Source organism: Scyliorhinus torazame, chromosome 21, assembly GCF_047496885.1.
Source record: "Scyliorhinus torazame isolate Kashiwa2021f chromosome 21, sScyTor2.1, whole genome shotgun sequence".
In the NCBI taxonomy this organism is placed as follows: domain Eukaryota; kingdom Metazoa; phylum Chordata; class Chondrichthyes; order Carcharhiniformes; family Scyliorhinidae; genus Scyliorhinus; species Scyliorhinus torazame.
In genome coordinates, this window is record NC_092727.1 from 3,928,749 (window position 1) to 4,072,927 (window position 144,179).

General features: G+C 46.9%; 2 protein-coding genes and 1 non-coding gene across 3 annotated transcripts; 2 read left to right on the plus strand and 1 right to left on the minus strand.

The window, feature by feature from the left end:
* Positions 1-1,154: 1,154 nt before the first annotated feature.
* ddx6 (DEAD (Asp-Glu-Ala-Asp) box helicase 6) lies at positions 1,155-75,076 on the minus strand. Its single transcript, XM_072486375.1, has 14 exons — positions 74,975-75,076; positions 60,832-61,292; positions 55,215-55,278; positions 53,176-53,280; positions 52,469-52,598; positions 47,354-47,500; positions 40,197-40,291; positions 25,075-25,197; positions 19,551-19,679; positions 15,114-15,230; positions 14,309-14,372; positions 12,200-12,301; positions 11,251-11,442; positions 1,155-6,338 (listed from the first exon to the last, which is right to left on the minus strand). Exons 2-13 carry the CDS (start codon positions 61,038-61,040, stop codon positions 11,267-11,269), a joined length of 1,461 nt encoding a protein of 486 aa, XP_072342476.1. The 5' UTR covers positions 61,041-61,292; positions 74,975-75,076; the 3' UTR covers positions 1,155-6,338; positions 11,251-11,266.
* A 24,301-nt stretch (positions 75,077-99,377) lies between these two features.
* On the plus strand, positions 99,378-124,956 carry LOC140398114 (C-X-C chemokine receptor type 5-like). The gene is made up of 3 exons (XM_072486376.1): positions 99,378-99,534; positions 116,697-116,711; positions 123,003-124,956. The coding sequence occupies exons 1-3, from the start codon at positions 99,499-99,501 to the stop codon at positions 124,074-124,076; spliced, it is 1,125 nt and encodes a 374-aa protein (XP_072342477.1). The 5' UTR covers positions 99,378-99,498; the 3' UTR covers positions 124,077-124,956.
* On the plus strand, positions 122,521-122,593 carry trnaf-gaa (transfer RNA phenylalanine (anticodon GAA)). The gene has a single exon. It is a non-coding gene; the product is annotated as a tRNA-Phe (tRNA).
* Positions 124,957-144,179: the final 19,223 nt, after the last annotated feature.

Sequence of the window (144,179 nt, forward strand, 5' to 3'; positions counted from 1 at the left end):
AGATCAGCCATGATCGTATGGAATGTGGAGCAGGCTCGAAGGGCCGAGTGGCCTAGTCCTTTTCCTGACTCATTTTCATTAAAAGTCAGCTTTGCAAAAACTCTAATGATCAATGTTCGGTTTAGTACTGAGCCAACCCGTCTACACCCAATTACAATTCAAAGTTGTAATAAGCGCTACACCTGACCTCTGCACTCCCTGGGTCATGAAGTGTGCCTATTCTTCACCACCATGTAGCGAACCCTGCTGAAAACATGCACAAAAGGCAAGATGAGTCAGCAGTCACACCCCAACTACAAAGTAAATTGCTGACTCAATCTGGTCATTACAGTAAGAGCCACCACATTTGGGACGCGAGAAAACCAAAAAATTGACAGTATAAAAATACATCATACCGACTGAAGATATGCTTCAAATGAGCATGCCAACATGGAATCTCCCCATGATCAGATACTAGCTCGTGGTTAGAGTGCTCTGTAGTCAATGGCCAATTGATGGCTGACCACCAAATCAAACTGGACACAGGTGTAACACATCTCCAACAGGCTGTCAAATTATGGCCCATAGATCCTGTTCCTGACAATTGCTAATTTTACTCAGATTTCATCTGTTTGAAGATTTGTTGCTTCATATGTATCTAAATTTCAATCAGGATAGAGATCTTTTGATACCAATAGATGAAAATTACCCCAAAGCATCCAAGTTTCACATTAATTTCCCCCACCAACCTCCAACACATGGAAAATATGCAAAAATAAAAGCTTGCACACACCTAGCCAAGGAAGTCTTAGAAAGAGAAGATGTGAATGCACCTTTAAGAAATGGGTCCATGTCATCAAAACCTGGATAATCACATATTATTCGTAAGAACCAGACGGAGGAAAAGGGGTTGCTGCCTCTAATTTATCCAAAGGCACTGTGAAGTACTATTTACTGGGAAAGGGATAGGGCGATAGCAAGGTCAGGAGGGACAAGTTGGTTCCTCTGGGCAGCAGATGCTACAAGTGAAAGCCAACTGTGGGTCAACTGCTGCCCTGGCCCAGGGCAGTCAACTCAGCAGATCAAACATTAAACAAACATTCCTGCTCACTAACACACACATTTAGAAAACTACACGAGCAAAGATGATCAAATCTAAACACAAATACACACAATTGGATTCCAGTGAATTTTATTTAAATGAACAAAATGCAACTCTGTAGCTTTCTTTGAACAATCTCTCAACTCATTCTGAATATGCTTTCAAATCATTTCACAACCGGTCCATATAGCATCAGCCTTTAAAGAAAAGTTCTGGTTTGAAAGTAAAGTTTTTTTTAGTTCACTGGAATATTCAGAGCCAATTACACCCATAATAGGGAACCAAATCTGTGTGTTCTATTTAAATAGACTCTTATTTGTAAGTAACACTATTCACTTTAGTTAAGTGTCACCATTTAACAGTCCGAACATTTCAGTATCCTTAATGCGATGGGTTTAAATGATGCTTTTTTTAAGCCACCAATTTAAGAATCTTTGTTCAAATTGGGGAAACAATGTTTTTTTTCTGGAATACTGAAATGGGACAGGTTTTGTCTTTAGTTTGTTTTTAAACCCAAGCCCGTTGCCCTCCCCCTTTGGTAAAGATCCATATGCATATGGCATTATTTGAACTCTTGTTCAACAACCCACAACCCTGCCAACCCCAACCCTCCCCCCACCCCAGAGGACTACATCTGCACAATGAAAAGGAGTTCCATATTGCCCCTAGTTATCTCCCCCCACCCAACCCTCCCTTCAAATAGAACTAAAAAGGGGAAAAAAAAAGATGTCCAATTATCCAAGTCAAAATAACTGGCCATGGATGGTGTCAATGGCCAACAAAATTGGATTGGATGTCAGATGGTCATAATTGGTAGACACAAGAGTTTCCATTACCTCGTGGAATTTTATCACTTCACCATTAGAACAGTCAAGTTTTGAATTATCAGTTTTAATGCAGATGAAGTCCTCTAAAACAGCAGAATCATCTACCCAACTTCCCAAACAAAAATAGAATGAGATGACTCAGTCACCTAGTATGTGAAGGGCTCACCGATGGTACTGTAAGCCAAGGTTTTAGCTGCTTCACACACCAGAAATATGCCACGGAGAACAAGGGGAAAGATGCTCTCATCTCATTCCATATTAAAAAGTTTTGGCCCTTCCCAAAAAAAATCCTCATTATAAGAAGCCAGTTACTGGTTATGAAAAGCTTAGTGAATAATTACAGCACAACCCTTTTGCAGGATTATCCCATTATTCAAAAGATGCTCCTTAGTGAAGATAGAGGTTGTTGCCCTTCATTTAAGAAATATCTTTTTATGAGCTGTATACTAAGTTCTTACAGCAGTTTGATGTAGGCACCTGCTGCTATCTGCCTACATCACTGGCTTTTATTAGTTAGATAATCATTGTTAAGACAGATGCGATTACACACTTGACTCAACAATGGAAGCTACAAAGCATCTTTCCCCATTCAAAACAAAATTTGCATACTCCGGCATAGTCGTACTATCCCCAGATAGCCACCAACACCAGAAGCTATCAAGGGGATAATCTAGTTAAATGCCAACTCTTGCAGGAGAGGCAAGAATTAATACTACTACATATTTTCAGCTTTATCTGTGCTTCGGTAGGGATCGTTAAACCATGGCACCAGGCTTGTTAATGATGGCAGTGTGTACGCTCAAAGTCCAACACAAGCTTTGCGTCTGATGTGCACACTGCCGCCGGCTCTCTATTTACAAGACGGGAAGTGAGTGTGTGGAACGATCCCTTCACCTTTTATCCATGGATGAAGAAAGCTGCAGCACAAGAGCAACATGCTACGTTTGGTCAATTCGTTCCCCTAACCCCCACCTGCTGCAATGATAACTGCTTTTACATGGAGTACCTGCAGAACTGGAGGTGTTTACATAGCTGGTATCCGTGCTCAAGTCTGTTAACACAGCTTTCTGCTACTGACACTTATCTTACAGCATTTCAAATCTTGTAAACCCTATAATCTCTGCACATTAACAAAACAGAATCTGTCAGAGAGGCACCTGCACATAGCCATAATTCTACTCCCCAAAAAGTGCAAGTTTGTTAAACTCAAAAATGCTGATTAACAAGTAATTGGCAACATAATGCACAAAATGTTCATTGCACTCCAAGTGCAAAGGTGCCTATTTATGCATGCATTACAATTAATATTGGATTCTCGTCCTGAAAATTATTTGCACTTTCTGCAAACCGATCTCCATGTTTTTGTGAAATGGTTGCTCACTTCACAAAGCAGAAAGGAATTAAATGCTGGAAGAATCCAGTGGTCCATCACGGAAGCCCCATACAACAAAACCAATACGAAATTTTAGGAAATGTACCACCACCAATCCAACACCCCAACAAGCCAACTCCAAGATTTATGGACTTTTGGGTGTTTGCCAGTGGTAAATAATTATAGTAAGACTTATAATACTATAGTTTGAGTGCGATAATTTCTTTCAAGGTGTTCAAATTGCTCCCTTGTCCTCAAATACACAAGCTAGTGGAAAATTCCATAGGGGTCAGACTGCTGGTCCTTGACCAGCCATTTCAGAACTAAAAAAAGAATTCTTCCAGCTACCATTTTGCATTTGGATCACAAATTATCTTACATTTGTGAGTGCAGGAGTTGATTGGAAGTACAGGTGCCTCCAAGACAGCAGTTACTCAAGCTGGAGGTTACTAGCAATCTTTTCTGTCTCATTGCTTCACACTGCCTGTACATCAGGCCAATCTACCAGCACACTGTGAGGGGCACAGCTACAGGCAACAACATTTACAAAGAAATACAATTACAGGCTACTTGTTACCAAAAAAAAACACAGCCCCAATGTGTCAAACTGCTCATCATCATTTTTCTTTCTTGAAATTTAAATGGTGATGGGAGTATAAGTGCAACACACCCAATAAGGGTGTGCCCAGGGAAAACCTTGTTTATTTTTAAAGATACAATATCATTACCAATGCTTAAAAGGGTTCAAAAAGTAGAGGCAATGATATCCAATCTTTTCAACGGGTTACACAGACATGGTTATACGGTCAATAAATCAAACCTTCAAATTATTATAGCATAAAATACACTCCAAGAACAGAATATGATGAATGTGTGCACGCACATGCTGGGTTGATGGTTTGGAGAAATTTTTTTTAAAAAAGGAGGAATAGTAGCTTCACAAGTCCGAATAAAATCATTCTGGGAGTACATTTGCTCCATAGGTTTGATTTTCTCACATTAATATGTTTCAGAACTATTGATTGTACTTGTTACAGCTGGAGCTAGTTTTGCATTAGCCCCCATTAAATGACGGGCAGTCACAGCTGTGACTTGTCAATTGGCTCACAATAAAGCAATCAGCTGCACTGACCATGTGGTCCAAACTATGCCAAACTGCATTAAGCTTTTATTTCAGAGAGAAGTAGGTCTCTCTGCTGCATTCAGTGATGCCAACTGGACGTAGAGCTCCTTCAAAAGTGTCACTACACAAAGTGTGGAAAAAGACAGGACAAATGGGTCATTTTTCTTTTTTTGTTACCTCTGTTTCAATAATTAAACTGAACTCCAATCCAAAAGGTTAGACTAGAACAGAGTCTAAACAAACCATGGGAACAGAAATAAGATTTCAGTGAAAGATGGGATAGCAAAATAAAAAGAAGAATGGATAGTCAGGCCACCTGAACGCTCAAAGTGACAGCTAAGATTTTGGGAGAAGTCTGTGGCAGCTAGTGTTAGCTAGCAGCTGCCCTTCAATCCCTGCAGCCATACTTACTGGTTTTCATTCTATGAGTCCCGTACAGGCATCTATTGTTTGCACTGGGAATATACTAAAAGGGCATTAGCTGGTGGGGTATTTTAAAGGCTTTTTTCTTGTTTCACTGCAGACAAGAACCTTTAGATAGTTGTGTGCAGAGTGGATGGATGGCGTTATAAAACATATTTAATTAAGAAGTGTTGCACCACCAAATATTTGGGTCAAAGGGTTTAAGAGATAGTCACTGTATTCAAACAGTACAATGCAGGAGGGAGATCATGCCATTTCAGCCACTTGTACCTGTGTTACCAACTTCCAATTGCAGGTAGTTGGATACTATATGAACAGAAAGCAGTTAAGATGTTGTATGTAACAGTGCCCCTCACAGCTTTAGCTTCACAGCAACATCCTACCCATTTCCTACCAGCCTCAGTAACCAATATTTTTTTATATCAAAGGTAACAAGATGATAGAAAAAACCTATTTACATGTTTACAGGTGTATACACATCAATCTTCTGTGGGACACACTTCATCTTGCTGCCAGAAGGAAAATGGATGCCTGTGTTTAGAAGTCCCCAAGTCAGAGTGTAGTTGCTGCAGAACAGTCTACATTCAAATCTAAGGGAGTACATACAGGTGGGGGTGGGGTTCTTTAGTGTTCTGCTAGGGTCGTTCGTGCTTGGGAGTCTTCTGGCCGACCTCCATGAAGAAAACAAAATTAAAAATGCACAATGCAAACTTTCCTTCTGAGCGCAAAGTCAACAAAATTAGCCCCAACATATTTAACATATATACATCAAGATGACATCTCATCTGGAGTTCCAGCTCAACTTCTCCAAGGAAAATAGTCCCCTTCAAAAATTAAAATATCTAAAAACTTGCAAATTTTACCCCCTTTGCCCCCCACTCCCCACCCCCCATACATTCCATTTTACTCTCACCAATGGAAAACAGATGAAGTTGATGTCACATAACCCTCCCTCCCACCCGACAAAAATAAGTGACAGATGGCTATAATCTAGGGATGGTATTCATATGGTCCTGCATCACCATAAGGCACTTTATACAAATACCATAAAAACTTGGTAGCCTAAGACTGATGAATATGTGCGCTGGGAGAAGTTGAGAAGCCATCAGATGAATATCCTGGTCAGTGGCTTCAGCGAAAATGGAAGGGTAAAACGGAGGGGGGGGGGGGGGGGGGGAGAAGGAAGGAAGGAAGGAAGGGAGAAAAGGAGGAGTCAACAAAGTGTGCTGTTCGCTGTTCAGTTCAGCTCTTCAGTGCCGCTTAGTCTAGAACCCCCGTGCCAGTTAGTGCAATAGTTGTCCACTCCCTGCACACAGTGCAAACCATTGAGCTCAGGAAGAAATGGTCCTTCACAAAAATCAGGGAACTACACTTTGTGTCATCATCAAATGAAGGAAAATAATGATGTTGTCTTAGACAAAGAAAAGAGAAGGGTATCCCCAAGAAATGATGTGTTCCAGAACAGGCCAAAAAAAAAAAAAATTCTTCAGTTTCTGTAATAGTGATCGGTGCCTGTGGACACACAAAAAAATATGGTTAGAGATCTGATCACAGCATTAGTACGATGCTCATTTAAAAAATACCACATAATCGGTCAATTGTTTGAAAATGACATTATTCACCCTGAAAAAAATCAGTTCACATATTTCCAACCTAGCTTTTCTTCAACATGAAGGGATGCAAAGTCTCGAGTCATCCTTCGTGTCACAAAGCTGTGCTACATGTTAGACAGTCACTGGTTTTCTACCTTGCACTCCACGAAAGAAAAACTGCACCACTTCAAATCATCTAGATTTAAAACCAAAGGAGTCCAAATCCCCAACTATAAAACTTGTATTAAAGAAAGCTTCATAACTCTTACACCTACAATTAGCTGCCAGGACTCCCATGTCTAGGGCGGCAATGTGGCACAGTGGTTAGCACTGCAGCCTCACGGCGCTGAGGTCCCGGGTTCGATCCCAGCCCTGGGTCACTGTCCGTGTGGAGTTTGCACATTCTCCCCGTGTCTGCCTGGGTTTCGCCCCCACAACCCAAAATGTGCAGGGTAGGTGGATTGGCCACGCTAAATTGCCCCTTAATTGGACAAAATAAATTGGGTAACTCAAATTTTAAAAAAGGATTCCCATGTCTGTTGAAACACCAGACCACGGCATTCCGGTGGCTTTCATGAAATCCTCGATTACGACTTTTTAATTCCAGTAAACGGGCACCAAAAATATTTACAGCCCCCCAACCTAACCCCCGCAAACCACATCGACAAGGAAAAGAGGGGGGGAAAAGTCAACCATCCAGTCAAAAGGCCAGCAACGGCAAAGGAAGGGAAACCTCAGTCTCCGAGCCGACATCCACAAGAGGTAGCACGGAGCCTGGAAGGACCCCACAGTTCTCAGCACAGACCCAGGCGCCAATGGACAAGCTTACAGGCTTCATCACCTCAGAGCTCCAAAGATACAGGGAGGACTGAAGACCTGGCAGCCATTGAGACAGCAGTGGAGGCTGCGACAGCCCTCGTGAGGGAAGCAATGGCCAAGTGCCGCGGCAGCTTGAGGCCCAAGAGACGATGGCAAGAGAATTCGAGAAGGCCGCCACGGACCAAGGGTCCGGATCGCGGTACTCTAAGCTGAGTTGGCGAGCTTGATTAAGCCCAGAAGGGGCTAAAAGAATAAGTTGACAACCAGGAAGACAGGTTGCGACGACAGAACTTAAAGAATCATTGGGCTGCCGGAAGGAACGAAGGGGAGACACCCCACGGAGTATATAGCAGCGATGCTCAGGAAACTGGTCAGCGAGGAGGGCTACGCTAAGCCCCCGGAGGTAGACCGCGCCCACAGCTAACCGGCAGCAGCCCAAAGCCGGGATCGGGAGGCTCTACAAGTACCAGGACAAAGAGCGGATCCTGAGGTGGGTGAAAGGCGCAAGAGGGTGCAAGTGGGAAAGACATTCCATCCACTTTACCAAGACATTGGGGCAGAACTGGCCAAGCATCAGGCTGAATTTAACAGTGCCAAATTTGCCCTGTACAGAAGGGAGGTGCGGTTTGGCATGCTTTACCCTGCCAAGCTATGGGTCACACACCAGGAGAAAGAGTACTATTTTGACGCCTCAAAAAGTCAACAAGTTGGGCAAACAGTGACAGTACACAAGGACTAGAACTCCTGATGCATAAGTCAAGGGGGGCAGGAATGAGCCTGGGCAGAGGTGCGGAGATGGCTGGGTGGTGGGGTGCGGTGAAGAAGAGGCAGACGGGAGTTAAATAGGGGCACCTGATCATGGGCGGCACAGCACCTGGCTTTGATCCCAGTCCCAGGTCACTGCGCAAACTCCACACAGACATTCTCCCAGTGTGTGTGTGGGTCTCACCCCCACAACCCAAAAAGATGTGCAGGGTATGTGCATTGACCACGCGAAATTGCCCCTTAACTGAAAAAGAAATTGGGTACTCAAAAACTTTTTTTTAAATAAAAGAGGGGAGCTGCTATACTAGCGAATAAAGCTGGTGTACGGGAGGACAGCAAAGGAGGCAGCCACAGCGCGTCTCCCGGCAGGAAGGGAGGGCCTGGCAGGAGGTGGAGGGGGTCACAAATTCAGTGGAAACAAGAGGCAAAGGGGCGCATGGGGGATGGTAAAGCCAAGAGGGGAGGATTGGAGGGGGACGCACAAGGGCAAGAGGGTATAAGGGAGAAACAGAAGGGGGGGGGGGAAAGAGAGCTTGCAACAGAGAACACGTGGAGATGACCAAAGAGAGGAAGCAGTTGGTGGCCATTTGAACAGCCTGAGAGCAAGGGCAGGCCCAATCAGACAGGGCCAGACGTGGAACGTGACGGGCCTCAATGTGATGGTGAAGATATCCAGAATCCTCACCCATCTCTCCGAGGGTGGACGTAGCCTTCCTACAGGAAACACACCCGAGAGAGAGGGACCGACAGCGGGTATGGAAGGGCTGGGTAGGACAAACATTTTACTCGTGTTTCGACACAAGAGGGCGGCCATATTAGTGAGCAGGAGAGTCTCATTTATGATGACGGGCACAATGACGGACCCAGGGGGTGGTATGTAATGGTCAGCGGGGCCCTGGCAGGGGCCCGGTAGTGTTGGTAAAACAAACTGGGACAATGCAGAGTTTGTCAGGAAAATGATGGCCGCAATGCCAGATTGGACACCCACCGACTGATCAAGGGGTGGGGGAGGCATGGCATGAGTATCGTACATCTTTATAGAGCAGATTTGGAAAGGGGAGACCCGTGGAGGTTTCACCACCCGAGAGAAAGGGAATTCTCCTTCTCCCATGTTAATAAGCCCTACTCATGGGTGTACTTTTCCGTGGTAGGGGAGGGGTGCTTACAGGGGTAACAAAGGCGGAACATTCCGCGATTGTAATCTCCAACCACTGTTACTGCTGGCGGAAAGGGAAAGCTGCAAATGGAATTTGACCTGGGGGTCTCAGGGATGGGACAGTTCCTCGACAGACTGGATAAACCTGTGGTGGGGAAGGACAGGATACAGGTGCTGGAAGCACCGGTAGGGCTGTGCGAAATCGTGGAATGCATCAACTCCATGCAATTAGGAAAAGCGCCAGAACTGGATGGGTTCCCGGTACTTTTACAAAAAATTCTCAGCAGCGCTGGCCCCATACCTGCGCGAGATGTTCAATGACTCACTGTTGAAGGGGGTCCTGCCGCCCACACTGGCCCATGCCGCGATCTCATTGGTCCCCAAAAAAGACAAAGACCCGACGTGTGGATCATACAGACCCATCTCTCTCTTAAATACAGATACAAAAGTCTTAGCTAAAGCACTGGTGAAGCAACTGGAGAGTTGCCTGCCAGAAGTGATTGCAGGAGATCAGTCATGTTTGTTGAGGGCAAACAACTGATAACGAACATCAGACGCCTGCGGAATGTAATAATGACCCACATCAGGGGAGAAGACACCCTGAACGCAGAGAAAGCCTCCGATCGAGTAGAATGGAGGTCCCGCATGGAGGTGCTTAAACAGTTTGGATTCAGAGCAGGGTTCACCATGTGGGTGAAACTCCTGTACAGAACCCCTATGGCGAGCATACGGACAAACGCAACCAGCTCTGAATACTTTTGGCTACACAGAAGAACAAGGCAAGGGTGCCCACTATCCATGCTCCTGTTTGTGCTGGTAATCGAGCCGCTGGCTATCACCCTTTGATCTGCGGATTGGTGGACAAACATTTAGAGAAGGGACAGAGAGCATAGAGTATCACTCTATGCGGATGACCTGCTCCTCTACGTGTCAAACCCCCTAGCCAGTACGGAAAAGATAATCTGACTCCCTGGGGAGTTCGGGGCCTTCTCAGGTTGAAAACGCAACCTGGGAAAGAGCGAAATGTTCCCGGTAAACCCCCGAGAGGGAGGAGTGGAGATGGAAGAACTGCCATTTAAAATAACCCAGACCTAGTTCAGGTAACTGGGATCCAGATGGCACATACTACTTCGCCCAGCCCTAGCGGTGGCTTCCAGCAACTGTTTCCTCCCCTCCACCAGTTTATTCAGTCTGTCGAGGAACTGTTCCATCCCAGAGACCCCCTCCAGGGGCTCGTAGGTGTCCCACACCTGGACGAGACTCCACAAATGGAAACTCTCCAGTCGTGACGGTGGTGAAGAGGGAACTGCAAAGATCGGGCTCAGTCCCACTTTCGCTGGACGTAAAATGGCCAAAAAAACATGCTGCCTAGGTTCCTCTTCTTATTCAGATCACTTCCGTTCTTCATCCCCAAATCCTTCTTCACTAGGGTCGACAAGTTAACCTTCCTTGAGGTGGAGGACAGTTACAAATGACATCAGGGGGGCCTGGCCAACACCCACATGATCTGGTCCTGCCCCGGAGTTCTGGATTGCCTTCTTCAAGGCTATGTCCAAGGTGGTGGGGGCCGGGATGGAACACGTGTGTAGACAGCTGTACAAGACGAGATCGGACATACACATTATATCCGCCCACTCCTGGTAAGGAAGCCTGCCAGTGTTACACAGTTAAGAATAGCAGCAGAGAAAGATGGCACGGCTGGATGGGCCAGCTGATAAGAATGAATGAGAAGAAATCAGATTGTTCCTTTCATGTGAAAATGCTACAAAATTAACCAACGTACTTGCATAAAACATGAGACCAATTCAAGTGGAGTTCCACTTCAACATATTCATGACTGGTTTGTTTTTGGATCTCTTCATCCATCCCCCCCCACCCAAATGGCACCAATCTTGGTCATGACAGGCGAGTCATTTGGCATCACAGGATCAGAACTGAATTGAGATTGACAAAGACTCCAAGGTCCCAAACTGCTCTTTCAGCTGCAGGAGGGGCATGCCACGGGAAATACTTTAATAACTCCATACTTGCTAATCTAAATTGCATAAACTGCAAATTATAAAACTTGGTAAAATATCTATTGAGTACTCACCAGTTTTGTTTGCAGGTTATTGTTTGTCCTCCCCGTCTGGCTCACTGTGGTACTCTGCAACGTACAGACTCTTATCAATGCTCCCAGGGATGGGCTTGATCTCGGTTCCGAGTTGCTCCTCGATGGCCTTCAGATTAAAGCGATCATCGTACGTGATGAGGTTGATTGCCAGGCCCAGGTGGCCGAACCGTCCTGCAGACAAAAGCATTTAAACATACTTTAGACGGTTTCCATTAAAATAAGTAGCAGTTTGAAGTTTAGAGCATTTTATGTTGCAGAACAGTAAATCCTGCGGCCTGGACTAACAATTCAAATTTAAATCCCACCTCATCAACTGGGGCATTTAAATTCAGTCAATTAAATCTGGAATAAAAAAAATCATAAACAGTAACCATGAAATGACCAGATTGTTGTAAAAATCCATTTATTTCACCAATGTCCTTTCAGGGAGGAAATCTGCCATCCTTACCTGGTCTATCTGTGACTCCAGGCCACAGCAATGTGCTTAACTCTTAACTGCCCTCTGAAATGGCAGCAGCAAGCCACTCAGCTGTCACCACCACCTTCTTAAAGACAATTACAGATGGTCTATAAAAACTAGCTTTGTTAATGCCGCCCACATCTCATTAATTAAAAAAAATTAAACCCACCACCCAGCTGCAAAACCCTATCCAATTTCCTGTTGGCTCAAAATATTGGAAGCACCAAAGAGCCAGAGAGGAGGTATATATGGGCCTGATTTTTACTCAACGTAACTGGCTTTGAGGAAGTTAAAAATCAGGCCTGCTTGGTTCACATCCCAACTAGGGTATTATTGGAAATCACCAAAAGCTAAGGAAAGAAAAGAGAATATGCCTTTCCTTGCACAATCGCACAACCATGTGGAACATGGGAATGGACTGCAATCTCAAGTTGACACAGGGAAATAAGAAACTGAGTATAACCGTACCTGATCTGCCAATGCGATGTAGATAGGTCTCTGCAATCTTTGGGAAATCAAAGTTTATTACAACATTCACAGCTTGGATATCAATACCACGAGTGAACAGATCTGGGGGGGCGGGGGGAGAAAAAAAAATAAACAGTGAAAACCTGCCTGGTAATTTTTTTTCCTCTATTTACAAAAAATAACTGGTTCCTACAAGCCAGACATTTAATTACATAAATCTGTCCAGGAACAGGAAGTGGCCAGTACCCAAAAAAATGAGCCACTCCCTCCGGAGCTACCGACAGAACAGGAACTCCGGCACCTTCAAATTAAACTCTTTCTCCGGAGAAGAGGGCAGACTGAGAGACTGACAAGGTGCCACACAAAAGGTTGCTGCATAAACTAAAGATGCATGGCATTGAGGGTAAAGTGGTAGCATGGGTAGAGGATTGGTTAACTAACAGAAAGCAGAGAGTGAGGATAAATGGGTGTTTCTCTGGTTGGCAACCTGTAACTAGTGGGGTCCCTCAAGGATCAGTGTTGGGCCCGCAGTTGTTCACAATTTACATAGATGATTTGGAGTTGGGGACCAAGTGCAATGTGTCAAAGTTTGCAGACGACACTAAGATGAGTGGTAAAGCAAAAAGGGCAGAGGATACCGGAAGTCTGCAGAAGGATTTGGATAGGTTAGGTGAATGGGCTAGGGTCTGGCAGATGGAATTCAATGTTGCCAAGTGTGAGGCTATCCATTTTGGGAGGAATAACAGCAGAATGGATTATTATTTAAACGGTAAGATGTTAAAACATGCTGCTGTGCAGAGGGACCTGGGTGTGCTGGTGCACGAGTCGCAAAAAGTTGGTGTGCAGGTGCAACGGGTGATTAAGAAGGCTAATCGAGTTTTGTCTTTCATTGCTAGAGGGATGGAGTTCAAGGCTAGTGAGGTTATGCTGCAATTGTATAGGGTGTTGGTGAGGCCGCATCTGGAGTAGTGTGTTCAGTTTTGGTCTCCTTACCTGAGAAAGGACATATTGGCACTGGAGGGAGTGCAGAGGAGATTCACTAGGTTGATCCCAGAGTGGAGGGGATTAGATTATGACGAGAGGTTGAGTAGACTGGGACTGTACTCATTGGAGTTTAGAAGGATGCGGGAAAATCTTATTGAGACATATAAAATTATGAAGGGAATAGATAGGATAGATGCGGGCAGATTGTTTCCACTGATCGGGGAAAGCAGAACTAGGGGGCATAGCCTCAAAATAAGGGGAGGTAGATTTAGGACGGAGTGTAGGAGGAACTTCTTCACCCAAAGGGTTGTGAATCTCTGGAATTCCTTGCCCAGTGAAGCAGTTGAGGCTCCTTCTTTAAACGTTTTTAAGAAAAAGATAGATGCCTTTCTAAAGAATAAAGGGATTCGGGGATATGGTGTACGGGCCGGAGACTGGAGCTGAGTCCACAAAGATCAGCCATGATCTCATTAAATGGCGGAGCAGGCTCGAGGGGCCAGATGGCCTACTCCTGTTCCTAGTTCTTATGTTCTAATATATTTTTAAAATTGTAAATAAGAAACATCACATCATGCAAATATAAGTGCATATGTTAAGTTGTTATTCGGTAAAAACTGAAAAATGACAATAAAAATATTTCAAAAAGTGTGGAGTTTGCACATTCACTCCGTGTCTGCGTGGGATTCATCCCCACAACCCAAAGATGTGCAGGTTAGGTGGATTGGCCACACTAAATTGCCTCTTAATTGAAAAAAAATAGGTGGATACTCTAAATTCAAGTTAACAATCACTCAATTTCCTGGCTTTAAAATTTTTATCCTATTAGGTTTTGAAACTGGATCAAGTGGCTTTATCACCATCTTTTTAGGCATACGATTATTTTTTTCCTACATACTTAACTGGCTGAGAACATCAATGTCATTCGGCACTCCACTGGTAGATGTGACTGGAAGGATTAGCCCTGCCCAAAGACTTTTCTTCCACTGACTGAAGGTCAATGCAATCCAATAGTAAGTGTAGTATGATATTACAACAGAATACAGACCTACCTAATCAACGAACAGCCAAACAAATGTTGAGCTGTGCAAAGTGAAATTAAACAATTTCCGAAAATGTAGTACCTACCAGTGCAAACCAAATTGCGACACATTCCATTCCTAAAATCATGGAACACACGGTTACGATGTTCCTGTCAAAACAAAAGTGACAACTCATCTTGTCAAAAGAACTGTTCAATGGTTACAATGCTGAATATAATGTGCAAAATAGACCACAAGTGTTTAAAAACCAAAAAGTGAACTTGCGTGCAATAACCAGTTATGTCAAATCCATATATAAAAAAGGAGGATTCAACAGCTTTTGTCCCTCTTCTCCCACCCACCTACTCCCCCATCAAAAATAAAAACAAACTTTAACTCCCAATAATATTCAGAAACACTTTCTGCAAGTATGGTTATAGAGCAAGGACAGGTAGGAACTCAACTTTAAACATTTTGTGACCAAATCACCTCCCAACACTCGAATGCCTACAGCTTAAGGATACTGGGTTAAGTACTCAAAGAAGCCAGGTGCCTGCAGAACAACAGCCCTATAAAAAGATAACACCGTCCAAGAACAAAGAGCAAGTGGTAAGGGAGGAACAGCATATAATCCATCTTGAACTAGTTAGGTTTCAGTCCAATTCCAGGGTAACGGAAAGAATAAGTCCTCAGTTAAAAAATGAGTAAGCAAAAAGGAATTAATCAAACACCTAGCCTTTCCCTCAAAAATACAAAGCTTATTAGTGGATCTACTGCTATGGAGTGATCCTCTATAACCACACCAGGAGATGGAATAAATAGACAATGAGTCTTACAAGCATGAAAAGATTGAAATGCATCAGGTAAATTCACAACATTTTTCAACAACTCAGAGGGGTTCCTTTACTCACCTGCCTCATTTTAGCATGAATGTAGAAACAGGAGTAACCGAGCTGGGAGATTTTCTTGGCCAGCAGTTCCACTCGCTGGGAGGAGTTGCAGAATATAATTGACTGGTTAATCTGAAGCTAAAAGTAACAAAAAACTGTCTGTTAGTACGACTAATTTTCAAGGAATTAAACCTGTTCATACATGCCCTGCTTCTTCACTCCAACCCAGCTACTGAGTTGGTCTGGTTTGGGGCTGTTGCTGTGCTGTTCTTTAATGCAGTGGTTGGTGGACAAACAAGTGGAGGATGTTGATTTAGCCTTAAATGGTCAGCATTGCCCTCATATTACAATAAACCTTCAAGTGCTCTAGCAACTCCATATGTAGACATATTTCAACAAAAGATGCAAAGATAACAGGAGGGGATTTCAACTTCCCCAATATTAATTTGGATAGATAAATTCTGAAAGGTTTAAGAGTGGATGGAATTCTTAAATCACACCCACGAGAGCTTTTTGAACCAGCACATAGCAAGTCTGGGGTGGTACTTGACCTAGTTTTAACAAATGAAGCCAAATCCACATCAGAGCAGTGAGAGTTATTCAAGAACATTCAGCCCCTCGAGCCTGTCTGCTATTCAATACAAATCATGGCTGATCTCATCATGGCCTCAACTCCACTGTCCTGCCCGTTCTCCGTAACCCTTCAACCCATTTCTGATTAAAAATCTGTCTAACTCCTCCTTAATTTACTCAATCCACTGCATGATAGAATAGTGAATTCCACAGATTCACGACCCTTTGAGAGAAGTAATTTTTCCTCATCGGTTTTAAATCTGCTACCACAGATCCTAAAATCATGACCCCTCATTCTGGATTGCCCCACAAGAGGAAGTATTCGCTCTATGTCGACTTAGTTAATAATACCGTTTATTATCTTATCTATCTTCATTAGGTCTCCCCTCATTCTTTTTTTAAACTCGAGAGTCTGGGCCTAAACTGCTCAATCTCTCCATCTCTGGAATCAATCTAGTGAACCTCCTCTAAACTGCATCTAATGGAACCACATCCCTCCTCAAAGGGAACCAAAACTGTACACAGTACTCCAGGTGCAGTCTCACTAATGCCTTGTATCGTTGCACTAACACTTTGCTACTTTGATACTCTATTCCTTTAGCTATAAAACGGCCAACATTCCATTTGTCTTCCTTATTACCTGCTGTACCTTCGCACTAGTTTTCTGAGATTCACCCAGATCCCTCTGCACCAAAGCACTCAAAGGAAGAGAGAGAGAGAGAGAGAGCGCAAGAGCGAGGTCCAAAGGGATATACAGGATTGGATATGGAACTAAAAGGGAGGCTTATGGTAGAAACAGAGTGTCTCAAAACAGTGGATGTCATAGAGTATAGAACGTAGGGCCTTTGACCAGTACCTCTTGAAGATTTATTTAGTTATCCCGGACGGTGGAAATGGCTTATTCCGGAAGGAGGCAGGGTGTGAGACCCCCAATTCGGTTGGTCATGTGGAACGAAAGGGGACTGGATGGCCCAATGAAGAGTAAGAAGTTTTTTCTCACCCAAAGAACAAACGCTGACGTGATGGTTTTGCAGGAGTCCCATTTGCAAGTGAGGGATCAAACCAGGAGAGAGTGGATATGGCATGCTTTTCACTCTGGCTTCAATGGAATAGCCAGAGGTGCAGCAATTTTGGTTAATAAGCGGGTGCCCTTGTTGACCACCAGAATTGTGGTAGATCCTAATGGTCGGTATGTGGTAGTTAGTAGGTCTCTGGCAGGTACCTGGTAGTCATGGTAAATGCATATGAACCCCCAACTGGGATGGTGTGGCAGTTATTATAACTCTGCTGGCCTCTATCCCTGGTATGGATACACACCAGTTGGTATTGGGAGGGGGCTTCAATCGTGTGCTGGAGCCAAAATGGATCTGTCTAGGCCCAAGTCTCTGGCCTTCTCGGTCTTTGGGACTTCATGGAGCAGATGGGGAGAGTGGACCGGTGGAGAATTTTACACCTGCATGACAATGAGTTTTCGTTTTTCTTACATATGCATGAGATCTATTCAAGATAGATTATTACTATTTCTTGTTGGGCAAGTCCCTGTTTCCGAGGGTCAAAAGGACAGAATATTTGGCGATAGTAATCTCTGACCATGCTCCACATTTTATGGATCTGGAGACGGATCCCATCCAACGGTCACAATGGAGATTAGATGTGCCATTACTAGCAGAGAAGGGGTTCGGTGAACGCAAATCTGTGGCCATCGATGAATACTTCAGGCTGAATAAGAAATGGAGCGGTCTCTCCCTCTGCGCTATGGGAGTCACTTCAGCTGGTGCTAAGAGGAGAGGCAATCTCTTCTAAAGTGTACTTGACAGGATGGTGAGGGCGGAGTGACAGCGGGTGGTAGGGGCGATACTGGAAACAAATAGTCGCTATGCAGAGGACCCTACTATGGAGTTCCTGGCAACTAGGAAGTAGCTGCAAATGCAATTTGACCTGGTATCCACGAAGAAGGCGGTGGGTCAGCTGCGCCGCTCAAGGACTATAGTATATGAGCATGGGGAAAAGGAGGCCGCCTGCTGGCACATCAGCTGAGGCAGCAGGAGGCTTCCCAGGTGATTGTATAGATCAAGGACACGGGCAGTAGCTTGATGCCACACCGAGGGAAGTCAATGTGGTAGTTGAATCTTTCTATAAGGATCTTTATAGATCAGAATTGTATACTACTGTGCCGCCACTTCTGCTGGCTATGTCCTGTCCCACCGACAGGACAGGACATACCCAGGGATTGTGATAGTAGTGTCTGGGATGTTATCTGCAAGTATGATTCTGTCAGGCTGTTGCTTGACTCGTCTGTGAAAGGTCTCCCAATTTTGGCACAAGCCCCCAGATGTTAGTAAGGAGGACTTTGCAGGGTCGACAGAGCTGGGATTGCCGTTTTTGATTCCAGGTGGTCTGTCCTGTTTCTTTTTTAAAAAATTAAATTTAGAGTACCCAATTATTTTTTTTCCAAATTAAGGGGCAATTTAGCATGGCCAATCCACCTACCCAGCACATCTTTGGGTTGGGAGGGTGAAACCCACGCAAACACGGGGAGAACGTACAAACTCCACACAGACAGGGTCTGTCTGATTCTTTCCTTTTTACTGACTTTGTAGTGGTTTGATACAACTGAATAGCTTGCTGGGTTATTTCAGAGGGCAGTTAGAGTCAAGCACATTGCTGTGGATCTGGAGTCACATGCAAGCCAGACCAGGTACGGCTGGCAAATTTCCTTCCCTAAAAAGGACAACAATTGACAATGGTTCGAGTCATAAGACTTTTAATTCTAGATATTTATTGGATTCAATTTCCACCACCTGCCGTGGCAGGATTCAAACCCAAGTCCCTAGAGTATTCCCCTGGGTCTCTGAATCAGCAGTCCAGTGACAATACCACTATGCCTCAGGGGGGCATGGTAGCACAGTGGTTAGCACAGTTGCTTCACAGCTCCAGGGTCCCAGGTTCGATTCCCGGCTTGGGTCACTGTCTGTGTGGAGTTTGCACTTTCTCCCCGTGTCTGCGTGGGTTTCCTCCGGGTGCTCCGGTTTCCTCCCACAGTCCAAAGATGTGCAGGTTAGGCGGATTGGCCACGATAAATTGACCTTAGTGCCCAAAAAGGTTGGGTGCGGTTGCTGGGTTGGAGGTTTTGGCTTAGGTAGGGTGCTCTTTCCAGGGGCCGGTGCAGACTCGATGGGCCGGGTGGCCTTCTTCTGCACTGTAAATTCTATGATTCTATGCCACTGCCTCCTACAGATAGGGTAGACAGGAAGAAACCTTTTCCCTTGATCGAGGGGTCAATAACCAGGGGGCATAGATTTATGAAGCAGGAGATTTAGAGGGGATGTGAGGGGAAACCTTTTGAACCCCAGGGGTGGTGGGAATCAGGAACTCGCTGCCTGAAAGGGTGATAGAGACGGGAACCCTAAACATTTAAGAAGCATTTAGATGAGCAATTGAAACACTATAGCATACAACGCTATGGACAAAGTGCTGGAAGATGGGATTAGAATATAGGTGCTTGATGGGCGGCAGACACGATGGGCTGAAGAGCCTCTTTGCACGCTGTAATACTCTATGACTTGATGATATAGGATATTGTTACAGAAATGTAGACTCACTGGGTCACCATAAAAGAATTTTCAAGTGTCAACAAAAAAAATAAATAAACAAATGTTTATAGATCATAATACCAGCGGAACACAGTTTCTCTTTAAATTGAGCTGTGGAACACCAACCTCAAAAGCACCCAACATCTCATCAAAAGGATGACTGACAATGGAATTGGTTGCATTGTGCACTCAATCCTGGACCACCTGGTTCAATTTTAGCCACTAAAATGGCTGAAGATCAGACAACCTCTTACAACAAAATGTTAAAAACCCACACTTGTGCAGTTCTTACCCTAGAGAAGAGTGTGTTGAGACAGTGCACCTTCTGCCGCTCTGTAACGTAGGCATAGTATTGGGTTACTCCTTTCAGGGTCAGCTCTTCCATCAGGTTAATTTCATATGGTTTCTGCAAATGCGAATTCTGACAAGAGGACAAGTTAGTGCATTATTATACAATAGAGTTTAATTCGTCAAAATTAGCCTGATGCATTTTGCAATAATGCAGCTAGAATCCAGATCCAAATTTTATAATAAAATTTCAACTCAAAACATCAAGAGATTTGACAGGTATAATCACTGCGGGACATTGCCAGCTTTTATGGTCCCACATCACAGGACAAAAATTAGGTGCATGTAGCACCAGATGGGGTAATTACCCCAAAGATAGCTTTTCACCTGAAAACACCAAATCAGTTAAAGGGAGTACATGACATGGAATTTTTCATTTAATACAAGATACTTAAATCAAAGGTGAACAGGAAGGGGGAAGTTGTGGGTGTCACAGTGGTTAGCACTGCTGCCTCACGGCACCGAGGACCTGGGTTTGATCCCGGGTCACTGTCCGTGTGGAGTTTGCACATTCTTCCAGTGTCTGCGTGGGTCTCACCCCCACAACCCAAAAAGATGTGCAGGGTAGGTGGATTGGCCATGCCAAATTGCCCCTTAATTAAAAAAAAAAGGAAGGGGGAACTTAAAACACGATCACCAGGGAAAAGGTGCTGAGAAAACTATTAGACCTAAAGGCTGCCGAGTCTCCAGGATCAGTTGGCCTACATCATAGAGCCTTAAAAGAAGTGGCTGCAGAGATAGATGCATTGGTTATAGCTTTCCAAAATTCCTTCGATTCTGAAAGGGCTCCAGTGGATATGGGGGAAAACAAAAAAAAAAAAATCAAGACTCTCAGAATTGTTACAGTGCAGGTGGCGGCCATTTAACCCATAGTCTGTGCACCGGCTCTCCAAACGAGCAACCTGACTTTGTGCCAGACCCGTGCCTTTTCCCCATCACACCGCAGATAACTCAACACCTATATTCAAGAAAGGAGGGAGACGGAAAGCAGGAAACTACATGCCAGTTAACCCCAAAACTGCCGTAGGCAAACTGCTAGAATGCATCATTGAGGAGGTTATAGCAGGATATTTAGAAAATGTGATTAGGCAGAGTCAACGTGACTTTCTGAAAGAGAAAAAGTGTTTCAGATTTAGAATGTTTTGAAGTAACGAGGATAAAGGGGAACCTGTAGACGTGGTGTACTTGGATTTTGTAAAAGACAGCTGGTAAGGTGCAAGGTGCCACATCTAAGGTTGCTACTTAAAATAAGAGCTCATGGACAAAGGATTGGCCAGCCAATGAGGAGCAGAGGGGCGGATCAGATCGGCAAGCTGCAACTGGTGGAGTGCCACAGGGATAAGAACTGGAGCATCAACTATTTATAATCTACATCAATAATTTGGATAGAGGGACCAAAGGTATGGTAGCTAAATTTGCCAATGATACCCAAGTTATGAAGAAGAGACAGAGTCTGCAAAAGGCTAGACAGCTCAAGTAAGTGGGTAAAAAGAGCATAATGTGGAAAAATGTGAACTTATCCACTATGGCAAGAAGAATGGAAAAGCTGTATACTATTTAATTGGAGCGTGATTGCAGAACTTTATGGTATCCATCAGGGTGACCTGTCACAATCATAAACAGTTAGTATATGACGGTGATGGTACAACAAGTGATTGGGAAGGCAAATGGTTGATGCTTATTGCAATGGGAATCTTTTAAAAATTAATTTACAGGATGTTGGTGTTGCTGGCTCGCCTAGCATTTATTTCCCATCCCCAGTTGTCCTTACGGTAGCAATGAGTTGCCTTCTTGAACTGCTGCAGTCCTGGAGGTACAAGTACACCCACAAGTGCTGTTAGGGAGTGAGTTTCAGGATTATGACCCACTGACAGTGAAGGAACTGCAATATATTACCTAGTCAGGATGGTGAGCAACTTGGAATGGAACCTGCCAGTGGTGGCATGCCTAAACATCAGAGTCCTTCCTGTTTATTCCCTTATTTCCCCATTCTTTTATTTTGCCGTTATGATTTTGGTCGATGGGTGGTATATGGTCATGTATTTTTAAGTCAAGCAGCAGTGAGAATGAGTAATGAGTAATTCAGAAGCCTCAGACATCTGGAGAGAGAGAGAGAGAGAGAGAGAGAGAGAGAGAGAGAGAGAGAGAGAGAGAGAGAGAGAGAGAGAGAGAGAGAGAGAGAGAGAGAGAGAGAGAAAGAGAGAAAGAAAGAGAGAAAGAAAGAGAGAAAGAAAGAGAGAGAGAAGTTAGAACAGGTGGTCATTGGATCTTATCCCAGTGGAATGATTTTCAGGGTCACAGAGTTTCAGTTTGACTCCTGAAAGTACAGGGAGAAAGGCTCTCTCTCCTTCAAGGTCTCTCCAGAAAGGTTGTCAGTGCTGTATTTCTGAAACTACGGAGACTTGAATGAATCTATATATCTCAAGCAGGGAATTAGGAATGTAATAGTTAACCAGTTGTATTTGGTGCATATTTCATTTCCATCCTTGTTATTAATAAAAAGTAATTGTGTTTACATCTACAAACCTGGACAACCAATTATTGGACAGCCACAGGCTGAAGACTTAGGATTTTTAAAAAATGTTTTAAATAAAAGAATTATTGGTTAATCCACTTCTGTGTGGACTCCGGGTCAAGTGGGGCTGGAATTCACTGCGCACTAGCCCAGGGCGTCATAACACATTGTCCTTTTTAGATGGTAGCGGTAGGAACTTTGGATAGAGCTGTCAGGAGTGCATCTTGTAGATGGTGCACAATTCCACTGCTACTGATGGCTCACAGTGCCTCATGGCTGCCCAGTCTTGGGTTGCTAGGCTTAGCATGGTGGTAGTGCCATACATGGAGGGTATCCTCAATATGGAGACAGGACTTATCTCCATAAGGACTGTGCGGTGGTCACTCCTACTGATACTGTCATGGACAGATGCTCTGTGGCAGGCAGGTTGCTGAGGAAGTATGTTTCCTCCTCTTGTTGGTTCTCACCACATAGCCTAGCAGCTATGTCCTTTAGGACCTGACCAGCTCAGTCTGTGGTGGCACTCCCGAGCCACTCTTGGTGATGGATATTGAAGTTACACCCAAACTACATTCTGCATCCTGGTCAACCTGTGTTCAACATGGAGTAGTCCTGATTCAACAGCAATGGGGACAGGGGGAAAGAGACGGTATGTGGTAATCACCTCCACATCTCCATCTGTCACAGTTTAGCCTCTGATGTTAGTTTATCTGCTGTTTGGCCTCTCACACCTTTTGTTCTCTCTGGGGACTGCCATTAGCACTCTTTCCCCTGGGTTTCTGTGGCTATGACTCATCTTTCATTCTCACTCCACAGTATAAATATTCCCCACATTCTCGGACTGTTAGCTTTGACAAAGATTCATTGGACTCGAAACGCTTGCTCTTTTCTCGCTCTCCAGATGCTGCCAGACCCGCTGAGATTTTCCTGCATTTTCTCTTTCGTATGTGGTAATCAGCAGGTTGCCTAAGCAATGTTTGACCTGGTGCCATCAGACTTGGGTCCAGAGTTGATGTTGAGGACTCCCAGGGCAACTCCCTCCCAACATGGGCAGCACGGTAGCACAAGTGGATAGCACTGTGGCTTCACAGCGCCAGGGTCCCAGGTTCGATTCCCGGCTGGGTCACTGTCTGTGCGCAGTCTACACGTTCTCCCAGTGTCTGCGTGGGTTTCCTCCGGGTGCTCCGGTTTCCTCCCACAGTCCAAAGACGTGCAGGTTAGGTGGATTGGCCATGATAAATTGCCCTCAGTGACCAAAAGGGTTAGGAGGGGCTATTGGGTTATGGGGATAGGGTGGAAGTGAGGGCTTAAGTGGGTCGGTGCAGACTCGATGGGCCGAATGGCCTAATTCTGCGCTGTATGTTCTATGTTCAACTGTGCCGCACCGCTGCTGTCCCACTGGCAGGACAGACCCAGTGATGGCAGTGTCTGGGACATTATCAGTATGGTATGATTCCATGAGTATGTCAGGCACAAGCACCCAGATATGAGTAAGGACTTTACAGGGTCAGCAGGGCTGGGTCTCCCTAGGTCGATACCAGGTGGCCCGTCTGGTTTCAATGGTCACCATTTGACTAGTACCAGATTTTTAAAAAATTGAATTTAAATTCCACCATCTGGCAGTGTGGAATTCAAACCCAAGTATCCAGAGCAGTGGTATTGTCACTGGAGACAATATCACTTTGCCACTGCCTCCTCGTGGAATATGAAAGTAGGAACATTTTATTGTACCTTTACAGGGCACTAGAATATGGTGTACAGTTTGTTCTCCTTAATGAAAAAATTATATTCAACAGCGAATAGAAGGTTTCCTGGACTCATTCCTGGCTTGAAGGACTTATCTTATCAAGAAAGGGTGACAGGTTGGGTCCAAACCATTGGGAGTTTAGAAGATTGAGCAATGATCTTATTGAAACATTAAAGGTCCTGAGGTGACTTGACAAGGTAGATACCAAGAGTATGTTTCACTTGTGGAGGAGACTAGATAGAGTGGTCAGTATAAGAATAAAGTGGTCTCCCTTCTTAAGACTGAAATGAGGTGAATTATTGTTCTTTCAGGAAGGATGAGGAATTCTCTTCCCAGAGAAGAGTAGCAGCTGGGTCATTGAATCTATTCAAGACAGAATTGCCAGATTTTTGACAGACAAGGCAGTCAAAGGTTAAGGGGGACAGACAGAGTGGAATCGAAACCACAGCCAGATCAGCCATGATCTTACTGAATGGCACTGTTGTACTCTAGCAGTAGCACAGATGTCCGAGGAACTATATCGTCCATCAGTGAAATATAGTGCTTTTAAGTATGAAACTTTCCAAAACAAATGTACACGGCCCTAATTGGAAAGTGCAAACTAACTAAACTGGATCACAGGCAAATGTTTCTTCAACAGGCACGAGGCAAATCAGAGTCTAATTTTCATTTCAATGTTATCTGTACTTACAAATTGGGCAAGTGAGGGCCGATTGTTCAGGTCCCTCGTCCTACATCATTCAAGTGCACGTCTGAGTAACTGAACCGGAGAGATCCACTCATTGGTTTGGGTGGGCTTTGGGGTTGGTGGTGATGACAGCAAGAGGTAATGAGCTGCACAATGGCACAGTGGTTAGCACTGCTGCAGCTCCAGGGTTCAATTCTGGCCTCGGGTGACTGTCTGTGTGGAGTTTGCACATTCTCCCCGTGGCTGCGTGGGTTTCCTCCGTTGTCCTCCCACCGTCCAAAGGTGTGCAGGTTCAGTGGATTGGCCATGCTAAATTGCCCCTTAATGTCCAAAAGATTTGGTAGGGCTACTCGGATAGGATGGAGGTGTGGTAAGTCAGGTGCTCTTTCCAAGGGCTGGTGCAAACTCGATAGGCCGAATGGCCTCCTTCTGCACTGTAGGGATTCTAATATGAAAAGCTCTATATGGTGTGGAGGCACATTGTGTTAGCTGGGTTGTTTTAAACAACAAATTCTTACCATAAACTTCTGTACACTGAGTGGGAACGTGGCAGAGTAAAGCAAGATTTGTCTGGTTCTTGGTAACGTAGAGATTATGTCCTCCATCATCTGCACAAAGTCCTGTGACAGCAGTTTGTCTGCCTATAGGAAGTCAGGAAAAAGCACGGTTAAACAGTCAGCATTACACAACAGTTGCAGTAAAGCTTTCCTAATTCCAATCCTCTTGCAATAAACGGCAACATTGCATTTGCCTTCCAAATCATTTGCTGTGCCTGCAGATTAACTTTTGGTGATGTACCAGGACATCCAAATCCTTCTGTGCGAGTGTTCTGCCATCTCATCACAATTTTTTCCGTGCAGGAAGCCATTTGGTCAATTGAGTCTGCACTGGCTTTGATGGAGCATTCTATCTAGTCCCAACTCCCCTGCCTTATCCCCATTGCACATTCTCTTTTCAGAAAACAATCCAATTTCCTTTTGAATACCATGATTGAAGTCTCCATCATCTTCTCAGAAATTTACTTCAGACACCCCCTGGGAGAAAAGATTTCTCTTCACATCACGTTTCTTTCTTTTGTTAATTATTTTGAATCTAGTTCTCAATGCGCTTGGGTGGTAACTGCTTTTCCCTATTTACCCAATCCATACCCCTCAGATTCTTGAATACTGCTACCAAGTCTAGTCGTATCCTTCTCATCTCCAAGGAAAACAATCTCAACCTCTCCAATCTATCTCTGGAATGATTCATCCAGAACTGGATGCAGGTTACGCATAACTAGAATCTCATACAAGTTCAACATGAGCTCCTTAACATGCCCATGCCCCTAATAATAAAGCCCAAGACATGTTGGTCGATTGAGCAGACAAGTGGCAAACGAAGTTCAATGAAGAGAAGTGGAGGTGATTTATTTACGCAGGAAGAATATGAAGAGACAGCATAAAATATAAAGGGAGAAACTCTAAGGGATGTGCAGGAACAGAGGAACCTCAAGTGCATAGGTACATAGATGGTAGGGCATGTTGAGAGAGCAGTAACTCCAGCAAGTTATTTAGACACTATTTACCATTAATGAATCCATGCTGGCTCTCCTTAATTATCCTGCATTTAAGACCATACGAAATAGGAACAAAAGTAGGCTGTTCAGCCTCTCAAGCCTGCTCTGCCATTCAATAGGATCATGGCTGAACCAACATTCCTCACATCCATTTTCCTGACCTTTCCCTGTAACCTAGGTTTCCCTTACTGATCAAGAATCTATCTCAGCGACTTCCGGTTGCAGCGATGACCAGCTAAGCCGCACGTTTCGGCGGCTCCAGCTCAAACGGACCTTTGGGCTCTTTTAAGAGCCCCAACGGTAAATTCTTTCACGACGAAACCCGGTGTGGGGTGAGGCAACAGGGAGTCCCCCCCAGCGGAAAATAAAAATATCGGCGGCGGCGGCCAGATCTCAGAGAATCCTCGAGGACAGCGGCAGAAGGGGCAAGATGTCGTCGGAGGTAGCCCAGGCGACATGGGGACCGGACCAGGACGAATTTTTAAGACGGTGTGTGGAGCTGCTTAAGAAGGAGGTGCTGGCCCCGATGCTACAGGCAATCAAGGGGCTTAAAGAGACACAAAAGGCCCAGGAGATAGAGCTCAGTGTGGTGGAGCAGAAGGTAACGGACAACGAGGACGAGATCCTGGGCCTAGCGGTCAAAATGCAGACGCACGAGGCGCTCCATAAGAAGTGCACCGAATGGATTGAAGTCCTGGAAAACAGATCAAGGAGAAAGAACTTCCGGATCCTGGGTCTCCCCGAGGGAGTGGAAGGAGCTGATGGCAGGGCTTACGCGAGCACGATGCTATGCTCACTAATGGGAGCTGAGGCCCCCTCGGGCCCCTTGGAATTGGAAGGGGCCCACCGGGTCCCTGCGAGGAGACCAAAGGCTGGAGAACCACCTAGGACGATGATCGTGCGATTTCACCGCTTCAATGATAGAGAGGTGGTTCTGAGATGGGCCAAGAAGGTATGAAGTAGCAGATGGGAGAATGCAGTGATACGAGTGTATCAGGATTGGAGTGCGGAGGTGGCGAGAAGGAGGGCGAGTTTCAATAGAGCCAAGGAGGTGCTGCATAAGAAAGTGAAGTTCGGGATGTTGCAGCCGGCACGATTGTGGGTCACGCACCAGGACAGACATTACTATTTTGAAACGTTGGAAGAAGCATGGACCTTAATTTAAAAAGAGAAACTGGACCAGAACTGAGGGACTGATGTTGGAGGGGAAACGAAAATGCTGATGTATAGAGGTGTAAATTGGGGAGGACACTGAGAAATGTGGGCGCCAGTGGGGGGGAGCGCGGGATTTCTTTTTCTTTTCCCGCGCCAGAGACATGATGGCGGGAAGATAGGCGCAAGGAGGATGGGAGTTCCTCACACCGGGGGGGGTCCAAGGAGAGAGCGGGAGAAGCCGGGGTCAGTTGAAGTCAGCTGACTTTCGGAAGCAATATGGGGGGAGTAACCATGCTAGATGGGGATCGAGCGGGGGGGGGGGGGGAAACGGACGACAACTGGGTTGCTGCTGCGGAGATCGAAGGGGAGCTGGTAAGAGAAAAGGTGGTCGAGGTGGGAATGCGCCACCTGAGGGACGGGTGGGTGCGCGGAACCGGGATGTGGGACTGGCCAAAAGAGGGTGATGGCTAGTCGACGGGGGGGGGGGGGGGGGGGGGGGGGGGGGGGGGCAGCCCCCCAGTCCGGCTGATGACGTGGAACGTGAGAGGCCTAAATGGGCCGATTAAGAGGGCCCGAGTGTTCGCACACTTAAAGGGGCTGAAGGCAGATGTGGCCATGCTTCAAGAGACGCATCTGAAGGTGGCGGACCAGGTTAGGTTAAGGAAAGGATGGGTGGGACAGGTGTTCCACTCAGAGCTGGACGCAAAGAATAGAGGGGGTGGCCATATTGGTGGGGAAGCAGGTGTCGTTCGAGGCTAGGAACATTGTAGCGGACAGCGGGGGGCAGATATGTGATGGTGAGTGGCAGACTGCAGGGAATGGAGGTCGTGCTGGTCAACGTATATGCCCCGAACTGGGATGATGCGGGATTTATGAAGGATTCCTACCTCCGGACCTGGAGGACTTCAACACCATGCTAGACCCAGGGTTAGATAGATCTAGATCCAGGACCGGAAGAAGGCCGGCAGCGGCCAAGGTGCTTAGGGGGTTTATGGACCAAATGGGGGGAGTAGATCCATGGAGATTTGCTAGGCCGCTGGCCAAAGAGTTCACCTTTTTCTCCCATGACCATAAGGTATACTCCGGGATAGATTTCTTTGTTTTGGGAAGGTCACTGATTTCGAGGGTGGAAGGAACTGAGTACTCAGCCATAGCTGTTTCAGACCATGCCCCACATTGGGTGGATCTGGAACTAGGAGAGGAGAGGGAGCAGCGTCCACTCTGGCGACTTGATGTGGGATTATTGGCGGATGAGGGAGTCTGCAGAAGAGTGGTGGGATGTATCGAAAGGTACCTGGAGGCCAACGATGATGGGGAGGTCCGAGTGGGGGTAGTATGGGAAGCGCTGAAGGCGGTGGTAAGGGGGGAGTTGATCTCCATCAGGGCTCACAAGGGGAAAACAGAGGCCAAAGAAAGGGAAAGATTACTGGGGGAGATTTTGAGTGTGGATAAAAAAATATGCAGAGGCCCCGGACGAAGGACTATACAGGGAGAGGCGACGACTCCAGACTGAGTTCGACCTGCTGACCACAGTGAGGGCAGAGGCACAGTGGAGGAAGGCACAGGGGATGAGATATGAATATGGGGAAAAGGCAAGTCGCCTGTTGGCCCACCAGCTTCGAAAGAGGACAGCGGCGAGGGAAATAGGGGGAGTTAGGGGTGAAATGGGAACCACTGTGCGGAGAACAGGGAAGGTAAATGAGGTGTTCAAGACCTTTTACGAGAGGTTATATAGGTCCCAACCCCCGGAGGGAAAAGAAGGGATGCAGCAGTTTCTGGACCAACTAAGGTTCCCGAGGGTGGAGGAGCAGGAGGTGGCAGGCCTGGGAGCGCCAATTGGGGTGGACGAGGTGACCAAAGGGCTGGGGAACATGCAGGCAGGGAAGGCCCCAGGACCTGACGGGTTCCCAGTGGAATTTTATAGGAAATATGTGGACTTGTTGGCCCCGCTGCTGGTAAAAACCTTTAACGAGGCCAGAGAAGGGGGGACCCTACCCCCGACAATGTCGGAGGCGACGATATCATTAATCCTGAAGCGAGATAAAGACCCGCTGCAATGCGGGTCTTATAGGCCTATCTCACTCCTAAATGTGGACGCCAAGTTACTGGCAAAAGTGCTGACAATGAGGATAGAGGATTGTGTCCCGGGGGTGGTGCACGAAGATCAGACAGGGTTCGTAAAGGGGAGACAATTGAATGTCAACGTGCGACAGCTATTGGGGGTGATAATGATGCCCCCAGCAGAGGGGGAGGCAGAGATAGTGGCGGCAATGGATGCAGAGAAGGCATTTGATAGGGTAGAGTGGGAGTATCTATGGGAGGTGCTGAGGAGGTTCGGGTTCGGGGAGGAGTTTGTCAGCTGGGTTAAACTCCTCTATGGGGCCCCAATGGCAAGTGTAGTCACAAATCGGCAAAGGTCGGAGTATTTTAGACTACATAGGGGAACAAGACAGGGATGCCCGCTGTCCCCATTACTGTTCACGCTGGCAATTGAACCACTGGCCATAGCGCTGAGAGACTCCAGGAAATGGAGAGGGGTGGTTAGAGGGGGAGAGGAACACTGAGTGTCACTCTACGCAGATGACCTACTGCTATATGTGGCGGATCTAGTGGGGGGGGGGGGGGGGGGGGGGGGGGAGAGGAGAGAGAGAGAGATGATAGAGGTTATGCAGATATTGAGGGAGTTTGGAGATTTCTCGGGATATAGGCTTAACATGGGGAAGAGGGAGCTTTTCGTGATACACCCTGGGGACCAGAGTAGAGGGATAGATGGCCTGCCGCTAAGGAGAGTGGAAAGAAACTTCCGATACCTGGGGATTCAGATAGCCAGGAGCTGGGGAACCTTACACAGACTCAATGTGACTCGGCTGGTGGAGCAAATAGAAGAGGATTTCAAAAGGTGGGATATGTCACTGGTGGGCAGAGTGCAGGCGATTAAGATGATGGTCCTCCCGAGGTTCCTATTTGTGTTTCAATGTCTCCCTATATTGATCACTAAGGCATTTTTCAAAAAAAATAGATAGGAGCATCATGAGCTTCGTGTGGGCAGGGAAGGCCCCGAGGGGGTTCCTGCAACGTAGCAGGGACAGAGGGGGACTGGCGTTGCCGAATTTGGGCGACTACTACTGGGCCGCCAACGTGGCGATGATCCGTAAGTGGATGATAGAGGGAGAGGGGGCGGCGTGGAAAAGGCTGGAGATGGCGTCCTGCAAAGGAACGAGCTTAAAAGCGCTAGTGACGGCGCCACTACCGCTCTCCCCGAAAAAGTTTACCACGAACCGAGTGGTGGCGGCAACATTAAGTATCTGGGGGCAATGGAGGTGACAGAGGGGGGTGTTGGGAGCCTCGGTGTGGTCCCCGATCAGGAACAACCATAGGTTTGCCCCAGGGAGGTTGGACGGAGGGTTCCAGAGCTGGCACCGGGCAGGAATTAGGAGAGTGGGAGACTTATTTATGGATGGGACGTTTGCGAGCACTAGAGGAAAAGTATGAGCTGCCCCCGGGGAATATCTTTAGGTATATGCAGGTGAGAGTGTTCACGAGACAACAGGTGAGGGAATTTCCGCTGCTCCCGACACAAGTGATCCAGGACAGGGTGCTTTCGGGGGTGTGGGTTGGGGAGGGCAAAGTGTCCGAAATATACCGGGAGATGAGAGAAGAGGGGGAGGAGCTGGTAGAAGAACTGAAGGGAAAATGGGAAGAAGAGCTCGGGGAGGAGATTGAGGAGGGTTTGTGGGCTGATACCCTAAGTAGGGTAAATTCTTCTTCCTCTGGTCCAATTGAAGATGCTACATAGAGCACACATAACGGGAGCGAGGTTGAGCAGGTTCTTCGGAGTGGAGGACAAATGCGAGAGGCGCGGGGGAAGCCCGGCGAACCACACACATGTTTTGGTCGTGTCCGGCACTGGAGGGGTATTGGAGGGGAGTGGCGGGAGTGATCTCGAAGGTGGTGAAGGTCCGGGTCAAGCCAAGCTGGGGGTTAGCTATATTTGGGGTAGCGGATGAGCCGGAAGTGCAGGAGGCGAAAGAGGCCGATATTGTGGCCTTTGCGTCCCTAGTAGCCCGGCGTAGGATTTTACTCATGTGGAAGGAAGCAAAACCCCCCCGGCGTGGAGGCCTGGATAAACAATATGGCATGGTTCATAAAACTGGAGCGGATGAAGTTTGCGCTGAGAGGATCGGCTCAAGGTTTCACCAGGCGGTGGCAACCGTTCCTCGACTATCTAGCGGAACGTTAGGGGGAAAATAGATAGCCAGTAGCAGCCCGGGGGGGGGAAAGAGAGAGAAGGGGGTAAATTGTTTGTGTTCTAGATGGGGTGAGGGGGGGGGGGGGGGGAAAGCACTATTTTGTGTTATTTTGTTAGTTCACTATTTTATTTTAACAAGTTTATCTATCAGTTATCATGTTTGTTGATTTGTAAGGGGGAAAAATTATGTTCGAAAACTTTAATAAAAATATATTTTTTAAAAAAAGAATCTATCTCAGCCTTAAATATACACAAGGACTCTGCCTCCTCTGTGGCAAGGAGTTCCAAAGACTCACAAACCTCAGAAGAAATTCCTCCTCATCGCAGTCTTAAATTGCCCCCCTTTATTCTGAGACTGTGGTCCTAGACTCTCCCATGAGGAGAAACATCCTCTCAGCATTTACTGTCAGCCCCTTAAAAATCCGATATGTTTCAATGAGATCACATCTCACTTTCTAAATTCCAACGAGTAGAGTCCCAACCTGTTTAACCTTTGCTCACAAGACAATCCCTCCATACCGGGGGATCACCCTGGTGAACCTTCTCTGAACCGCCTTCAATGATAATACCTTTCCTTAAATAAGGGGACCAAAACTGCTCAAACTACTCCAGATGTGGTCTCACCAGTACCTGGTTCAGTTGCAGCAAGACTTCCCATCTCCAATACTCCAATCCCCTTGAAATAAGGGCCACGTTCCATTAGCCTTCCTATGTGCTGGTTTTCTGTGTTTCGTACACAAGTCCCCCCCAAGTCCCTTTATGTTGCAGCTTTTCTCCATTTGTTTAAGTAAATATTGATTTTGTCCTGAACTAGTTTACAGAAGTTTCCCTACCATTGTCAGCTTTATCCTTGTACCCTTTTTTCAACAAGGATGTAACATTTGCAATTCTCCAGTGCTCTGGCACCACCTGTGCCGAAGGAAGACTGGAAGATCATCACCAGTGCCTCTGAAATTTCCACTCTCACTTCCATCAACACTTCTTGCATGCATCTTATCTGGTTCTTATAGCTCATGAATTTGCCACCATCTTCTCAACTGTAAATTTCTAGTGTACCAATTACCTCCACACTTTCAGCCTGGGTAGCATCATCTTCCTTTGCAGAGTCAGATACAAAGCACTTTATCACCGCCGCCATTTCTCCTGCATCCACATGCAGGCGCCCTTATTAACCCTAATCAGCCCTACTTTCTTTTAAGCTACCCTTTTATTATTTATATGTTTATAGAAGAACCTGGGATTCCCTTCTATGTTAGCTGCCAGTCTCTTTTCATCCCCTCCTTTTCCTTATAAGTTTTTTTCACTTTGCCTCTGGTCCTTCTATATTCAGCCTGATTCTCCATTGTATTTTCTACCATCTGTCGTATACGCACTTCTTCCTTTTCATCTTCACCCCTATCTCTCTCGTCATCCAGGGTGCTCAGAATTTATTTCTCTTACCTGTCCCCTACACGGGAATATACACATTATGTTGCCGGCAATAAGTTTTCCTTGAAGGTGGCTTGTTTTTTTCGTGCCCACATTTGATTTCAACTCACTCTCCTCAGATGCATCAAAGTTGTTTTTCCCACAATTAATTATCCCTGCTCTGGATTGTTTCTTGCCCTATTCCATAGCCAACTTGAACCTTATGATAGAATGGTCACTATTTCCTAAATATCAACAGAAGAGCATTTGATCCACTTGGACTAATTCATTCCACAAAACCAGGTCCAACAATGCCTTCCCTCTCATTGGACCAGAAAAACACCAGCGAAAGACATGATCTCAAAACACATTCCAGGAACCCTCGCACTTCTTGCATCTTTGCACTACTCCTATCCCAGTCTATGCCTTGTTAATTAAAGTCCCTCATTATAACTACTCCATAAATTAAGGGACAATTTAGCATGGTTAATCCTCCTACCCGGCACATCTTGCTGGGTTGTGGGGGCGAGACCCATGTAGACACGGGAGAAAGTGAGAACTACACACAAAGTGACCCAGGCCAGGATCGAACCAGGGTCCTCAATGCTATGAAGCAGCAGTGCTAACAACTGTGCCATCTCCACCTCCCTAATTCCTTTCTCTACATTCCTTCCATTAGTTGGTGATCGATATACATCACCAATCAATGTTATTGCACCTTTTTTCATACCTTACCCCTAGCCACAAAGTTTCCGTCCTTGACCCTACTGGAACACCCTCACTCTCCAGTACTGTAATGCCATCTTTAACCAATATCCCCCCCCCCCACACATTTCTCTCGCCACCCCCTCATCCTTTCCAGTTTCTTCTAAACACATTGTACCCAGGAATATTCAACAGCCAGGGCGGTATGGTGGCGCAGTGGTTAGCACTGCTGCCTACAGCGCTGAGGACCCGGGTTCGATCCCAGCCCTAGGTCACTGTCTGTGTGGAGTTTGCACATTCTCCCAGTGTCTGTGTGGGTTTCACCCCACAACCCAAAGATGTGGTTTGGTGGATTGACCACACTAAATTGCCCCTTAATTGAAAAAAATAATTGGGTATTCTAAATTTAAATTTTTTTTTTTTTAAAAAAAAGAACATATAAACAGCCAGTCCTGCCCTTCTTTGAGCTAAATCTCTGTTATGGCAACTCCATCTGTCAATCTGTGCATGTAGTTCACCAATCTCATTAACCACACTGTGTATGCAGTGCAACTTTATTTACGTTTCTTTTAACTTCCCCTTCCAAACATTCTATTTAACTGATACTACTCTGATTTAACCTCAGCAATTATTATTATTATTTTTTTAAACTTCTCACTGCCAGCACACCATTCCACCCCCCACAGGTTACCATATCGCTGCCAAACTGATTTAAACCCTATCTAACAGCACCTGCGAACCTTCGAGAGGTCAGCCCCAGTCAAAGAACAAAGAACAAAGAAATGTACAGCACAGGAACAGGCCCTTTGGCCCTCCAAGCCCGTGCCGACCATGCTGCCTGACTAAACTACAATCTTCTACACTTCCTGGGTCCGTATCCCTCTATTCCCATCCTATTCATGTATTTGTCAAGATGCCCCTTAAATGTCACTATCGTCCCTGATTCCACCACCTTCTCCGGTAGCGAGTTCCAGGCACCCACTACCCTCTGTGTAAAAAAAGTTGCCTCGTACATCTACTCTAAACCTTGCCCCTCTCACCTTAAACCTATGCCCCTTAGTAATTGACCGCTCTACCCTGGGGAAAAGCCTCTGACCATCCACTCTGTCTATGCCCCTCATAATTTTGTAGACCTCTATCAGGTCGCCCCTCAACCTCCGTCGTTCCAGTGACAACAAACCGAGTTTATTCAACCGCTCCTCATAGCTAATGCCCTCCATACCAGGCAACATTCTGGTAAATCTCTTCTGCACCCTCTCTAAAGCCTCCACATCCTTCTGGTAGTGTGGTGACCAGAATTGAACACTATACTCCAAGTGTGGCCTAACTAAGGTTCTATACAGCTGCAACATGACTTGCCAATTCTTATACTCAATGCCCTGGCCAATGAAGGCAAGCAAGCCGTATGCCTTCTTGACTACCTTCTCCACCTGCGTTGCCCCTTTCAGTGACCTGGGGACCTGTACTCCTAGATCTCTTTGACTTTCAATACTCCTGAGGGTTCTACCATTCACTGTATATTCCCTACCTGCATTAGACCTTCCAAAATGCATTACCTCACATTTGTCCGGATTAAACTCCATCTGCCATCTCTCCGCCCAAGTCTCCAAACAATCTAAATCCTGCTGTATCCTCTGACAGTCCTCCTCGCTATCCGCAATTCCACCAACCTTTGTGTCATCTGCAAACTTACTAATCAGACCAGTTACATTTTCCTCCAAATCATTTATATATACTACAAACAGCAAAGGTCCCAGCACTGATCCCTGCGGAACACCACTGGTCACAGCCCTCCAATTAGAAAAGCATCCTTCCATTGCTACTCTCTGCCTTCTATGACCTAGCTAGTTCTGTATCCACCTTGCCAGCTCACCCCTGATCCCGTGTGACTTCACCTTTTGTACTAGTCTACCGTGAGTGACCTTGTCAAAGGCCTTACTGAAGTCCATATAGATAACATCCACTGCCCTACCTGCATCAATCATCTTTGTGACCTCCTCGAAAAACTCTATCAAGTTAGTGAGACACGACCTCCCCTTCACAAAACCATGCTGCCTCTCACTAATACGTCCATTTGCTTACAAATGGGAGTAGATCCTGTCTCGAAGAATTCTCTCCAGTAATTTCCCTACCACTGAAGTAAGGCTCACCGGCCTGTGGTTCCCTGGATTATCCTTGCTACCCTTCTTAAACAGGGGAACAATATTGGCTATTCTCCAGTCCTCCGGGACATCACCTGAAGACAGTGAGGATACAAAGATTTCTGTCAAGGCCTCAGCAATTTCCTCTCCAGCCTCCTTCAGTATTCTGGGGTAGATCCCATCAGGCCCTGGGGACTTATCTACCTTAATATTTTTTAAGACGCCCAACACCTCGTCTTTTTGGATCTCAATTTGACCCAGGCTATCTACACACCCTTCTCCAGACTCAACATCTACCAATTCCTTCTCTTTGGTGAATACTGATGCAAAGTATTCATTTAGTCCTGTTAAGGTGTAACCCGTCCTTCTTGTAGTTCCCACCTGCCGCTGCCCCAAAACCTCAAATCGGGCAGCACGGTAGCATGGTGGTTAGCACAATTGCTTCACAGCTCCAGGGTCCCAGGTTCGATTCCCGCTTGGGTCACTGTCTGTGCGGAGTCTGCACGTTCTCCCCCTGTGTGCGTGGGTTTCCTCCGGGTGTTCCGGTTTCTTCCCACAGTCCAAAGATGTGCAGGTTAGGTGGATTGGCCATGCTAAATTGCCCCTAGTGTCTAAAATTGCCCTAGTGTTGGGTGGGGTTACTGGGTTATGGGGATAGGGTGGAGGTGTGGGTTTGGGTAGGGTGCTCTTTCAAAGAGCCGGTGCAGACTTGATGGGCCGAATAGCCTCCTTCTGCACTGTAAATTCTATGATTGAAATGTAAACAACCTCCCTCCATTTCTCCAGCTGCTTGTTGAACTGCTCAATATTCTTATTCTTATGTTCACCAGCTCATAGCTGGGGGTAATCCTGAGATTACTGCTCTGAGGTTCTGCTTTTTAATTCCCTTCCCCACTCCTCGAAATCTGCTTTCAGGACCTCATCCCTTTTCCTGCCTACGTCATTGGTCCCAAAGTGTACCACAACCTCTGGCTGCGCATCCTCCCCGAAAATAATATATTATGCACTCATCCTCGATTCTGGCGCCAGGGAAACAACAAATAACCATCCTGGAGTCATGTCTACATCCACAGAAAGATCTGCCTGCTGCCCCCAATCTATGGAATCCCCTACTACTGTAGCTTTTCCACTCTTCCCCTCCTGTGCACCCAGGATGCCACACACCTGGCTCTCTGAGAAATCATCTCGCTCACTAGTATCAAAATGGAAAAGCGGTTTGAGAGAGAGATAGCCTCCGGGTATTCCTGCACTACCGGTCGGTTCCTCTTCGATACTTTGGCAATCACCCACTCTCTTTCTGCCTGTGTATTTCTTTGTTGCAGTGTGATCACCTTTCCAAACATGCATTAACGTAATCCTCAGCCCTATGGATGCACTAGAGTGACTCCAGCTGCCGCTCGAGAGCCATAACCAGGACCTCAAGTTTCTGCAGTTGCTGACACTTCCTGCAGATGCAGTTATCAAGGGCACTTTGCGTGTGCATGACTTCCCAAATACACATGCCACATGGACCATCTGCACAGACATACCTTCAACTTTATATAGTGTTTACTAGGTACGGTATACAACTCTCCTCTCACTCACCACTGGTCTCCTCTGGAAAGGCCTAGACATACCAACTTACAGGACTCTTGTGATGTCACTATTAGATTTTACCTGTGAACTCCAAACTCTCTCGCTCGCTCGCTCTCTTCCCCACTCCACACACCCACTGCTTTATGGGCTCTCTCTCTCCAAATACCCACTGCTTTATGGTCAGTCTCTCTCTAAAAACCCACTGCAATATGGGCTCTCTCTCTCTCTCCAAACACCCACTGTTTTGTAGGCTCCCTCTCTCCAAACACCCACTGCGTTATGGGCTCTCTCTCTCCAAATACCCACTGTTTTATGGTCGGTCTCTCTCCAAATACCCACTGTTTTATGGTCGGTCTCTCTCTAAACACCCACTGCAATATGAGCTCTCTCTCTCTCCAAACACCCGCTGCTTTATGGGCTTGCTCTCTCTCTCTCTCTCTCTCTCTCTCTCTCCAAACACCCACTGCAATATGGGCTCTCTCTCTCCAAACAGCCGCTGTGTTATGGGCTCACTCTCTCTCTCTCTCTCTCCAAACACCCACTGCTTTATGGGCTCGCTCGCCTCTCTCCAAACACCCGCTGCTTTATGGGCTCTCTCTCTCTCTCCTCTCTCCAAACACCTGCTGCTTTATGGGCTCTCTCTCTCTTTCCTCTCTCCAAACACCCGCTGCTTTATGGGCTCTCTCTCCTCTCTCCAAACACCCGCTGCTTTATGGGCTCTCTCTCTCCCTCTCCTCTCTGCAACCACCCGCTGCTTTATGGGCTCTCTCCTCACACCCACTGTTTTATGGGTTCTCTCTCTCCAAACACCCGCTGCTTTATGGGCTTGCTCTCTCGCTCCAAACACCCACTGCTTTATGGGCTCTCCCTCTCCAAACACCCGCTGCATTATGGGCTCTCTCTCTCTCTCTCTCCAAACACCCGTTGTTTTCTGGGCTCTCCAAACACCCACTGCATTATGGGCTCGCTCGCTCTCTCCAAACACCCGCTGCATTATGGGCTCTCTCTCGCGCTCCAAACACCCACTGCTTTATGAGCTCTCCCTCTCCAAACACCCACTGCTTTATGGGCTCACTCTCTCTCTCTCCAAACACCCGCAGCTTTATGGGCTCTCTCTCTAAACACCCACTACTTCATGGGCTCGCTCTCTCTCCCCAAACACCCACTGCTTTATGGGCTCTCTCTCTCTCCAAACACCCGCTGCTTTATGGGCTCTCTCTCCCCGAACTCCTGCTTTGGGTTTTCTCTCTCCAAACTTGGAAGGACAAATATGAATGCGGAATACAGGGTTAACGGTAGAGTTCTTGGCAATGTGGAGGAGCAGAGAGATCTTGGGTTCTATGTTCATACATCTTTGAAAGTTGCCACTCAAGTGGATAGAGCTGTGAAGAAGGCCTATGGTGTGCTCGCGTTCATTAACAGAGGGATTGAATTTAAGAGCCGTGAGGTGATGATGCAGCTGTACAAAACTTTGGTAAGGCCACATTTGGAGTACTGTGTACAGTTCTGGTCGCCTCATTTTAGGAAGGATGTGGAAGCTTTGGAAAAGGCGCAAAGGAGATTTACCAGGATGTTGCCTGGAATGGAGAGTAGGTCTTACAAGGAAAGGTTGAGGGTGCTGGGCCTTTTCTCATTAGAATGGAGAAGGATGAGGGGAGACTTGATAGAGGTTTATAAGATGATCAGGGGAATAGATAGAGTAGACAGTCAGAGACTTTTTCCCCGGGTGGAACAAACCATTACAAGGGGACATAAATTTAAGGTGAAAGATATAGGAGGGATATCAGAGGTAGGTACTTTACCCAGAGAGTAGTGGGGGCATGGAATGCACTGCCTGTGGAAGTAGTTGAGTCAGAAACATTAGGGACCTTCAAGCAGCTATTGGATAGGTACATGGATTACGGTAAAATGATAGTGTAGATTTATTTGTTCTTAAGGGCAGCACGGTAGCATTGTGGATAGCACAATTGCTTCACAGCTCCAGGGTCCCAGGTTAGATTCCAGCTTGGATCACTTTCTGTGCGGAGTCTGCACATCCTCCCAGTGTCTTCGTGGGTTTCCTCCGGGTGCTCCGGTTTCCTCCCACAGTCCAAAGATGTGCAGGTTAGGTGGATTGGCCATGATAAATTGCCCTTAGTGTCCAAAATTGCCCTTGGTGTTGGGTGGAGGTGTTGAGTTTGGGTAGGGTGCTCTTTCCAAGAGCCGGTGCAGACTCAAAGGGCCGAATGGCCTCCTTCTGCACTATAAATTCAATGATAATCTATGATTAATCTAGGACAAAGGTTCGGCACAACATCGTGGGCCGAAGGGCCTGTTCTGTGCTGTATTTTCTATGTTCTCACTGCTTTATGGGTTTCAAATAGAATATTGCTTCACTATTCTTCCTGCTAAGGTGGACAAGTTCAGACTTTCCCACATTATACACTGACAATTTTTTGCCCTCTCATTTAACTTGCCTAGTATCGCAAATTAGGTACTATAAACATTGGTTCCTTCATCCAGAACATTGATCTAGATTGCAAATGTGGAGACCCCCATCGCTGATCCTTCTGGCACTCCACCATAGCTTGCCAACTTGAAAAGACCCATTTATCCCTCCCCTTTGCTAACTAATCTTTTATTCATGCCAATATGCTATCCCTACACCATGTTCGCATGTCCTGTGTAGTAATCTCTGATTGGAGCGAAGGGTGGGGAGGTGGGGGAGAAAGAGGAGAGACAAGAGGAGAGGGAGAGAACATACTCACTTTAATCAAGTGCAAATGGTTCATAAAGTGAAAAGGAGAATTTACAATGTTACAAAAAAAACTATTGCCTCAATTTCATAACTGCACTATTTAAATGTTACATTACCTCATCTAATACAATCATCTGTATGTTGTCCACTTTAGCCAAGCCTTTTTTAATCAAATCCAGGATTCTTCCAGGTGTTGCAATCACCACATGGACTGTATTAATGAAATAAAATAATTAGCATATTAAAGTATACAGTACTGACGAGAGTTACAGGTGAAGAGCATATCAACCTAAAATCTTCACAACCAAAGTGAATAATTGTTGCACATCATCACGTACTCCAGAGGAATTCTGCCTGCTGGCCTGGAGATAAGGTTTGGCAGTTACGGCACAGCTTGCAATCACAGCAGCTGAATTAGGGGCTGGGAAAGGGCAGATGGTCGGTAAAAACATATTCTCAAGGAAATCCAGGGGAAGCATGGTGGTGCAGTGGTTAGCACTGCCGCCTCCAGGCACCGAGGACCCGGGTTCGATCCGACGAAGGGTCACTGTCTGTGTGGAATTTGCCCATTCTCCCCATGTCTGCATGGGTTTTGACCCCACAACCCAAAGATGTGCAGGGTAGGTGGATTGGCCACGCTAAACTGTCCATTAATTGAAAAAAAAAAAAAAAAATTGGGTACTCTAAATTTATAAAAAAGGAAATCCAGAAGTTACAAAAATATTAAATTTAAAATATTCTGCACGATTCAAAACAGCAGTTGATAGCAAGGATGTGTTTTACTGTTAACTTGCCCTATTTACACATGGATTATACAGACGATGGTAATCCACTGGTTATATTTATACCCTGGCTCAACAGTACTTTGCTCATTTTAATCTTTCAATTCTGAATGTGCTTTCAGTATCAAAAGATACAAAATACAGTCACTACAGTAACACGGGGTTCATCGAAAACTCTACTGATGCCTTTTGATTCCAAATAAGAGGTTTGTGCAAAGATGGAGAGACTGGAGAAACTGGGGCTATGCTCCATAGAATTGAAACCTTTCTTACCCTGGATGGATATTTTCAGGGGAGGAAATTATCAAAAATTCTTTTTTTTTAATAAATATATTTCATTCAAATTTTTTGGCCAAACAAAACAATACAAAGGTTTTCCTTTTTACAACAATAAAACAGTATAAATAACAGTGGCCGTTTTTAACAAATAAATAAATAATATATATTATATAATATATATATATATAAACTAAATGGCAACTGCCATATCAAAAATAATAACTCTCCAAAAATAAAATCAAACAATCCAATATACATAGCCTAATACAAATATCTATACAAAAACACCTGGTGAACCCTTGAGCCGAACCCCTTAGTGCGAACTTTATCCGTTCTAGTTTTATAAACCCTGCCATGTCATTTATCCAGGTCTCCACGCCCGAGGGTTTGGCTTCTTTCCACATAAGCAATATCCTTCGCTGGGCTACTAGGGACGCAAAGGCCAAGACATCAGCCTCTTTCACCTCCTGCACTCCCGGCTCTTCTGCAACCCCGAATATAGCCAACCCCCAGCCTGGCTCGACCTGGACCCCCACCACCTTCGAAAGCACCTTTGCCACCCCACCGAGAACCCCTGCAGTGCCGGACATGACCAAAACATGTGGGTGTGGTTTGCTGGGCTTCTCGAGCATCTCCCACACCCATCCTCTACCCCGAAAAATTTACTGAGCCTTGCTCCGGTCATATGCGCCCTGTGTAAAACCTTGAATTGTATCAGGCTTAGCCTGGCGCACGAGGACGACGAGTTTACCCTACATAGGGCATCAGCCCACAGCCCCTCAATCTCCTCCCCCAGTTCTTCTTCCCATTTCCCTTTCAGCTCATCTACCATGATCTCCCCCTCGTCCCTCATCTCCCTGTATATGTCCGCCACCTTCCCGTCCCCCACCCATGTCTCTGAGATCACTCTATCCTGCACTTCCTGCGTCGGGAGCTGCAGGAATTCCCTCACCTGTTGCCTCGCAAAAGCCCTCAGTTGCATATACCGAAATGCATTCCCTTGGGGCAACCCATATTTTTCCGTCAGCGCTCCCAGACTCGCAAACGTCCCATCTACAAACAGATCTCTCAGTTGCACAACCCCAGCTCTCTGCCATGCTCCAAATCCCCCATCCATTCTCCCCGGGACAAACCTATGATTATTTCTTATCGGGGACCGCACCGAGGCTCCCGTCCTTCCCCTATGTCGTCTCCACTGCCTCCAAATTTTTAGTGTTGCCACCACCACTGGACTTGTGGTGTATTTCTTCGGGGAGAACGGCAACGGTGCCGTCACCATTGCTTGTAGGCTGGTTCCTTTGCAGGATGCCATCTCCAATCTCTTCCACACCGCTCCCTCCCCTTCTCCCATCCACTTACACACCATTGAGATATTGGCGGCCCAGTAGTACTCACTTAGGCTCGGTAGTGCCAGCCCCCCCCTATCCCTGCTACGCTGCAAGAACCCCCTCCTCACTCTCGGGGTCTTCCCGGCCCAAACAAAACACTTTTCTCAATTTTCTTGAAAAAAGCCTTCGTGACCATCACCGGAAGGCACTGAAACACAAAAAGGAATCTCGGGAGGACTACCATTTTGACCGCCTGCACCCTACCCACCAGTGACAGGGGCACCATGTCCCATCTCTTAAAATCCTCCTCCATCTGTTCCACCAATCTTGTTAAATTAAGCCTATGTAAGGTTCCCCAACTCCTGGCTATCTGAATCCCTAAGTACCAGAAATCTCTTGTCACCTTCCTCAGCGGTAAATCATCTATTCCCCTGCTCTGCTCCCCCGGATGCACCACAAACAACTCACTCTTCCCCATATTCAATTTGTACCCCGAAAATTCCCCAAACTCCCTAAGTGTCTGCATTATCTCAGGCATCCCCTCCACTGGGTCCGCAACATACAGCAATAAATCATCTGCATACAAAGATACCCGGTGTTCTTCTCCTCCCCCGAGTACTCCCCTCCACTTCCTGGAGCCCCTCAGTGCTATGGCCAGGGGCTCAATCGCCAATGCAAACAGTAACGGAGACAGGGGACACCCCTGCCTCGTCCCTCTATGAAGACGGAAGTAGTCAGACCTCTGTCTGTTCGTGACCACGCTCGCCACCGGGGGCCTATACAGCAGCTGTACCCATCCGATATACCCTTCTCTAAAACCAAATCTCCTCAGCACCTCCCACAGATAATCCCACTCCACTCTGTCGAATGCTTTCTCGGCGTCCATCGCCACCACTATCTCCGCCTCCCCCTCTGGTGGGGGCATCATCATTACCCCTAGCAACCTCCGTATGATCGTGTTCAGCTGTCTCCCCTTAACGAACCCAGTTTGATCCTCGTGGACCACCCCCGGGACACAGTCCTCTATCCTCGTCGCCATCACCTTAGCCAGGAGCTTAGCATCTACATTTAAAAAGGAAATGGGCTTGTAGGACCCACACTGCAACGGGTCTTTTTCCTTCTTCAAGAAAGGAGCGATATCCTTTCCCTGGCCTCATTAAAGGTTCTCGTCAAAAGCGGGGCCAGTTGGTCCATATACTTCCTATAAAATTCCACCGGGAATCCGTCCGGTCCCAGGGCCTTCCCCGCCTGCATGCTCCGAATCCCTTTTACCACCCCCTCCATCTCAATCTGTGCTCCCAGTCCCGCCCTCTCCTGCTCCACCTTAGGGAATTCCAGCTGATCCAGGAAATGCATCATTCCCTCCTTCCCTTCCAGGGGCTGAGCCTTATATAACCTCTCATAAAATGCCTTGAACACCCCGTTCACTCTCTCCGCTCCCCGTTCCATCTCTCCCTCCTCATCTCTCACCCCACCTATCTCCCTCGCTGCTCCCCTCTTCCTCAATTGGTGGGCCAGTAGCCGACTCGCCTTCTCTCCATACTCATACTGTACACCCTGTGCCTTCCTCCACTGTGCCTCTGCCTTACCCGTGGTCAGCAGGTCAAATTCCACATGCAGCCTTTGTCTTTCCCTGTGCAGTCCCTCCTCCGGTGCCTTTTCATATTGCCTGTCCACCCTCAGAAGTTCTTTCAGCAATCGCTCCCTTTCTTTACCCTCTTGCTTCCATTTATGTGCCCTTATGGATATCAGTTCCCCTCTAACCACTGCCTTCAACGCCTCCCAGACCACTCCCACCTGAACCTCTCCATTGTCATTAAGCTCCAAGTACCTTTCGATGCATCCCCTCACCCTTAAACATACCCCCTCATCCGCCAATAAGCCCATATCCATTCTCCAGAGTGGGTGCTGTTCTTTTTCCTCTCCTACCTCCAGATCTACCCAATGTGGAACGTTGTCCGAAATGGCTATGGCCGTATATTCTGTCCCTGTCACCTTCGGAATCAGTGCCCTTCCCAAGACAAAAAAGTCTATCCGTGAGTATACTTTATGAACATGGGAGAAAAATGAGAACTCCTTACTCCTAGGCCTACTAAATCTCCAGGGGTCTACCCCTCCCATCTGTTCCATGAAGTCCTAGAGTACCCTGGCCGCTGCCGGCCTCCTCCCGGTCCTGGACCTCAACCGGTCCAGCCCTGGATCAAGCACCGTATTGAAGTCTCCCCCCATTACCAACTTTCCCGCCTCCAGGTCCGGGATACGTCCCAACATACGCCTCATAAAATTTGCATCATCCCAGTTCGGGGCATATACATTCACCAGAACCACCGCCTCCCCTTGCAATCTGCCACTCACCATCACATATCTACCCCCACTATGGTCTTTGCCTCAAATAGTACCCGTTTCCCCACTAAGATAGCCACCCCCCGGTTCTTTGCATCTAAACCCGAATGAAACACCTGCCCCACCCATCCTTTACGTAGTCTGACCTGGTCTATCAGTTTCAGATGCGTCTCCTGCAACATAACCACATCGGCCTTTAATTTCTTTAGGTGTGCGGGTACCCGTGCCCTTTTAATCGGCCCGTTCAGCCCTCTCACGTTCCACGTGATCAGCCGGGTTGGGGGGGCTCTTTACCCCCCCCCCCCCCCCCCTTGTCGACTAGCCATCCCCTTTTTTAACCCAGCTCCTCACCCGGTTCCCACATACCCGTATATCCCCCCGACGGCGCCCTCCCGCCTCAACCACCCCATCCCATAACAGCTCCCCCTTCTCCTTAGCAGCAGCAACCCAGTTAAACCCCCCCCTCCCCCAGATCCCCCTCTAGCGTAGTTGCACCCCCCATGTTGCTCCCAGAAGTCAGCGAACTCTGGCTGACCTCGGCTTCCCCCCTTGTCCTCGGCCCCCACTGTGCGAGGCCCCCTCCTTCCTGCGTCCCTGTTCCCGCCATAATTGCCATAGCGCGGGAACAAAGCCCGCGTTTCCCACTCGGCCCCGCCCCTAATGGCCGGCGCCCACAGTTCCTCATACTCTTTCTCTCTCTCCCCCCCCCCCCCCCCCCCCCCCCAACATGGGGAAAAGTTCCCGGATCGCAAAATTAACAAGTTGAAAAAACCCTTTTTTCTCGCCCCACATAATCACCCCACCACTTTGTCCCAAAAGTTCTTTCTCTTGCCCGACTATTCCAGCTTCTCGTCCACAATGAATGTCCACACCTCTTCTGCCGTCTCAAAGTAGTGGTGCTTCCCTTGGTGTGTGACCCACAATCTCGCCGGTTGCAACATTCCAAACTGGACCTTCTTTTTGTGAAACACCGCCTTAGCCCAATTAAAACTTGCCCTCCTTCTCGCCACCTCCGCACTCCAATCCTGGTATACGCGGATCACCGCGTTCTCCCACCTACAGCTCCGAGTTTTCTTCGCCCATCTGAGGACCGTCTCTCTGTCATTATAGCGAGAAACCTCACCACTATAGCTCGGGGTATTTCTCCAGCCTTCGGTCTTCGCGCCAGAACTCGATAAGCTCCCTCCACCTCCAAAGGGCCCGTCGGGGCCTCCGATCCCATTAGCGAGTGAAGCATCGTGCTCACATATGTCCCGAAGTCCGCCCCTTCTGGAAGACCCAGAACTCTTAGATTCTTCCTCCTCGAGTTATTCTCCAGTACTTCCAACCTTTCCACACACCTTTTGTGCTGTGCCTCGTGCGTCTGTCTTCACCACCAGGCCCTGTATTTCGTCTTCATTTTCAGCAGCCTTTGCCTTCACGACCCGAAGCTCCAGCTCTTGTGTCCTCTGCTCCTCCTTTAGCCCTTCAATCGCCTGTAATATCGGGGCCAACAGCTCCTTCTTCAACTCCTTTTTCAGCTCTTCCACACAGCGCCGCATGAACTCTTGTTGGTCCGCGCCCCATAACAAGCGGCCACCTTCCGACGCCATCTTGCTTTGAGCTTCCCTTCCTTGCCGCTGCTCCAGAGGATCCTCCGCAATCCGGCCGCTATCCTCTCCCTTATCCATGCATGTCCGGGGGGGATTCCCTTCTGGTTTACCGCAGTGTTTTTGACCGTTTAAATTGCCGTTGGGGTTCCTATTAAGAGCCCAAAAGTCCGTTCCAACGGGAGCTGCCGAAACGTGCGACTTAGCTGGTCATCGCCGCACCCGGAAGTCCAATTATCAAAAATTCTGCACGAAAGATAGATGGGGTCCAACACTAGTCTGTTTCTTGCGCAGTAATTTCTTCTGTTCTGTGACTCGGTCACTAGCATTCTCTTTTCTGTCAGAAGGTTGTGGGTTTAAAGGCTTTAGAGCACAATCATCTAGACTTGATCCTCCAGTGCAGCACTGAGGTGTTCCCCTCTAAAGAGGTGCATTTTTCAGATGATAAATTAAACCTAGGCCCGGTCTACCTTCTTAGAGGTTCGCAGAAGAATCCATGACAATTTCAAAGAGTGGGGAGCTACGGCAGAGTCCTAGCCAATATTATCCCTCTATTGAGGTCAACAAATAGATTACTATTTGTGGGAAATTGCTGTGCACAAATTGGCTGCCACATTTCCTATGTGGCAATGAGAACCAAATTTCAAAACTACTTCACTGGCTGTACAGTGCATTGATACATCCGGTGGTTGTGAAAGGTGCTATAGAAATGTATTTTTCAAAATCTTCTTAAAGTTTACAAGTGGGAAGGTACACAGATAATACTGCTGGCATCTTTACTACTAGAAACTGAAAGGCGAGGTGGCTATTTTGACTTTGGGGGGACTTCAGCTTACAAGAGGGGATCTACTCTATCTACTGAAATCTAAATACCTGCATTTCTGCAGTGTTGCATTTACTGATGGAAGGGTTCAGATCAGGTATGCCATGTATGATATTGGGCTACTCTCACCAGTCTCATCGAGCCTCAGGATGTCATCCCGGAGATTTGTTCCTCCTGTGGTAGCCATCACTTTCACGCCACCCATGTGCTTGCTGACCTGGATACAGATCTGACTGACTTGCAGTGCCAGCTCTCGGGTAGGCACAATCACCATAGCTTTAAAAACAAAAGTAAAGCTGCATTAGTTATCCATGCCGGTAGCACATTAGTTATCAATGTGACAAAACTATGGAGTCATTCACCTCTGCAACCAAACTTCCAAATCATTCTTGCAAAATGAAAGTCACTGTTAATTTCAAAAATGGGAACTTACAGATTTCTTCTGAAGAGTTTATATTGTACAGTTACTTCAAAAACATTTCATATTAGGGTTCAAGGGCAAGCACTCTTTCTATATTGTGGGCAGACTCCAGAGCCAACTTTAAACCAAAACTGCACAATTCAGCTTTCAAAGCCAAGATGTGCATTGGTCACAATGCCTTCTATAAGCACAGAAATTGCTTTTATCGTCAGTGTCGATGGCCCCAAAAGAGGGTGATCTCTTCCAGCAACCACAGAAACATCCCTTTTGGATCTCTTGGGCCAGCATGTTAGTGTTATCAGTTCTGGCAGAACACACACCACGAAAGTTAGACAGCTGTGGGTCAAGTCCCACTCCAGAGACTCTCTAACACGTTACAATGCTCTTCAAATGAAGCCATATAGGTAGAACTTAGAAACCCAAAAAGGCGCACGCCCATTAGATCATCACAGATCATAGAATTTACAGTGCAGAAGGAGGCCATTCGGCCCATCGAGTCTGTACCGGCTCTTGGAAAGAGCATCCCACCCAAGGTCAACACCTCCACCCTATCCCCATAACCCAGTAACCCCACCCAACACTAAGAGCAATTTTGGACACTAAGGGCAATTTATCATGGCCAATCCACCTAACCTGCACATCTTTGGACTGTGGGAGGAAACCTGAGCACCCGGAGGAAACCCACACACACACGGGGAGGATGTGCAGACTCCGCACAGAGTGACCCAAGCCGGAATCGAACCTGGGACCCTGGAGCTGTGAAGCAATTGTGCTATCCACAATGCTACCGTGCTGCCCACTTGCTGGGAGTGTTTTATACACCCTCTAACAGTCCGAGAGAAATAGAAGAGCATATATGTAGGCAAATTTCAGAGAAGCGTGTTATGGAAAAGGACAAGGATTGGGGGGTGGGGCGATCGATTTGAATAAGATCGGATATGATTTGGCCAGAGTGGACTGGGAACAGACACTTTTAGGTAAATCTGTGACAGAACAGTGAGCATTCAAGAAGGAAATAGGTAGAGTACAGGGGCAAACTTGTTTCAATAAAGAAAAGAGGGTGGGACCAACAAATCCAGTGAAGCCTGGATATCGAGGGATTATAAAGCATTGGATAAAGAGAAAAAGGGAGGCTTATCACAAATATGGAGGGCTCATAACAGCAGAAGGCCTACAAGAGTACAGAATGTGCAAGAGGTAACTTAAAAAAGGACAGTGGAGAGCATAAAAGGGGACATGAAAAGATACTGGCAGGTAAAATAAAGGAAATCCTACATTGTTAAAAGTTGCTTAAGGAGTGGCACGGTGGCTAGCACTGCTGCCTCTCAGCAGAAGGGACCTTGGTTCGATTCCAGCCTCGGATGGTGTGCGGAGTCTGCACTTTCTCCCCATGTCTGCCTGGGTTTCCTCCGGGTGCTCCGGTTTTCTCCCACAGTCCAAAGTGCAGGTTAGGTGGATTGCCGATGCTAAAATGCCCCTTAGGGTGGGGTGGCAGGAATAGGAAAGGGGTTTGGGCCGAGGTAGGGAGCTCTTTCAAAGGGACAGTGCAGACTTGATGGGCTGAATGACCTCCTTCTGCACTGTAGGGATTCTATGAAAAGTACATTAAGGATGAAAGGATAACTAGGGAAAGAGTAGGCCCCATTTAGGACCACAGTGGTAATTTGTAGGGGATTTAAATTACTACTTTGTGTCAGTGTTCACTAGTAAGGGGGACAGTGTGGGAATAGAAATCAGAGAGGTGGACTGTAAAAAATTAGAAGAAATTAACACAGAGGAGGCTCTGTTTGCCTGACAGACTTAAAAGTAGACAAATCTCCAGAGCCGGATGAAATGTATCCCAGGCTGTTGAGGGAGAAAATAGCAGGGGCACTGGCAGTAATTTCCAATTCCTCTCTCACCACAGGAGAAGAGCTGGAGGGCAGCCAATGTGGTAAAATTATTCAAGAAGGGAGGAAGGGATACACCAGGAAACTACAGGCCAGTCAATCTAACCTTGGTGGTGGAGAAACTAGTTGAAGCAATTCTGAGGGATGAAATTATTCTGCATTTGGAGAGGCAGGATTTAAATCAAGAACACTCAGCATGGTTTTGTTAAGGGGAGGTCATGCCTGACCAACTTGATTGAATATGAATTTTTTGAAGAAGTGAGGTGTGTAGATGAGGGCAATGCATTTGACGGCACATTGAGTATAAAAATTGGCAAGTCAAGTTGCAGCTGTATAGAACCTTAGTTAGGCCACACTTGGAGTATAGTATTCAATTCTGCTCGCCACACTACCAGAAAGATGTGAAGGCTTTAGAGAGGGTGCAAAAGAGATTTACCAGGATGCTGCCTGGTATGAAGGGCATTAGCTATGAGAGGTTGAATAAACTCGGTTTGTTCTCACTGGAACGACGGAGGTTGAGGGGCGACCTGATAGAGGTCTCCAAAATTACGAGGGGCATAGACAGAGTGGATAGTCACACTTTTTCCCCAGGGTAGAGGGGTCAATTACTAGGGGGCATAGGTTTAAGGAGCAAGGGGCAAGGTTTAGACGAGATGTACGAGGCAAGTTTCTTTACAGAGGGTAGTGGGTGCCTGGAACTCGCTGCTGGAGGTGGTGGAAGCAGGGACGATAGTGACGTTTAAGGGGCATTTTGACAAATACATGAATAGGATGGGAATAGAGGGATACAAACCCCAGAAGTGTAGAAGATTTTAGTTTAGACGGGCAGCATGGTCGGCACAGGCTTGGAGGGTTGAAGGGCCTGTTCCTGTGCTGTACTTTTCTTTGTTCTTTGACGTCAATTACTTGGCTTTTTGACAAGGTCCCACATGGGGATAGCGACAGTAAGAGCCCGTGGGATCCAAAGATATTTGGCAGATTAGATTCAGAATTGGCTGAGTGGCAGGAAATAATGGGGGGTGGTCAAGGAGATTTTTTTCTGACTGGAAGCTCGTGTCCAGTGGGGTCCCACGGGGATAAATGCTGGGCACTTTGTGTGGTTTATATAAATGATTTATACTGGAATGTATGAGCTTTGATCAGTACGTTCGTGGATGATAAGAAAATTGGTAGGGTGGTATACAGTGAGGAGGATAGCCGTTGATTACAGGAAGATCAGGCTGGTCAGATCGGTGGCAAATGGAATTCAGGTTAAGTGTGAGGTGATGCACTTGGGCAGGACAAACAAAGCAAGGGAATACATGATGAACAGTAGGACCCTGGGGAAGCACTGGGGACCAGAGGGACCTTGCTGTGCATGTACACCGGTCCCTTAAAGGTAGTAGAGCAGGTAGAGACAGTGGTTAAAAAGGCATATGGTATACTTGTCTTTATTAGCTAAGCTGAAGCATAGAGTTTAAGAGTAGGGAGGTTATGGTGGAACTGTACAAAATGTTGGTTAGGCCACAGTTAGAGTGCTGTGTGCAGTTCTGGAATCCACATTATAGGAGGAATGTGATAGCTCTGGAAAGGGTGCAAGAGGAGATTTATCAAGATGTTGCCTGGAGAGTTATGAGAGATTGGAAGACTGGTATGGTTTTCCTTGGAGCAGAGGAGATTGAGAGGGGACATGATTGAGATATATAAAATTATATGGGGCATAGACAGACAGGAAGAAACTTTCCCCTTGGTGGAGGGATAAATGACCAGGGGGTATACATTGAAGGTAAGCGGCAGGAGGTTTAGAGGGGATGTGAGGAAAAACCTTTTCTACACAGAGGGTGGTGGGAGTTTAGAACTTATTGTCTGAAAAGGGCGGTGGAGGCAGAGACCCTCAGAACATTTCAGAAGTCCCAAGGCATACAAGGCTACGGGACAAGTCCTGGAAAATGGGATTAGAGTAGTTAGGTGGCTGTTTGGTCAGAGCCTTTTGTGCTGTAGACCTCTATGACTCTATTACCCAAGATAACACTTCCAGTGCAGGAAGAGTGAATGCTGTATTATCAGATGTCTTTTGCATGAGACAGTAAACAGAGTCTACTCCCTCCAGTGAACAAAATCTCCCTTATTTATTTTTGAAAGCACAGGGAAGATTTTCCCTGGTGCCCTGGCCAATATTGCTTCCTCAACCAACATGGCTGAAAAAGAGATGATCTGGCAATTATTTTGTTGTTGTTTGTGGAGTCTTGCTGTATACAAACTAGCTGTTTAATGTCCCTACACTCACACAGTGACTACACCTGGAAATTACTGACAGTATATAAATGCAATTCCTTTCCAATACAAGAGGCTTACTGATGTGCAACAATGAAATGCCACTGTTGCAATTTTTTTTCTCTTTACCTCGAATATAGTACTCCTTTCACCTACTGCAATAAAATGGTTTACATTAATACAGGAAAAACAAATACTATGGAAATACAAACATATGTACAAACTCCTTTGGAAAGCTGCTTCAAGAATCAAACTTTTTTTTTTTAAATTCCAGAACGTTCATTAAATACAGGAAATAAAAAAACTCAAGGTTGGAGATTAAATCTGTTGTCTTAAAATTAAGCCGATACTTGCAGCAAGGAACCAATGGATTCATTTAGTGCCAATACCCAGTCGTGACTTCAAATTCCTGATGATACAAATCATGCTGGAATGAGAATCCATATCAAACACTGGGGATCCACTCGTCAAAACCCCACGCATAATCTAAGTGGGCACAGCTCCTAAGCGAACTAAATAGCATTAAGTTACCCTTTTAAAAACCCATATCCAACAGAGCGCCAACATTCTTTCCTTATTTTTTCCACCCCATCGATCCAACATTTAATCAAAGCTATTCTTGGAATAATTAGGAAGATGAAGAAAAACAAATATTGGCAATGATGATATGACCACACAAACCTTGAATACAGTCTCTTTTCAGGTCCAGCCGTTCAAGTAATGGAATGAGGTAGGCTCCACTTTTACCTGTTCCGTTTTTGGCTCTGGCCAATATATCTCTGCCAGACAATGCAATAGGAATACTTTCCTCCTGAGAATCAGAAATCATATCAAATTAAAAATTGAAAACATTTTTTTCCCTGTTATTTCATGGGATATGGCTGTCACTGACAAGGCCAGCATCTGACACCTATGCCTAATTTTCTCAACTGAGTGACTCACTTAATCATTTCAGAGAGCAGTTAAGAGGCAACCACATTGTTATGGGTCTGGAATCACATGTAGGCCAGATCAGGGAAGGGCAGTAGGTTTCTTTCCCTGAAGGGCATTAGTGAACAAGATGGATTTTTACAACAATTGATGGTAGTTTCATGGTCACCATTCTGGAGTTCAGCATTCAATTCCAGAATTATTAATCAATTCAAATCACCAACTTCCGTGATTTGAATCGGTGTCCCCAGAGCATTAGCTTGAGCTTCTGGATCGACAATCCCACCATGCCACATTGCCCATTTATGGTACTTTGACAGAAAAGATCATACCAAACAAACTTATGAAGCTTACAAATAGGACAAATGTATTGGACACACTAACCCAGTTAACTACTTCCTTAGCAAAACCTTGCAAGATTCGGTTACGTATACTGCTGCAGAGAAGTGCATACACACCTGGATTGGAGATGGTTTCTCCCAGCCCATTTCAAAAATGCCCATTAGCAACTCGCGCTTCAAACAGTAATCTTCAAACTCATTTCCTTTTGTGGCCGTTACATCCTAAACAAAGAGATAGTAAGTGAAAAGTTAACACACTTTGCAGCAAACCCAGTAAATAGAAAACCAATGCACTTTGTCATTTATCATTTGTCTATGGCTAGAGTGCAGGTACCCTAATCAACCTATATTGATTAAGTTTACTATTTTTAAAAAATAAATATATTTTATTGAAATGTTTTTCCCGATTAAGTTTACTATTAAGCAAGCCAAACACAGGGTGGAGTGAAGGAGCAACACTTGAGGGACATGTCGAAAACAAAGAATGGAACTGCATCACTAAACAGTCCGCATAAAGTGCCCGGCACTGGAGGGGTTCTGGAGAGGAGTGGCAGGAGCAATATCTCAGGTGGTGAAAGTCCGGGTCAAGCCAAGCTGGGGACTAGCAATATTTGGAGTAGTGGACGAACCGGGAGTGCAGGAGGCGAAAGAGGCCGGCATTCTGGCCTTTGCATCCCTAGTAGCCCGGCGAAGGATCTGGCTAATGTGGAAGGAGGCAAAGCCCCCCAGCCTGGAGGCCTGGATAAATGATATGGCTGGGTTCATAAAGTTGGAGAGGATTAAGTTTGCCTTGAGAGGGTCTGCGCAGGGGTTCTACAGGCGGTGGCAACCGTTCCTAGACTATCTCGCGGAGCGTTAGAGGAAGGTCGGTCAGCAGCAACCTTGGGGGGGGGGGGGGACTGCCTGGGAGGGTGGATGAGCAAGAGATAACATGAAGGGTTGGGGAAACTGGCACGTACGGGTGAGGGCCAGTGTCCAAAGCTGTGTAAATATATCATTTTGCCATGTATGTATCTTGCTCTGCGCGATTTCTCGTTTTTTTCTGTTACGGGGGGGGGGGGTTATTGTTTGTAAGGGAGAAAAAGTGTGTTAAAAAACTTTAATAAATATATATATATTTTTAAAAACAGTCTGCATAAAGTTGCTAAAAGTAAATTTAAGTGCTTCAATGCAAACCATACATCCTACCCAGGTCTATCAAGTGAACACATTTTGCTACATACCATGCCACAACAAAGTACAATGCCAAAGTCACAGCCACAATCCTTACATTAGAACATAGAACAATACAGCGCAATACAGGCCCTTCGGCCCACGATGTTGCACCGAAACAAAAGCCATCTAACCTACACTATACCATTATCATCCATATAGGATTGAAAGCCACATTGAAAGCCTAATTTCCCACCAACAGTTGCTGCAGCCAAAGTGGACAAATTTACACCGGTTTTACAAAGGGAGTTTTAAAAGTTTCACTAAATTTGAAGTAAACCAATCCTTTGATTAAGTAGCTAACTCTTCATTTAAAACTCTTCCAGTATCAAGTTCTCCATCTTCTCAATTCTACTTACAGATTCAAGGTAAATGCTCTGTATTTGATGAGACCAAAAAAAAAAAATAGTACCATGCTGCTTGTAGCTTGCTGACATTAAGACAGTTATTTGTCCCCAGTTAGTTAGTAAAGATAAAGCATTAGCATAGCAACATGATGTAATCCTGATCAAAACTGGTTAACTAATAGCAATAAAAACTGCAAGCAGGTGAAACTGGGCCACATTGTGTACAGAGGATAACCAATATATATTTAAAAAAGCAACAAGTCAAATTTCATCACCTTGTTGAACATAACTGGTCTGGAGCCCAAACATGGAGAGATAACATATCTTTGCCAGGACCAAATTCTTAATTTTGGGAGCAGCGAATTGAGAAATTATAAAACATGCTCTAACATTAGGAGGTCTATATACTTCATAATATTTGGTTGGGAAAGGGACGACAAATGCAGTATCTTGAAAATAAGCCCCAATCACGATATGCTGGCTAACACTGCAATGCTCAACACAATTTCGGAGACGGCAAAACACAATTCTACTTCAAATAATTTCAAGCAGAGACCATAATGAATACCACGGATGGAATACAAAAATGTTTCTTACCGAAGTTTTCATCCTCCTGTCTTTTGGAGGTAATTTTAAACTTTTCTTCCAGTCATCACCTGGTCTAGAGAATGATAGATAGAGATTATGTAAATATTTATTCATTGCAATAGAAGTACAGTTGAAAGGAAAGATATAATAGTCAAATTTAATCTATAAATTGGATAAAGATCAGATCCGTCAACAAAGAGTTGCTGCTGCATCGGATAAAGCTCCAAACCTTATTGCAAACTTGAAACAACGTCAACACAACTGGGCATGCTGAATTTCAAATCTGATGCAACTGTAAATTAAGTTCCTTTTAACATAATAAACTATTTCCTCAAAAACTCAAATTATGTAACTTTTAAAAAGAACATCCATTAAATAAATTTCAAAATCTTAATATTCAGAACTGAAGCATCTGGGCCGAGGGGAGGCAGTGGTGTAATGACATTGTCACTGGACTAGTAATCCAGAGTAATGCTCTGGGGACCCAGGTTCAAATCCCACCACAGCAGATGGTTCAACTTGAATGCCATAAAAAAAATCTGGAATTAAAAGTCTAATGATGATCACGAAACCATTGTCGATTGTCGTAAAAACCCATCAGGTTCACTAATGTCCTTTAGGGAAGAAAATCTGCCATCCTTACCTGGTCTGGCCTATGTGACACCAGTAATTTGATTGACACTTAAATGCCCACTGAAATGGTCTAGTAAGCCACTCAGTTCAAGGGCACTAAGGACTGGGCAACAAATGCTGGTCTAGCCAGCGAAGCCCACATCCCCTGAATGAATAAAAACATTTGTAAATACAAAAATATGTTAATTTGTTTAAAATAAATTTAAAGTACTCAATTATTTTTTGCAATTAAGGGGCAATTTAGCATGGCCAATCCACCTAGCATGTGCATCTTTTGGGTTGTGGGGGTGAGATCCACGCAGACATGGCAAGAACGTGCAAACTCCTCACGGACAGTGACCCAGAGCCAGGATAAAACCCAGGTCCTCAGCGCTGTGAGGACCCAGGTGCCACCCCTACCATATGTTCATTTTTAAGGCACTTGGATTGGACCTTTATTATTCAGTTGTATTGAAACAATCTGTAAAACGTATAGTATACTTGTAAAAATGCTAAAGGCTCTGCATAGAAATCATGCTATTTGCACCATGGAGGTGTGCCATGCAAAAGTTCCATAACAGACAGTAGCACAAGTTTTGGTATCGGAGGTTATGTTTGAAACGAAGTTGGAAGTCAGTGAGTAACTGAACAAACTGACGTGGCACTGAGCTATAAAGAACAGTTTGAATTTTGCTGTGCAGTGATATTTGTCTTCAGCAAATTCTCTCTTTTTTGGGAAGTCAGACAAAAAGAATACTCTGGTCTGGAGATATAATGTCGGCTACAGGCACCAATGGAACTGTACTGCTGTAGATATAATACATTAATACCTTTAGGCTTGGTGTGAGGGAGGTGAGGAATAAAAATTACAGCAGTAATTCTTTCATATATCCTTGCATACTTCAAAATTATGAAATGAGGAAGAATAGTAGGTTCTACAAACTAGTTCCCAGATCACCAACACAGAATGCAGTTGGTTAAAACACAGCCCAAACTGCGATTATGCAAATTAATGGGCAGAAAATTTGTAATAGTTCCAAAATAATTACGTGAAAGACATTTATGCAACCTTTGCCATTGTAATCCAAATTCCTGAACTTACTTCAGAAACTGCAGACATGTAACCTCAGGACCTGTTTGAATATGGGCTCAGGAATCACTTATCTTACCTCAAATGCTTGATGGAGAAGGGCGTCAAAATTGAATAAATCATCAATGGGAACTGGATTTCTACCATCCGATTAGCAGCAGAAATGTTTCATGGGACTAGACGTTTCAACATCGAAACAGACCCCAAAGCCTGTACTTAGGTTCCCAATTAGAAGCAGCATTTAATTTCCTGACTCATTTCCTCCAATATTTTTTCTTCCAAGTTTATCTATAAATTCCTTGTTGCAACTAAATCAGTTAAGCATTTCATATTGGATTGGATTTGTTTATTGTCACGTGTACCGAGCGAGGTACAGTGAAAAGTATTTTTCTGCGAGCAGCTCAACAGATCATTAAGCACGAGAAGAAAAGGGAATAAAAGAAAATACATAATAGGGCAACACAACATACACAATATAACTACATAAGCACTGGCATCGGATGAAGCATACAGGGTGTAGTGTTAATGAAATCAGTCCATAAGAGGGTCATTTAGGAGTCTGGTCCAAATAACCGCTCGAAAAAAAAATCTTTCCTCCCTAATGCATTTCTAGCAAAGGTAGTGAATTTAAGTTTGTTTGATTCTAATCAAGGGAAATATTTATGCATTAAACCACACAACAAAAGCTGTTTGGCAGGGCAAAGGGCTGTAACAGGCCACACAATTACAGCCGGATTCTTGAAGATTTTTCACACCTGAAAACTTCAGGAGGATACAGCCATATTTCTCCTCCCTCCTTATTCATGCATTTATTTAGATGGAAACCTCTACTGCAAGTAGCAATCAAACTGAATGATTATGAAAACATGGTTCACACATTCAGCAGCTCGATGCTTGGACTAGTTCCAATGAATGATGCAATATGAATGAGGGAGAGAATATAGACAATGGGAATCATAGGCATGGTCGTTTGGTATTGATCATTAGAATACTGATGACAATATGATTTTATGATCATCAAGAGAGATCGATAATTTAGGAAATCCCAGCATTGTTTTGGAGGCCACGCTTCACCAATCTGAGCGAGTTCTGAGAAAGTGGCAAATTACAGGATTTTGTCAGCTACCTGCACCTAATATCCAGAAAACTTTGATCAAATGCCACAGACAGTGGTTGAGCAAAATTGCATTAGATAGGAATGGCAGTTAGGTATTAACTTTGATGAATAAATAGCCTAAATCTTTTTGGCAATCACAACACGAGGGATTTATATTCCGGGGTTGTTTGTGTGTTTTGGGGACAGAGACTGGTTGAAGGATTAGTTTCTGGCATTCCTGGGGTTCAAAGACAGGCTGTGCATGCTCAGTTTCTGGCTGTTGAGAGGTGCAGGGATTTGGCGGTGTCCCTGCGTGGAGACGTGGTGCGAAACAACAACCATGGGACAAGGGTAGTGATGTGATAAATGAGCTCACGTAACAAAGGTTAGTCAGGGGTTGAAGAGACGGCAGCGGAAATGTTGTCGTTAGCTCACTGTGCAACAGGGACTGAGAGAAGCCCATCGGGAACTGAAGAAGCAGCAAAACATTGCTAGCTCATCGTAGCCTGTGGAGAGTTATGGCGAAGGGAATCCAGAAGCAGGTCTGGCAGCAGGGAGGTTGAGGAGCTGGGGCTCTGCCTATGTTTAGATGCTGGATAGAAGCCTGGCCAACACAAGCCTGGGATGCAGTCATAAGACGACCAAGGCAGCTGGATTTGAAATCAGAACTGAGAGCAATCTGGAATATTGTGCCTTTTGGTGAGGTTTATACTCCTGGAACTTGCGTTAAGTACAACAGTCAGCTGGAGATCTTACTGGCTCTTTGAAGGAGAGGAACTGAAATCCCTCATGAGAAATACAGTTTAGTAGATTTTGAGGGCTCACAGTTATCACTGACATCTAGGTGAAATCTGACTTGGTGCTGTCACCATTTAATGTGCAGTTTTGAGGCGTGTTCAACCACAGTTTGCCTGTTAATTCATATTAGAGTAGAAAACTGTTTGTTCTGCAGAAGGTTGGACTCGATATTAACTCTGCCGAGATACTGCCAGACTTGCTGAGTTTTCCCAGCACTTGCTTTTTTATTTCAGGTCCATGGCATCGGAGTATTGCTTTTATACAAGAAATAGTACTGGCTTTTTGCTGACTCTTAATTAACAATTCTGGTTTTTTTTTTTAAAACAGTGGAATTTTATGATCTTATTCTTCGTAAATACCCAAGGTTTAAAATTTACTCTGTGCGAACAAAATAATTACCTGTCCTTAACCAGATCCTAACAAAATTGCAGGCCTTGCCCAAGATTTTAACAACAGCCAGGTCACAAATGGGAGTTCTTTCTAGTGCCCACTAACATTTATATAGATCAAGAGAGAAATCAACAGAAAGGATGGGAAATTTATAGGCAATAAATTATTAAAGATGTCCAATGTTCAACAATGCCACTTTTGAACAATAGGTCTTTCTATATTCTCTTCAAGGTCCCAGTGGCACATTCAGTGCCGTTACAAAAATATAGTAGAACTGAGGCCCTGAATAGGGTACAGAGGAGGGGGAACCGAAATATTAATCAGGTTTAGTGTTCATCAGGATAGCATCAAGGAACTATGTATATTTATCATCATAGAAACGTAAGCATATAAACTGAAGGACTAAATTATATTCTGGTCACTGGAGATGGATTGGAATGGTAGGACTGCGGGCATGTTTATAAAATACTTGGGGGGGGGGGGACGGGCCAGATTCGGTGCAGCAGGAAGGCGGGTCAGATTTGGTGCAGCAGAAGATTGGCATTTAATGCCACTCAAGTGCTGCAAAGTGTGCCATCTTTCAGATGAGATATCAAACAGAGGTCTCGTCTCAGGTGGCTGTAAAGGATCCCAGGGCATTATTTCAACAAGGAGCAGGGGAGTTCTCCTTGGCATCCTAGCCATTATTTATCCCTCACCAAAATAGATCAGATCATTATTTCATTAATGTTTGTGGGACCATGCTGTGGACAAATTAGATGCCATGTTTCTCTAGATTATCATGTGGAGATGCCGGCGTTGGACTGGGGTGAGCACAGAAAGAAGTCTTACAACACCAGGTTAATGTCCAACAGGTTTGTTTCAATGTCACTAGCTTTCGGAGCGCTGCTCCTTCCTCAGGTGAATGAAGAGGTATGTCCCAGAAACATATATATCGACAGATTCAAAGATGCCAGACAATGCTTGGAATGCGAGCATTAGCAGGTGATTAAATCTTTACAGATCCAGAGATGGGGTAACCCCAGGTTAAAGAGGTGTGAATTGTATCAAGCCAGGACAGCTGGTAGGATTTCGCAGGCCAGATGGCGGGGGATGAATGTAATGCGACATGAATCCCAGGTCCTGGTTGAGGCCGTACTCATGTGTGCGGAACTTGGCTATAAGCTTCTGCTCAGCGATTCTGCGTTGTCTCTAGATTATACTAGTAATTACATTTCAAGGAAGCACTTTTTTTAAAATTTAAATTACCCAATTCTTTTTTTTTCCCCCAATGAAGGGGCAATTTAGCGTGGCCAGTTCACCCACCCTGCACATCTTTGGGTTGTGGGGGTGAGACCCACGCAGACATGGGGAGAATGTGCAAACTCCACATGGACAGTGCCCTGGGGCCAGAATCGAACCCTGGTCCTCAGCGTCCTCAGGCAGTAGTGCTAACCACTGCAACACCATGCCACCCCCATTTCAAGGAAGTACATCCCAAGATCAATAGACATGTCTTTCACATTTGGTTCCAAAGCAGACATCCCAAAATGCAGTAAATCAGTAGCCCAGTTCCAGATGAAAATTAAGATGTTAAATTAAAAACAGAATTGGCAACGTTATTTCACAAATCAGAACACAACAGTTTAATAAATACTTACTTAATAGTACTGCTGGTTGTATGTGCTTGCTGCTGAGTGCCATTAAGTGTGCTGGCATTCTTTAGCTGCTGTAGCTGTTGGTTGGTCTGCGAGACTTGTGGTGACGGCACCCCTCCCGGGCCTGCACTGGGTTTCAGCGGGCCTCTCAACTGCCCATTCGGAGTAGGCAAACCCATAATAATGGGATTTTCCGTCCTGGCTGTGGTCATTGTGTTTATATATGTATATATGCAGTTTCAGTTTACAGCCCAAGGTTCATACAGAAACTGTAATAGTTTAAACCTCTTCAAATGAAGAGATAATAAAGTCTGCTCAATATATACGAGTCCTCTGTTGCAATCAAGGCAAGCACTCGTACAAGTCTTTTAAAAAGTCAAGCAGTCACTTGCACTGATGCTTATTAGACAATACTTTTCACATAAATCCTTTTCCATAAAGGTCTTGTGCGTATTCACTTCCACCTGTAATACAATAAACACAATTAATGCTAGTCCTGAAACCTACTTCACTGGAAATGTGGTCTTCCCATTCTCTTTGACAACCAAAGGTTCACACGAGTGACTGCTGTGTAAATTCAAGATTGCTTTTAACCTAGGAAGATCATGACTACAGTTGCAAGGTTCAACATCCCCAATATAAAAGGAGGTGGTGGTGTGCTGGTATTTTCACTTAACACTAGTAATCCAGAGACCCAGGGTAATGCTCTGGGGACCTGGGTTTGTAGCCCACCGTAGAAAACGGTGAAATCTGGAATGAAAAGTCTAATGATTAATATGAAATCATTGTCGTAAAAAAACCATCTGGTTCACTAATGTCCTTTAGTGAAGGAAATCTGCTGTCCTCACATGGCCTGGCCTACATAGAACATTACAGCGCAGTACAAGCCCTTTGGCCCTCGATGTTGCGCCGACCTGTGAAACCACTCTAAAGCCCATCTACACTATTCCCTTATCGTCCATATGTCTATCCAATGACCATTTGAATGCCCTTAGTGTTGGCGAGTCCACTACTGTTGCAGGCAGGGCATTCCACGCCCTTACTACTCTCCGAGTAAAGAATCTACCTCTGACATCTGTCTTATATCTATCTCCCCTCAATTTAAAGCTATATCCCCTCGTGCTAGACATCACCATCCGAGGAAAAAGGCTCTCACTGTCCACCCTATCCAATCCTCTGATCATCTTGTATGCCTCAATTAAGTCACCTCTTAACCTTCTTCTCTCTAACGAAAACAGCCTCAAGTCCGTCAGCCTTTTCTCATAAGATCTTCCCTCCATACCAGGCAACATTCTGGTAAATCTCCTCTGCACCCTTTCCAATGCTTCCACATCCTTCCTATAATGCGGCGACCAGAATTGCACGCAATACTCCCAAATGCGGCCGCACCAGAGTTTTGTACAGCTGCAACATGACCTCATGGCTCCGAAACTCAATCCTTCTACCAATAAAAGCTAACACACCGTACGACTTCTTAACAACCCTCTCAATCTGGGTAGCAACTTTCAGGCATCTATGTACATGGACACCGAGATCTCTCTGCTCATCCACACTGCCAAGAATCTTACCATTAGCCCAGTACTCTGTCTTCCTGTTATTCCTTCCAAAATGAATCACCTCACACTTTTCTCCATTAAACACCTCTCAGCCCAGCGCTGCAGCTCATCTATGTCCCTCTGTAACTTGTAACATCCTTCCGCACTGTCCACAACTCCACCGACTTTAGTGTAATCTGCAAATTTACTCACCATCCGTCTACGCCCTCCTCCAGGTCATTTATAAAAATTGCAAACAGCAGTGGACCCAAAACAGATCCTTGTGGTACACCACTTGTAACTGGACTCCAATCTGAACATTTCCCATCAACCACCACCCTTTGTCTTCTTCCAGCTCGCCAATTTCTGATCCAAACTGCTAAATCACCCTGAATCCCATGCCTCTGTATTTTCTGCAGTAGCCTACTGTGGGGAACCTTATCAAATGCTTTACTGAAATCCATATATACCACATCAACTGCTTTACCTCATCCACCTGTTTGGTCACCTTCTCAAAGAACTCAATAGGGTTTGTGATGCACGACCTACCCTTCACAAAACCGTGTTGACTATCTCTAATCAAATTATTCCTTTCCAGATGATTATACATCCCATCTCTTATAAACCTTTCCAAGATTTTGCCCACAACAGAAGTAAGGCTCACCGGTCTATAGTTACCGGGGTTGTCTCTACTCTCCTTCTTGAACAAGGGGACAACATTTGCTATCCTCCAGTCTTCTGGCACTATTCCTGTAGACAAAGATGACTTAAAGATCAAAGCCAAAGACTCAGCAATCTCCTCCCGAGCTTCCCAGAGAATCCTAGGATAAATCCCATCTGGCCCAGGGGACTTATCTATTTTCACATTTTCCAGAATTGCTAACATCTCCTCCTTATGAACCTCACGCCCTTCTAGTCTAGTAGCCTGAATCTCAGTATTCTCCTACAACATTATCTTTTTCCTGTGTGAATACTGATGAAAAATATTCATTTAGCACCTCTCCTATCTCCTCAGACTCCAAGCACAGCATCCCGCTACTGTCCTTGACTGGCCCTACTCTTACCCTAGTCATTCTTTTATTCCTGACATCTATAGAAAGCTTTCGGGTTATCCTTGATCCTACCTGCCAAAGACTTCTCATGTCCCCTCCTGGCTCTTCTTAGTCCTTCCTAGCTAACTTGTAACTCTCGAGCACCCTAACTGAACCTTCATGTCTCATCTTTACATAAGCCTCCTTCTTCCTCTTGACAAGTGTTTTGACTGCTTTAGTAAACCACGGTTCCCTTGCTCGACCACTTCCTCCCTGCCTGACAGGTACATACTTATCAAGGACACGCAGTAGCTGTTCCTTGAACAAGCTCCACATTTCCATTGTGCTCATCTCCTGCAATTTTCCTCTCCATCCGATGCATCCCAAGTCATGCCTCATCACATATTGCCTTTCCCCCCCAGATATAACTCTTGCCCTGTGGTATATACCTATCCCTGAGAGACCCTGGCGCTGTGAAGCAACAGTGCTAACCAATGGCAGCACGGTGGCGCAGTGGTTAGCATTGCTGCCTCACGGCGGCGAGATCCCAGGTTCGATCCCAGCTCTAGGTCACTGTCCGTGTGGAGTTTGCACATTCTCCCTGTTTGCGCTTGGGTCTCACTCCCACAGCCAAAAGATGTGCAGGGTGGGTGAACTGGCCACGCTAAGTTGCCTCTTAATTGGAAAAAATGATTTTATTTTTTAAAACAGTGCAAACCACGGTGCTACCCTGCCACCCATAGAGGCTACTGATCAGCTGCCTCTGCCATTCCACTTTCTTCCCCAGTCCACATGGTCCCCCCACCACCCCAGCCTTGCACTGTTCACTAATTTCTCAATCATCCCTCAGGTCCATTCTTCAGCTCATCTCATCCATGAGATCCAGCTCCTGCTCCCCTGACCCTATACCCCTAAACTGCAGACCACCCAAATTCTCCCAGGTCCTTCAAATTTGTCATAATTCGCCTCCTCAAAGACTGACCCTTGAACTACCTGGTTAATTTCAGTTGTAACAGTGGTGCAGTGGTTAGCACTGCTGCCTATGACACGGAGGACCCGGGTTCGATCCCGGCCCCGGGTCACTGTCTGTGTGGAGTTTGCACATTCTCATGTGCAGGTTATGTGATTTGGCCACACTGAATTGCCCCTTAATTGGAAAAAAATAATTGGGTACTCTAAATGTATTTTTTTACGTTTCAGTTGTAACTAATGAGTCACCTACAAAGCTTCCTATTCCCCCTCCTGCACTGTTACCTCTGGTGTTCCGAAAGGATCTACCCTTGAACATCTACACACCATCCCTCACAACATCATCTGAAAAGAATTTCAAGTTTCCACATGCAAGCTGATGTAGCTGTACCTCACCACCACCTCTCTCAACTCCTCTAATACATCAAAATTATCAGACTGCTCAGCCAACATCTAGTACTGAGGAGGAAAATTTCCAACTAAAAAATATTGTCAAAGCTACTGCCTTTTGCACAGTGGTTGGCACTGTTGCCTCATGGCACCAAAGACCCGGGTTCGATCCCGGCCCCGGGTCACTGTCCGAGTGGAGTTTGCACATTTGCCTCGCCCCCACAATCCAAAGATGTGCAGGGTAGGTGGATTGGCCAAGCTAAAATTGCCTCTTAATTGGAAAAACAAAAATTGCCTTTTGACTACACAAAAAACCATTCCCTTCTCGCTGGCAACTGTCTTGAGGTTGAACCAGACGTTTCTCGAAGACAACTAATTCCCATCTTCAGAAGATTACCCAACTCCACCCCTTCCTGCTGAAGCTCTCATCCATTGAACCCTTTCATTAGCTTTCATAGAATCCTTACAGTGCAGAAGGCCATTAGTCCATTGTGTTAGCACCAATTCTTCGAAAGAGCACCCCCACCTTGGCCGCTTCCCTCCACCCTATCCCCGCAACCTAATCTGCACATCCCTGGACACTATGGGGCAATGTACCATCATGGCCAATCCATCTAACCTGCACATCTTTGACTGTGGGAGGAAATCAGAGTACCCGGAGGAAACCAATGCAAGCACAGAGAGAATGCACAAATTCCACAGTCACCCACGGCGGGAATCCAACACGGGTCCCTACAGCAGAGGCAGCAGTGCTAACCACTGTGCCACCGTGCTGCCCTTTGTTACCTCAAAACTTACACACTCCTGTCTGGCCTCCCAAATTGTACCCTTGCTAAACTAGAGACCATCCAAGTGCCTGCTGCCTGTTGCGTTCTAACTGCCACCAAGTCCCACTGTTTCACCCGAACTTCCTGACTTATATTGAATCCCAATAACACACGAATTTAAAGAATTTTGAAGTGCCCATCACAGGGTTAATCCTCCACGTCCTCTGCATCTCTAATCCCCTCCAGTCCTCATATCTGTTCTTCTCAAATTCTGGCCTCAAGCAATTAATTTTTAATCACTCCACCACTTCTGACTGTACCTTCAGAGGTCATGGTCCAAGAACTAGACAGCTCTTTCCTTCTTTAAAACCTATCTCTGATCATTTATCCGAATATCTCCTTATGTGGCTTGGTCTCAAACCTTGTCTGATAATGCTCCTCCTATGAAATATCTTGGGACATTTTATTACATAAAATTTTTTCTTTTTTCTTTTAGTGTATCCAATTAATTTTTTCCAATTAAGGGGCAATTTAGTGTGGCCAATCCACCTACCCTGCACATCTTTGGGTTGTGGGGGCGAAACCCATGCAAACACGGGGAGAATGTGCAAACTCCACACGGACAGTGACCCAGAGCCGGGACCGAACCTGGGACCTCGGCGCCATGAGGCAACTGTGCTACCCACTAACACCACCGTGCTGCCCTGGGACATTTTATTACATTAAAGATATTATATTTACACAAATCATAATGTGTCTACAGCAGTCAGGACAGAAGCCAAGAAAATGATCTGTTGACCACATCTCATTTTCCATTGGTCTCTTGGATTCAACTTTAGTGCAGCCCACCTTTGGGAACAGGAAATCAGGGAAATACATGTTCTCATTCTTAAAAATGATTACATTGCAAATGACAAGATATCAAAAATGTATTGTTTTCAGCCAAGTGGCTAATGTTTGCCTCTTGCAACAGGACTGATATACCACGGTGATCACCCCACACCACCATTTCTGGTAGTTTTTCTAGAGTGCAGAAAAATTAAAATAAACCAAATAATTAACAGCATTTACCAAAAATACATTTAAGGGAATGGAACCATGTTAATTTAAAGTCTCTGCTTTCTCACAAATCAAGTGAAAGCTGGGCTATAATTGCAACGCCACTTAAAATAACAAGGCAAGGAATTTACTTGGGCTCTACATACAGAATTTTCCAATGTCAAATGACAATCAGTTGTTAAAATCTCCCATGATTTCAAAGCTGAACAAGACCCCATTACTGACAGCTGGCCCAGGCACATGTCAAAACTGTTGAGAAAGGAAATCTGTCATTTCATTTAGAATATAATCTTAAGGGATTTTCATTGATTTTCCTAACTCAGAAGGGAGACTGTACAAGACATAGCTCAACAATTCTGGCTAGCTTGGTTTAGAATACAAATATTTGAAGTATTTGGTCCAAGCATCAACTTTTTTTTTTAAATTTAGAGTACCCAATTCATTTTTCCCAATTAAGGGGCAATTTAGCGTGGCCAATCCACCTACCCTGTACATCTTTGGGTTGTGGGGGCGAAACCCACGCAAACACGGGGAGAATGTGCAAACTCCACACGGACAGTGACCCAGAGCCGGGATCGAACCTGGGAGCTCGGCACCGTGAGGCCGCAGTGCTAACCCACTGTGCCACAGCGCTGCCCTCCAAGCATCAACTTTACAACCGTAGAGTCAATATATTTTAGTTTTGTAATGAAATAAGACAAAAAATTAAACTTTAACAAAGTTAAGGTCTGAAGTCTAAAATTAACTTATTTCTACTGCAGTTAAATGGTAGACAAGAGGAGAAAATGACCAATAGGAATGTATAAAATCAGGCTGGAAAATAGATATGTTGCTGGGAATAGGGTCACAAAGTTTTACGCCTTGCTTATAAATACAGAACTATTTGTTGCAGTGTAGTAATTCTAATTTCATGATCCTTCTCACAGCACCATTAGACTCAGCCATGGAACACAGACCTCCGAAGAATGAATTCCTGATAAGCAGATGGATTCAAATCACCAACTGATTTGAATGGTCAATAAAAAAAAATGCGCCTTCAAAGAATTTTTAGTAATTCGCTGTATTCAAATGGAAAAGGTTTTTTTTTTTTTAAACAGATGCATGAATTGGCAAAGGAAAATATAGAATCATAGAATAACAGCACAGGTGGTCATATGTATGGCCCACTGTTCTGTGCTAGCTCCTGGTAATAGTTACTCTATTAATCCCACTGCCATGCCCTTTTCCCAAAGATATTATTCTCCCTTCAAGTATTCAATTTTTCTTGCAAGCGGTTACTGATTCTTCTTTCCCTTTCAGGCAGTGTATTTCAGATCATAATAACTCATGTAAAATAAATTCCTCATGTTGTTTCTGGTTCATTTGCCAATCACCTTAAAGATGAGTCATCTGGTTACATAGATTACATAGAACATACAGTGCAGAAGGAGGCCATTCGGCCCATCGAGTCTGCACCGACCCACATTAATCCCTCACTTCCACCTTATCCCCGCAACCCAATAACCCCTCCCAACCCTTATGGACACTACGGGTAATTTAGCATGGCCAATCCACCTAACCTGCACGTCTTTGGACTGTGGGAGGAAACCGGAGCACCCGGAGGAAACCCACGCGGACACGGGGAGAACGTGCAAACTCCGCACAGACAGTGACCCAGCGGGGAATCGAACCTGGGACCCTGGCGCTGTGAAGCCACAGTGCTAATCACTTGTGCTACCGTGCTGTTACCAAACGTGTCATCACTGGAAACCATTTATTCTTGCTCTTATCAAAGTCTTTCATTATTCTGAACACCTCTTAAAATCTTCCCTTAATATTCTCTGCTCTAAATATCCTGTCTTGCCACATAACTGAATTCCCTCAACCCTGGCACCACTCCAGTAAACGCTTCTGCGCCAAGACCTTGGCTGTGTATTGTTCCATCATAGTGATCAGACAGTTGTCACCTGTATCTCAGTCTAAGAAACATCTCCATCTATCATCTGTGACTTTTAAGTCGCACATGTCTGGATAACAAAGGTTGATTGGTTACATCTCTATTTCTTTTCCGAATACCCATTGTGACTAAACTGACCGATCATTAGAAATGTGCAACTGACTTACGTAACACTTGCGCTTTTTAAAAATCATTGAAACTTGCCCTTCCAATGCAAAAGGAAACAAACTACCAGAAGGGCAAACTTGTCCACACAGCCCAGAGCTTTGCCCAGAGTGTGCAAATTTCCAATGCTTTGCCACGCAGGCTGAATTGCCAACGGCATTTAACACTTTAATCTCCAGTTTATAATATGCTCAAGAATTTTAACACTGAGCATTCTCTTTCAAATTGCACACAGCATCAAGCCTAAGCAATATCTGAAGAGTGCTCACACCACTGTATTCATATTGGGACCAGCTTCAGCAATGTGGCTACTTCTGCATCACTACTATCAAGTGCTTTTTTTCTTCACAATACAATGACAAAAACACAGTATAACTGTACTGTTAAGCCTTAACGAGCGATGCAATCATTATGAAGGAAGACTTAGATCAAAATGGATCAAGATGAACCTAGCTGCGAGATTTAAGAAAAAGGATCTTTCACATCTCCTTTTAAGTACACTTTTGTCTTTTATAGGTGGGTTAACTGAGGAAGAGCATATTTAAGGACCGAGACTAAGGTCATGGGTTACTGGGCAGAAGTGATGCCTGAGCAGACACAATGGGCCAAATTGCCTCCTGCTGCACTGTAACAATTCTGTCTGTCTTGGACAACATAGAGCAAGCACCTCAAAGCACTAGAGAAGTATCACGAGTGGATCCTTAGTAAGATCCTCCTAACCAGACAGCAAGTCAGTCCAACAGCAGCATCCTCCCACAAGCCAACATCAAGGTGCTAATCATTAAAACCAGCTCCGCTGGGTGAGACACGAGATTTGTATACCTGACACCAAACACTCAAAGCAAATAGTCTACTCAGAACTTGGTTGCAGCAGGACGCTTCCAGACTGTGGAACGCGTTGGGATGCCATCCAAGCATCCCTGAATAGGTCAAACATCCCTGCTGACTCAGGGGAGATTATGGCTCGTGACTGACCATAATGGCGAAGGTTCATTCAGGAAGGCAGTGAACACAGCAAGAGACTTTGTCAGGAACAAACAGTGGCGTAGCTGAGGCAGAGAGCGCACAAACCTTCAAACACATATTCTAGCTAACTCTGCTAGAATATGTGTGGCAGAGACTGCAGATCATACACTGGATTTACCAGCCATCTCGAAATGCATCAAACCGGAAGCATCCCGACCTGGAACTGTTAAAATACTGGAACTCCCATCCCAACAGCACTATGGATGTACTTACACTACATGAACTACAGCTCACCATTACTGTCTCACGGGCAAATTAAGGGTGAGTGACAAATGCTTGCTGAGTTAGTGACTCCCAGATCTTGCAAACAAATAAACAAAATTCAGCCTCAAACCAAGAGACTAAGAAGAAGCGTAGAGATGCTGGGGCATTGTTGATGTATACTTGAGCAATGTGCCAAGGCTGCATGGATATAGATATCAGGAAAGAATGAAGAGGCTGGGTCTCTTTGAAGAGAAGGCAGAGGTCATTAAAATTACATAAAGGTTTTAATAAATGGGATAGAGAATGCTTCCACTTGTGGGGAAGATCGTAACTGGATAGTCACCAGGAAATCCAATTGGGAATTCAGAAGAATCATCTTTACCCAAAGAATGATGTGTATGCGGAACTCACCAGCACAGGGAGTGGTTGAAGCAAATAGCATAGATATTTTAAAAGAGAAGCTATACAAAAAGGGAATAGAGGTCTACAATGACTTACAGGGGGCATGATGGGAGGGGATTTGAACAGAGCATAAAACACCTACATGGATGGATTGGGCTGAATGGTCTGTTTCTATGCAGCATGTCCTGTGTACATTAACAAGAACTTGCAGACCATTTTGACAGCTTCCTGATATGCAAATTGCCTGCCCACGTAATATTATTGGTCCAAGTCACATTATTGGTTGCACAACTTAAGATCATAGAATCCCTACAGTGCAGGAGGCATTCGGCCCATTGAGTCAGCAGCGACCCTCAGAGAGCACCTTAGCCCCGTAAACCCACCTAACGTTTTGAACATGAAGGGCAATTTAACACGGCCAATCCACCTAACCTGCACACCTTTGGGCTGCTTGGACACAGGTTTTTAATCATTAAAACCTGTATATTGACATACACCATTTTTAAAAAGCTAATAACTCCCAATTAAGAGCAAAGCTAAGCAACTTATCTCAAACAGTTATATAGAATACAAAATATACATTTCTGCCTCCAATATCCTACAGTTTGAATTAAGCAGCTTAAATACAAGAGTACATTTCTTGCTGAAATTGACTATTCAAATTAAGCAACCTGAAATTAATAATCAGTACAATATTTTAACTACATATAAAACTGCCAAAATAGTGACCTCATGTAAAAGCAATTGGAGCAAAAAGATTATTTTTGAGTGATCTGCCTCAAACTCTTCCCCCACCCCCACCTTATAAATTAAGGCCTTATGCAAAGCAGGAAGGGAGAAATCAAAAAGACCAATGAACTAATTTTGTACCTAAACTCTGGATTTCACTCCACCTCACTTCTCCTTCTATGAGGCCCTCATTAAAACTTACTTCCTTTGGCCCAATCTTTTGGTCACCCCTCCTAATGTGGCCCAGGGGAGGGGGGGCACATTTTGCTTTTTAAAATCGAGGCACCCTGGGACGTTCAACCCTTGGCATTTCAACAGTGAATCACTCAATCCCCAGTCCACATCAAACAGCACAAATATCGACGACATTCAATCCATGCGTCAGGACGACCAACTTTGACAATGTGAAGTAAAGCACTGGAATACAATCTGATCACTTCCTTTAAAAGAGCCGAGGGAGAAACAGGCGGCAATGTCCTTCTAGCAGCCGCCGAGAGAGAGGCAGGAGCGCCAATGTGACCCGGTCACTATCCCAGTGTGGAAACCGACACCAGCACCGGGGAGCTGGAGCAAGACTCCCTAACCCACAAACTAACCCCCCTCTCACACACAAACTACCCCCCACCCCCACACAAACAAACCCAAACTACCCCCTCCAAACTACCCCCTCCCTCCCTCCAAACTACCCCCTCCCTCCCTCCAAACTACCCCCTCTTCCACCCCCCAAACTACCCCCTCCACCCCCCCAAACTACCCCTCCACCCCCCCCAAACTACCCCCTCCACCCCCCCCAAACTACCCCTCCACCCCCCCCAAATTACCCCCTCCTTCCCGCCCAAATCCACAAACTACCTCCTCCTCCCCGCCCAAATCCACAAACTACCCCCTTCCTCCCCCCAATCCACAAACAACCCCCTCCCCTCAATCCAAAAACAACCCCCTCCCCCAATCCAAAAATGACCCCCTCCCCCCAATCCAAAAACGACCCCCTCCCCCCAATCCAAAAACGACCCCCTCCCCCCCCAAATTACACCTCCCCAAATCCACAAACGACCCCCCAATCCACAAACTACCCCCTCCCCCCAATCCACAAACTACCCCCACCCCACACCAATGCACAAATTACCCCCTCCCCCCCAAATCCACAAACTACCCCCTCCTCCCCCCAAATCCACAAACTGCCCCCTCCTCCCCCCCAAATCCACAAACTACCCCCTCCTCCCCCCAAATCCACAAACTACCCCCCCCCCCCAAGTCCACAAACTACCCCCTCCCCTCCATCCACAAACTACCCCCTCCCCCACAATCCACAAACGACCCCCTCCCCCAATCCACCCTCCTCCCCCTCAAATCCACAATCTACCCCCCCAATCCACAAACTACCCTCCTCCCCCCAAATCCATAAACTACTCCTCCCCCCAAATCCACAAAGGGCCCCTCCCCCCCAAATCCACAAGCTACCCCCTCCCCCCCCAAATCCACAAGCTACCCCCCCAAATCCACAAGCTACACCCCCCAAATCCACAAGCTACTCCCTCCCCCCCCAAATCCACAAACTACCCCCTCCCCCCCCAAATCCACAAACTACCCCCTCCCCCCAAATCCACAAACTACCCCTCCCCCCAATCCACAAACAACCCCCTCCCCTCAATCCAAAAACGACCCCCTCCCCCAATCCAAAAACGACCCCTCCCCCAATCCAAAAACGACCCCCCCCAAATCCACAAACAACCCCCCAATCCACAAACTACCCCCTCCTCCCCCCAAATCCACAATCTACCCCCCCAATCCACAAACTACCCTCCTCCCCCCCAAATCCACAAACTACCCCCTCCCCCCAATCCACAGACTACCCCCTTCCCCCATCCACAGACTACCCCCTCCCCCCCAAATCCACAAACTACCCCCTCCCCCCCAAATCCACAAACTACCCCCTCCCCCCAAATCCACAAACTACCTCCTCCCCCCCAATCCACAAACTGCCCCCTCTCCCCAATCCACAAACTACCCCCTCTCCCCAATCCACAAACTACCCCCTCTCCCCAATCCACAAACTACCCCCTCTCCCCAATCCACAAACTACCCCCTCTCCCCAATCCACAAACTACCCCCTCTCCCCAATCCACAAACTACCCCCTCTCCCCAATCCACAAACTACCCCCTCTCCCCAATCCACAAACTACCCCCTCTCCCCAATCCACACACTACCCCCTCCCCCCAATCCACAAACTACCCCCTTCCCCACACTACCCCCTCCCCCCAAATCCACAAACTACCCCCTCCCCCCAAAAAACCCTCTCCCCCACAATCCACAAACGACCCCCTCCCCCCAAACCCCTCCCCCAAATCCACAAACGACCCCCCAATCCACCCTCCTCCCCCCAAATCCACGAACGACCCCTCCCCCCAAATCCACAATCTACCCCCCAATCCACAAACTACCCCTCCCCCAATCCACAAACTACCCCCTTCCCCCATCCACAGACTACCCCCTCCCCCCCCAAATCCACAAACTACCCCCTTCCCCCATCCACAGACTACCCCCTCCCCCCCAAATCCACAAACTACCCCCCTCCCCCCAATCCACAAACTACCCCCTTCCCCCATCCACAAACTACCCCCTCCCCCCAAATCCACAAACTACCCTCCTCCCCCCCCAAATCCACAAACTACCCCTCCCCCAATCTACAAACTACCCCCTTCCCCCATCCACAGACTACCCCCTCCCCCCCCAAATCCACAAACTACCCCCTCCCCCCCAAATCCACAAACTACCCCCTCCCCCCAAATCCACAAACTACCCCCTTCCCCCATCCACAAACTACCCCCTCCCCCCAAATCCACAAACTACCCTCCTCCCCCCCAAATCCACAAACTACCCCTCCCCCAATCCACAAACTACCCCCTTCCCCCATCCACAGACTACCCCCTCCCCCCCCAAATCCACAAACTACCCCCTTCCCCCATCCACAGACTACCCCCTCCCCCCCAAATCCACAAACTACCCCCCTCCCCCCAAATCCACAAACTACCCCCTTCCCCCATCCACAAACTACCCCCTCCCCCCAAATCCACAAACTACCCCCTCCCCCCAATCCACAAACTACCCCCTCCCCCCAAATCCACAAACTACCCCCTCCCCCCAAATCCACAAACTACCCCCTCCCCCCAAATCCACAAACTACCCCCTCCCCCCAAATCCACAAACTACCCCCTCCCCCCAAATCCACAAACTACCCCCTCCCCCAAATCCACAAACGACCCCCCAATCCACCCTCCTCCCCCCAAATCCACAAACTCCCCCCTCCTCCGCCCCAAATCCAAACTCCCCCCTCCTCCCCCAAATCCACAAGCTACCCCCTCCCCCCAATAACGGGGGTCTCTCCTTCACAAAGTCCACTCAGGAAAACGCAGCCGGAGAGTAAACAACAAAATAAATAAAACAGCAGCGCCCGATTTTAAAATACCCGGGGGGGGGGGGGGGAGACACGGGACACCGGCGGCCCGGGGGGGGGGGGGGGGGGGGGGGACGACACCGTATAGGCCGAGGCTCGGAGTAATATTTACACCAACTCCCGCATCAAAAGTCCGCGGCCGCCTCCCCGACCCTCTGTCGCCCCGAACACAGAGAGACCCCCCCCCCCCCCAAAAAAAAAACAAACACAGCAGAGGAAAACGATTGTCCAACTCACTGGTCAGAAGTCAAACCCATCACAAATTAGGGGGGGGGCACAAAGCGGCTGCGCTGGGTGCCGGAGGGAGATTGAGGCCGCGGCTCGGGCCTTGCAGCAAAGCCGCGGTGGGGGGGGAGGGGGCTTCCTACGCAGCTGCATAAATAACAGACGCCCGGCCACCATTTCCCAAAAATACAGCCACCTCCCGGCCCCCGAGCCGCCGATAGCGCGTTGAAGGAGGAAAGATGGGTGAACCAACCCGCGATGGCGGCGATTTCTCTCCGATTCGCCTTATGTTTATTGGCTTGTTTTTTGTCTGCCCGATTCCAATATGGCGTCTCTCCTCCCCTCCCCCCCGGCCCAACGTCACCGGCCGAGCCCCCCCCCGCCGCCACTTTACAACCTCTCTCCCCCCCAAAAAAAACATACCAGTTACCTCACAAAACTCCACAAATCCACCATAAACTGTCCAAATCCGTCGTCGGATGAAGGATTTGATTTAGGTTTATAGACAGGAGGGGAAATGGGCTTGTCACGTGACCCCGCCCCCCCGGGACTCTGCTCTGACTCTAATTCCTCAAAGCTTTTCTCTCCTGGCTCTGCCTCTCAGCTGCCATGTCCATTTCCTCTTCCCCCTGTCGGGTTTCTCCTGTTTTGTTCCCTCCGCCTGGGTTTGTTGTTGTCCCACATTCCGCACCCTCTCCAAGATGGGCAGGGATTTGGAGACCTGAGCTACCCAGGGGGTGGGAGACCTGAGCTACCCAGGGGGTGGGAGACCTGAGCTACCCAGGGGGTGGGAGACCTGAGCTACCCAGGGATTTGGAGACCTGAGCTACCCAGGGATTTGGAGACCTGAGCTACCCAGGGGGTGGGAGACCTGAGCTACCCAGGGAGTGGGAGACCTGAGCTACCCAGGGATTTGGAGACCTGAGCTACCCAGGGATTTGGAGACCTGAGCTACCCAGGGGGTGGGAGACCTGAGCTACCCAGGGATTTGGAGACCTGAGCTACCCAGGGGGTGGGAGACCTGAGCTACCCAGGGAGTGGGAGACCTGAGCTACCCAGGGATTTGGAGACCTGAGCTACCCAGGGGGTGGGAGACCTGAGCTACCCAGGGATTTGGAGACCTGAGCTACCCAGGGAGTGGGAGACCTGAGCTACCCAGGGATTTGGAGACCTGAGCTACCCAGGGGGTGGGAGACCTGAGCTACCCAGGGAGTGGGAGACCTGAGCTACCCAGGGATTTGGAGACCTCAGCCATCCAGGGGGTGGGAGACCCCAGCCACCCAGGGGCTGGCAGATCTCAGACACATCCTCAGCCGCCTCACCCAAGCCCGGAACACCTGGGTTCTGGTTCCCCAGCTGCCTCGTGGAAATACCCTCCATGTCTTTTCGCACTGTGCGGAGGAGTTCCCTGTACGGTCTGTTATTGCACACCTTCCATCTCATTGTCCACGCCCGCTGCCTGGATATGCCTTGGCGTGCCTCGTTGCCATCCGGTGGCAGAGGTCCCCACTATAAGTCCCTCTACGGAGGTGCCCTCCCCATAAAACATGGGACAAGGGGTGGAGGGTGCTGCCCATGGCAGGGCCGTGCAACCATAGATTAAATCACTTCACGGCTTTGCCAGAGACCTGCCACTTTTGCAGCCTGGTGGAGACCGTGGAGCACGAATATGTTGTCTGTCCTTGGCTGCACTCCCCTTTTTGTTTCTTGACAGCGTTGTTGTTGAGGTTTTCTTTGCACTTTAGCCCCACGCTCCTGATCTACAGACATCCGGGGGGGGGGGGGGGGGGGGGGGGGGGGGGGGGGGGGAGGCGGAGGGCCTCCTCGTTAACCTGCTCCTGGGCTTGGCCAAACTTGCCATTCATAGGTCCAGGCAGCGGGCGACCGAGGGGGTCGTCCAGCCTGACTGTCTGCCCATCTTCCACGGCCTCGTTCGCGGCCGGGTGTCCCTGGAACATGCGGTGTCCACAGGCACACTCGAGGCCTTCCGTGCTCGGTGGGCACCGCAGGGGTTGGATTGCCTTATCGACCCCGATTCACACAATTTGATTTGACCGTTTTTTGATAAATTTTTGTTTCCTTTTTCGTTCCTTTTGGGCTGTGCTCCACTCGTTTTGGGGCAATCCCCTCTTTTGTTTTATCCATCAGTTACTTTTTGTTCTTTTGCTTGGTTGTCGCACCCAGCATCACGCCAGTGTCAGTGGCGGATGCTGGCCTAATCCTGCACGTGTAGATAAACGTACAGGACATCAATTCACGGAAAAAATAATAGTAAAAAAGACAAAACACACAAAAAATATATTTTCTTTGTTAAAATTAGAGTAGTAAGACCATATAAAAGGTGCTCAACCGTCTCACCCAAGGCCCGGAACACCCCCCGGGTGCTGGTGCCCCTCAGCCCCAGCTGCCTCGCGGAAATACCCTCCGTGCATTTTCGCACCATGCGGAGGAGTTCCCTGTACGGTCTGTTATTGCACACCTTCCACCTTTGTCCTCGCTTACTGTCCAGACATGCCTTGGCATGCCTCGTTGCCATCCGGCGGCGGAGGTCCCCACTGGAGGTCCCTCTACAGGGGTGCCCTCCCCATAAAACTTGGGGACCTGGGGTGAGGGTGCTGCGCATGGCAGTATCATGCAATCACAGATTAAATCACTTCACGGCCTTGCCAGAGACCTGCCACTTTTGCGGCCTGGTTGAGACCGTGGAGCACGAATATGTTGTCTGTCCTAGGCTGCACTCCCTTTTTGAGGGTGGTGGGGGGGGGGGGGGAGGCTAAGGACCTCCTCGTGAACCTGCTCCTGGGCCTGGCCAAACTTGCCATTTATAGGTCCAGGCAGCGGGCAACCGAGGGGGTCTGCCCCTCTTCCACGGCCTTGTTTGGGGCCGAGTGTCCCTGGAGTGGGAGCATGGGGTGTCCACGGGCACACTTGAAGCCTCCCGTGCCCAGTGGGCACCGCAGGGTTGGATTGCCTTATCGACCCCGATTTTCACACTGTGGTTTGACGGGTTTGGTTAAGTTTTCGTTTCCCTTCTCGTTCTTTTTGGGCTGTGCTCCGCTCGTTGTTTTGGAGCACCTCTCTTTTGTTTTATCCATCAGTTACTTTGTGTTCTTTTGCTTGGTTGACACACCAAGCATCACGCCCATATAAGTGGCGGATGCCGGATAAACTCCTGCTAAGTGTAGATAAACATAGCAGGTCATCATTCACAAAAAACAAAACAAAAAAATAAAAACAACCAAAAAAATAAAAAGATGTTCTTTTTTTTGCCTTCTTCAATTTCAGGAGTTGGACCCTATAAAGGTTCCTCAGCCGCCTCCCCCAAACTATCCTACCACTCCCCACAAATGCTCAAAGTGCAGACTTGGGGGCCAGTAAAATGATTTGCCGCAGGGAGTGAGTGCCCAATGCACCCTTTAGACGTTTTGAAATACAGATTTGAAAAGAGAGTGCAGGGCCAATTTTGGGGTGAATGGCTTTGTTTTGTGCACTTGGCACCCATCAGCCTTGCCCTCCCCCCCTTAACCTGCTTGGCCCCCAGTTAAGCAACATCTCAATTTTATTTTTTCATAGGATGTGGGCAGGTAATTAGCCACCGTGTTCAAAGGACCATAGGCAAACTCGGGGAGAGTGGGAGAGCCAAGTGATTATATAGCTGGATGGGCACCACTCTACATCAAGCACGAACAATTCAACAATTCTCCATTAACTACCACAGACCCCGTGCCTGCATGGGTTTCCTCCCACAGACCAAAGATGTGCAGGTTATGTGGATTGGCTCTCCCACTCCCCCTGAGTTTGCCTAAGTTCCTTTGAACACAGTGGCTAATTACTTGCCCACTTGGACGGCGCTGATAGCACAGTGGTTAGCACTGTGGCTTCACAGCGCTAAAGTCCCAGGTTCGATTCCCGGCTTGTGTCACTGTCTGTGTGGAGTCTGCACGTTCTCCCTGTGTCTGCGTGGGTTTCCTCCGGGTGCTCCGGTTTCCTCCCACAAGTTCCGAAAAATGTGCTGTTGGGTAATTTGGACATTCTGAATTCTCCATCTGTGTACCCGAACAGTCGTTGGAATGTGGCGACTAGGGGCTTTTCACATTAACTTCATTGCAGTGTTAATGTAAGCCTACTTGTGGCAATAAATATTATTATTAAATTGCCCTTTAGTGTCCAAGATGAGCAAGTTAGGTGGGGTTACGGGGATAGGGCGGAGGAGTAGGCCGAGGCTAGGTGCTCTTTCAGGGTGTCGGTGCAGGCGCGAATGGCCTCCTTCTGCACAGGAGGGATTCTTTCCTCTGGATTTGGTCCAGGTATTGAATCTACATCTTTAGCATCCTGCACTTCACTCTTGCCATCTAGCCAACTGAGTTAACCAACTTCTATCATCACAGTCAAAAAGATCTTCGTTGCACGGTGGCACAGTGGGTTAGCCCTGCTGCCTCACAGCACGAGATCCCAGGTTCGATCCCAGCTCTGGGTCACTGTCCGTTTGCACATTCTCCCTGTGTTTGCATGAGTTTCGCCCCCACAACCCAAAGATGTGCAGGGTAGGTGGATTGGCCACGCTAAATTGCCCCGTAATTGAAAAAAATGAATTGGGTATCATATTTATTCTTGAATTTTATGATGAGATAGAAAGCCACAGTTTTCCAATGACACCACGATGGACAGCATTATAAACAGTGTAGAGCGAAACATAAAATCACAGAAAGATATTGACAGATTATGTGAATGGGAAAAACTGGCAAATGAATTTTGGTGTAGCTAAATGTGAGATCAGGGAATAGAGCCTTCAGATCAGAGTGCGGACCTGGGCAGAGATGGCAGTAGATATTCTACGAGTCCAAATTCATGTGAAAAACCCAAGGAGTGATGTTACAGGACAACAGATAGGTGACTGGTTGCTGAATGTTACTGTTGTATTGTGTTTGGAGGCATAGCTTCAAAATAAGGGGAAATAGATTTAGGACTGAGTTTAGGAGGAACTTCTTCACCCAAAGGGTTGTGAATCTATGGAATTCCTTGCCCAGTGAAGCAGTAGAGGCTCCTTCATTCAATGTTTTTAAGATAAAGATAGATAGTTTTTTGAAGAATAAAGGGATTAAGGGTTATGGTGTTCGGGCCGGAAAGTGGAGCTGAGTCCACAAAAGATCAGCCATGATCTCATTGAATGGTGGAGCAGGCTTGAGGGGCCAGATGGCCTACTCCTGATCCTAGTTCTTATGTTCTTATGTTTGCTCGAAGGTAGGGCAGGGCGGTGAACTTAGAAAAATATACTTACTGTCCAGTAAATAAAGGAAGGCAGGGGAACTTAACCCCGTTGAATGCAAATCCTGTGTCATGTGGGAACTCCAGGCAGACTTTCACCTCCGGGACAACCATGTCGTCAGCTGAAGCAGCTTGAGCTCCATGTTTTGAAGCTCATATACATGCAAACATACATATCAACAAGGAGCAGGAGTAGCCCATTCGGGTCCTCGAGCCTGCTGCACCATTTATGGCTGATCCGACAGTAACCTCAAATCTGCATCCCACCTACCCCCAATAACCAATCAGCCCCTTACTTATCAAGAATCTATCCACCTCTGCCTTAAAAATATTCAAAGACTCAAAGCTTAAGTAGAAGCCGTTTCACTGGACTGCATCCATGAGGCTGAGGACCAGGAGGATAGCACATTTCTGGAGGTGGTTACCCTGCAACATAAGAGTGTGCAGGCAGAGAGAGAAGGTGGATGACCAGCAGGCAGAAAAGGAGGACCAGACATGTAATGCAGGAATCCCCTGAGTTATCAAAGCTCTCCAACTGGAACTCGTTCTGGAATACTGACAGAGTTGCAATGGGGAGTACAGCGTGGACCTCAGCTTGCAGAGTTGGGGGGCAGCGGGATGGTCAGGAAATCAACAGTGATCGGAGACTCAATAGTTATGGGAACAGACAGGCTGCAGAAGTGTCTCCCTGATGACAGGTCAAGGATATCACTGCAACTGCAAGGTGTTCTGAGGGGGAAGAGTGAACAGATAAAGTTTGATATCCATATCGCTACCAACAACATAGTAGAAAAAGGATAGAGATGCTGGAAGCAGATTCTGGGGAGGTAGGAAGAAAATTAACAAACCACTTGGTATTAAAGGACTTGGATATTGCTTACAAGGGAAGGTTACCAAAGGTTTTCTGGACAAACATACAGAAGACCAAATTTTAAACAATTACAGTTTATACTAGGGGAGAAAAGTATTGGCAAGCTGACAACTTGAAATTCAGCCAAACATTCATAATGACATAATGCTAATTCTTGGGGAATAGTCAACAGAATTCTATTGAAACCACACAAAAATACTCTACTTTTCTTTCTAACCTATGCCTTTCAATCAAAGCAGTCCAGCAGAGGTTGTTTTTTTTAAAAAAAACTCTCACTGACAACTGCAGCCCTTTTGTTTTAAAATTTAAAGAGCAGGGAATTTTTTAAAGCTTCAGATCATGATATCTGTCCAATTTGGGAGACAATGGACTATGCCCTGACTGCACCCAGAGTGTATGTCACTTCTGTATTGAACATTGTTTGTTGTGGATGATTTGCACATAGCAGGTCCTTTCACAGCAGGCACAGACGAATAGCATTGACCTGAGGTCAACTGACATTACTTCCTTTTGGCAGGGTCACTTTTCTACCATGATCATTTCTTGTGTCCTCTGCTTTTTCCATACCCTTCCTGACTGCTTGTCTCCAGGCACTCCATACAGGGCATTCCAAGCATTGACTCTGATCCTGGTCGACCTGAGATGTTGCTCGCAGACTTCCTTGTAGCACAAACGGGAACGATCTATTGGTCTCATGCTGATAGCAAGCTCGCTACAGAGCTTGTCTCTGCGGATGCAGCCATAAACTATTTGCCTCACATGATCTAGCCAATGGAGTCACCACTGACTCAAGAGAGCATTAAAGTGTAAAGTCTCCATAGTCCCAGGGTGAGGGGGAGAGCTGACTGGTGGTGATTTAGCTGAGGGTCACCACACCTCTGGTGAGGGGCAAAGTTGAGAAGGCGGGCCTTCACTCAGGAGAGCTAGCATGCTGGGATCCCTGCTGTTGTGGGCCAGGGTTTAGAGAACCCCAAATTGTATCATGGAGTTCACCTGACCCACAACTTTTAATAGATTGTGGTACGGGGAGCACACGGCCCACTCTACAGGTGTGGTACAGCAGAAATGGAAAAGTATTTTTTAAAACAAAACAATGTTTATTCTATGAACTCCAGTTAACCTTTTTAAACATATAGTGAACATCTTAGCAACCAATAATTCACATACAACCCCCAAAGAATACAACACTAAGTAATCCTTTAAGCTTTCCTTTTAACATCCATAAGATTTAAAACACCTTTTTACCAGAAGCACATTAGGTTTACATTCACTACTGAGAACATTTATAATTCTGAATTCACCAAAATGATCAAGAGATAGTCTTTTGATGGCAGAGAGAACAGCAGTACACCTGCTTGGTCTGGCTTCAGCTCCAACACTGAAAACAAAACTAAAACACACCCTGCAGCCTGCTCAAAAACGAATGTAAAAAGCTGACAGACAGCTCAGCCCCACCCACTCTCTGACATTACTGCAGTAGTAAACACCCATTTCTTAAAGGTACTCTCACATGACACTGCATGTTGATGTGCTTCCATATTTGGTACTCTGTCTTGTCAGGTGGTGCCCAGTATTCATTTGAGGCAGTGGAGGTGGAAGCTGTTTAGCTGCTTTTCTTGGCTTGTGTAGGTTGACCATGCCTCATCTCATTTGACATTCTTAGATTTGTCCTGAGAAGTGAAAGATCAGATGCCTTGTAAGATAGGATGTTGAGACCACAAGCCTGGTACACACAGAGCTTTGTATTTTCAGTTAGCTTGCTGGTGGTCCAAGGGTGGCACGGTGACGCAGTGGTTAGCACTGCTGCCTCACAGCACTGAGGACCCGGGTTCAATCCCGGCCCTGGGTCACTGTCCGTGTGGAGTTTGCACATTCTCCCCGTGTCTACGTGGATCTCACCCCCACAACCCAAAGATGTGCAGGGTAGGTGGATTGGCCACGCTAAATTGCCCCTTAATTGGAAAATAAAGAATTGGCTACTCTAAATTTTTTTTTTAAACTTGCTATGGTCCACACTCATCTTCTCAATTTTGACATTACAGCTGCAGCCCTTGGCAATCCTAGTGCTGAGTTTCCGCATCAACGGACAGGTTGCTGGTAATCGTTGCTCCAACGTATGTGAGTGAGGTTGTCAATGTTGGGTTTTTTCTCATAAATTTAGAGGTACACAATTCATTTTTTCCAATTAAGGGGCAATTTAGTGTGGCCAATCCACCTACCCTGCACAGCTTTGGGTTGTGGGGGCGAATCCCACGCAGACACGGGGAGAATGTGCAAACTCCACACGGACAGTGACCCAAGCCGGGAATCGAACCTGGGATCTCGATGCTGTGAGGCAGCAGTGCTAACGCTGCGCCACCGTGCTGCCCACGAGGTTGTCAATGTTGATGGAAGGTGGAGTCTCTACATCCTGGCCCATAACCTTGGTCTTCCTTGATGATTGTGAGTCCAAAACCTTTGCAGACCTAGAGCTTACAAGCAGCATGGAGAAAGATATGCCATGGGCGGCACGGTAGCACAGTGGTTAGCACTGTTGCTTCACAGCTCCAGGATCCCGGCTTGGGTCACTGTCTGTGCGGACTCTGCCCGTTCTCCCCGTGTGTGCGTGGGTTTCCTCCGGGTGCTCCGGTTTCCTCCCACAGTCCACAGATGTGCAGATTAGGTGGATTGGTCATGCTAAATTGCACTTAGTGTCCAAAATGGTTAGATGCGGTCACTGGAGATAGGGTGGAGGCGTGGGCTTAAGTAGGGTACTCTTTTCAGGGGCTGGTGGGGTCGAATGGCATCCTCTGCACTGTAAATTCTATGATTCTATGAGAGTTGGCATGAGGATACAGCCCTGCTTTGCCCCGTTGCTGATTTTGAAAGCCCCTAATATTTCTCCCTTGTAACTGCCAAAAATGTGCATGTTCCCATGGAAAGAAAAAATTACACCCAGGTTTAAATGTGAGGTCATCCATTTTGGGAGGAATAACAGCAAAATGGACTATTATTTAAATGGTAAAAAATTGCAGCATGCTGCTGTGCAGAGGGACCTGGGTGTCCTTGTGCATGAATCACAAAATGTTGGTTTGCAGCTGCAGCAAGTAATTAAGAAGGCAAATGGAATTTTGTCCCTCATTGTGAGAGGGATGGAGTTTAAAAACAGGGAGGTTATGTTGCAGCTGTACAGGGTGCTGGTGGGGCCACACCTGGAGTACTCTGTACAGTTTTGGTGTCTTTACTTGAGAAAGGATGTACTGGCACTGGAGGGAGTGCAGAGGAGATTCCTCGGGTTGATTCTGGAGTCGAGAGAATTGGCTTATGAGGCGAGACTAAGTAGACTGGGACTATACTCATTGGAATTTAGAATGAGGGGGGACCTTATAGATACATATAAAATTATAAAGGGAATAGATCAGCTTGAAGCAGGGAGGTTGTTTCCACTGGCGGGTGAAACTAGAATTAACCTCAAAATAAGAGCGAGCAGATTTAGGGCCGAGTTGAGGAGGAACTTCTTCATCCAAAGGATTGTGATTCTGTGGAATTCCCTGCCCAGTGAAGCAGTTGAGGTTACCTCGTTGAATGTTTTTAAGGCAAAGGTAGTTAGATTTTGAACAGTGAAGGAATTAAGGATTATGGTGACCGGGCTGGTAAGTGGAGCTGAGTCCACAAAAAGATCAGCCATGATCTCATTGAATGGCGGAGCAGGCTCGAGGGGCCAGATGGCCGACTCCTGCTCCTAGTTCTTATGTTCTAATGTGTCCAGGCAAACAGCCTATTTTTAACAGCAGCTTAATGAGTCCGTCTCTGCTGACAAGGCTGAAGGCCTAGTTGAGGACAATTAACATATAAACATATGTACAGATGGATTAGGCACAGGAGTTGACCACCTTGCCCCTCGGGCCTGCTCCACTATTCAATAAGATCTGATTGTAACCTCAATAACTTTCACCCTCATGCTTATAAAGGATCTATCTTCCTCTGCCTTAAAAATATTTAAACAGTGTGCTTCCATCACCTTTGCAGGTCGAGAGTTCCAGAGACTCAGGACCTCCTGAGAGAAAACATTTTCCTCATCTCTGTTTTAAATGAGTGACCCCTTATTTTTAAACAGTGACCCCCTACTTCTAGATTCCCCCACAAGAGGAAATGTCCTCTCCACATCCACTCTGTCAATATTCCTCAGGATCTCATTCAGGTTGCCTCTTGTAAACTCGTCTAAACTCCAGCGGATATAAGCCCAGCTTGTCCAACCTATCCTCAAAACAACCCTCCCATTGCTGACATTAGCCCAGTAACGTTTCTCTGAACTGTTTCTAACGCATTTACATCTTGAACATAGAACATACAGTGCAGCAGGAGGCCATTCGGCCCATCCAGTCTGCACCGACCCACTTAAGCCCTCACTTCCACCCTATCCCCATAACCCTATAACCCCTCCTAATCTTTTTGGTCACTAAGGGCAATTTATCATGGCCAATCCACCTAACCCGCACATCTTTGGACTGTGGGAGGAAACCGGAGCACCCGGAGGAAACCCACGCAGACACGGGGAGGACGTGCAGACTCCGCACAGACAGTGACCCAAGCCGGAATCGAACCTGGGATCCTGGAGCTGTGAAGCCACAGTGCTACCCACTATGCTACCGTGCTGCCCCAAAAGTAACATTAGATGATTATTTAAATAGAAACAGTGAGCAGGGGTAGGGGGAAAAGGCAGGGCAATGACACTAAGTTATGATGCTTGTTTGGGTGGTGCAGCGGTTGTTTGGGGAGGCAGTGGTGTAGAGATAGTATCACTGGTCTAGAAATCAAGAGACCCAGGGTATTGCTCTGGGGACCTCGGTTCAAATCCCGCCATGGCAGATGGTGGAATTTGAATTCAACAACAAAATCTGGAATTAAAAGTCTAATGATGACCACGAAACCATAGCCGATTGTCGTTACAAACCCATCAGGTTCACTAATGCCCTTTAGGGAAGGAAATCTGCCGTCCTTACCTGGTCTGGCCTACATGTGACTCCAGACCCACAGCAATGTGGTTAATTCTTAACTGCCCTCGCAAGGGCAATTAGTGATGGGCAATAAATACTGGCACAGCCGGCCACGCCCACGTCCCATGAACACATTTTTAAAAAAGCGCTGCTGCCTCTCAGCACCGAGGACCAGGTTCGATCCCGGCCCCGGGACATTGTCCCGTCTCTGTCCCGTGTGGTCTCACTCACACAACCCAAGAAAAGGTGTCGTGTAGGTGGATTGGCCACGTTAATTTGTCCTTAATTGGAAAAAAATAATTGGGTTCTCTAAATTTTTAAAAATAAATAAAAATGATGCTTGTTTGCTGGTGCAGACACGATGGGCCTCATGGCCTCATTCTGCATTGTCACAATTCTGTGGTGTAGAGAAGCAAGTGATGACTGTGCTGCAGGAATGCAGAAATCCTGGAAGTTGTAGGACTGGAGGAGGTTCCAGAAATGGGGAGGGATTTGAATGGTGAAATATAATCAGAGAGGTTGCAGTATTCTTGGCGGGGGCCTGTCTGTTTATCCACTTTGAGAATGATACCTACGCGGCGGCGTGTGGCGCAGTGGTTAGCACTGGGTCTGCGGCACTGAGGACCCGGGTTTGAATCCCGGCCCTGGGTCACTGTCCGTGTGGAGTTTGCACATTCTCCCAGTGTCTGCGTGGGTTTCACCCCCACAACCCAAAGATGTGCAGGTTAGGTGGATTGGCGACGCTAAATTGCCCCTTTATTGGAAAAGAAAAACAATTGGCTACTCTAAATTTATTAAAAAATAGAGAATGATAGCTCATGTAGAGAGGCTCAAAGTGGGAGGAAAATCTACTTTCACAAAATATATAAAACATTTTTTGAAATTGTTCAATTTTTTATCACCACCTGCTGGAAGTACGAGTTGTGCTAATTAAGACAGAGTTCCACATTGTTCATATGCCATTACCCTCACACAAGTGACCATTCTACTTTAGTGAGTCTTGACACTCATGAGTGAAAGTCTGACCTTGTTTTCAACCAGCAGCCATACTCACGAACCATGCAGTTTCACGCAGAATCCACTAGGCGTCACTCAGAAGCAAGAAACTTGGCTGATATTTATTAATATTAATAATAATCTATATCAGTCTCACAAGTAGGCTTACATTAATACTGTAATGACGTTTCTGTGAAAATCCCCTAGTTGCCACATTCCGGCACCTGTTCGGGTACATGGAGGGAGAATTCAGAATGTCCAATTCACCTAACAAGCACGTCTTTCGGGACTTGTGGGAGGAAACCGGAGCACCCGGAGGAAACCCACGCAGACACGGGGAGAACGTGCAGACTCTGCACAGACAGTGACTCAAGCCGCAAATCGAACCCGGGTCCCTGGCGCTGTGAAACAACAATGCTAACCACTGTGCCACCGTGCTGCCCGTATTGCGACCAATGGCCCCCTGCTCCTGATGAAGTGCAGCTAACTAACGGCGACCTAGAATCTAATGTAGGTTTCATAGTTAATTCGACTCTTAAGGGTCATTCGTTAAGTAATAATTACTGGGATAGAAATCATAGAATTTACAGAATCGTTTGATTTGCAATGCAGAAAAGGCCATTGGAAGGTCCTTGGAAAGAGCACCGTACTTAAGCCCAAGCTTTTACCCTCTACCCGTAACCCAGTAACCCCACCTACCCTTTTGGACACTGTGGGTAATTTAGCGTGGCCAATTCACCTAACCTGCACATCTTTTGGACTGTGGGAGGAAACCGGAGCACCTGGAGGAAACCCACGCAGATGCGGGGAGAATGTGCAGACTCTGCACAGACAGATACCCGAGGCCAGAATTGATTGTGGGTTCCAGGAGCTGTGAGGCAGCAGTGCTAACCACTGTGCCGCCGTGCTGCACAAAATGTTGCATTTACACAGAACCTTTCTGTGATAACCCCCACGGGGACCACAGGGGATTAATAATAGATCTCCCTGTGGGGCTTGCGGAGTACAAGTTTCCCTGGTAACAGGCGGAAGCGGGTCCATCTGGGACATGTCAATTTACCCCTTTAAATGCCAGCCCGAACCTGGACCGGCTAACGTGGTATCCCCAGGCTGCAGCCTGTTGTTTGTAACAATAGTGGCTTTGCTTTTTGAGTGACAAATAAACAAATTTACCTTCAAGGTCCTGACTCCTGGATGACTGCATTTTCTAACCTCAGCAGGCCCCAAAGGACTCTACAGTCATTGAAGTACTTTTAAAATGTAGTCACTGTTGAACTGTAGTGGCGTCCAATTTATCCACAGCAAGATCCCAAAAATAGTAATGATTTAACAACCAAATTATTTTTTGCAATGGTGGTTGAGGGATAAAATTTGGCAAGGTTGTCGGGGAGAACTCCCTTGTGCTCTTCGTCCAAATAGTTCCACAAAATCACTCACTCTACGTCTACCCAGGAATCAAGAAGGGGCGTGATTTAACGTCTCAATCCAAAAGGCTGCACCTCTGTCTGTGCAGCACTCCCTCGGTAGTCAGGTTTCTGCAGTGGGGTTTTGACCCATGACCATCTGATTAATGGGAGAAATAGCTACCCATTGGACACTGGGAAACCTTAGTTAGCCACCTTTGTGGAAATCTAGCTGAGCAGATCGCTGGTCGCTGGTCTTTTGTGTGAATTCTCTACTGGGCGGGCATTTCAGCCCCCCAAATTAGTGTGGGGGGGGGGGGGCAGGGGGAGATGGTAAAAGTGCAGCTTTAAGAGCTACTGACTCTGTGTTACACCGCCTACCTTGGCAGCATTTAAGAGACTAATTTTAAGATTACACTCTTGTTACTTTTCTTGCTGGTTTGCGCTCTGATGGTTGCAATTAGCCACCTGGCCTCAATATTTCTCCACAGCACATTCAAAATATCAGAAGAAATGAGGAACACATCTGGATGTGGCTGAGGGCTCTCAGATCGCAGTCACAGTTGGGGGTGCACCTGTGTGTCATTATGCAAATGACTGCAGGGAAATGGGTGTTAATGTTTTGTTTCAAAAAGTCCGCAAAATGCGCCGATGGTAAAATCAACAAAATAGAAATGCTTCAGCTATGCTCGTGTCTGTGCCACACTGTCTGAAATCAGATTTCAGCAACTACAATATTAAAACACCCTCCATTAACACTTCCTGCCAACCTTTCCACAATAAACTGGGAAAATCCCTCAGGGATGAGGATTTGCCACCTTCACTGTCATGATATGCAAACATGCAACCAATGAACACTCAGAATAGGACACAACCAATGGGCAGTCAGGACACTCAGAGGTGGCATCACCACAAGGGGGCATGACATAAACACTATAAAAGGGATGAGGCACTCACACCCTGCCTCTTTCCACAGACAGACATCTAGAGAGTTAGACAGGGTTGATCAGCAGCATCACACCCCAGCACGTGGCTTAGAGCAAGCTGGCACAGTTAGACTGAGTTACTGCAGTTAGATTAGCAGAGAGTCGAACTCATTTGAGAACTTAATAGTTCAATAAACACGTTGAACTCATTTCAGAATCTGGAGCATCCTTTAGTTAAGACTGCATCAAGTAGCAGCCAGTGTTATCCGAAGCAGGATGACACAACATTCACGTCGCTCCAGTTTACATAGTTGACTTTGAATACTCTGAAACAAGAAGGGTTGGGCAATAAATGCTGGATTTATTTAAAACCCACATCCCAAGAGCAAATATAGCTAAAGATGACTCCCGGGAGAAAACTGAGGAAAGAGTCCAAAAAATAGGGAAACCAGGTGGTTTGAAGGCCAAGAGAAAACGGGTGGACTATTATCTGTTGGCGGCAATGCTGGAGGGGAGAGTGAGTGGACAGAGTGCGGTTTGTAGAATCTGGCACAGTACTCTAATGAATATATTTTTCTAATACAAGTATTATTTTGCCTGCTCTTTAGCAGTAATTCGGAGCCATTCTGGCCACCAGAATGTGGGCGGGTCCTTGTCTCTCCCAGCACAAATTGCCCATGTAAACGCGGTTCCTGAGTGCTAGTGTGACGTGGCCTATCTGCAAGGCTGTCTTGCCCTGACACACACTTGGGACAGCCCTGCAGAGGCGCAATGGGAAAGGTCACCATCTAGATTCTTACAGCCGAGTGCACAGAAGGACTGGACACCGTGTTGGTTATAGAGTCTGTGGGCTGCATCACTAACACACAACATACATTGTAAATATCAGACTGGAGCATGCTGTGTGGAGAAAGGTTTGGGTTTTATTCCATTTCTGTAATATTCAATTTGAAATGTTTTGGAATATACTTTTACAAATGTTATTACTAAAGCATATTTTTGAAAAAAGAAACCTTGACTGCATTGATTGGCTCCACATCCTGATCTGTGCCGCTGCCTCTCCAGAACATCTTCAAACACACCTTTCACCAGATAGAAGGGGTGGAAACTGGGCAGTGGCGAAGGCGGCTGCCTCACACCTCCTCAGTTTCCTTTTTAAAAATTCCTCTCTCGGAGTTACAAAGCCAGAGCGCAGAGTGTGGACGGGGCAAACCCCCAATCCAGCTCCTGGCCTGCTCCAAGAAACAATTCAAAATTGATTCCAATTCATGGTCCCCACAAGAGAGACGTAGCAACCCAAGCTGACAGGCTCACGCTCGGTTCCCTTCCCAATTTCCCAATCAGTGTGTGTGTGGTGTTTGGGAAGTGTTGTGCCAGTTTTCATGGGATTGTGGGTAAAGGGAAAAATGGGAAAGATAGCAGTTCGGGGGGTGAATGGGAACCAGGCACAAACTGAGTAGAAAATCCAGGCCTAATAATTATTTCTTCAGCTTTCATAGTGAACGTTTTGAATGGTGTGTGATGTGTTAAGTGAGTTGGTTCAACGTTGACTGCAATTGGATGCAGTGAAACTAGAAACAGGCTTCTGACACAGGAGATGGTCCAACACTGTTTTATTGAACTTGCTGATTGCTGTACATAGTCTGCTGTGAGTTGACACTCGATCAATCTAACTGATAACCTCCTACTGCTTGACCAGACTAACTCTTTACCTCATGGTGATAGTGCTCACTGACTTGTGCACTCTTACTATCTCAGCAGCTGTGTCCTGTAGAGAGAGGGAGAGTCTTAATGCCCTGTGTGCTTTATAGAGGTGGTGTCCTGTCTGGTGATTGGTTGTTCTGTGTTGTGTGTGTTCATTGGTTATCCTATGTGTCAATCACTGCCTGTCTGCATCTCATTATACACATGAGTGGATATTCTGACAGTGTGAATTAGAGGGAGGGTGGATTCTGTAGGCAATGCTCCCCAGACAACAGCAACCTGTTACAGAATGAAGATTTCTTTCAGTTTCAAACGGAACATTTTGTGTGCCCCAAAAGGTTCCACCAAATGATTACAGGGATATTGGAATCAGTTGCCAGCGATATGATGATTGTTTTCCTCTATGTTCTGGTTGAAGGGCCCGATGTTAAATGAGTCCACCATTTAACGGGATAGCAGGCACAAATGTTTTGGTTAAAGGACCTCTCAACAAATGGATCAGCATCTAAATGATTGTGTTGTATAATACTCATAAAATGAAACTGCTGTTAAAAATGATTCCAAGGAACCCAGATTTACTTGGATATCAGTGGGTTGTGTGTCTGCCTCTCACTGTCGAGTATGTAGTACTTAACTATATGTTTTAAGATTCCCCATCGCTTGAATAAGGCTGAATAGGTTCCACCACCAGGCACTGTTCGTGGTGCTCTCCACACTATTCCACCTGACTCCTCTTCGTGGTGAGGCAACCAGCTCTCGCCTCGGTGAACATATGCAGGTTGCACCCTGCCCCTGAATCCCAGCTCACAGCTCATGTTATTTCACCCCCCGCCCTCCCCTCAACCCCCCTCACCCCCAATCCTGAAAGTCTCCAGTTACCCCAGGGACCACTGCCCCACAACACCAAAGTGTTCCGGATTTATCAACAATTGGGAGTCTCGCCCTGAAAGGCCACTTGTTGCTGGTGTGAGAAATGGCAACAGAAAAGGATCTTCTGGAGAAGAGGGGGTTTTACTCTGAATCTGGCCGTGCTCCAACTGGGAGTGTTTCAATGGAGCCAGTTCCATTCTTCAGCGCTGCACTAACAGCCCTTACTTTGATGAACATAGAAACTTAAATTAAATCTCCTCCCAACATTCTTCATGTGTGAACCTCAGCAGCGAGGAGGTAACCTTAACTTTCTGCGACTGGATAGAATTGAATGTGGTTTGGGCCTCCCGTTATAAACATTTTCAGTAGTTTGCTGGATGTGCGGATGACAGAGGAGCAGGTCGCTGTGATGCGTTCATAGTTGAATAGTTTGCAGTGCGCACTCGGCTCACAGGAAGAATAATGTACATGTGCATGGGTAAAGACTAACAGGTGGAAACCCATCAGAGGAAATCAGTTCAGATCATTATGCGCAATGAGGGCCTATGAGCATGTGTATGTACTTCTGTTCCTAGTTAAATACTCTGGTAGTGTACACTTAAATTGGTTACTGTAATTCAAGCACCGGACTGGAGAAAGGTCTCTCCATTTCACTCTCTGTACAATCCATATGAATGCTCAAGTCTGAACCAAAGTTGGGCAGCACGGAGAGGGCAGCTCGGTGGCGCAGTGGTTAGCACTGCTGCCTGACGGTGCCGAGGTCCCAGGTTCGATCCCGGCTCTGGGTCCCTGTCCGTGTGGAGTTTGCACATTCTCCCCGTGCCTGTGTGGGTCTCACCAAAGACTTGTAGGGTAGGTGGATTGGCTGTGCTAAATTGCCCCTTAACTGGAAAAAAAGTCTGAAACAAAGAGAGAAGAAATAGAAATAGGGCAAAGAATAACCTTTCAACATTTTTATATTTTAACAAGATTGGGGACAATGAGTGCTGAATCTCCCTGTAGCTGGGAAATCACTCATTGTGTCTCCACCAGGGGGTGTGAGTGTCGCTATGATTACATTTCCAACACAAAGTCACTCTGCCATTAGCAGCTCTGAGGTTCCAACCTCATTCTTTACAATATTCTCACTGGCCCAGTCCAGCACTGTCTTGATTTAAAAATTTTCCTTCTTGTTTTCAAATCCCTTTCCGTCCTCAACCTTTCGCTTCTTTTGTAACTTCCTCCAACCCTCCAATATCTCTCTGTGCTCTTCCAATTCTATCCTGCTCAGCACCTCCAATTTCACTGATGCGGAATACCTTTCCTGTGCCCAAAGCAGTGGAATTCCTTCCCTACATCTTTCTCTGTGTCTGTCTTCCTCCCCTATTGGTATCTGTCTGCCTCAGGAGACAACGGACTGTTTCCAAGGTGTTTGCCACTTCTGTATTGAACAGCGTCTGTTGTGGCCGTAGAGGCTATTCAGAAGTGGCAATACCTTCCAGTGTCGGCCTGAGGCTGACTGATTTTTCTCTACTTCACGTGAAATCTCGTTTCCCCCATCTGGTCATTTCCTTTGTCCTTTGCTTTTTTCCACACGCTCCCTGACTGTTTGTCTCTGGTCAGCAGTGAGGACCTCCCATGAATCGTCTGCGATCCCGGTCAACTTGTGGTGTTGCTTTCAGACATCCGCGTATCACAGACTTGGGTGACATGTTGGTCCTGTGCCAATAGCAAGTTCGCCATTGAGCATGTCTTTGAGGGTGTGACCATCATCCATTCAGCGCACATCCCCCAACCAATGGAGTCCCCGCTGGCTGAAGAGGGTGAACATGCTGGGCATCCTGCACACTGGGGCAGTCCGTCATGCCAGGAGATACCCAATTTCATCTGAGGCAGCGGAGATGCCTCTCTTAAGACACCCCCGAAAACTTAATTCTGTGACCTTGCTTTTTCTGTGACCCGTTGTAATATTTCCTTTTGTGGCTTAGTGTCAAATTGTTAATCGCTCCTTGGGACATTTTACTATTTCAAGGTGCTAGATAATTGTACGTTGTTGTTGTATTGAGCACCTTATTGGCTACCCTACTATTTATCTTTATTATTATGCTTTATTATCTTTATTCTTTATTAGTGTCACAAGTAGGCTTCCATTAACACTGCAATGAAGTTACTGTGAAAATCCCCTGGTCGCCACACTCCGGCGCCTGTTCGGGTACACAGAGGGAGAATTCAGGATGTCCAATTCACCTAACAGTATGTCTTTCAGGACTTGTGGGAAGAAACCCACGCAGACACGGGGAGAACGTGCAGACTCCGCACAGACAGTGACCCAAGCCGGGAATCGAACCTGGGACCCTGGTGCTGTGAAGCAACAGTGCTAACCACTGTGCTACCATGCTGCCCCCTTGAACTTGCACTTGAACAAGCATCAGACCTGATTGTACTGCTTCATGGTCAAGTGGCCCAGTGACACTCATTGTCTAAGATCACAGAGTGAGTGATGGTCTTTTTATCAGGGAGCACGGCTGAAAACTGTAGGTCTTCTGTCGTTCCAGTCCTCACAGGTCTGGAGAACCTATCATCCAGGAAATGCAAAATTACGTTTAAATACCGCCACTTTCCTGAGTTCTGGTGACGTAGCGTACACATAAACACTGAGATTCTGGCGAGTAAGAAGGATTGTCCAGGAGGGTATGGCTGTGTCTGCTCACCTCGCTCAAGACATGACCCAGTCCCTGTCAGCTGACTATTTAGAGTTTGTCATTGATTTTAGCCTCCAGTGTCCTGGCCAGGCTGTGCTATGTCATCACCACATTCTATATAAAATGGTTTATGTACCATTTCCTGAACTCGAGTTTGGTGTTTAGTCAAACAAATAGGAACTTAAAGGGTTGAATTATGAGGGCAGATTGCAAAAATTTGATTTTACTCCTGAGTTTAGAAGGTTTCAAAGTTTTTTATAATATTAGATTTAATCAGGTAATATGATAAATGGAGAAAATGCATTTCCTCTGCTGGGGGAAATACCGGACAGGAAATACTAAACTTCAAAATAGAGCCAGGTGAGTTGGGAAGTGAAATTAGGGAGCATTTCTTCACACAAACAATTGTGAAAATCTGGAACTCACTTCTTGCCCGAGTGTGGTTAAATCTGAGATAATCAGTTTCTTGTTGTGTAAAGATATCCAGGAGCAAAGCTGTGAAAATGAATGTGAGGGGCACACTTCAGGCACGATCTAACTGAATGATAGCAGGTTCAAGGGGCTGAATGGCCTGCTGCTGTTGCTATTATTGGGGTTGTTTATTTTGATCACATTTTGTTCGAGTAACGCGCTGTAAAATCTAATTGAGCCTTCTTTACACTTCGAAAAGTCCTTCATTGGTTGTAAATCTGTTTGAAACATCCTCAGGACATGAATGAGGCTATATTTTTTAAAAATTTAGAATACCCAATTCTTTTTTTAACCAATTAAGGGGCAATTTAGCTTGGCCAGTTCACCTAATCTGCACATCTTTTGGTTGTGGGGGTGAGACCCACGCAGACACGGGGACAATGGGCCGGTGCAGACTCGATGGGCTGAATGGCCTCCTTCTGCACTGTAAATTCTATGATTCTGTGTGCAAACTCCATACGGACAGTAACCCGCCAGGACTGAACCCGGGCCCTCGGCGCCGTGAGGCAGCAGTGCTAACCACTGCGCCGCTGTGCTGCCCTCATGAATGAAGCTATATGAATGCTGATTTTTATCCCTTTAAACTTCCCAATTTCCTCAGCCAGATGAGTTATTCTAGGCCAAATTGGCATTGCACCATCCCTTTAATGACGACACACATTCATCTGTTTCAGGTGATTAGGGTCTTTATTATCTCATTTGAGGTCCCAGCATTCGGAGAAAGATGGTTACAATTTCCAGGGATGTAACGGGGCCAGTAAAAATCCAGGTTATACTTCGTCGAGTAAGAGGAGCAGTCAATTTCTTTCCAGTTTGTTTTGTGCCACTTCTTCATTATTTTAAACACCTTTACCAAATTATAATTTAACTTCATCTATTCTAACAGAAAGAACTTGTATTTTTATCGTATCTTTCACGACTAAAGCTGGACAGTTAATGAAATACTTTTAAAAAATAAATTTAGAGTATTTTTTTTCCAATTAAGGTGCAATTTAGCGTGGCCAATCCACCTGACCAGCACATCTTTGGGTTGTGGGGATGAGCCCCACGCAGACACGGGGAGAATGTGCAAACTCCACACAGACAGTGACCCAGGGCTGGGATTTGAACCCGGGTCCTCAGCGCTGTAGTCCCAGTGCTAACCACTGTGCCACATGCTACCCTTAATGAAGTGCTTTTTGAAGTGTAGTCACTGTTGTAAGGTAGGACATTCAGCAGTTAATTCATGCACAGCCAGGTGCCACAGACTATAATGAGATATATGGCCAGATAATCTGTTTTAATGATATTGGTTGAAGAATAAATATTGGCCAGGTGACTGGGAGGAGGAATTTGGCAGACATTTGGGAGGCTGTGTGTTTGATTTTTCCAAGGTTGCTGATAGTTTTGATGGTCTGGTCAAGCTTCCTGTTGGGCAGGTCAAGTTAGAAAATTAACTGTAGATTTTCCTCATTATCCCGGGTGGTGTTGGACAATCTGACATGATCTGGGCAGCACGGTAGCACAGTGGTTAGCACTGTGGCTCCGCAGCGCCCGGGTCCCGGGCTTGATTCCCGGCTTGGGTCACTGTCTGTGCGCAGTCTGCACGTTGTCTGCGTGGGTTTCCTCCGGGTGCTCCAGTTTCCTCCCACAAGTCCTGAAAGACGTGCTGCGAGGTAATTTGGACATTCTGAATTCTTCCTCCGTGTACCCGAACAGGCACCGGAATGTGGCGACTAGGGGCTTTTCACAGTAACTTCATTGCAGTGTTAATGCAAGCCTACTTGTGACAATAAAGATTATTATTATACTGATTGCTTCGGATAGGGTAGCACGGTGGTGCAGTGGGTTAGCATTGCTGCCTCAAGGCGCCAAGGTCCCAGGTTTGATCCTGGTCTGGGTCACAGTCCGTGTGACTTGGTAAGATGATGTCATTGCTGGGTGGAGCTAAGGAATCAAACTTTTTGAGAAAGCATTTTAAGTTCAGCCCTGTTCTGAAGATGGGACCACAAGGCAGGCTTTGCTCTTTGTAGTTTAGTTAAAAGAGATTAACAGTCTTTAAAGCAGTGCAGACTTGTCTGAGGGCAGGGGGGGGAGGTAGCTGAAAAAAGCCAGCTGAAACAGCTTTTGAAGACATACAGCCAGGATGTCTGTCAGGAGTCAGATTATTTTTGTAAAGCAGTGTTAAAAGATCTCTTTCTCAAAGAATAACTCTGTAAAGCAAATAATTGTCTGTGCCATTGGCACAAAATGTGGATTGAGAGCTGAGATGGTTTATTTCCTTGAGCGAAAGTGGAAATAAAAATAGCAATTAGTATTGAGTAGTATTCATAGAATTTACAGTGCAGAAGGAGGTCATTCGGCCCATCAAGTTTGCACCGGCTCTTGGAAAGATCACCCCACTTAAGCCCACACCTCCAGCCTATCCATAAACCATTAACCCAACCTAATTTTTTTTTTAAATTTAGAGTACCCAATTATTATTTTTTCCAATTAAGGGGCAATTTTAGCATGGCCAATCGACCTACCATGCACATCTTTGGGTTGTGGGGGTGAAATCCACGCAGGCCTGGGGAGAATGTGCAAACTCCACACGGACAGTGACCGAAGGCCAGAATTCGAACCCAGGTCCTCAGCGCTGCAGTCCCAGTGGTAACCACTGCGCCACATGCCGCCCATAACCCCACCTAACTTAAGGGCAATTTATCATGGCCAATCCACCTAACCTGCACATCTTTGGACTGTGGGAGGAAACCGGAGCACCCGGAGGAAACCCACGCACACACGGGGAGGATGTGCAGACTCTGCACAGACAGTGACCCAAGCTGGAATCGAACCTGGGACCCTGGAGCTGTGAAGCAACTATGCTAACCACTGTGCTACCGTGACCCACTGAAGTATTGCTTAAGGGGTAATTGCAAGCTATTTTCTGCTGTGATGTTAAAGATATTTTAATCCTGTGTTAATAATAAAGTTTGTTTTAATAAACCAAATATCTCTATTTCTTTGTGAAATCACTCTGGAGCGAGGGATCCTTTCCTCACAGACTTGCAAAATTAAAATGAAATATTGGGGTTTCTGTCCAGTATCCTAGACACTGATGAGGTCTGGTCTGGGATTGTGATGCCAGACCCTCGGAACGTCCCAGAGCATGATTCCAGGGAAGACACCACTGTCTCGCCACTGCTTTCACCTGGACCATCGCAGAAACTGTCACACTGGTGGGTAATGTTAGTGATCAGGCTCCTGGGTCACCCTCTGGGGAACGCCCCACACACGCTGTGGCACATCAGGTGGAGGCAGGGACTCCCGAGGGAGCGGATAGTTGGAGGGCCGCCCAATCCCAGGGAACACCAGACCAGTATCGTGCTACTGGAAAAGATTATCATAGATTATCATAGAATTTACAGTGCAGAAGGAGGCCATTCGGCCCATCGAGTCTGCACCAGCTCTTGGAAAGTGCACCCTACCCAAGGTCAACACCTCCACCCTATCCCCATAACCCAGTAAACCCACCCAACACTAAGGGCAATTTTGGACACTAAGGGCAATTTAGCATGGCCAATCCACCTAACCTGCACATCTTTGGACTGTGGGAGGAAACCGGAGCACCCGGAGGAAACCCACGCACACACGGGGAGGATGTGCAGACTCCGCACAGACAGTGACCCAAGCCGGGAATCGAACCTGGGAGCCTGGAGCTGTGAAGCAATTGTGCTAACCACTATGCTACCGTTTCTTCCCTCATTTTGTATCCAGGAAAATGGATGATTGGGGTTTTTGCAATATATAGGTCTTCACAGTAATGAAATGAAATGAAAATCGCTTATTGTCACAAGTAGGCTTCAATGAAGTTACTGTGAAAAGCCCCTAGTCGCCACATTCCGGCACCTGTTCGGGGAGGCTGATACAGAAATTGAACCGTGCTGCTGGCCTGCCTTGGTCTGCTTTAAAAGCCAGCGATTTAGCCCTGTGCTAAACCAGCCCCTAATGATGGCATTTTAAAAGTATTTGATTGACTGTGAAGTGCTTCGAGATCAAATAGGTGCTATATAAATGCACGTCATTCTTTTATCTGCTCTAAGCAGATGCTCACTGTCTAATTTTTAATAATCTTTATTGTCACAAGTAGGCTTACATTAACACTGCAATGAAGTTACTGTGAAACGCCCCTAGTCGCCACACTCCGGCGCCTGTTTAGGTACACGGAGGAAGAATTCAGAATGTCCAAATTCCCTAACAGCATGTCTTTCGGGACTTGTGGGAGGAAACCGGAGCACCCGGAGGAAACCCACGCAGACACGGGGAGAACGTGCAGACTGCACAGTGACCCAAGCTGGGAATCGAATCTTGGACCCTGGAGCTGTGAAGCAACAGTGCTACCCACTGTGCTACCGTGCCACCTCATTGACTGATGTAGATTAATTATGCAAATAAGGAATAAAAGGGAACATTTCCAGCAGACACCTGATCCTCCCCCTTATTTTAATTTGTCAGACAGTTAGTCATTTAAAATACACTTTGCAGACCAGACTAGTAGCTGCAGTTCTGCATCTTCAAAGGTGACAACAATGTATTAGTGAAACTCACAGACGACTCATCAACATAACCGTGAAGTTTATTACCTGGGTGCAAATGTCCAAGATGAGATTCAACCTAGAAGTCCTAGATGTAAGTATTCCTGATTCTTCATTTTTGAGGTGTGAAGAGGGGCTTTGGGAATAATATGTGAGAATTGTTGTGGCTGCCCTCTTAAATCATCCTTCAAAACCTTTGATCTTGTCTGTGGAGCCGATGAGTGAGTGGGGGAAATTAAGCTTCTGGATGTAATTATTTGCATGGTGCAGCTTTTAGATTTTGCACATGTGTTAGGTAACCTTTGCTGTGTTCCAATATTCATACTGATCAGTGTTAGTCCCATTTGGTGGTTGTTCCATTTGCTATTCCTTTTTAATATTAAAAAAAATCCAATTAAGGGGCAATTTAGCGTGGCCAGTCCCACCTACCCTGCACATCTTTGGGCTGTGGGGATGAGACCCACGCAGACACAGGGAGAATGTGCAAACTCCACATGGAGAGTGACCCAGAGCCGGGATCGAACCCGGGACCTCGGAGCCGTGAGGCATTTAAAAACCTGCCACATCTCAGAGGGTTGAGAAACTTTGGAATTCTCTACGCTGAGGGCATTTAATATATTCAAGATAAAGGTTGATCGATTGCCCCTAGTTCTAGACCGTCCAATAAGGCAGCTCACCACCACCTTCTGAAGGGCAACTACGGATGGGCCATAAATTCTGGCCTAGCCAGCGACGCCCACACCCCGTAAAAATGAATAAAAATATAATCAGTGGAAACAGCCTCTCATCAAGAAACGTATTGAATCCTCTCAGGGCCATTATATGTTTCAATGGAATCATCTCTTATTCTTCTAAACTTCAGAGAGTTTGAGCCCATTCGACTCAATCCGTCCTCTTAGCCAACCCTCTTAACCCATGGATTAATCCAGAAACGTTGTTGCAGCCTCTCTAAGGCAAGAATCGCCGTCTTTGGTAAGGGAGTGTAGACAGTCTGCCAGGTCCCATCAAACACCTGCATCAAACAACAAGACTTTCTGATTCTTGTACTACAACTTACCGTTTGTCTTTCTAATTACTTGCTGCATCCAAATGAAAATGAATGAAAATCACTTATTGTCACAAGTAGGCTTCAATGAAGTTACTGTGAAAAGCCCCTAGTCGCCACATTCCAGCACCTGTTCGGGGAGGCTGATACGGGAATTGAACCGTGCTGCTGGCCTGCCTTAAAAGCCAGCGATTTAGCCCAGTGAGCTAAACTGATAGCTATGTGTGTTTCTTGTAGCCAATCCTTCTTGACACCAACATTTAACAGTTTCTCACCACTTAGAAATATTCTCTTTTTCTATTCTTCCTGCCAAAATCCCCATGTTTTTCCCCCATTAACGGGATGGATATTTTGCATTTGTTGTCCATCCCTAATTACCCTTGAGAAGGTGGAGGTTAAGCCACTTTCTTGAACCGCTGCCATCCGTGTGGTGTAGGTGCATCCACAGTGCTGTTAGGGAACAAACTTCAGGGTTTTGAAGGAACGGCCGATATATTTCCAAGTCAGATGAGTGACTTGGAGGGGAACCTCCAGGTGATGGGGTTCCCAGGTATCTGCTTCCCTTGTCCTTTTAGATGGTAGAGGTCATGGGTTTGGAAGGTGCTGCCTAAGGAGCCTTGGTGAGTTGCTGCAGTGCATCTTGTAGATGGTACACACGGCTGCCACTGTGTGTCGGTGGTGGAGGGTTGAATGTTTGTGGATGGGGTGCCAGTCAAGCGGGGCTGCTTTGTCCTGGATAATGTTGAATTTCTTGTGTCGCTGCAGTTGCTCTGTGGCGAGTATTCCATCATACTCCTTTTTTAAAAAGACACGGGGAGAATGTGCAAACTCCACATGGACAGTGACCCAGGGCTGGGTTTCAAACTCAGCGTCGTAGTCCCAGTGATAACCACTGTGCCACCGTGCTGCCCGCTCCATCACACTCCTGACTTGTGTCTTGTAGATGGTGGACAGGCAGGTTAGGTGGATTGGCCACGCTAAATTGCCTCTTAATTGGATAAAATTAATTGGGTACTCTAAAGTTTAAAAAAAATGAAAACAATTTTAAAATTAAAATTTTTTTTTTAAGAGTACCCAATTCATTTTTGCCAATTAAGGGGCAATTTAGCGTGGCTAATCCACCTACCCTGCACAACTTTTGGGTTGTGGGCGTGAGACCCAGGTAAACACGGGGAGAATGTGCAAACTCCACACGGACAGTGACCCAGAGCCGGGATCAAATCTGGGACCTCAGTGCCGTGAGGCAGCAGTGCTAACCACTGCTCCATCATGCTACCCTGATTGCGTCATTACCCGAGGAGTCGCGAATGGTGCTGAACATTATGCAGTCATCCGCAAACATCCCAACATCTGACCTTATTTATAAAATGTTTTTATTGATTTTCATATTTTTATGGTATAGTCCAACAATCACTGAAAGATAAATGCTTTCATATTTACAGAGCTCCCTCGGAAAGGCGAGTGGAGAGACACAAAACAGAGAGAAAAAAATATACATATTCAAACAAGGAACCTTGTGACCATGACATGTCCCCCCCCTCTCGTGGCTGTGGACAATATCTGGCCATTCTGCCCAGGTTGGGCTCCCGATGTTCGCCATGGCGTGTATTGCCCAGTATGCAGCTGCTGTCCCTTGTCCTCTTGTCCCTCTTGTCCTCAGGCCAGTCCTCAGCGGCTATGCCGCCTGTATCCCGTGGTCCCCACTGTGGGTTTTATGCCTCCCCCTCCTTCTCCCTTTCCCCCCCTCCACTTTCCTTTGCATTTTGCGGCTCACCTGTACCTCCCCCACCCCCTCTCCTCTCCCCCTCTCCCTGTGCTCTACTATTGGTTGCTGGCTATAACAGGCATTTCTTTTTTTTAATATAAATTTAGAGTACCCAATTCATTTTTTCCAATTAAGGGGCAATTTAGTGTGGCCAACAGATCTAACCTGCACATCTTTGGGTTGTGGGGGTGAGACCCACGCAGACACGGGGAGAATGTGCAAACTCCACAAGGACAGCTACCCAGAGCCGGGATTGAACCTGGGACCTCAGCGCCGTGAGGCAGCAGTGCTAACCACTGCGCTACCGTGCTGCCCATTGATATGATTTTCTAATGACCTTGTTACCATTTCCCTAATATTGGATTCTTGCATTTTGCTAAAGAATGAAAGTATTCTGTCTGGTGGATAATGAGTTAATACAATGTGAAGCTTGGAGCATCGGGAAAAAAAGAGAATATCGACAGATTTGAATTGCGGGGCTTATGAAAGATCCGAAGGATGGGCAGCACAGTGGCACAGTGGTTAGCACTGCTGCCTACGGCGCTGAGGACCCGGGTTTGAATCCCGGCCCTGGGTCACTCTCTGTGTGGAGTTTGCACATTCTCCCCGTTTGAATATGTATACGGATTGGCCCCGCTAAATTGCCCCTTAATTGGGAAAAATGAATTGGGTACTCTAAATTTAAAAAAAAGATCCGAAGGATAAGCTGAAGAAAAGAACGAGCAAAGAAATGCTAAATGAAGCCGGAAGAATGAACTCTTCAATAACATCAAAGGAAGACACATTGAAGTTCTTTGGACATGTTGGAGAGATTATTCACCATCAGGATTAACAAAAGAAAAGCAGGAGGTGATTACTGAAGGGGGCAGCTGGACACCATTAAAAATTAGTCAACCAGAACTTCAATAACAAGGACAGCCATTGTTTGGACGTATGGAAGACTGTGGTCACTTACACCACTTGACATAGTACTTTACCTAGCCTGTATTTCCCTGTTTTCTTAAATAGCCGTGTTACATTTGCTACCTTCCAATCCATTGGCATAGTTTCAGAATCTAGGGAATTTTGGACAATCACAAACAGTGCATCCACTGGGTGGGACTTTCCGCGCAGCCCGCCGCGTGTTTTGCGATGGCGGAGGTGGCCCCTCCATTGGCCGACGGCGCGATCCCCTGCTCCCGTCGTTGTCAAGGGGGTGAATGCACTCCTCGCTGTCGGGAATCCTGTGGCGGGGTTCCGTCGGCAAGACGGGAATATTCAGCGTGAATGGCCGGAAGATGCCAGTGGTTATCTCTACTCAAACCTGATGATATCGGAAATCCAGTCCAGGGAATTTCTCAGCTTTGAGCCTCATTAATTTCTCCAGCACCTTTCCCTTCTATTTTTCTGGTTTATTATCGGCGGTTTCTACTGTGAGATCAGGCATTGTTCAACATCTCTGCCATTTCCTTATTCCCTGCTGTCAGCTCTCCTGTCTCGTCCTCAAAGGGACCACAATTTGCTTTTGCTAATCTCTTGGAGTTTCACATACTTAAGGGGCAATTTAGCTTGGCCAATCCACCTACCCTGAACATCTTTTTGGGTTGTGGGGGTGAGACCCCCGCAGAGATTGGGAGAACGTGCACACTCCACACAGACAGTGACCCAAGGCCGGGATTGAACCCGGGTCCTCGGCGCCGTGAGGCAGCAGTGCTAACCACTGCGCCACCCTGCTGCCCTATCTAATGTTGACCGTAACCGCTTCAGTTAGCCACAGGTGGATCTTTTTGTCCATGGAGGCTTTTTCCCCCAATGGGGTACAGATTTATGAGATGCAGAGAATTGGGACAATTATGAAATATGTCTTCAAATATTCATCCTCTCCTATCAAACATTTTAATCTAATTTCCCAATCTGCCTCTCACACCTTATTCTCTGAGGGATGCAAGGGTCACTGGCAAGGCCAGGATTTGCTGCCCATTCCCCTTGAACTGAGCGATGGGTAATTTCAGGGGGCAGGTAAGAGGTACCCACATTGCTGCGGACCTGGAGTCACAATGTAAGGACAGCAGGTTCCCTTCGCTAAATGGCATTAATGAATCAGATGGGTGTTTATGACATTCAATGAATATTACAGATTTATTAATTGAAATTAAATTCCAATCAGTTGCCATGGTGAGATTCAAACCCGTCTCTCGAGTACATTAGCCTGGGCCCCTGGATTGCAAGTTCAGTACACCACTATCTCTCGCATCTCCTCGTACTTATGTAATTGCCTTTATTGAATGCAGTGATCTTTCACATTGGGTTTGAAACAGACATAGATAAGTCTAAAGCTGAAGTATTACCCTATTGTATTATGACCAATCTTACCCAGACGATCCCTTACGATGAAATGACTAATTAACCCTGTGTCATAACACAAAAAAAAACAAGATCTAAAATAGTTTAATTTTTGGCTGGTTTCCCAATATATTTTTCTATAAAACTGACTGAAATTCATTCCACAAACTCATCCTTCAAACTTTTGCTGATTTAGTTTATCCAGCCTAAATGAAAATTAAAGTCTCCCCACATTTACAGCATTGCCATATTTCTCGAATTTCTTGATTAATACAGATGTGAACAGTATAACTACTGCTAGCATCCCATTAACTACACACAGCTGTTTCCGGTCTCTTTGTTCTTATTTTCACCTATACTAATCCTAGTTCCTGTTCTCCTGAGCCAGGATCCTTCTTCATTGCTGTTTTTTATAATTAGAGCTGTAGACAGAGCTTTAAACTAAAAGGTAGGGGTCGAGGGAGGTTCATAGATTATCATAGAATTTACAGTGCAGAAGGAGGCCATTCGGCCCATCGAGTCTGCACCAGCTCTTGGAAAGAGCACCCTACCCAAGGTCAACACCTCCACCCTATTCCCATAACCCAGTAACCCCACCCAACACTAAGGGCAATTTTGGACACTAAAGGCAATTTATCACGGCCACTCCACCTAACCTGCACATCTTTGGACTGTGGGAGGAAACGGAGCACCCGGAGGAAACCCACGGACACACGGGGAGGATGTGCAGACTCCGCACAGACAGTGACCCAAGCAGGAATCGAACCTAGGACCCTGGAGCTGTGAAGCAATTGTGCTATCCACAATGCTACCGTGCAAGTGCGTGGAAAGAGTACCTCCTCCCGCTCTGCACAAAACTCCCAACTTTGACTCTATTTATGACATACTCTATTCCCAAACATTCTGTTAATCAGCAGATACCATTTGCTGCTATTTCTATTTTATTTTATTTTGGAGCCATCATCGTACTGCGTTTTTAATTCACTCTCACGATGTGAGTGTCACTGGCAGACGTATTGCCCATTCGGAACGAGTCCGTGTGCCTTCTCCTTTGCAGTGATTTGCTGGAACCCAATGGCTTACTGAGATATTCAGAGGGCTTTTCAAAGACAAACACACTGGTGTGGGACTGGAGTTAGCTCGTGGTCAGGCTGCCGAAGGAGGTCAGGTTTCCTTCCAAAGGGGATTTGAGTGATCCAGTTGACTTTCAATAGCAAAATCTAACTTCTACTAATTAGGCTCTTCTACATAGAACATAGACCATAGAACATTACAGCGCAGTACACGCCCTTCGGCCCTCGATGTTGCGCCGACCTGTGAAACCACTCTAAAGCCCATCTACACTATTCCCTTATCGTCCATATGTCTATCCAATGACCATTTAAATGCCCTTAATGTTGGCGAGTCCACTACTGTTGCAGGCAGGGCATTCCACGCCCTTACTACTCTCTGAGTAAAGAACTTACCTCTGACATCTGTCCTATATCTATCTCCCCTCAATTTAAAACTATGTCCCCTCGTGCTAGACATCACCATCTGAGGAAAAAGGCTCTCACTGTCCACCCTATCTAATCCTCTGATCATCTTGTATGCCTCAATTAAGTCACCTCTTAACCTTCTTCTCTCTAACAAAAACAGCCTCAAGTCCCTCAGCCTTTCCTCATATGATCTTCCCTCCATACTAGGCAACATCCTGGTAAATCTCCTCTGCACCCTTTCCAATGCTTCCACATTCTGCCTATAATGTGGCGACCAGAATTGCACGCAATACTCCAAATGCGGCCGCACCAGAATTTTGTACAGCTGCAACATGACCTCATGGCTCCGAAACTCAATCCCTCTACCAATAAAAGCTAACACACCGTACGCCTTCTTAACAACCCTATCAACCTGGGTAGCAACTTTCAGGGATCTATGTACATGGACACCGAGATCTCTCTGATCATCCATACTACCAAGAATCTTACCATTAGCCCAGTACTCTGTATTCCTGTTACTCCTTCCAAAATGAATCACCTCACACTTTTCTGTATTAAACTCCATTTGCCACTTCTCAGCCCAGCTCTGCAGCTTATCTCTGCCCTCTGTAACTTGCAACATCCTTCCACACTGTCCACAACTCCACCAACTTTAGTGTCATCCGCAACTTTACTCACCCATCCTTCTACGCCATCCTCCAGGTCATTTATAAAAATGACAAACAGCAGTGGCCCCAAAACAGATCCTTGTGGTACACCACTAGTAACTGGACTCCAGTCTGAACACTTCCCATCAACCACCACCCTTTGTCTTCTTCCAGCTAGCCAATTTCTGATCCAAACCGCTAAATTCTATTTCCAAATTTCTTTCTTTCTTTTCCTCTTTTTTTCATACAATAATATAATTTATTGGCTAGCACACAATGATAAAGTTATCTCAATCACACACACATGCAAGTTGAACTATAAGCTAACACACACACACAAGACCTTAACTTAACTTCCAAGTGACTGGCAAGTACTGGGCAGATATGGCCTTTATCTGGAGTCCGCAGTCTGGTCGTTGTTGTCCTGGGCTCTGGTCCTTTCGTTAGAGAATTTGAATTTAGATTCTTTTGTAAATTTGTAAAGAGAGACCTTCCAAGCTTGGGTGGCAACTTTCAGAGATCTGTGGACATGAACTCCGAGATCTCTCTGCTCCTCCACATTCTTCAGAACCCTGTAATCTGCATTCAAATTTGTCCGACCAAAATGAATCACCTCGCACTTATCAGGGTTAAACTCCATCTGCCAATTTTCAACCCAGCTCTGCATCCTATCAATATCTCTTTGCAGCCTACAACGGCTTGGAAGGTCTCTCTTTACAAATTTACAAAAGAATCTAAATTCAAATTCTCTAACTGTCCACAGTAGGAATTGAATTTGTGTCTTCTGGATTATTAGATCTTGTGGGAAATGCTTTGAGGAGCAACAACAACCTGCATTTTCACTGAGCCCCTCTTAACCGTAATCAAATAGTCCAAGGGGTTTCACAGGAACATTATCGAACATAATGACACCCGCACAGAAGATAGAACATAGAACTGTACAGCACAGTACAGGCCCTTCGGCCCACGATGTTATGCCGAACTAGTCTGAAACTAAGGTCAAACCAACCTACTCCCAATCATTCTGGTGTGCTCCATGTGCCTATCCAATAACCGCTTGAAAGTTCCTAAAGTGTCCGACTCCACTACCATAGCTGGGAGTGCGTTCCACGCCCCAACCACTCTCTGAGTAAAGAACCAACCTCGGACATCCCTCCTATATCTCCCAACATGAACTTTATAGTTATGCCCCTTTGTAACAGTTACATCCACCCGAGGAAAAAGTCGCTGAACGTCCACTCTATCTATCCCTCTCATCATCTTATACACCTCAATTAGGTCACCTCTCATCCTCCTTCGCTCCAATGAGAAAAGCCCTAGCTCCCTCAACCTCATAAGACCTACCCTCCAATCCAGGCAGCATCCTGGTAAATCTCCTTTGCACCCTTTCCAATGCTTCCACATCCTTCCTATAATGAGGTGACCAAAACTGCACACAATACTGAAATGTGGTCTAACCAAGGTCTTGTACAGTTGCAGCATAACCTCACGGCTCTTAAACTCAATCCCCCTGTTAATAAATGCTAACACACTATAGACTTTCTTCACGGCTCTATCCACTTGGGTGGCAACTTTCAGAGATCTGTGGACATGAACTCCGAGATCTCTCTGCTCCTCCACATTCTTCAGAACCCTGTAATCTGCATTCAAATTTGTCCGACCAAAATGAATCACCTCGCACTTATCAGGGTTAAACTCCATCTGCCAATTTTCAGCCCAGCTCTGCATCCTATCAATATCTCTTTGCAGCCTACAACGGCCCTCCACATTATCCACTACTCCACCAATCTTGGTGTCATCAGCAAATTTACTAACCCAACCTTCAACTCCATCATCCGTGTCATTGATAAAAATCACGAATAGCAGAGGACCCAGCACTGATCCCTGTGGTACACCGCTGGTGACTGGGCTCCAGGATGAAAATTTACCATCTACCACCACCCTCTGTCTTCTATGTGATAGCCAGTTACTGATCCAATCGGCCAAATTTCCCTCTATGCCATGCCTCCTTACTTTCTGCATGAGCCGACCATGGGGCACCTTATCAAAAGCTTTACTAAAATCCATGTATACGACATCAACTGCTCTACCTTCATCTATGTACTTAGTTACCTCCTCAAAGAATACAATCAAACTTGTGAGGCAAGACTTACCCCTCACAAATGCGTGCTGACTATCCTGGATTAAGCTGTATCTTTCCAAATGATCATAAATCCTATCCCTCAGGATCCTTTCCAATAATTTACCCATGGCCGAAGTGAGACTAACTGTCCAATAATTCCCAGGGTTACACCTATTCCCTTTCTTGAACAAGGGGACAACATTCGCCTCTCTTCAGTCTTCTGGCACTATTCCTGTAGACAGTGAGGACATAAAGATCAAAGCCAAAATCCTAGGATATATCCCATCAGGCCCCGGGGACTTATCTACCCACAGGCTTCTCAAAATTTCTAACACATCTTCCTTCCAAATATCTACCTCCTCCAGCCTACCAGCCTGTATCGCACTATCCTCCTCAACAACATGGCCCCTCTCCTTTGTGAACACTGAAGAAAAGTATTCTTTTAGGGCCTCTCCTATATCTTCAGGCTCCATGCACACGTTCCCACTACTGTCCTTGACTGGCCCTAACTTCACCTTGGTCATTCTTTTATTCCTCAGCTAAGTTTAAAAAGCCTTGGGGTTTTCCTTGATCCTACCCGCCAAGGACTTGTCATGCCCCCTCCTAGCTCTCCTTTCTTGAGCTCCTTCCTAGCTATCTTGTATCCCTCAAGTGCCCTAACTGAACCTTGTTTTCTCATCCTTACATAAGCCCCCTTCTTCTTCTTGACAAGGCATTCGACCTCTTTTGTGAACCATGGTTCCCTCACTCGACCATTTCCTCCCTGCCTGACAGGGACATGCCTATCAAGGACACGCAGTATTTGCTTCTTGAACAAGCTCCACATCTCAATTGTGCCTATCCCTGACAGTTCCTGTTTCCATCTTATGCTCCCCAATTCTTGCCTAATCGCATCATAATTACCCTTCCCCCAGTTATAAACCTTGCCCTGCCGTATGTTCCTATCCCTCTCCATTGCTATAGTGAACGTCACCAAATTGTGGTCACTATCTCCAAAGTGCTCTCCCACAAACAAATCTTACACTTGGCCCGGTTCATTACCCAGTAACAAATCCAATGTGGCCCCGCCTCTTGTCGGTCTATCCACATATTGTGTCAGGAAACCCTCCTGCACACACTGGATAAAAACAACCCCATCCAAACTATTCGAATTATAGTGGTTCCAATCAATATTTGGAAAGTTAAAGTCATCCATGACAACTACCCTGTGACTACCTCACCTCTCCAAAATCTGCATTGCAATCTTTTCCTCCACATCTCTGTTACTGTTTGGGGGCCTATAGAAAACTCCAAACAAAGTGACTGCTCCTTTCCTATTTCTAACGTCAGCCCACACTACCTCAGTAGACAGATCCTCCTCAAACTGCCTTTCTGCAGCCATTATACTATCCTTGATTAAGAATGCTACTCCTCCACCTCTTTTACCACCTTCCTTAACCTTACTGAAACATCTAAACCCCGGAACCTCCAACAACCATTCCTGCCCCTGTTCTATCCACGTCTCCGTAATGGCCACAACATCGTAGTCCCAGGTACCAATCCATGCTTCAAGCTCACCAACCTTATTCCTGATGCTCCTCGCATTGAAGTAGACACACTTCAAACCACCTTCATGCCTGCAGATCCACTCTTGTGACCTTGGCACCTGCCTCAGTACTGCACTACCCTCAACTTCCTGAACTCCAGCAACGCTATCTCCTGGACTACAAATCAGTTTCCCATCCCCCTGCCAAATTAGTTTAAACCCCCCGAAGAGCTGTAGCAAATTTCCCTCCCAGGATATTGGTGCCCCTCTGGTTCAGGTGTAACCCATCCTCTTTGTACAGGTCCCACCTTCCCCAGAATGTGCTCCAATTATCCAAGTAACTGAAACCCTCCCTCCTACACCGTCCCTGCAGCCACGTGTTTAACTGCACTCTCTCCCTGTTCCTCACCTCGCTAGCACGTGGCACTGGCAGCAAACCAGAGATGACAACGTGGTCTGTCCTGGCTCTCAGCTTCCACCCTAGCTCCCTGAATTCCTGTTTTACATCCTCGTCCCTTTTCCTATCTATGTCGTTGGTACCGATGTGTACCACGACTTGTGGCTGCTCCCCCTTAAGGATCCTGAAAACATGATCAGAGATGTCACGGACCTTGGCACCCGGGAGGCAACACACCAACTGTGAGCCTCTATTGTTGCCACAGAACCGCCTATCTGTACCTCTAACAATAGAGTCTCCAATAACTAATGCTTTCCTGCTCTCTGCCCTTTCCTTCTGAGCCACAGGAACAGACTCAATGCCAGAAATCTGGTCACCGTGGCTTACCTCTGGTAGCCCCCCCCCCCCTCCAACAGTATCCAAAACGGTCTACCTGTTATTGAGGGGAACAACTGCAGGGGATCATTGGAGTGTTTCCTCAAATTCCTATTGACGTCAGATTTGTGTGGGCTCATTGATGCCTTATTTAGTCAAATGCTGCTTTGATGTTAAGGGCAGTCAATCTCACATCTGGCATTCAGCTCTTTTATCCATGTTTGAACCAAGGCTGTAATGAGGTTAGGAGCTGAGTGACCCTGGGGAACCCAAACTGAGCGTCTGTGAGCAGGTTATTGCTAAGTGCCACTTGATAGCACTGTTGATGACTTCATCACTTTGTTGATGGAGAGTAGACTGATAGGGCGGTAATTGGCTGGGTTGGATTTGTCCTGTTTCTTGTGTACAGGACACTCCTGGGCAATTTTCCACATTGCCGGGTAGATGCCAGTGTTGTAGCTGTACTGGAACAGCTTGGCTAGGGGTGCGTCAAGTTCTGGAGAACAAGTCTTCAGTACTATTGCCGGAATATTGTCAGGGTCTATGACCTTTGCAGTATCCAGGGCCTTCAGCTGTTTCTTGATATCACGTGGAGTGAATGGTATTGGCTGAAGACTGACATCTGTGATGCTGGGGACACATCCTTTATAAAGTACCTGGATGAGCATTGGGCACATCTTAACATTCGAGGCTGTGGGCCACGTGCTGGCAAATGGGATTACGATTGGCAGATCAGGTGCCATTCATGCGGCACTCGATGGGCCGAAGGGCCTTTTCTGCACTGTATTTTTCTGTGATATTGGGGACCTCCGGAGGAGACCGAGATGGATCATCCACTCTGCACTTCTTTTTTTTTATAAAGTTAAAGTACCCAATTCATTTTGTTCCAATTAAGGGGCAATTTAGCGTGGCCAATCCACCTAACCTGCACATCTTTGTGTTGTGGGGGCGAAACCCACGCAGACACGGGGAGAATGTGCAAACTCCACACGGACAGTGACCCGGGGCCGGGATCGAACCTGGGTCCTCGGCGCCGTGAGAGTGCAGGACTAACCACTGTGCCACCGTGCTGCTCCCACTCTGCACTTCTGGCTGTAGATTGTTATAAATGCTTTTGGCTTGTCTTTTCACTGATGTGTTTGGCTCTCCCAAGACTGAGGATGGGGATATTGTGGTGCCTCCTCCTGTTGTTTAATTGTCCACCACCATTCACAATTCGATGTTGTAGGACTGCGGAACTTAGATCTGATCCATTGCCTGTGGTATCATAGAGGCATAGAATCACTGCAGCTCTGATGGAGCCCATTCGGCCCATCGAGTCTGCACTGACTCTCTGACAGAGCATCTTCCCAGGTCCACACCCCCACCCTATCCTCATGACCCCAAGTAACCTTTGGGCACACTAAGGGGCAATTTATCATGGCTAATCCACTTATCCTGCACATCTTTGCACTGTGAGAGGAAACCGGAGCACCCAGAGGAAACTCCCGCAGACACGAGGAGAATGTGCAAACTCCATAAAGTCAGTCACCCAAGGTCGGAATCGAACCCGGGACCCTGGCACTGTGAGGCAGCAGTGCTAACCACTGTGCCACCATGCTGCCCTAGATCAATTAGCTCTTTCTATTGCATGATGCTTCTGATGTTTTTTAAATTTAGAGTGTCCAATTCATTTTTTCCAATTAAGGGGCAATTTAGCGTGGCCGATCCACCCAACCTGCATATCGTTTGGGTTGTGGGGGCGAAACCCACGCAAACACGGGGAGAATGTGCAAACTCCACACAGACGTGACCCAGAGGCGGGATCGAACCTGGGACCTCTGTGCCATGAAGCAGCAGTGCTATCCACTGCACCATTATGTTGCCCCTTGCTCCTGATGTTTAACATAAGTAGAAGTGTCTTTGTGCAGTAATTGTCCTGTTTTACTCGCAGCAGATGTATTTATAACTGCATTTTATTTAATAAATTTAGAGTAACCAATTACACCTTTTCCAATTAAGGGCAATTTAGCATGGCCAATCCACCTACCCTGCCCAACTTTAGGTTGTGGGGCGAAACCCATGCAGACACGGGGAGAATGTGCAAACTCCACACAGACAGTGACCCAGGGCTGGGATCGAACCTGGGACCTCGGCACCATGAGGCAGCACTGCTAACCATTGTGCCACCGTGCTGCCCTATACTGCACTTTTAATGGAGAAAAAAATATCCTGTGCCACTTCATAAAGCTGAACTTCACATCCCATGTCTATTCCATCACCAAGGCTTTGTATTTCTAAACTTTTACTGACTCTCCCTGTCTCAGCTCCTGTGATGCTGAAAACCTTTGTGACCGCTCGAAACAACTATTCTGTCTAGTCTTCCATCTTCCACCCTCCATAACTTGAACTCATCTAGAGTTCTGTTGCTTGTATCGTGACTCACACCAGGTCCTACTTATCATCCCCTTGCTCACAGACCTACATTAGCTCCTGGTCTTGTAATGCCCCAGTTTTAAAATTCTCATCCTCATTTTCAAAGACCTTCACGACCTTTCCCCTTCATATCTCAGTATCTTCCTCCAGCATTACAAACCGCCCTGCTCTGCCCCCAGAGCCCTAAATCAACCCCAAACTGATCCCACTGTCCAGCTCATCTCTAAAGCTCTGTATCAATCCCAAAGAAGCCATTACTAAAGATGTTAGAGCAGGGCACTTGGAAAAATGCAAGACAACCGGGCAGAGTTAACATGGTTTTGTGAAACAGAAATCATGTGTAACCAATTCATTGGAGTTCTTTGAAGGAGTCACATGTGCTGTGGATAAAAGGGTTATTTAGATTTATTTGTATTTATTTAGATTTGGATGAATTTAGATTTCCAGAAGGCATTTGATAAGGCTCCACGTCAAATGTTATTGTAGAAAATAAAAGTTCTTGGCATGGATAGAAAATTGGCTAGCTAACCTGAAACAGAGAGTTGGCACAAGTGGGTCTTTTTCTGGTTGGCAGGATGTGGTGAGTGGTGTCCCACGGGGTTCAGTGTTGGGACCTCAACTTCTTAACATTTATATAAAAGATTTGGATGAAGGGACTGAAGAGGTGGCACAGTGGTTAGCACTGCTGCCTCACAGCTCAGGGATTCGGGTTCAATTCCTGCCTCGGGTGATGTCTGTATGGAGTTTGCACGTTCTCCCCGTGTCTGCGTGGGTTTCCTCCGGGTGCTCCGGTTTACTCCCACAGTCCAAAGACGTGCAGGTTTGGTGGATTAGCCATGATAAATTACCCCTTAGCGTCCGGGGGTTGGGTGGGGGATTGGGCCTAGGTAAGTTGCTCAATCAGAAGGTCAGTGCATATTTGATGGACCAAATGGCCTCCTTCGGCACTGTAGGGATTCTATGGTTGCTATGTTTTCTGATTGCATATAGGTAGGTAGGAAAGTAAATTATGAAGAGGATGTAAGGAGACTACAAAGGGACGTTGATAAATTAAGTGAGTGGGGAAATGGAGTATAATGTGGGAAAATGTGAAATTGTCCATTTTGGCAGGAAGAGTAAAAAGGAAGTTTATTATCTAAAAGGTGAGGGATTGCAGAGCTCTGAGGTGCAGAGGGACCTGGGAGTCCTAGTGCATGAAGCACAAAAGGCTGGTGTACAGATGCAGCAAGTAATTAGGAAAGATAATAGAATGTTAGTGTTTATTGTGAGGAGAATTGATTTCAAAAGTAGGGAGGTTCTGCTTCAGTTGTACAGGGTACATCTGGAGTATTGTTTATAATATTGGTCTCTTTATTTAAGGAAAGATATAAATGTGTTAGAAACAGTTCCGAGAAGGTTTACTAGACTAATACCTGGAATGGGCAGATTGTCTTATGAGGAAAAGTTGGAAGGTTAGGTTTGTATCCACAGGAGTTTAGAAGAGTTAAAAAAAATAAATTTAGAGTACCCAATTCACGTTTTCCAATTAAGAGGAAATTTAGCGTGGCCAATCCACCTAGCTTGCACATTTTCCAGTTGTGGGGGCAAAACCCACACAAACACGGGGAGAATGTGCAAACTCCACACGAACCTGGGACCTCGGCGCTGTGAGGCAGCAGGGCTAACCCACTGTGCCACTGTACTGCCCAGAGTTTAGAAGAGTTAAGAGGCGACTTGATCAAAACTTTTATGATCCTGAGGGGTAGGGACAAGGTGGATGCAGAGAAAATGTTTCCTCTTGTTGGAGACTCTAGAACCAGGGGGTTGAAATGTTATTGGGGTCGGCAGGAATGTGGGGATGAAGTTACAATCAGATCAGGCCTCAGTGCACCGAGGTCCCAGGTTCGATCCTGGCCCCGCGTCATTGTCCATGTGGAGTTTGCACATTCTCCCTGTATCTATGTGGGTCTCACCCCCACAACCCAAAAAGATGTGCAGAGTAGGTGGATTGGCCATGCTAAATTGCCCCTTAATTGGAAAAAAAATAATTAGGTACTCTAAATTAAAAAACAAAGTTAGAATCAGATCAGCCATGATCTTAGTGAATGGCGGAACAGGATCGAGGGGCCGAATGGCCAATCCTGCTTCTAACGCACATGTTCATGTATAATCCCAAACTAACCCCACTGCTTCCCTCATTCCCCAGAGTCCAAATTATTCACTGCTTCAAAGGTTTCATTCAATTTTCCCTTAAAAGACTGAAATGGTTTCTAACTCAACCATTCCCCGTGGAAAAGCATTCTCTGCTCCAACAAAAACAATTTCCAACCTCCCTTGTCACTCTTTTTTGGGGATGAAGCTGTGTTGAATTCTTGCTGAAATATCAGTGTCCTGATCACCGATTGCAGTGGGCTGATTGAATCAGTGCAAGTGTGGAAATGCCATAAACGCTTTGTGTCTCAAGAGAAGCAGGCTGGCTTTTTTACTGAATGAATGTTAAAGGCGCTTTGCAACAACTGAGAATGATGGTGGTTGAGGAAGTAAATAGCACTCGATATAAAACACAGTTGTCTCAAAATAAACTCTCTAAATTAGCACGGTTCTGGTTTGATCAATTTTATTTTGAAGAACATTTGTTTTCAGCCTCCTGGGACTGTGGTGAAGGCTCTGCCTTCTTTGAGGCCACAGCAGACAGCAGATGATAACCAGGTCTGTGTATCTCTCAGTGTGAATGCTCAGTAACTGCTAGCTCCAAAACTGCAAATCTGAGGCATCGCCCCGCGCCTCCCCCCCCGCCCCCCCCCCGCCACAGTGTGCAGTTAAATTCACTCCACATCCCCCACACAATTTCTTGATAACTGCCCACATACCCGTCTTCGCCCCTGACTGTTGAAGATTAAGGGGTGATCTAATTGAGCTGTTTAAAATGGGATTTGATAAGGCAAGCAGGGAGGAACTAACTCCTGTCGTGGTGGTGGGAGACTCAGAACAAGGGAGCATAACCTTAAAATGAAAGCTCAGCCATTCCAGGGGTAATGTCAGGAATCATTTCATCAAACAATATACTGGAAATTCAGAACAGTCTCCCTGTAAAAGCTGCGGAGACGGGTGGGTCAATTTAAAATGTCAAAATTGAGATTTGTAGTTTTGATGAAAGTTTATCAATTTCTGTTTCTCTCTCCACAGACGCTGAATTACCCGGTGAGTATTTCCAACATTTTTTGTTTTCATTTACTTGAAATGATGAAGTTTCCCCACAAATCACATACAGTGTAATTACCAAGAAATGTCTTGCGCATCAACATTCGTGCAAGAGAAATAAAGAGTTGATTTTAGAGATTGAGAAGCTTTGGTTGGTGATGGGAGACCCAGCATTCCAATCAATTTGGCAAAGTTTGGGATTTGGACATTATCCTCACCTTAACCACCTCCATCCCCACGCGACACATTCACAGGTTTCAGGAGCAGACAGTGCTGGGAAATCTAGCTGACCGCCCCTCTCCTTAAACACCGCACAGTTGAGATTGGAGGGTATTAGACACCAGGGAGTGTGACAGTTTGTGGGAAGAGTTAGATTGACGTGGTCTGTAAAAACTCAGACACTTCGACCAGTTTATTGTTTCAACATTTTGTCCAGGTGTCTTTCTTTGAGATCAACCAAGGACAAATAAAAGTGTATTATTCAACCACATTTATTCATCAAACAGTAAAAATGGTTACCATTCTTAAACTATCCAAAAACAATAATAGTAAGAATTTTTATTGTCACAAGTAGGCTTACATTAACACTGCAATGAAGTTACTGTGAAAATCCCCTAGTCGCCACACTCCGGTGCCTGTTCGGGTACACGGAGGGAGAATTCAGAATGTCCAATTCACCTAACAGCACGTCTTTCAGGACTTGTGGAAGGAAACCGGAGAATCCGGAGGAAACCCACGCAGACACGGGGAGAACGTGCAGACTCCGCACAGACAGTGATCCAAGCCGGGGATCGAATCCGGGTGCCTGGCGCTGTGAAGCAACAGTGCTAACCACTGTGCTACCGTGCCACCCGATAATGATGTGTGTAATAATATTAGGTGTATAATATTACCGGAGCCAACAGACTAGTCGAGCCGCAGGTCTGATTCTCTGAGTCTCGATTCTTCGCAAAACAAAAATGGTGTTGCTGATTGTAACTCTGCAGGATACCAGGCACCCAACCCCAGGGGTCCACTCCTAGGTGTATTGTTTGCACATAATCTCTCTCTGTACATGGTAACGGCAGGAAAACTGGGTGCGAGAATGTCTAGCTCTATTTGGGCAACCCAAAACAATCGATCCAGATGAATAGAACCAATTACCTCCTGATGAATGATTCACAGGCAGGTCCAGACATGTCCTGCCTGTCTGTCTGTCTTCAGCATATTCAAACGTGGCCAAGTTCGAATTCCCATCAGACCTGTGGTGCAGCTGACTGTGAATTGATTTAAAATGTCCAATTCTTAATTTAGAGTGCCCAATTTTATCGGGCTTTGTGATGAACGGTTACTGCCTTGGCATCATAGATTATCATAGAATTTACAGTGCAGAAGGAGGCCATTCGGCCCATCGAGTCTTCACCGGCTCTTGGAAAGAGCACCCTACCCAAGGTCAACACCTCCACCCTATCCCCACAACCCAGTAACCCCACCCAACACTAAGGGCAATTTTGGACACTAAGGGCAATTTATCATGGCCAATCCACCTAACCTGCACATCTTTGGACTGTGGGAGGAAACCGGAGCACCCGGAGGAAACCCACGCACACATGGGGAGGATGTGCAGACTCCGCACAGACAGTGACCCAAGCCGGAATCGAACCTGGGACCCTGGAGCTGTGAAGCAATTGTGCTATCCACAATGCTACCGTGCTGTAAGGTGATGTCCCCTTTAAGACCGGGCTTGGAACCCTGGAGACTCCGCCTCTGGCTCCGCCCATCTGTTAGCCATATATAAGGGGCTGCCTTGTGGGCTGTGCAGCAGTTAGCACATGTCTCGGCTCTAGCATAGTTCTTAGTCTATTAAAGCCTTCTTTACCGTTTACACTCTAAGCGTCGTTATTGAGGGTACCTCAATTTAATAGGCTAAACTAGATCAGGATGGACGCAGGCCTAAAACCAGAGAAGCTAAACCTGGAAGCACGGACACCGGAGGCAAAGGAAAATTTTAAATACTGGCTGAGGTGCTTCGAGGCCCACCTGGACTCCGCAGAGATTCCCATCCTGGGGCCACGCAAGCTGAGCCTACTCCACGCCCGGGTGAGTCACAGAATCTCCGCCATGCTCGAAAAGGCGACGACTTATGAAGAGGCGGTCGAGTTACTCCGCAAGCGGTTTGTCAAACCCATCAACGAAGTACACGCCAGGCATCTGCTCTCAGATTCAGCCGTATTACAGGCCTGCGCCACGCGGCGACCCGCTCACCATGGGGGCACACCGTGCTACTTCTGCGGACAGGGCCAGCATCCACCCCCACGCTGCCCAGCCCGCTCCGCGATCTGCAGCGACTGCGGGAATAAGGGGCATTTTGCGAGGGTCTGCCTGGCCAGACCTAGGGGCCAGAAAACCAAAGAACAGCCGGCCCGAAAATCAGGCTCTCAGGCCCGCAGGCCTTGCAATGCGGCTGCGCACCGACCCGGCACGCCCCCTTCTGACGCGTCATCAGCCTCGTGCGAATCATGGGAGCGGCCATCTTGTCGGCGGCCATCTTCTCGACCCGACACGTGCGACCGACGGCGGTGGCCATTTTACGAATCTGACTCGGCTGAGGACTCGGACTACCCACGAGTGGGTGCGATCACCCTCGACCAAACTCGGCCAAAATACCTGCAGAACTCTATGATGCAGGTCTAGGTCAACGGGCGCGACACTGTATGCCTCTTCGACTCCGGGAGCACGGAGAGCTTTATCCATCCTGAAACGGTAAGGCGCTGCTCCCTACGCACCCATCCCGCATCCCAAACCATAGCCCTCGCATCTGGGTCCCACTCGGTACAAATCACGGGGTACTGTATTGCGGATCTCTCGATCCAGGGTGCCAAATACACCCGTTTCAAATTTTATATCCTCCCTCACCTCTGTGCCCCCCTGCTGCTCGGACTGGATTTCCAGTGCAGCCACCGAAGCCTGACACCGAAGTTTGGCAGACCCTTGCCCCCCCTCACGGTGTGCTGCCTTGCGACACTGAAAGTCGCACCCCCCTCGCTATTCCGAACCTCACTCCTGACTGTAAGCCCGTCGCCACCAGGAGCCGGCGCTACAGTGCCCAAGATATGACTTTTATCAAGTCAGAGGTCCAGCGTTTACTGGGAGAGGGGGTCATCGAGGCTAGCAACAGCCCTTGGAGAGCGCAAGTGGTGGTAGTCCGGTCCGGGGAGAAGAAATGGATGGTCGTGGATTATAGCCAGACCATAAACCGATTCACGCAGCTTGATGTGTACCCCCTTCCTTGCATCGCGGAACTGGTAAATCGGATCGCCCAATACCGAGTCTTTTCCACGGTCGACCTCAAATCCGCCTACCACCAGCTCCCCATCCGACCAAAAGACCGCCCCTATACTGCCTTCGAAGCAGCCGGCCGGCTCTTCCACTTCCTCAGGGTCCCCTTCGGCGTCACAAACGGGGTCTCCGTCTTTCAAAGGGCGATGGACCAAATGGTGGACCAGTACGGTTTGCGGGCTACATACCCGTACTTGGACAATGTCACCATCTGCGGCCATGACCAGCAGGACCATGACGCTAACCTCAAAAAGTTCCTCCAGACCGCCCGAGCCCTTAACCTGACCTATAACGAGGAAAAATGCATTTTCCACACCACCCGGCTAGCCATCCTCGGCTATGTCGTGGAAGACGGGGTCCTAGGTCCCGACTGCATGCACCCCCTTAAGGAACTCCCTCTCCCTCGCAGCCTCAATGCCCTCAAACGGTGCTTGGGGCTTTTCTCTTATTACGCCCAGTGGGTCCCCAAGTATGCGGACAAAGCCCGCCCACTCCTAAAGACCACCACTTTTCCCCTCTCGGCTGAGGCTCACTTGGCCTTCAACCGCATCAAGTCCGACATCATCAAGGCCGCTGTGCACGCGGTGGACGAAACCATCCCTTTCCAGGTAGAGAGCGATGCATCAGACATCGCCCTGGCTTCTACCCTCAATCAGGCAGGCAGACCAGTAGCGTTCTTCTCCCGAACCCTCAACACCTCCGAGGTTCGACACTCTGCAGTCGAAAAGGAGGCACAAGCCATTGTGGAGGCTGTGCGGCGCTGGAGACACTACCTCGCCGGTCGGAGGTTTACCCTCGTCACCGACCAAAGGTCAGTCACCTATATGTTCGATAACACGCAACGGGGCAAAATAAAAAATGATAAAATTTTGAGGTGGAGGATCGAACTCTCCACCTACTCGTACGATATCAAGTATCGTCCAGGGGAGCTCAACGAGCCCCCAGATGCCCTGTCCCGCGGCACATGTGCCAACGTGCAGGACGACTGCCTGCAAGCCATCCACAATGACCTCTGTCACCCAGGGGTTACCCGGCTCGCCCACTTTATCAAATCCCGTAACCTACCTTACTCAACCAAGGAGGTCCAGGCCATGGTCAGGGCCTGCCAGATCTGTGCGGAGTGCAAACCGCACTTCTATCGGCCAGACAAGGTTTGGCTCGTGAAGGCCTTGGGTCCCTTTGAGCGACTGACCGTGGACTTCAAGGGGCCCCTCCCGTCCACCAACCGTTATGCCTATTTCCTCACCGTTATCGATGAGTTCTCCCGTTTCCCATTCGCCATTCCCTGCCCCGACATGACCTCAGCCACCGTGATAAAGGCACTACACAGCATCTTCACCCTGTTCGGTTTCCCCGCTTATATCCACAGCGACCGGGGTACATTGTTCATGAGCGATGAACTGCGTCAGTATCTGCTCAGCAAAGGCATCGCCTCGAGCAGAATGACCAGTTATAACCCGCGGGGAAACGGGCAAGTGGAGAGGGAGAACGCGACAGTGTGGAAGGCTGTCCTTCTGGCCCTGTGGTCGAGAGGTCTCCCAACTACCCGCTGGCAGGAGGTCCTACCCGATGCCCTGCACTCGATTAGGTCACTCCTCTGCACGGCCACGAATGAGACCCCTCACAACCGATTGTTTGTCTTCCCCAGGAAGTCTACCTCCGGGGTCTCGCTTCCACCTTAGCTGATGCCTCCGGGACCTGTTCTCCGGAGGCACACGAGGGCCATAAAACGGACCCCCTAGTTGAAAAGGTCCAACTGCTCCACGCCAACCCCAGTTACGCCGGCGTTGAGTACCCCGACGGCAGGCAAGATACGGGTTCCCTCCGGGATCTGGCACCCGCTGGATCCTCCACCACAGATGCCCCTTCCCGCGCCGCTCCCCTGCAGGACCCGGCGCCCCCTACAACACACCCCCTTCCGGCCCTACCCCCCCCGTTGGTGAGCACCTACCGCACTTTACACACCCCGTCGACGCTGGCACCGCTTCCCCCGGCCCTGCCTAGTTCCCCTGCCCCGACCCGGACCGAAGCTCCGACCGCTGTGCTCCTGGATGTACCCTCAACCGGGATGTCCGTGCCCGCCGTACCACCGCCCGAACTGAGGAAGTCGATGATGACGGTCTGGCCACCGAGACGGATGGACCTATGATGGCACTTCACACCCGCCGGACTCTTTTTTAAACAGGGGGTGAATGTGATGAACGGTTACTGCCTTGTCATCATGTAAGGTGATGTCCCCTTTAAGACTGGGCTTGGAACCCTGGGGACTCCGCCTCTGGCTCCGCCCATCTGTGAGCCATATATAAGGGGCTGCCTTGTGGGCTGTGCAGCAGTTAGCACATGTCTCGGCTCTAGCATAGCTCTTAGTCTATTAAAGCCTTATTTACCGTTTACACTCTAAGCGTCGTTATTGAGGGTATCTCAGGCTTAAAATTCAGGTCTCTGTCTATTTTATCACAACATGTTTTCAATTAAATGAGTCAAATTACCAGCCGAAATAGCTCAGTTGGGAGAGCGTTAGACTGAAGATCTAAAGGTCCCTGGTTCAATCCCGGGTTGCGGAATTGCACAGGGTGCTGCATTTCCTTGCTATCTGTCAATTCGCCCAGGCAGCACGGTAGCATTGTGGATAGCACAATTACTTCACAGCTCCAGGGTCCCAGGTTCGATTCCGGCTTGGGTCACTGTCTGTGCGGAGTCTGCACATCCTCCCCGTGTCTGCGTGGGTTTCCTCCGGGCGCTCCGGTTTCCTCCCACAGTCCAAAGATGTGCAGGTTAGGTGGATTGGCCATGATAAATTGCCCTTAGTGTTGGGTGGGGTTACTGGGTTATGGGGATAGGGTGGGGGTGTGGGCTTGGGTAGGGTACTCTTTCCAACAGTGCAGACTCGATGGGCCAAATGGCCTCCTTCTGCACTGTAAATTCTATGAAATGTTTCTGAAGCCATTTTGATCTTTGCAAATTTTGTTTCAGGATTATTGGTCTGTGAACTATATGGTCGACAATGATACTACAACGGCTGAATATGGGGAAACGTACTGCTCTGAAGACGATGAAACTCCCCTGTATTTCCAGAAAGTCATTATACCCACAGTTTATTTCTTAGTCTTCTTGTTTGGGACCATTGGGAATGGTCTGGTGATGCTGATCCTGCTGCGTTACAGGCATTCGAGGACTCCAACTGACAACTACTTACTGCACCTGGCAATGGCCGACCTGCTCCTTGTCCTGGTCCTGCCTTTTCTTGCCATTGAAAGTATTTTTGAGTGGCACTTCAGTCTCTTCCTTTGCAAACTCATAGGTTCCATCCACAAGCTCAACTTCTTCTGCAACAGTCTGCTGTTGGGGTGTATCAGCTTTGACCGGTACCTGGCCATTGTCCACGCCGTTCAGACTTACAAAAAACGCAAAGCCAAGTATGTCCACCTAGTGTGCTCAGCTGTCTGGGTGACAGGTTTGATCCTCCAAATCCCGAACCTGATCTTCTATAGCGTGGTGAAAGTATTTCCCCAGAATGAGACCAAATGCACCTACCCATCCGATGACATCAGAGCCAACAACTGGCTGATCGCAGAGCAGATTTTGTACCACTGGATTGGCTTTTCCTTACCACTTGCTGTCATGTGTTACTGCTACAGCAAGGTGGTCAAAACCCTGTCCAAGACGCAGAGCTTTGAGAGGCACAAAGCTGTGAAGGTTGTGCTGACGGTCACGGCAATGTTTTTCATCTGCTGGTCTCCCTACAACGTGGCGATATTCATCAAGACATTACGCATGCTCGATGTGATCAGAGCCGGTTGTGGTTTCTACGGAAAGCTGACATTCACCATTGTGGTGTCAGAGTGTGTCGGATTCAGCCACAGTTGTCTGAATCCAGTCCTTTATGTGTTCATCGGGGTCAAATTCAGAAATGACGTTTTGAAACTTCTCAGGGAGATGGGCTGCATTAGTCAGGCCACCATGGACAGCCACTTCCATATGAAACGTGCTGGGAGGAGCGGAAACCCTTCACTTTCTGAGAATACCACTTCCTGGTCTACTGTTTAAACACAAAGCCAATTTCAGCCAGTGTTTGACAGGAACCAGGAGCTTGATAAAATAGAGGTGCAAAGCATAGATGTCAAATTGGGTGTGTGACAGTCAAATTAATTTCAATAGAAGGCAGTGTGAAGTGGTGCATTCTGGTGTCAGGCATATATAGTCCTGATGGGCGGCGTGTGGCGCAGTGGTTAGCACTGGGACTGCGGCGCTGAGGACCCGGGTTCGAACCCGGGCCCTGGGTCACTGTCCGTGTGGAGTTTGCACATTCTCCCCATGTCTGCGTGGGTTTCACCCCCACAACCCAAAGATGTGCTGGTTAGGTAGACTGGCCTCGCTAAATTGCCCCTTAATTGGAAAAAAAAAATTGGGTACTCTAAATTTTAAAAAAGGAATATATATTACTTGAAGATTAAGTGCCAGGGTGGTGCAGTAGTTAGCACTGCTGCCTCACGGCACCGAGGACCTGGGTTTGATCCCAGCTCTGGGTCACTGTCCGTGTGGAGTTTGCACATTCTCCCCGTGTCTGCGTGGGTTTCGCCCCCACAACCCAAAGATGTGCAGGGGAGGTGGATTGGCCTCGCTAAATTGCCCCTTAATTGGAAAAAAGAATTGGGTACTCTAAATTTATTTAAAAAAAAGAAAATTAAGTGCCTAAATGAGGCAGTGGAACAGGCAGATGTGGCGATACAGATTCGGAAACTATTTGGAATAGAAATGTGGGATTGTTCAACTTGTCGTAGAAAGTTGACTGCAGTGAATCCCCACCTGTCTGTCTTTGGTGTCGTTACACATTCTGCACCAATCAACTATGTCCAGGGCATTATATGTCATTGATTTCTCTCCCACTCACTTCCCCCCTCCTCCGCCCAGTAGCCCCCCCCCCCCCCCCCCCCCCAGTAGCTGTCTCTGGTCTCTGCTTTAGTGACATGACTGAAGTATTATTTGATGCTACGCACCAATTTCCTCTTTTCTCCAGCCATTTCTGGAACTTTCTCATGGTATTGAGCCTTGCTTAGACCACACCTTGAGCACCGTCAACAGTTTTAGTCTCCAGATGACACACTGAGGCACTGGAGCAGGTACAAAAACATTTAGGATGAGAAGTTATACCTGAACAGACTGGGGCTCTGATAAGGTGACCTAACAGAGATCTTTACAATTATGAGGAGATTTGAGATGTTTCCTCTTGTAGGGAGTACTCAAAATGAGTAAGGGTGTTCAGGGCTGGTTATGGGGGATGTGCAAGTGGGACCCCAGGAGTGACTGCACCTCCTTTTTATGAGCACCAAACAGGAGTAGACCATTCAGCCCCTCTAGTCTATCCCACCATTTGATTAGATCACGGTTGTTCTGTATCTCGACCCCATCTGCATACTTTGGTTCTGTAACCCTCAATATCCTTAGCCAACAAATCTATCAATCACAAATTAGAAATGTTTAGTTGATCCCCTAGTCTCAGCAGCTTTTGGAGAGAGGGTTCCTGAGTTCCACTCCCCACTGTGTGAGGAAATGCTTCTGACATCAGCCCTGAATATCCCGACTCTCATTTTAAGATTCTTTCCTGGTATCTCCTCACCAGACAAAATTGCTCCTCTCGATCTTTCCTGTAAACTCCTGAAATGATCTAAACACGTTAATTAGATCTCCCACAACCTCAATGTTCCATGACATAGAAATCTGGGCCAGGCAAACATCATTTAACTCTACTAGCTTCAGCGTCAATCTGCACTGCAGCCCCTCCCAGGTGAACATGTCGTTCCAGAGACTTTTAGTCTCCAAAACTGGAAACCTGGACGGAGAAATGGATTGAATGTACAACGTAGACATGACACAGTGCGATGGCTGGTGTGCCAGAATCTGTCCGTCTCCATGTTTCTGTTGTTACGCAGTAATACTTCTCTGATTGAATGCAATTACAGCCATCCTGACAAAGAATTGCTGTGGTGGGGGTGTTAGATGAGCTTGAGCTCTATTTAATGTTTTATATGTGATGCTTGTGCAGCTGGAACAGCCTGTTCAGAGTCATTGACAAGTGTCAGATTTTAAGAACTCCTCACGGCAGCGAGGACTCGGGTTCGATCCCGGCCCCGGGTCACTGTCCGTGCGGAGTTTGCACATTCTCCCCGTGTCTGCGTGGGTTTCGCCCCCACAACACAAAGATGTGCAGGGTAGGTGGATTGGCCACGCTAAATTGCTCCTTAACTGGAAAACATTTTTAAAAAAGGGTTTAAGATCAACCAATTGGTTGAGGTACCAGGAGCGAACACTTCTGAAAATTCTGGAAAAACTTTATGTAAGTCTCTATTTGAAGGGAAGGTTCTCTCATTAAATGATTACACAAAACAAAACTGCTATAAAAAGCACAGAACATACTGATACCTTTAAGAGCACAATTAATTGCTGCACCAAGATGTATTCAAAATGGTTGAAGCTTCAGTAAGTTCTCTGTGAACATGTTCACGGCAGAGAGCGGATTGCCTATCATGATGAAGATTGAGTCTGGCTTTGGGAACTGCACTGACTGGTGTAAAATAAACTTTCCCTGCAGCTAAACACAAGCCTCTGAGTCCAGACCCTCCTGTGACTGGGTTTTTAGTGAATGGCCGGCAGCAGAAATGTTGTCTGGAATCACCAGAAACTGAAACACTGCAAGACATACTGCTTTCTTCCAACTTTCAATGTAATTCAGATATTGAGAGCAATAGGGTGCCGCTGCAAACAGCTGGCAATTTAGAAACCGCTCAGATTCCTGTGACTTAAACTCAACCACTTACTGTTGCCTTGTTATTGCTGGATTTTGTTTGAAACTTGACAATAAAAGGGAGCATTCCCTCATTGGTGCATACCCTCACTGAGTCCGGTTGCTTCTGTCTTCTTTCTCTGCTGTTTGGACACCAGAGGCCACAAAGCTGCATTTATATGTTTATTTATGGAAGATATTTTTATTAGATTTTTAACATTTTAAATATATGGGTGGAACAATGACGCAGTGGTTAGCACTTCTGCCTCACGGCAGCGAGGACTCGGGATCGATCCCAGCCCTGGGTCACCGTCCGTGTGGAGTTTGCACATTCTCCTCGTGACTACGTGGGTCTCACCCTCCACAATCCAGTGATGTGCAGGGAGATGGATTGGCCACGCTAAATTCTCCCTTAATTGGAAAAAAAACATTTTAAATATACACACAACCAAGTAAAACAACAACAAAAAACTCCCCCAATCTCCAATCCTCCAACACATGAGTAATTCACAACTAACGCCCCCACCCCCCCCTCCTCCACCTCAGCAGCTGATGAGAACCTGCTCGTTATGTGATGAATATCACACTCGCTGCAAAAAGGGCAGCACGGTAGCCTTGTGGATAGCACAATTGCTTCACAGCTCCACGGTGCCTGGTTCGATTCCGGCTTGGGTCACTGTCTGTGCGGAGTCTGCACATCCTCCCCGTGTGTGCGTGGGTTTCCTCCGGGTGCTCCGGTTTCCTCCCACAGTCCAAAGATGTGCAGGTTAGGTGGATTGGCCATGCTAAATTGCCCTTAGGGTTCAAAATTGCCCTTAGTGTTGGGTGGGGTTACTGGGTTATGGGGATAGGGTGGAGGTGTTGACCTTGGGTAGGGTGCTCTTTCCAGGAGCCGGTGCAGACTCGATGGGCCGAATGGCCTCCTTCTGCACTGTAAATTCTATGAAATTCTATGAAAATTCGGTTTAAAATAAGGCATTAATACTTTTATTATCATGTATAATTATAATGCATTTTAATTCAATGTGGAATAAAACTAGTTCAGCTAAGGTCAGGTAGAGGTTACCACCTGATGGGAGAAATTCAAAGCTGGTTTCAAAGGCTCATTAATACAAACAAATACAAAGGCTGTTTTATGACAGACCATAAATTCTTTGGGATTACTCCCTGCACCTATAAGTATTCTCCAGATAAATAGATATACAACTCTTTCCCTAACTATACCTCTTGACACTTAGAATAACACCCTCACAAAAAGTGTCTGTTTTGGTATCTAAAGAACATGACAATACTGAAAGACGACAGGCCTCGATACGAGTCCCCCTTGCCAATATATCTTCCGACACCTGACATTTACACAGACCCTATGACCATTAAAAGATGTATTAATGATAATACATCCAATTAGCCATTTGGCTATAGTGACAGGAGAACAGATGCCGTCCTTGACCGATAAGGGAATTTTCATGTATATAAAGAAGAGGCATTTTAGCAGAAAGTTATCCCCTTCTGACTCCCCTTCGGGAGTGTGAGTCAGTTCTGTTCTTAAAAGCTTGCCTCGTCAGACAAAACCTCAGGTTTTGTAAGTATGTTTTTGTTTAACTTCTTGGAAATGTATTAAGAAATTGATAGGAGATACTTTAGGATTTTCCATGTTTCAGATATCTCATTCTATTGCGAGAAGTTAGTGTGTTAGCAGATAACATAGGACTGTTAACGATTTTGTATTAATAACAGGTAACTAAAGACTGTTAATCAATTTATATTTTAACTCTGCAATTCTGTATGTATCTATTGGGAGTATTTTTACAATAAAAATACATTGATTAAAATTATACTGTGTAGACTCACTCTCAAAGTTTGAAATCCTAGACACTCAGTTAGGAAGTCTAAATGAGTAAGGACCCACGACGATAGAGGTAACGGTTTAGTTATGAGTGACGTAACTGAACTTTTCCCATAGAAAGTAACTGAAATCCTGTTTAACTGTCTGAGATCCGGAAACACATTCTCCCTTCGTGAGATCTATTCTGAGTCTTGGCAGGAAAACAGGTTTCCCTCTTTTGGTGGGTTAACCTCGAGCCTAGGTTATTAATAAAGTATTATCAGGTCCGGAATAACCTAAATCCGTCACAGTTAAAGTGCAATATGAACAGACCCTGGGCGGGATTCTCCATTGCCCAACGGCGATCTCGTAATCGGCGATGGGGCCGAGAATCCCTGTTTACGCACGAATCAGTTTTCCAATGCTCCGCCCTCTCTGAAATGGCGTAATCGGGGAGTACGTCGCCCGCCGTTGGGACCGCCTTAGGAGGTCACATGAAGGCCCTCCCCCGATGCTCTGCCCCGATGGCCCGAGTTCCTGACGGCGCGGGCACATGTGTTCTGCACCCCCAAATACCTAAAGTGGATAGTCACCCCCCCAAAACGGGACCCCCGCCCCCAAACCAGCTCCGGCCCCCGGAGAAGACACCAAAAAACACTCACTCCTTTCCAGATTCAGCATATAACCTGAAAAATCCCCGAATCGCCTCAGCAGCCCCATTATGTCCCCCACCCCAGACCCGGGTTGGAGATGTACAACAACAAATCATCGGCAGACAAAGACACCCTATGCCCCACCCCCTCACTATCCATTTCCACTTATCCGAGCACCTCAGCGCAAACAGGAGGGGGGACACGGGACACGGCTGCCTCGCTCCCCTATGTAACCAAAAGTACCCCAAATTCACCTCATTCATGCGCACACTCGCTTTCGGTTCCCTACATAAAACTTTCACCCACACCGTAAACTAAGGCCCAATCCCAAACCTCTCCAACAGCGCAAACAAATAACTGCACTCTATACAGTCAAATGGCTGCTCCATGTCCAGCACCATCACCACCTCCGGCTCCCTCCCTTCTGACGGAGAGAGCACACCACATTTAACAAACGCTGCACGTTCGAGGACTCCTGCCTACCCTTTGCAAACCCTCTCTGATCTTTCCCAATCACTCTTCCAACCTCAGCGGCAACTCCTTGGCAGGAATCTTGGCATCCACATTTAGCAGAGATAGTGGCCGATACGATCCACACTCCACCGGGTCCTTATCCTTTTTTAGCAACAGCGAAATGGAGCAAACCTAGTGGAGTGGTGCAGCGACAACAATCTCTCCCTCAATGCCAGCAAAACTAAAGAGCTGGTCATTGACTTCAGGAAGCAAAGTACTGTACACACCCCTGTCAGCATCAACGGGGCCGAGGTGGAGATGGTTAGCAGTTTCAAATTCCTAGGGGTTCACATCTCCAAAAATCTGTCCTGGTCCACCCACGTTGACGCTACCACCAAGAAAGCACAGCAGCGCCTATACTTCCTCAGGAAACTAAGGAAATTCAGCATGTCCACATTAACTCTTACCAACTTTTACAGATGCACCATAGAAAGCATCCTATCAGGCTGCATCACAGCCTGGTATGGCAACTGCTCGGCCCAAAACCGCAAGAAACTTCAGAGAGTAGTGAACACCGCCCAGTCCATCACACGAACCTGCCTCCCATCCATTGACTCCATCTACACCTCCCGCTGCCTGGGGAAAGCGGGCAGTATAATCAAAGACCCCTCCCACCCGGCTTACTCACTCTTCCAACTTCTTCCATCGGGCAGGAGATACAGAAGTCTGAGAACACGCACGAACAGATTCAAAAACAGCTTCTTCCCCACTGTCACCAGAGACTTCCCATACTCATATCCTACCCCCTTCACCCGCCTCAATGCCACTTTCCATGTAGACTAAAGGTCAAAACACAACTGCAATTCCTTTTTACGCACTAGAAATCCAGAAGTTCCGGAGTGGGACCCTCTGCATATTTCCCATCCAGCTCCAAGATTTCCTCTACCAGTCCCTGCCGCTCCTCGCTTGCCTCCCTGTCCAGCTAAGCCTTTATCGAGATGATATCACCCCTTCCCACCGCCTTCAACAGCTCCCAAACCACTGATGGTGAGACCTCCCCGTTCCTGTTGAACCCACATAGACATCAATCACCTTCCCCATCTTCCCCACCCAAACCCCGCACGCTTGTTACCATTTGGACCGTGGGTCTCTCACCCGCCCCCTCCTTTCAGTCATGTTCGCCGTTTCCCTAGTCACCATCAGCCAGCTACCCCTCTCCCCACTCCCCTTCCCAGAAACCCCCCAGCCACTTCCTCTCAAAACCACTTCTCTTCGCTTACTCCCCATTCCTCCACCATTCACCCCAGCCCCAGACCCATGGAAACCTGTCCACACAGGTTCTGACAGCCAGGGCTCCTCCCCCCACATGCCCAATACCGAAAAAGCAAAAGGCTGCCCCACACCCAGTCCTTCCAAACAGCCCAACATATTTGACCCCAAACAAATTCCAACATCTTACCCCAATGTCCCAAATCCATCCCCTCCCAACCACAGCATTAAGAAAAATGAAGTCCTTCAGCCCTCACAAACGTCTCCTCCGCTGTCTCAAAGTAATAGTCCCTTGAGTTCTGAGTAACTCTTAACCTCAGACCACCCCAAACCGCACGTTGCTCTTGTACAATGCTGCCTTCGGCCTACCAAAGGCCAGCTGCCGTCTTGCCAGCTCTGCTGTGAGATTCGGGCATATACGAATATCACTGCCTTCCCACCTCAACTCACAATTCTGCTTCGCCCTTCTCAAAACTTTCTCTGTCTCTTGACCTGGTAGCTATGAAAGCAGACCATCACAGCTCTTGGTGGTTCATTCAGCTTTAGCTTCAGCTGGAGTGGCTGATGAGCCCTATCGAGCTCGTAGGGGAGGGGGTCCTCCCCCAACAACTTGACGAACATCTCCGCAAAGTACTCCATTGGCCCCCGGCCCTACAGCCCCACAGGCAGTCTCACAATCAGCTGATTCTGCCGCCGTGACCTGTTCTCCAGGTCCTCCACTTTGGCTCTCAGCCTTTTGTTGCTCTCCTCCACCCTCCGCATCTCCTCTCCCATCGAGATAAACTAGTCGCTGTGCCGCTCCACCCCTTCAACACTCCCCCCTTGCTCCTGCACCGCCGTCAATGTCTTTCCCAGAGCCTCCTTTATCGGGGCCAGTGTATCGTCCACCAGCTGTTTGGGCAAGGCCATCATCTCCTTCCCATGTCGCTCCAAATGCTGGCCGAACTGTCCCTCAAATTTCACCGTCATCACCTCAGCCAGCTTGTCTACTGTAATGGGCGCAGCTGCAGTCGGCGAGCTTGCCCTCGCCACCTTTTGTCCCACAGAACTCCACACCGAACCCAAGCTCTCAGGTAGACCATCGCTCACACCTTTTCAACCCGTATTTTTCTTCTGGTTTTTCGACATCCTTTAGTTGCCGCAACTTTCCCGCCGATCAATCGAATAAAATTTCCCCCAAAATCTGGGTGAAAAGGGCCAAAAAATGAAAGCTCTAGCAGGAGTCACCCAACATGTGACCTCCACATACACGTCGCTACCGGAAGTCCCATTTACAACCAGGGCACATCCTTTGATATGTGGTTACTGTGCGGCTAATAACAGAAACTACAGGAGGAGAGTTTCAGGACCGGCACTTCCTGAAATAGTCATTTCACTAACCTGACCTAAAAACAAAGCAGACAACTAGCGGTGATAACAGTAAACTTTTAACTTGAGCGGTTAACCAGCGACTTAACCTGACAAATAACCCAACTGGGACACGTTTTGTGGTAAATGACCCAATAAAAATTGAGGGAAGCTTGATATTTCCAGGCACCCACTTGCCTCGTGAAAAAGTGCTCATCGATCTCGCTACCCATAAACTCGGTGTAATCCAGGTTGGGTGGTCAGGGAGCGGGGCTACAGCCCCTCAGGATGAAGCTGCAATCATAGATCATAGATCATAGAACAGTACAGCACAGAACAGGCCCTTCGGCCCTCGATGTTGTGCCGAGCATTGTCCGAAACCAAGATCAAGCTATCCCACTCGCTGTCATTCTGGTGTGCTCCATGTGCCTATCCAATAACCGCTTGAAAGTTCCTAAAGTGTCCGACTCCACTATCACAGCAGGCAGTCCATTCCACACCCTAACCAAATGGGTATGGACACAGAAACACGAGGCCACACCACATGGAAGGTGTTGCCAATCGGCACCGGAGACGCCAATAATGTTGCTCTTTAAAAAAATAATTGATGCAAATTTTCAAAAAATATCAACAACAAAATACAGAAAGAAAAAAACAACCCCCCCCCCCGGCCCGGTATACATAAATAATAAATTAACAGCTATCATCAACACAAAAGCAAATATACACGCCCAATCAGGAAAAACGAACCAACCATCCCGAGCCGAGCCCCCCCCCACCAGGTTGCTGCTGCTGACCATCTTCTAACGCTCTGCCAGGAAGTGTAGGAACGGCTGCCACCGCCTGAAGAACCCTTGCACCAATCCCCTTAAGGCAAATTTCACCCTCTCCAATTTAATAAACCCCGCCATATCGCTGATCCAGGATTCCACGCTTGGGGGCCTCGTATCTTTCCACTGAAGGAGAATCCTCCGCCGGGCTACCAGGGACGCAAAGGCCAGAATACCGGCCTCTTTCGCCTCCTGCACTCCCGGCTCCTCTGCAACCCCAAATATTGCGAGCCCCCAGCCCGGTTTGACCCTGGTTTTACCCGGGAAAAATAAAAATTGGGGCCACTTTAAATCTATTTAAAAAAAAAGAGATTTTGAATTTGGCTGATAGAATAAAATGAGTGAATCAGCAGCCAGTTTAACATCCCTCCCAATTTTGATTTCCATTGAAGCTTGTTCTATGTTATTGCACACAATCTAGATGTGAGCAAATGAGCAATTCAGGAGCTGCAGCACCATGTGACTCATTCTCGTCCAGAGGCACACTTAACGGAAGGTGTTTGTCACGTTGGCCGCTTGCCTTTATTTTCAGGATTTCCAAAACGCGATTGCCTCCGATCCTCGTCAATCTGATCTCTCTTTGTTTATATGTGTTGCTGTGATGTGAGTCATCGACATCAATTGAAAGTGCTCACAACCTGCGTGCCGGCAACATGGCCAATTTAGAATTACAGCCTTGTTATCAAATCCCTCCAAGGCCACACCCCCTCCCTATCTCGCTAATCTCCCCCAGCCCGACAAACCTCTGATCAAGCTGCGGTCTCTCTCATTCTGCCCGCTTGTATATCTCTGATTTTAATCCTTCCACTGTTGGCCAACAGCAGCCCTGAAATTCCCAAAGTTCTTCTCTGGCTCGCTCTCCTTTAACACACTTCTCAAATCTCACCGCTCTGGATGGGGTTTTGCTCACCTTGTCGGAGAATGCTCCAGTAATGTGCCCGGGCATGTTCAGTACATTAAAGGTTCTATACAAATGAAAGTTGGCTGTTTGTATGCAATAGATGTGAGATCTGTTTATCCTCCTGTGGTGGACACTTCGCCAGCTAGCACTGTGGCAAAACCAGAGGCAAATATTGGAAATCTAAAATAAAGCTGGAGATACAAACAGCCTGATCAGCAAAGGAGATAGATTGATTTACCTTCTGGAACCTGATCCTTTGTCAGAACTCTCTCCCCCAAACATGAAACTGTACTTTCACATCTCAGATACAGTACGAAGTCTTACCACACCAGGTTAAAGTCCAACAGGTTTGTTTCGATGTCACTAGCTTTCGGAGCGCTGCTCCTTCCTCAGGTGAATGAAGAGGTATGTTCCAGAAACACAGACCTCTTCATTCACCTGAGGAAGGAGCAGCGCTCCGAAAGCTAGTGACATCGAAACAAACCTGTTGGACTTTAACCTGGTGTTGTAAGACTTCGTACCGTGCTCACCCCAGTCCAACGCCGGCATCTCCACATCACATCTCAGATAGACTGAGAATCACAGAACAGAGAATCACACAATGCAGAAGAGGCCCTTCGGCCCTTTGAGTCTGCACCACCACATGAAAAAATCTGGCCTGCCTACCTAATTCCACTTGGCCCATAGCCGTGAATGTTAAGACGTGTCAAATGCTCATCCAGGTACTTTTTTAAAGGATGTGAGGCAACTCGCCTCTTCCACTCTCCCAGGCCGTGCATTCCAGACCCGCCTCTTCCACTCTCCCAGGCAGTGCATTCCAGACCCGCCTCTTCCACTCTCCCAGGCAGTGCATTCCAGGCGTTACCACACTCTGGGGAAAAATGTTTTTCCTCAAATCCCCCTTAAACCACCTGCCCCTCACCTTGAACTTGTGTCCCCCTTGTAACTGACCCTTCAACTGAGGGGAACAGCTGCTCCCTATCCACCCTGTCCGTGCTCCTCATAATCATGTCCACCTCGATCAGGTCGTCCCTCAGTCTTCTCTGCTCCAGGGAAAACAACGCAAGCCTATCCAACCTCTCTTCATAACTTAAATGTTCCATCCCAGGCAACATCCTGGTGAATCTCCTCTGCACTCCCTCCAGTGCAATCACATCCTTCCTATAATGTGGCGACCAGAACTTCACACAGTGCTCCAGTGACGTATGGTAAATTTCCAATAGTTTCTGGAGTTAAACCTTGAGTTAAATCGTGCCATTGGAAAGATTAAACACGGAACAACATCAAAACACGCCGGCTGTTGGGAATCTGAAATGAAACCAGAAAAGTGCTGGACCTATTCAATGGGCTGAAGAGCCCCATTCTGTGTGGTATGACTCTGCTCAACAGGCCAGGCAGCGTCTGTGGAAGCAGAATTAACATTTCAGAAGAAGCGCAGGCAGCAATAGGGAAGATGCAGTTGGGTAAGGCGCCGGGGCCGGATGGGATCCCGGTGGAATTTTATAGACACTGCAAGGATAAGTGGCACTGCAAATGGGAGACATGTTTGAGGATGCGATGGCAAGGGGAGTATTGCCAGAGACGATGGGCATCTCACTGTTACTTAAAAAGGAGAAGGATCCGGTGGAGTGTGTGTCGTACAGGCCCATTTCTCTACTGAATGTAGATGCTAAGATATGGGTGAAGGTGCTGATGCCGAGGTTGGAAGGTGGCCTCCCGAAGGTGGTGGGGGTGGATAGACGGGGTTCGTCAAGGACAGGCAGAGTTGTTTAATGTGTGGAGGCTGCTGAATGTGGTGCTTTCTCCGGCAGAGGGGAGGGAGCTGGAGCTGGTGATGACGTTAGACGCGGAGAAGGCGTTTGACAGAGTGGAGTGGAGCTATCAGTTTGCAGTGTTGGAGAAATTTGGGATTGGGCCTAAGTTTGTGGCATGGGTGAAATTGTTGTACAAGGAACTGACAGTGTGTGTACGAACGAACGACTTGAATTCGGGGAAGGAGGCAGGGATGCTCCGTGTCTCCCCTTCTGTTCACTCTGGCGATAGAGCCCTTGGCCACTGTGCTGACGGGTTTTCGGACTTATGGAAAGGGATGGTGGGGGTGTTGGGGGGGGCGGGGGGGGGGGGAGGAGCATAGGCTGTCTCCGAACGCGGACAATCTGTTATTGTACATCTCGGACCTGAGCTTTTCGGTGAGGGTTGGCAAAGGGGATTCTGGGTGTTTTCGAGGTACAAATTGAATTTAGGGTAAAGAGAAAATTTAGTGGTGTCTTCTCTCGGTGTGGGGGCGGGCGTGGGGGGGGGGGGGCATTGCCATTCTGGGTGGCGACAATTCATTTTAGGTACTTGGGGATGCGGGTGGCGCGAGATTGGTCACGGCTTTGTAAGCTCAATTTCACGAGCTTGGCTGGGAGGGTGGAGGAAGACGTGTATGTCTTCCTCCATATTCCACCATATTTAATATGCAGGTGGACTGGGTAAATAATGTTGCCAGTGGACCCAAGGAAAGGGAATTCATTGAATATTTACAGGAGGGCTTTTTGAAACAGCTTGTGATGGAGCCCACGAGGGAACAGGCCATTCTGGACTTAGTGTTATGTAATGAGCCAGACTTGATTAAAGATCTTAAAGTAAGGGAGCACTTAGGAGGCAGTGATCATAATATGGTCGAATTCAATCTGCAATTTGAAAGAAAGAAGGTAGAATCAGATGTAAAGGTGTTACAGTTAAATAAAGGTAACTACAGGGGCATGAGGGAGGAACTGACGAAAATCGACTGGGAGCAGAGCCTAGTGGGAAAGACAGTAGAACAGCAATGGCAGGAGTTTCTGGGAGTAATTGAGGACACAGTACAGAGGTTCATCCCAAAGAAAAGAAAGGTTATCAGAGGGGGGATTAGGCAGCCATGGCTGACAAAGGAAGTTAGGCAATGCATCTAAGCAAAAGGGAAAGCCTATAATGTGGCAAAGAGTAGTGGGAAGTCAGAAGATTGGGAAGGCTACAAAAACAAACAGAGGATAACAAACAGAGAAATAAGGAAAGAGAGGATCAAATATGAAGGTAGGCAAGCCAGTAACATTAGGAATGATAGTAAAAGTTTCTTTAAATACATTAAAAACAAACGGGAGGCAAAAGTAGACATTGGGCCGCTCCAAAATGACGCTGGTAATCTAGTGATGGGAGACAAGGAAATAGCTGAGGAACTGAATAAGTACTTTGCGTCAGTCTTCACAGGAGAAGACATGAGTAATATCCCAACAATTCCGGAGAGTCAGGGGACAGAGTTAAATATGGTAGCCATCACAAAGGAGAAAGTGCTAGAGAAACTAAGAGGTCAAAAATTGATAAATCTTTGGGCCCAGATGGGCTACATCCTAGAGTTCTAAAGGAGATAGCTGAAGAAATAGTGGCGGCGTTAGTTATGATCTTTCAAAAGTCACTGGAGTCAGGGAAAGTCCCAGAGGATTGGAAAATCGCTGTTGTAACGCCCCTGTTCAAGAAGGGAACAAGGAAAAAGATGGAAAATTATAGGCCAATTAGCCTAACCTCGGTTGTTGGCAAGATTCTAGAATCCATTGTTAAGGATGAGATTTCTAAATTCTTGGAAGTGCAGGGTCGGATTAGGACAAGTCAGCATGGATTTAGTAAGGGGAGGTCGTGCCTGACAAACCTGTTAGAGTTCTTTGAAGAGATAACAAATAGGTTAGACCAAGGAGAGCCAATGGATGTTATCTATCTTGACTTCCAAAAGGCCTTTGATAAGGTGCCTCACGGGAGACTGCTGAGTAAAATAAGGGCCCATGGTATTCGAGGCAAGGTACTAACATGGATTGACGATTGGCTGTCAGGCAGAAGGCAGAGAGTTGGTATAAAAGGTTCTTTTTCGGAATGGCAACCGGTGATGAGTGGTGTCCCACAGGGTTCAGTGTTGGGGCCACAGCTGTTCTCTTTATATATTAACGATCTAGATGACGGGACTGAGGGCATTCTGGCTAAGTTTGCTGATGATACAAAGATAGGTGGAGGGGCAGGTAGTATGGAGGAGGTGGGGAGGCTGCAGAAATATTTAGACAGTTTAGGAGAGTGGTCCAAGAAATGGCTGATGAAATTCAATGTGGGCAAATGCGAGGTCTTGCACTTTGGAAAAAAGAATAGAGGCGTGGACTATTTTCTAAATGGTGACAAAATTCATAATGCTGAAGTGCAAAGGGACTTGGGAGTCCTAGTCCAGGATTCTCTAAAGGTAACCTTGCAGGTTGAGTCCGTAATTAAGAAAGCAAATGCAATGTTGTCATTCATCTCAAGAGGCTTGGAATATAAAAGCAGGGATGTACTTCTGAAGCTTTATAAAGCATTAGTTAGGCCCCATTTAGAATACTGTGAGCAATTTTGGGCCCCACACCTCAGGAAGGACATACTGGCACTGGAGCGGGTCCAGCGGAGATTCACACGGATGATCCCAGGAATGGTAGGCCTAACATACGATGAACGTCTGAGGATCCTGGGATTATATTCATTGGAGTTTAGGAGGTTGAGGGGAGATCTAATAGAAACTTACAAGATAATGAATGGCTTAGATAGGGTGGATGTAGGGAAGTTGTTTCCATTAACAGGGGAGACTAGGACCCGGGGGCACAGCCTTAGAATAAAAGGGAGTCACTTTAGAACAGAGATGAGGAGAAATGTCTTCAGCCAGAGAGTGGTGGGTCTGTGGAATTCATTGCCAGAGGGCGGTGGAGGCCGGGACGTTGAGTGTCTTTAAGACAGAAGTTGATAAATTCTTGATTTCTCGAGGAATTAAGGGCTATGGAGAGAGAGCGGGTAAATGGAGTTGAAATCAGCCATGATTGAAAGGTGGAGTGGACTCGATGGGCCGAATGGCCTTACTTCCGCTCCTATGTCTTATGGTCTTATGTTGCGGTGCGATAGTGGCATAGACTCCCCTTGATGTTGGGAAATGGAGGCCTTACGTATGCCCTTACAAGAATCTGCCTCCATCAGCACCCGTAAGGCCTCCATTTCCCGACTCCAGCCCCACATCTTCTCTGCATTGCCGCCCAGCAATAGTATAGCAAGAAAGGCCAACTCCACCCCCCCCCCCCCCCCCACCCCGGGCAATCGACTGCCCCCCATTTGGAGCACCGCCTTCCTTATCCTCGCCACCTTCCCCGCTCGCACAAACGTCGAGACCAGCCTACCCGCCCCCTTAAAAAATGACTTTGGTTAAAAGACTGGCAGACTCTGAAACAGAAACAAAAACTACGGCAGAATGTTCATCATCACTGGCTGCACCCAGCCTGCCACCATCAAGGGTTGCGGGCGCTGGCAATGGCACCGCTACCGTTTGCCCAGGGAAATATTCGGACAGTCCTGTGGTGGCAGCCATGCTGAAGATTTGGAGGCAATTCAGGCAGCTGTTCAAGTTGGCGGCAGGCTCGAGGGTGATGCCGATAAGAGGGAACCATGGGTTTGAGTCAGGGAGGATGGATGCGAGGTTCTGGGGATGGGAGGAGAGAGGGGTGAAGGACATGAAGGATTAATTTTTGGAGAGGTGTCTCGCACACTTGGAGGAGTTTGGGGTGAGGTTTGGGCTCCAGCATGAGGGCGGCTTCGGGTGCATGCAGGTGCGGCACTTCACAAGAAAGGTCTTCCCAAGCTTGCTGGTGGCACCGCCCTCCTCGTTGCTGGAGGAGGTGATGTTGGTGATGGGCCTGGAGGGTGGTTTCGTTTTGGCGATTTACAGGAGGATCATGGAGGAGGGTAAGGTGTCCATGGAAGGGATGAAGGCCAAGTGGGAGGAGGAGCTGGGGATGGAATTGGAGGAAGGATTATGGTGCAAAGTGCTGTGGAGGGTTATTGACCAAACCTTGTGTGTGAGGCTGGGGTCGATTCAATTAAAAGTGGTGCACAGGGCGCACTTAACAAAGGCGAGGATGTTGTGCTCTTTGAGGGGTGGAGAATAGCAGTGAGCAGTGCGGGAGGGCCCCAGCTAATCACACTCATATGTTCTGATCCCAGGGTGGCACGGTGGTTAGCATTGCTGCCACACGGCACGAGGACCCAGGTTCAATCCCGGCCCTGGGTCACTGGCTGTGTGCAGTTTGCACATTCTCCCCGTGTCTGTGTGGGTCTCACCCTCTCAACCAAAAATGATGTGCTGGGTTGGTGGATTGGCCACACTAAATTGTCCCTTAATTGGGAAAAAAAAGAATTGGGTACTCTAAATTTATTTTTAAAAAAAATATATGTTCTGGTCCTGCCCGAAGTTGGAGAAAGTTTTGGGGTTGTTTTTAGCACCATGTCAGGTGTCCTACACGTAGTGTTGGAGCCTGGTCCCCTGGGGGCCACATTCGGGGTGTCAGACTTGCAGAGTTGCAGACGGATGTTTTAGCCTTCGCCTCATTGATTGGTCGCAGGCGGGTCCCGTTGGGGCAGAGGTCAACTTCCCCCCCTGTGCTTCGGTCTGGCTGGGGGATCTAATGCAGTTCCTACATTGGGGAAGGTGAAATCTTCTCTGAGGGGAGCAGGTGAGGATCTCCACAGCACTTGGGGTTTGATTATTTTACACTTTGGGGATCTGGTAGCTGTCAAGTGGTAGGGGGGTAGGAGGTCATTTGGGGGGGGGGGGGAGCAGGGGTTTGTGTTTATCCTCTGTAAAAATGTTAAAATATTGAACATTTAAATAAAAATATTATTAAAAGAAGAATTAACAGTTTTGACATCAAAACTCACAAAAAACTGAATCTGTCTGCTCCCAAGCTCAGACGCACACCTTCCCTATTCTCACACACCGGCTTGACTTTGTGTTGTAACATTTTGAGACAAAAATATTTTTGCCTCAAACGTTTTAATTGCCACTTCAGTGTTAAACAGGAAATGAAACTCCCAAGGGTAGCAGTCTCTCAACAATCAAGGTGTTTTGATATATGAATGGAACTCAGGCGAGCCGTTTGAAGGTGCTGCGTTGAGGAGCAGAGACACAAGTTGCTGACAAAATACTTCAAACGAAAAATTAACCATTAGTAAACTGCAGGAAACTGTGAAAAAAAACAGACCAAAAATCAAGATGAGCTGACAAACAGCACACTATTTGCTGCTCATTTTATTCACTGCGCCAGTACATATTCCCCAAATTTCCATCAACTTTCTCCTTTAAAGCAAAACTAACAAATAACAGCACGTCTTTCGGGAGGAAACCGGCGTACCCGGAGGAAACCCACGCAGACACGGGGAGAACATGCAGACTCCGCACAGACAGTGACCCAAGCCGGGAATCGAACCTGGGACCCTGGCACTGTGAAGCAACAGGGCTAACCACTGTGCTACTGTGCCACCGGGGATGGTACCGTTGCCTGGGGCAAGAGTACATTACTGTGAACCAGGGCCTAGAGTCTGGACGTGGAGAGGCTTTTTCATCTCTCTCTCTCAATCATGGTCTGCATATGGGACACTTGCTTTTATCAACTGGGGCATAGATTGTGAAATGAAATGAATGAAAATCGCTTATTGTCACAAGTAGGCTTCAAATGAAGTTATTGTGAAAAGCCCCTAGTTGCCACATTCCGGCGCCTGTTCGGGGAGGCCGGTACGGGAATTGAACCCGCGCTGCTGGCCTTGGTCTGCTTTACAAGCCAGTTATTTAGCCCACTGTGCTAAACCAGCCCCAACAAAAGCAGATTACAAAAGCAGGGAGGTCATGTTGGGAGTTGTACAGAACTTTGGTGAGGTCACAGCTGGGGCACTGTGTGCAGTTCTGGTCACCACATTATAGGAAGGATGTGATTGCACTGGAGGGGGTGCAGAGGAGATTCACCAGGATGTTGCCAGGGATGGAACAGTTAAGTTATGAACAGAGGTTGGATAGGCTTGGGTTGTTTTCGCTGGAGCAGAGAAGACTGAGGGGTGACCTGATCGAGGTGGACAAGATAATGAGGGGCATGGACAGGGTGGATAGGGAGCAGCTGTTTCCCTTAGTTCAAGGGTCAGTTACGAGGGGGACACAAGTTCAAAGTGAGGGGCAGGAGGTTTAGGGAGGGATTTGAGGAAAAACATTTTTACCCAGAATCTCCGAATGGGGCTTGTGGAGTACCGACTCCCCCTCTGAGGGACAGAGGCCTAACAGCAGATTCGTTAATTCGCTGATATAAAAGTGGCCCAGGAAGGAGCTGGCATCTCAGGACGGTCCCCACTGGGACTGTTGTTTAGTTGTGTATTTCTCAGCTGCGAATAGGAAATAAACTACCTTTGACTCACCTTTTCGGGACTGCTCATTGACTATAATAACAGGTGATAGGCCATTGACAAATCCTCGCCATAATCCTGTCTTGGTCCAAACTCTCGAGTTGCCGTACAGCCCTCCGCTATCCATGTCCGGACTGGAGTAAACTGGAAGAGGGGGATATAAAGAATAAAATTGGACAGACCACCCGGCATTAGCCCAAGCACTGGAAATGACAACGGCAAACGCAGCCCCGTCGACTTTGTAAAGTCCTTACTGATATCTGGGGGCTTGTGCCAAAGTTGGAACAGCTGTCTCACGGATTAGCCGGGCAAACAGCCTGACATAGTCACACTCACGGAATCATGTGCGGAGTCTGCACGTTCTCCCAGTGTCTGCGTGGGTTTCCTCCGGGTGCTGCGGTTTCCTCCCACAGTCCATAGATGTGCAGGTTAGGTGGATTGGCCATGCTAAATTGCCCTCAGTGTCCAAAAAGGTTAAGTGGGGTTACTGGGATAGGGTGGCGGTATGGGCTTGGGTAGGGTGCTCTTTCCAAGGGCCGGTGCAGACTCGCTGGGCCGAATGGCCTCCTTCAGCACTGTAAATTCTATGATTCTATGATAATGTCCCAGACACCATCATCCCTGGGTATATTCTGTCTCACCACGATGACCCAGCAGAGATGGCGCACAGCGGTATACAGTCGGGAGCGAGTTACCCTGGGAATCCTAAACATTGACTCCGGGCCCCATGAAATTTCCTGGCACCATGCCCAGCATGGGCTAGGAAACCTCCTGCTGATTACCACACACCCTCAGCTGATGAATCACTACTTCTCCATGTTGAACACCAATTGGAGGAAGCTCTGAAGGTGACCATAAGAAATAGGAACAGGAGCAGTCCATTCGGCCCCTCAAGCCTGCTCCGCCATTGAATAGGATCATGGCTGATCCAACAGCCTTTTCCCATAACTTTTCATTCCCTTACTGATCAAGAATCTATTAGCCTTAAATATACACAAGGGCTCTTCCCCACAGCTCTCTGTGACAAGGAGTTCCAAAGACTCTCACCCCCTCAAAGAAGAAATTCCTCCTCATCTGAGTCTGAACTTGCCCCTCCTTTATTCTGAGGCTGTGCCCTCTGGTCCTAGGCTCTCTCACGGGGAGAAACATCCTCTCAGCATTTACCCTGTCAAGGCCCTTAAGAATTCGATCTGTTTCACTGAGATCACCTCTCATTCTTCTAAATTCCAATGAGTAGAGTCCAACCTGTTCAACCTAAACTGTTCACAATTTCAGAGGTGGTCTCGCCAGTACCTTGTACAATTGCGATAAGGCTTCCCTACTCTTATACTCCAACTCTTTTGAAATAAGGACCAATGTTCCATTAGCCTTCCTGCTTACCTGTGTGCTAACTTTCTGTGTTTGTGCACAAGTCCACCCCCCCCCACGCCCTTTGTGTTCAGCTTTCTGCAATTTTCCTCCATTTAAATAATACTCTGCTCTTTTGTTCTCCCTTCCAAAATGAACAACTTCACATTTTCCCACATTATAAATCATAGAACATAGAACATAGAACATAGAACAATACAGCGCAGTACAGGCCCTTCGGCCCACGATGTTGCACCGAAACAAAAGCCATCTAACCTACACTATGCCATTATCATCCATATGTTTATCCAATAAACTTTTAAATGCCCTCAATGTTGGCGAGTTCACTACTGTAGCAGGTAGGGCATTCCACGGCCTCACTACTCTTTGCGTAAAGAACCTACCTCTGACCTCTGTCCTATATCTATTACCCCTCAGTTTAAAGTTATGTCCCCTCGTGCCAGCCATATCCATCCGCGGGAGAAGGCTCTCACTGTCCACCCTAT

Coding starts and splice junctions, on each gene's coding strand:
- ddx6 (XM_072486375.1), bottom strand. CDS start 61,040: ATGACCACAGCCAGGACGGAAAATCCCATTATTATGGGTTTGCCTACT. Junction 19,680..25,074: donor TCAGTGTACAGAAGTTTATG/GTAAGAATTTGT, acceptor TCCTCTTGTCAG/AATTCGCATTTGCAGAAACC. Junction 14,373..15,113: donor TTCATGCTAAAATGAGGCAG/GTGAGTAAAGGA, acceptor TTGTTTTGACAG/GAACATCGTAACCGTGTGTT.
- LOC140398114 (XM_072486376.1), top strand. CDS start 99,499: ATGTCCAAGATGAGATTCAACCTAGAAGTCCTAGAT.